Raw genomic sequence first — 144,179 nt, 5'->3', positions numbered from 1 at the left:
AATATAGAAAATATACCAAATCAAATCATTATTCAACCAAAAAAATAATGTCAAAGCAATAACTCCAAGGCCAATAATAAATAACACGTTATCTCCTCCGATTCCGCAACATGTCCGGTTGACGAACTGAAAAGCACGAATCAACACTCACCAAACTTCTACTAATACGAAATTAGCAGAAGGAGCCCAAAGGGTGGTGCTAAAGAGCTGAAAAACCACGTAGTACGTCTCGTACGTCACTACTTTTGTAATTGTTGGCCAACATTTGTGTGACCTTGTGTATGCAAGACAAGTTTGAGCCAACGCCCTTCGAACAAAATTCCACAGTTTTGTTGTCGGAAAGGCCGATCGTGTGTACGAGGCATAGGATGTCTAGCCTGAACCCAGGCCGCCCTTATCTTGTTGAATTTCTGTGGGCAGTTACGCCCCATGTAGGTAAGTTTGTATAAGGGCAAAGTAGCATTTATTAGAGACTTCCATGCTGAGGATCCAGGAGCTTCCATTCGGACAGGATAATCTTCCTGGCATAATAAGCCGCATAAAATACAAACAGCCTGTTGTGCTTACTAGTAGGTAGATTATCAGTGATGCCCAAAAGAAGGATAAGGGGGTCCATTGCCATGCTGAGGACAGCAACTACGTTGATGTCAGCCACCACCGCCTGCCAGTAAATTTGTAGGAGCGGACACGACCATACCATGTGCATAAAAGTCCCCACTGACTGCTTACATTTTGGGCAAGTATTCTCTACGCAGGGCTGGTGCAAGGTTTTTTGACACCCTAGGTGAGAGAGACCTCATTTTGCCGCCCCCCTTGGCTCAACCCCTGACTCCACCTCCTTTGCCCTGCCCATGTATACCTCGTATACCCCACCTTTTTCGAGAAGCGCCCCCTAAAATGTAGCCCACCAGCGCCCATCAAATGCAGCCTCACCAGCGCCCATCAATGCAGCCTCACCAGCGCCCATCAATGCAGCCTCACCAGCGCCCATCAATGCAGCCTCGCCAGCGCCCATCAAATGCAGCCTCACCAGCACCCATAAATGCAGCCTCACTAGCGCCCATCAAATGCAGCTTCACCAGTGCCCATCAATGCAGCCTCTCCAGCGCCCATCAATGCAGCCTACCAGTGCCCAACAATGAATGTTTACTTGCTTCCATTAATTCGGGAGTCGGGACACAGACACAGGCTTCCGTCGCTGCTGCGCCTCTGACACTATGTGTGAACGAAGTGGCGGCTGCCTGCTGATGCTGGACTTAGTTGCTTGCTGCAGAGAGAACAGAGTAGGAACACCAGTGGCCGGGCGCCCTAGGTGGCAGTGCGCCCTAGGCGGCTGCCTAGTTTGCCTAGTTTGCCTAGTGGTAGCACCGGCCCTGTCTCTACGCCTTGGTATATGGCAATAATGTGAATTTAGTAAATTCCTAAGGACAATTCTATGCCTTTCTATGTGGTATAGGATGTTTTATATGTATGGATCCCAGTTCTATGCTAAGACATCACAGCCTCTGAGACCATCACTCACACCTATCCCTAGTCTTCAGCTAGGAGATGGGGAGTTGGTCTTTATGTTGAGCTGCTTAATACTGTCTTTGAGTATAAAGAGAATTACATTTTTTGGTCAGCTAAATTTTGTTTTAAAAGTTTACAAGTTCAAAAACTGATATTTAATGCAATTTTATTAATTATTTGTAAACTGTCTTTATTTTACAAAAACACATTTACTAAAGCCAAGTCAAAGTTTGCAAAGTATGCTACAATTTTATATAAGAAAGTCCAGCACTTGCTGAATGCTTAATGGCAGCCTGTGTATAACTGACTAAGCCAGAGAGTCCCGCCTTAAAGGGGTTGTAAACCTTCATGTTTTTTCACCTTAATGCATCCTATGGTGAAAAAACTTCTGACTGTGACCGGCCCCCCGGCCCCCCCTCCGTTTTACTCACCTGAGCCCTTTGTTCCCTCGGCGGAGGCGCGCTGTACTCTCTGCCCGGGGTTATTGGCTCTTGATTGGATAGATTGATAGAAGTGAAGCCATTGGCTCCCACTGCTGTCAATCAAATCCAATGACGCGGGCGTCGGGGGGCGGGGCCGAGTCCGGCATTCTGCGTCTATGGATGCAAATCTTGGACTTGGGAGCGCGCCCGCAAGGTAACCCCCCCAAGGAGAGCGCTTCTTCTAGGGGGTTATACGATGCGTGGAGGAGCTGATAGTGCCGCTGAGGGACCCCAGAAGAGGAGGATCGGGGTCACTCTGTGCAATATGTTTGTTATTTAAAAAAAAAAGCAAAAAAAAAAAAAGAAGCCTTTACAATCACTTTAAAGTATATCTACACACATAAACAGAAATGTAATATATTGCACCTTACAAGTCCTTAGATGTGGTAGCTGCAATTGTTTTCAAAGCTAAAAACATTTTTAGCAAGTACAGAAAATATCTCTATCTTGCCAGAAATAACCTTGTCACTTCTGTGAGATAAATTAAAAGCATGAACAATCTTATCTTCCTTCTATAAATGTCTAACCGCCCCCTCCCCATGTAATAGACATATAGAAAGGAAGACAAGTTCAGCTTAGGTGACAACTCTTTTTATAAATACAGTTGAAAAGTAAGCATAGCCACAGAGTCAGGAAGTGAAAATAAAGAGGAAAAAAAATCCTGTATAAAAGAAAACGAATGCAGCCACCACATCTAAAATCTGGTAATCTGCAGTGTATTAAATGTTTGTTTCTGGGTTCGGATACACTTAAACCCTTGTGGGTAATTCAGGAGTTTGTGTAATCTGATTTCTCCTGTTCTTAGGTTTAAATAACGTGGAGAAAGCTAATACACTAGCTTGAAGTTCACCATCTGCTGACTGGCAGTGGTAAATATTTATATATTTTTTTACATAATTATAAAATAATAATAATTATTATTATTATTATTATTATTATTATTATTATTATTACATAATTATAAAATATTATTATTATTATTATTATTATTATTATTATTATTATTATTTGTATTATAGATTATTATTAGCAATAATTATATATATTTTTTTGTATTTTTAATGTTGAATATAATGCACAATAAAACATTTATTTGCATATTAGATTTCTTGAATATGAATTAAAAACAGTATCATGTATTATAACAATTTGCATTTACGTTGAAAAAACATTATCCCTTTGTTACAATGTCTGAACTGTAATGTATATAATACTTATAGCAGTAAATAAACATATATTCACAGTTAAAAAATCTGTAAGATCTCCTTGAATGTAAATTAAAACCAGCATTGTGTATTGTAATAACTTGCTTTTACTTTGGAAGGACCATTATCCCTTTATTACAATGTCGGAACTCTAATGTATATAATACTTGCAGCAGCAAGTAACTTCTTGATACATGCATAAAACAAAAAAAATTATTATATATTCCTGAGAAGCAGCGCTGGATGTTTCACAGATTAAATAAAAAATATAGAAGTTTTTTTTTTTTATAAAATAAACATTGTGAGATTGCAAAGACTAGATGGCTCTGATCACATTAAAAAGATTATTCAGAGCATTTTTCTTTTCTGTTAGAATCCTCTATATGTGTTTGAATTATGTAAGAATAAAATTAGCCTCTTTCAATGGCATATTTGAATTAAGATCACAGGAAACGTTCATCTGCTTGTCATGCTTTGCATTAGAGTCAAATCGTTCCGCAGTGAAGTGGCATGTCTGGGGTGACAATGACAAATTGTCAGTAAATTACAAAGACTTCTGGCAAAAAGACAAGCTATTGGGGCCATTGGAACAATGATCAGCACAGAAAATTGAAGTGTCGATTTTTTTTTTCTTTTTTAAATGCCAGGCAGCATAGCTAGGCCGGGGAATCATGAAATGACCCATTAACCCTTTCCATACTGGAGGTTGAAACAATGTCAGATGGGAGGTATACCATCAAACCCTAGGTACAGTTCTATAGCATGCAGTAACTGAAAGGTGAACTCCAGACAAACAGCTAAATACACAGATGAATTACATACACTATATTACCAAAAGTATTGGGACGCCTGCCTTTACACGCACATGAACTTTAATGACATCCCAGTCTAATGCCCTGTACACACGGTCGGCCATTCCGACAACAAAATCCATGGATTTTTTCCGACGGATGTTGGCTCAAACTTGTCTTGCATACACACGGTCACACAAAATCGTCGGAAAATCTGATTGTTCTAAACGCGGTGATGTAAAACACGTACGTCGGGTCTATAAACGGGGCAGTAGCCAATAGCTTTCGTTTCCTAATTTATTCTGAGCATGCGTGGCACTTTGTCCGTCGGATTTGTCTACACATGATCGGAAGTTAAAGGATCGGATTTTGTTATCAGAAAATTTTATATCCTGCTCTCAAACTTTGTGTGTCGGAAATTCCGATGGAAAAAGTCAGATGGAGCCCACACACGGTCGGAATTTCCAACAACAAGCTCCGATCGCACATATTCTGTCGGAATGTCCGACCTTGTGTACAGGGCATTAGGCTCGATTCACACGAATGCGTTTTTTGATGCATTTTGCATTTTGCAGAAATGCAGGGAAATTTTTTTAACATGGGTTCCTATGGAACATGTTTACGTCAATGCATTTTTGTGCCTCTGCATTTTTGGAAAGGGTCGGGGACTTTTTTTGATGCAAAATGTAGCATTTTGCATGTAATAGAATTCAGTGAGCCCGCATCCAAAACGCAAGTACCGCGTTTTTACTGCGTTTTTGCTGCGTTTTTGCTGCGATTTGCGTTTTGCGTTTATTTAAATTTCTTTTTTACACTATATATATCTGGTTGCTAAGCAACCACAGTGTAAAAAAAAACAGTGTAAAAAAAATTAAAACCGCAAATCGCGGCGAAAATGCATGGTCAAAAATGCGGCAAGCACCGCAAAAAGCACTGCAGAAACGCTCAAAAGCAACATGCATAGATGTGAATTGAGCTTTAGTCCGTAGGGTTCAATATTGAGTTGGCCCACCCCTTGCAGCTATGACCGAATTTCGACCGATTTTTCGTATAGTATATGGCAAGCATTATGCCCCGTACACATGGTCGGATTTTCCAATGGAAAATGTCCGATCGGAGCGTGTTGTCGGAAATTCCGACCGTGTGTGGGCTCCATCGGACATTTTCCATCGGATTTTCCGACACACAAAGTTGCAGAGCAGGAGATAAAATTTTCCGACAACAAAATCCGTTGTCGGAAATTCCGATTGTGTGTACACAAATCCGACGGACAAAGTGCCACGCATGCTCAGAATAAATAAAGAGATGAAAGCTATTGGCCACTGCCCCGTTTATAGTCCCGACGTACGTGTTTTATGTCACCGCGTTTAGAACGATCGGATTTTCCGACAACTTTGTGCGACCGTGTGTAGACAAAACAAGTTTGAGCCAACATCCGTCGGAAAAAATCCTAGGATTTTGTTGTCGGAATGTCCGAACAAAGTCCGACCGTGTGTACGCCCTATAAGACTGGGATGCCATTAAAGTTTATGTGCGTGTAAAGGCAGGTGTCCCAAAACTTTTGGTAATATAGGGGTTCATTTACTAAAGCTAGAGAGGGCAAAATTAGTCAAATTTCTGCATAGAAATCAGCTTCTAACCTCAGCTTGTTCAATTAAGCTTTGGCAATAAAACCTCGAAGCTGATTGGTTTCTATGCACAATTGTGACTAATTTTGCCCTCTCTAGCTTTAGTAAATACACCCCCAAGTGTATATGGGAGCTGTTTTATCTGACAAAAGATCTGTATTTCTGGCTATCCAATCCTGAGATTTACACAGCTCTGCTACAGAGAACGGTCAGCCCAGACTCCTGACTTTTGTTATACTACAGTTAAGTAATACAATTAGGTCTTGTCCCTCCTCCAGCCCATGAATGAACAGTGAAAAGAGAAGCAGCAGACTGATGAGCTCATTTCTGCTTTGTCTTCATATCAATGTGTAAGCACATTCATCACGATCCCGATCCTGATCCAGTGATGTGCATGAGAGCAGCTGCTCTCCTTCCTTATTTCCTGGGACACAGCAGTGGGAGTCACTGCTATCAATCACAGCCAGTGAGGAGGGAGCTGGGGGGGCAGGCCAGTGCTGAGCCCTTGCTATGGAGGCACTCAGCAAGGGGGAGGGGACCGGAGAACAGGAGGATCGAGGCTGCTCTGTGCAGAACCATTACACAGGTAAGTATAACGTGTTTGTTATTAAAAAAAATAAATTAATTAATATCACTTTAACCACTTCAATACCAGGCACTTAGACACCTTCCCGCCCAGGCCAATTTTCAGCTTTCAGCGCTGTTGCAATTTGAATGAAAATTGCGCGGTCATGCTACACTGTACTCAAAATTTTTTTTATCATTTTGTTCCCACAAATAGAGCTTTCTTTTGGTGGTATTTGATTACCTCTGCGTTTTTTCTCTTTTGCGCAACAAATAAAAGAAGACCAAAAATTTTGAAAAAAAACAAGCTTTTCTTTGTTTCTGTTAAAAATTTTTGTAAAAAGTACGTTTTCTTCTTCAATGAACTGATATGGCTGCACTGACAGGCACTGATACAGCGGCACTGAGGGGCACCGATGAGGTGGCACCAATGAGATGGCACTGATGAGGTGGCACTGACGGGCACTGATGATGGGCACTGATAGGCGGCACTGATGGGCAGTGATAGGTGCCACTGATGGGCACTGATAGGTGGCACTGGTATGCGGCACTGATGGGCACTCATAGGTGGCACCGATGGGCACTCATAGGTGGCACTGATGGGCACTCATAGGTGGCATTGATGGGTACTTATGGGTGGCACTGATGGGTACTTATGGGTGGCACTGATAGGTGGGCACTGATGGCACGGATGGGCACTGACAGGTGGCACCGATGGACACTGATGGGTGGCACTGATTGGTGGCACTGATGCCCCTAAGGGTGGCATTGCTGGGCATCACTGCAATATAATGGTGCAAATCATTGCCCATTTGTGGGAGGCAGATGCGAGTGAGGAAAAGCCGATCAACGGCTCTTCCTATTGACATCGTGATCATCCGTGATTGGACACGGCTGATCACGTGGTAAAAAGCCTCCGCCGGAGGCTCTTTACCAAGATCGGTGGAGCGGTGTGTCAGACTGGCACACCGCTCTACCGATCGCCGCGATGGGCGCCCCCGCGGGCGCGCAGCAGCATGTTATCCTGCTGGACTTCATATGACGTCCAGTCAGGATAACTGAACCATCGTCCGGCCGTCATCTGCTATGGGCCGGACGGGAAGTGCTTAAAGTGGATCTCCAACAGTTATCTCTCTTGATTAATAATATATATTTTTAATCCTTATGCTGCTAGCAGTAGGGAACACATTTACTTGTGTTAAACCTTATTTTTTACATTTCTTCAGTTGCTTTTTGATTTCTGGCCTAGGTCATACATCCCAGGAGACTTCAGGGCATTGTTTCCTTTCACCTGGAGGAGGGGAGGAGGAGCTTTCTATGCTAAGCACACCCTCCTACATGCATGCCTGAGCTAAGGGCAAATGGATTCCAAGAAGTAAATGCAACATGAATCATCTGCCCTTACTCAATATGGCTGCAGCTAGAAATACTAAAGGGGTGTTTTTCAAAGCAATTTCTCAACATAAAGCATGGATAGATGGGTGAGTTTGCGTTGAATATTAGCACTTCTACCTAGCAGCACTAGGGTCATCGGTTTGAATCCAAATCACGGCACCACCGACCTGGAGTTTGCATGTTCTCCCTGTGCCTGCATGGGTTTTCTCCAGGCACTCCTTGTTCCTCCCACCCTCCAAAGACATTCTGGTAGGTTAATTGGCTCCTGTCTAAATTGGCCCTAGTATGTGAATGTACAGTATGAATGGTAGTTAGGGGCCTTAGATTGTAAGCTCCTTTAGGACAGGGACTGATGTAAATATTGAATATATATGTTAAAGTGGTTGTAAACCCTCCTGCATAACTTTTACCTACAGTTAGTGGAAACATCTCCTAAACGTGCGGCGTTTAGGAGATATTTACCTTGTAGTGCGCCGATGATGTCATCGGCGCATGCGCTGTGAAGAAACGGACCTCCAGGTCGTGCATGCGTGGGAGTGATGTCAAGCTGTTCCGGCCAGTCACAGAGCCAGAGTCCACGGCCCCGGAAGGAAGAGGGCAGAAGATGGATGCTTCCACCAGCGGGGAAGGCGCGGGCTTTGGTTGCAGGTGAGTGCCACATAATGGTCGAGTATGCAATGCATACCAGCCCAGTATGCTTTTACTTTGCAAGGAAATTGTTTGAATAAGGAAAAATGGACTTTAACCGCACATTTGAAAATCGTAACAAATTTTAATAATTCGCATACATTAACATATAGTGTACACATTCAATAAAATACATTGACAAAAGAACTACAGTAGAAGGAACATTTTGATCAACCCAAAGTTATGGAAAAAGCCGCTTGTATACTTCCTGTGGGGCTGTACTTGATATGTATCACAAAGAACCCACACTTGAAAAAGACGGCATGTCCTATTGGGGTGTTCAACGGTCCTGGAAAAATGTATTTAAAAATTGCTCAACATGTTTCGCCACCTATTGTGTCTCTTCTTCAGGAGCTTCTGTGTCTCTGTTTAAAGAGATGAATCATAATTAGAACATGATATAGGTATTTTGATACATAAAGTATATTGTGCATACCCATTTTTTTACTTTGCAAGGAACGACAGAGGAAGTAAAACCATCAGGGTTTATTTCCTCTTTAAGGGCTGTATAAAACAGGAGTGCTATATACGTACCTGTAATAAATAAAATAAAATATAAAAAATGAATAAATAGCATTTTCAGTTTGTGGTGCTCAGATAAAGTCTAGTTCTGCTTTAACTGTTGCAAAATAACAAAAGTATCATGGGCAGTACTCAATCATGAGGAAAGCCGTGAAACTTATCAGTGATATCATTGAAAATGTACTGTAAAAAAAGAATTCTACTTAGGTAAAATATTGTGTGTTCACTTCTCACTTGTCTAGATGAAATATTTGTGCCACCAGATGGGGGTTTAAGTCTACTTTCGGACACTGGCCCTCCATCTGCTAAAGCAATGCACCAAAATATAAAACTTTTATTGTTCTGTAATGAAGAACAGATACAGTGTCTATGCCAAGCATATACCATTAAAGTTTCTCTTTGAAGTTCTCCATTGGTCTGACTATGGCCAGATGGTAAACTCATCATTTGATATGGGAACGGGTCAAGCTGAAGTTCAAAAAGAAACTTAGAAGAAACAATTCCCCCAACAATGCACAATTCATCTTTTTTGATCCCCAGTGGTGATATACAAATATGTTCTTGTCAGGCTGAAGAAGAGGGATATATCCTTTTCGGCAGTGTTTGTTTTTTTTTCTCGCTCATTGTTGCTCACACAACAGTAGGCAGAATATGTCAGATAATAATTGTATAGGTTAAAGGATAAGTTCACCTTTTGTAATATATCACACGTTACATCCATATGCAGGTGCACCGGCCCCTGCTCCCCCATTCTGATCCCTGCTAGCTGGGGATCTCCCCCACCCTCATCCGCTAACTGTCACACTCTGCAACAAATGCAGCCAAGCGCCGCAAGCGGGGCTCCGCCTACCAGTCTGTGTCATCCATTCATAGTGTTGTGTGAATGGAGAAATGACAAGGCTTGTAGTCTTCAATGAACTACCACGGCACTGCAGAGCGCCGTGGTTGACTTTTTCTTCCTGTCAGATTGCATCTGATTGCCCGTACAGGATGTACGCAGAAGCATATACACTGTCAGATCTGCTGGAGACCTGCATGGCATGCTTTACCTGCAAAAAAATGTGCAATTATTATTTTTTTTCTGAAAAATTTACTTATCCTTTAAAATGAACCTGTGAGGTTAGGGAAACGAAAAACTGCCACTGCCAACTTTTTTAGGGAGAAGGCTTCAGAGCCGTCATCCTGATCTTTGCTTCATTACCTATCCTGGAACAAGCATGTAGGGTGTAGGGTTGCCACCTCATCCCTTTAAAGCCGAACACATATGAATTACACAGGTTCTGAGGCTAATTTAATGCAGATAAGGCACCAAGTGAGTTTAATTACCACCTTAATCAGCCACAGAACCTGTGTAATTAATATGTGTTCGGGTTTAAAGGGATGAGGTGGCAACCTTAGTAGGGTGGGAGTTCAAATTTTCCAGACTTCTTTGGTTGCATGTGTAGCACCCTCCTAGATAGGTGCTAGGCTTAGATAGTTAGAATTAGTATGTGTTTTGATAGGTACATTTAGTCGCCACTCTGTAGTCAGAGTGGCTGTAACTGTTTGTTAAAAGCAAAGTTTGCTCACTGTTCTTGGTGTAGTTGTAATCAGATAGTTAGGCCTGTTCAGTGTGCTCAGCTGATGACAGTCTGTCTGATAGATTCCTCTGTATCCAGGAAACTTTGACAGTTTCTGGATGATAGATGTGAAGATATACAGATGGCAGCATGAATATGTATACAGCCCTGGCCAATCCCAGAGAAGCAGACTCTGATGGCATGTTGGGAGACTGTATATATTCTGTGAGCACACTGAGCTTGGGATCTTTTCCTGGAGAGGATTTCCAGCCAGGAGGGCACACTACCTTCCCAGGCACTGCTGCAATGTCTGCTGTCATTAGGCCTCAGGTAGGCAACCCGAGGGCCTGGATGCTGAGACCCTGGAGCTAAAGAGAGCTGACTGAGGGGGGCTGTCTGCAGAAGGTCTAGTCTGGTATCACCGGAGAAAGGGTCACTTGGAAGTTGGAAGGAGGCCACCAGCTGTTCCTTCCGCTTGTGTGAGTACAGACGCTTGATAGATCTTGGGGACCTTTGTGCTTTAGCTATCTCTCTGGTGCTAGAGAGAGTCAGCTGTGGGTCTAGTTAAAGGGGACACCGGCTGGTGTCCTGAAGAGCTTTGCCCAGCTAATCATCTACTTAAAGGGACTCTGCTCTATGGCTGTAAGAAAAAGATTTACAGTTAACTACTACCACTATCTTAAAGCTGAAGTCTACTGTTTGTTGCAAGCACAAACTTTAATAAAGCTTGTTCTGAAGAATACTTACATCCTCAAGTGTACATAGTTCTCGTTTTTGGAGTATCCCACCTAATTCACTCAACCTTATCCAAGTTCTCCAAAAAAAACAAAAACACCCCTAGACTGGTCATTGAAGAAACGTGTAAATGAGCCTGTGTATGTGGGGGCGAAGATTGTGGGTAAACCTGGGCAGTATCTGTGTGGCTCCTACGGGAGTAGTGCTACACATGCTTAAAAGAGACATTTAAGCCTTGGCCAGTCAGGGCAAGGTGACAGGGTCTGTTAAGCCACCCATTGCTCTGACCAATTTATACTCAACTCTCTATCACTTCACTGCTCCTTCTGTGGCTGCCATTGCAAAATACCCAATGCTTCTAGAAATGGAGGCGCATGTAATCACCTCCAGTGATGCGGTGCTCAGCCCTTGTAGCTGATTGCTATGAATGAGGATGGTCACATGATATCGTTTCCTCTGTGTTCCAACACCAGCCAACACATATTTTGGTGACATCTCCAAAAGAGAAAGCAGCATTGGGGGCAACCCTGGAGAGGTGAATAGAAAGTGGTAAAGATTTGGGCTTTACAGATACTGTCACTTTGATTTCAGTGGGCAAGGTGACAGTGTTTCTTTAAGTAAGTACACCTGTGATTTTCCCATTTAGGGCAAAGTTTTGCTGTAACCTCCCATCCTCCTAGCAGAACTTGAAAAGACAGAACAAAAAGCGCCTCTTAGGCCTAATGTACCGTACACGGGATGCTGAGGCAACCTCTTCTGAACAATTTTTTTGACAGCTTGAAACCGGCATTTAAAAACGCCCATTTAGCTGCGTTTGCATGCCGCGTTTAGTCGCGTTTAGCCGTGTTCACGTCTAGGAGCGTTTATTTAAGATAACATCATAAGACCCTCCCAAAGCACAAAAAACATTATTATTTAACTATTTCAGCTATTCTGTGAAACCAGAGTGAGTAGCAGCAGCTGAGAGAGCAGCAGTGTACTTATATCAACCTCAATTTCGGTGCCTTTACTATGGATCCCATAATGAGCATATGTGAGGAAATTAAAAAAGCCAGATATTAAATTTCATGCAACTATGTTTGATCAAGTTGGGGTCAAGCTCAATGGTGGGGTCATCTGGTTCAAATCTAACAACATATAGGTCAAATTCCAATTTTACTTTGGTTAACAGCAATGCTAGTGGTGTATTGGATTGAATCATGGGCTCATTAGGGGTATATAAATGGTCTATGAAGCATTGTAAGCAATTAAAATTTTTTTAAACATTTTTTTATTGATTTTTCATCATTTGCTATCATTTTTAAGTTTTGTAATGTACAAAAAATAGGGCACCTTCAAAAATGCTTCTAAACGGTACCATGTTTAGCCGCGTTTAGTGTCTGAAACTTCGGCGTCTGAACTCATTTTTTTGCCTTCAAAAGCCTCTAAATGCAACTACCTAAAAGCGTCATTAAACAAACCTAAAGCAGCTGAAAAAACTCACAGGAGGGAGATATGATTATGGCTCATATGTTGGAAGGAAGCGCCTCTATGAGAGGGGTGCAGCGCACCGCTCCAGGGGAGCTAAGACCGCGGTGTCACAGGGAAAGAAGCCGACAAAGTCTGTGTGGTTCTGGGTTTGACCGTGTGAAGAGCAGTGTGGAGCGAAGCTAAGTGAGTGGGCAGAGATAACACATAGCAAGGCTGGTAATACAATTGTGTAACAGGCAATAGACATTGATGGCAATATAAAATAAACATCTGAGAAATCAGATATATAAAAAAGATATAAATAGATATGGGTAAATACATGAATACATGTGGGTAACACTAATAATAAGAGTAATATGATGTGGATAGCATACACACATATAAATAAAGTCTATACTCGTGTGTCACTGATATGAGACAGTAGCAGCAAATTGAAGCAAGGGAGATAGTTAAATAAAAGGACATGAACGTATCAGAAGTATGATGTAGTAGTATCATAGACAAACCAATTGCATGGGGACGATGAGATATAAGATATGACATAATATAATTAAAACGCCAATTCAGTGTATTGGTAGCAAAAATCTAAGATACTAAAAGTAACCCAACATCTGTATAGGGTATTAGAACATGAAAAATATTGTGTGTGTATCCACATATACACAACCAAATGTATATACACGTACATATACACTAATAGGAGTGGAGATTTTATGTGAAGATAATAAAACTAGAGGGTACTCAGATGTTAAGAAAATACTATTGAAAGTATATCTATACAGTGGGGCAAAAAAGTATTTAGTCAGCCACCAATTGTGCAAGTTCTCCCACTTAAAAAGATGAGAGGCCTGTAATTGTCATCATAGGTATACCTCAAATATGAGAAACAAATTGTGGAAACAAATCCAGACAATCACATTGTCTGATTTTTGAAAGAATTTATTTGCAAATTATGGTGGAAAATAAGTATTTGGTCACCTACAAACAAGCAAGATTTCTGGCTCTCACAGACCTGTATCTTCTTCTTTAAGAGGCTCCTGTGTCCTCCACTCATTACCTGTATTAATGGCACCTGTTTGAACTTGTTATCAGTATAAAAGACACCAGTCAACAACCTCAAACAGTCACACTCCAAACTTCACTATGGTGAAGACCAAAAAGCTGTCGAAGGACACCAGAAACAAAATTGTAGACCTGCTGAGAAGACTGAATCTGCAATAGGCAAGCAGCTTGGTGTGAAGAAATCAACTGTGGGAGCAATAATTAGAAAATGGAAGACATACAAGACCACTGATAATCTCCCTCGATCTAGGGCTCCACGCAAGATCTCACCCCGTGGGGTCAAAATGATCACAAGAACGGTGAGCAAAAATCCCAGAACCACACGGGGGGACCTAGTGAATGACCTGCAGAGAGCTGGGACCAACGTAACAAAGGCTACCATCAGTAACACACTACGCCACCAGGGACTCAGATCCTGCAGTGCAAGACGTGTCCCCCTGCTTAAGCCAGTACATGTCCGGGCCCGTCTGAGGTTTGCTAGAGAGCATTTGGATGATCCAGAAGAGGATTGGGAGAATGTCATATGGACAGATGAAACCAGAGTAGAACTGTTTGGTAGAAACACAACTCGTCATGTTTGAAGGAGAGAGAATGCTGAGTTGCAACCAAAGAATACCATACCTACTGTGAAGCATGGAGGTGGCGACATCATGCTTTGGGGCTGTTTCTCTGCAAAGGGAACAGGACGACTGATCCGTGTACATGAAAGAATGAATGGGGCCATGTATCCTGAGATTTTGAGTGCAAACCTCCTCCCATCAGCAAGAGTATTGAAGATGAAACGTGGCTGGGTCTTTCAGCATGACAATGATTTCCAAACACACCGCCCGGGCAATGAAGGAGTGGCTTCATAAGAAGCATTTCAAGGTCCTGGAGTGGACTAGCCAGTCTCCAGATCTCAACCCCTTAGAAAAACTTTGGAGGGAGTTGAAAGTCCGTGTTGCCCAGCGACAGCCCCAAAACATCACTGCTCTAGAGGAGATCTGCATGGAGGAATGGGTCAACATACCAGCAACAGTGTGGGACAACCTTGTGAAGACTTACAGAAAAAGTTTGACCTCTGTCATTGCCAACAAAGGATATAAAACAAAGTATTGAGATGAACTTTTGATATTGACCAAATACTTATTTTCCACTATAATTTCCAAATATATTCTTTCAAAAATCAGACAATGTGATTGTCTGGATTTGTTTCCACATTTTGTCTCTCATAGTTGAGGTATACCTATGATGACAATTACAGGCCTCTCTCATCTTTTTAAGTGGGAGAACTTGCACAATTGGTGGCTGACTAAATACTTTTTTGCCCCACTGTATATGAAGTTGGTACGAACGAGCATATATGTGAATCCATATAATGGACTAATAATTACAGTAGATGCTCTGGAAAAGATAAGAGAAGAGGACCTTATATACTATGTGTAATATGAATTTACCTGAAAGTTATAAAAAGTAATGTGTTAGCATTACATAGGGAAAGTCGATCAAATTAGTAACATGACACCATTTATACGAAAAAAGAAATAGAGATGGATGTGCAGGTATAAGATAGTATTAATTTCTAGTTCCTTATTCAAGCCATTAGGCGCAAGGGTAGCTAAGGTGTATATGCAAAAAGTCTTGAGCTGACATAATCTAGAAAAATGTTCAGCTTCAGATAAGTTTTTTGGTATGGACTCGATGACCCAAACTTGTATTCCTACAGTAGATTTGTTATGAACTTCTAAAAAATGTTGCGGTACACTATGTTGGTCACAACTTTCTTCAACAAAGCAACGGTGTTTGCCGAAGCATTATCTGAATTCCTTTATGCACAGCTATACCCCACGACATAGGATTATTGGCCACACAATATTTCCTATTACAAGATCCCATGCTCAATTCTCATCAAGCCAGTTTCATTTTGGATGCAATACAATTCTACTTGACACACAACTACTTCCTTTTTGAGGATGATTTTTATCTACAAACCCATGGTACGGCGATGGGGGCCAATTTTGCTCCCTCATATGCTAATCATACAATGGGGTACTGGGAAACCCTGTTCATTTGAAGAAATAACCCCTTTGCCAAACACATGATATTCTTCGGTAGATATATTGATGACATCATTGTGATCATACCCAGAACCACACAGACTTTGCCGGGTTCTTTCCCTGTGTCACCACGGTCTTGGCTCCCCTGGAGCAGCGTGCTGAACCCCTCTCATCGGGGTTTCATCCAACATATGTTATCTTTCCCATGTCAAATAAATGCTACACTTATGCCCTGTATACACGGTCGGACATTGATCGGACATTCCGACAACAAAATCCATGGATTTTTTCCGACGGATGTTGGTTCAAACTTGTCTTGCATACACACGGTCACACAAAGTTGTCGGAAAATCTGATCGTTCTGAACGTGGTGACGTAAAACACGTACGTCGGGACTATAAATGGGGCAGTAGCCAATAGCTTTCATTTCTTAATTTATTCTGAGCATGCATGGCACTTTGTGTGTCGGATTTGTGTACACACGATCGGAATTTCCGACAACGGATTTTGTTGTCGGAAAATTTTATAGCACGCTCTCAAACTTTGTGTGTCGCAAATTCCTATGGAAAATGTGTGATGGAGCCTACACGCGGTCGGAATTTCCGACAACAGGGTCCTATCACACATTTTCCATCAGAAAATCCTATCGTGTGTACAGGGCATAAGAGACACTTTTCGTTCTGTCTTTTCATGCATCTACTGCGAAGTCGACTGTGCTCCTGAGAAAAGCCTTAGCCCTGAGTATACAAGCATTACAGATTTCCACCTGTGGCCCAGTCCTTTTCCATTGGTCCTGCATTACCTTTTAATTGAACTTCTTATGGACCTTGTTGGATATCACATCACCTTAAACAGAACCTTGTGATAAGTACTTGCACTTGTTCTTACACAGCCGTTTATAGGGTTCCACCCTGAGCGCATGTCATATATGTCTAATTTGTCAAAGCAGAACTTGACCCAAAAGGGTTACCACAATTGGCATATTATATATTTTTTTGGGGGGAGCGGGTACCTGGTTTTGACAGGTACCTGCTCTCACTTCAGCTCGGAATGCCTAGGTGAACCGAGCAGAAGTTCTGTCTCCCTTCTCTTTGCCTGCAGCCTTCTTGGACATGTCCCAGGTCCCAGAAGGCTGCAGGACCATTCGCAAAGCACAGTGCAGCTAGCACATGCGCAATGGGAAGCTGGCTGTGAAGCCGCAAGGTGCCACAGCTATCTTCCCAACCTAAACATGTTGGGGACTTGAAGACCACTGAAGAATCTGCCAGGGTGAGAACGGTGCTGATCACTGGACAGGTGTGTGTCCTTTTATTAAAACTCAGCAGGTACAGTATTTGTAACTGCTGACTTTACATTTTTTCCTTTCTAGGGCGAAGATACTGTTAAACATATGCCTTCCTCTCCTTCACTCCCCCACTTCTCTGCTGAAAGAAATACTTGGTACCTGTGGGTATGAAGGAACATGTAGCTACCTCCACATGATTGAGCAAATCAGCACTGTCACATAGGGCGTCCATGGTGAGGGAGTGAAAGGTAGTTAAGAATAAATATATCCTGCCAGAAAAGGCTACGTTAAAGCTAACCTGCTGCTTTGCCCTGTATGTAACTCAGTCCTCCCTCACAATGTATGTACTTTTCATTTTCCAAGTCTAAGAATTAGTCAACTCCTTGTTGTGCATTCTGTGCAATTGTCAGGAAATGTCTCGCAGAAGGAATCTTGCTCCTGGTGCACGTCTGCGAGACCCGGTGCGCGTGTGTGAGTTTTGGTGCCAGATGTCCTATTTAAACTGGGCTTGTAAACAGAGTCAGTGCTGTCTGATCTGCAGCTTCCTGTGTCCCCTGCTACCTGTAACCTGCTTTGAGATCCTGTTCCTGTGTTCTGATCTGGCTTGCCTTTGACTATTCCTGCCTGCTGCCTGTACACAACCCCGGCTTGTCCCTGACTTTGATCCTGCCTGTTCCTCTTGTTACCACGCTGTCCGCCTGTTGCCAACCAAGCTTGTACTCCGACCTGTCTCTGCTGCTGCACCTGTCCGGTTTCTCTAACATGTGTGTGCCTACTGCTTATCTGTGCTCCAAACCCCTCAGGACCGATCCACTGTGCACTACCTGCTGTGCCGACCCAGCTCCTCTACTGCCTGCTGTGCCGACCCAGCTCCTCTACTGCCAGCTGTGCTGACCCAGATCCTCTACTGCCTGCTGTGCTAACATCTCATCCCACCAGTCCTCATTCCTGTGGTATCAGGAACTTCGGAGCAACTCTCCTGTATACCTACCTGCCAGGCACTCATACCATTCTGTACACTCAGGTCCTCTGTCTGCTCTATCAGGGTCCGTGAGTCATAAACGTAAGAGAGGCCTTCCTCTGCATTACCGGGCTCATCCATAAGGTATGTGGAAACATGACAGCAATCCTTGTGAAGCTGATGTCTCAAAAGCTGTTAAAGCCCAACTTAAGTCTCACAGATTTTTAGTTCTTTACAGTCTTACCTATGCAAGTTATGAATTGTGACTGATTATTGAAATGTCTTAAAATAAATTATTCTCTAAGTGAAAATGCTGCTTCCTACCCTCTTGCCTCAGTGCAGTGAGCCCTAAAATTTACTTTAGAGCAGTTTTTACTGAAAAGTTGCATTTTGTAAACCGTTGTTCAAATATTGTAGGTACAAAAAGTTGGAACTACCATTCAGGGTCACGCAAGACCACTTCGTCAGGCATGTGTTGCACATGCCTGACAAAGAGGTCCTGTGTGGACCTCAAACATTGCACTTTTCCACTGCGTTGTGTTCTCTCTGAATAAAAGCGTTTGGAAATTACTTGAAGATCCATGTTGTGCTGGCAAATATGTATGTTGATCTGTGATGGTACCAGTTTCCAGCTCATCAGGACCTTGATCACCTGCTGGTGGCACTGTGCTTCCTGTAGCAGAATGTTGTAGTCTCGGTGTCCACCAGCGGGTGTCTCTCAGCAGTCAGCTATGGTGGAAACTGCTGGGAGACATTCGTTGGTGGACACGGAAACTACAGCCCTGGCCAAAAGTTTTGAGAATGACACACAAATTCATTTTCACAAAGTCTGCTGCCTCAATTTTTTATGATGGCAATTTGCATATACTGTACTCCAGAATGTTAGGAAGAGTGATCAGATGAATTGCAAATGCTTGCAAAGTCCCTCTTTGCACAAAAAGGGATTCACAGGCAAGGATATTACTGCTACTAAAATTGCACCTAAATCAAACATTTATTGGATCATCAAGAACTTCAAGGAGAGGGGTTCAATTGTTGTGAAGCACCAGGACCATCTTCTACAGTTGATTCAACTGAGGGATTGGGGCACCACCAGTGCAGAGCTTGCTCAGAAATGGCAGCAGGCAGGTGTGAGTACATCGGCACGCACAGTGATGCAAAGACTTTTGGAGGATGGCCTGGTGTCAAAAAGGGCAGTAAAGAAGCAACTTCTCTCCAGGAAAAACTTTAGGGACATACTGATATTCTGCAAAAGGTACAGGGATTGGACTGCTGAGGACTGGGGTAAAGTCATTTTCTCTGATGAATCCCCTTTCCGATTGTTTGGGGCATCCAGAAATAACCTTGTCCGGAGAAGAAAAGGTGAGCGCTACCATCAGTCATATGTCATGCCAACAGTAAAGCCTCCTGAGGCCATTCATGTGTGGGGTTACTTCTCAGCCAAGGGAATGGGCTCACTCACATATCTGCCTAAGAACACAGCCATGAATAAAGAATGGTACAAAAACATCCTCCGAGAGCAACTTCTCCCAACCATCCAAGAACAGTTTGTTAACGAACAATGCCTTTTCCAGCATGATGGAGCACCTCGCTAAATGTGCTAACTAAGTGGGTTAGGGAACAAAACATCAAAATTTTGAGTCCATGGCCAGGAAACTCTCCAGACCCTAATCCCATTGAGAACTTGTGGTCAACCCTCAAGAGGCGGGTAAACAAAAATATCTCCACAAATTCTGACAAACTCCAAGCATTGATTATGCAAGAATGGGCTGCCATCAGTCAAGATGTGGCCCAGAAGTTGATTGACAGCATGCCAGGGTAAATTGCAGAGGTCTTGAAAAAAAAGAGGTCAACACTGAAAATATTGACTCGTTCCATAAATTTTATGTAATTGTCAATAAAAGCCTTTGACACTTATGGAATGCTTGTAATTATACTTCAGTATACAATAGTAACATATGACAAAAAGATCTAAAAACACTGAAGCAGCAGGCTTTGTGAAAATTTATATTTGTGTCATTCTCAAAACTTTTGTGCATGGTTGTACAACCTTCTGCTCTGGGAGGCACAGTGATCCAGGCCCTGACACAGCTGTTTTTTGTTGCAGCACACATTTAGTATCGATAGTCACTGTAATTGGTTATCACAGTGATTACATTATTAGGGGCCCCTACTACTGGCTCTTAATCTTAAATGGTGACCAGGGGCTGTTGGTGACAGCTCAGTTAGGGCACTAGGAGTGTGTTCTCACTACAAAACAGTGGTGCACCAAGGAAGCGTATGTGGGGTAAGGCCTGACCACCGTGCTGCCACACATATGCGTTAGCCGGTCAGAAAGAAAATTAAGAAGTAAACAATGCAATAATACCCCAAACTATGCACTAACCGAAACTACACTATACTTACCCTTTAAACCATATCTATGGTAAAAAAAAAAAAATCATACCTACATTGTATTTCATTTATTTCTAGCCTACTCCTAATAATGTTAACGATCTTGAAGCTGGTAAACTTACTTTTTAAAGGTCCACACACATTTACTTAATTGAATTCTATGACATGTAGTTACTATGCACTGTGAGTGGGTACTGCTGTGTCACACCACATTTCACAGAGCCTGCCTTCTGAACTACAGAGGTGCTGAGGGGAGGAGTTTTAGGAGGCGGAGTCAGTACAGGAACCAGAGCTTTCAGGCAGCAAGGTGCCATGGGATACGTAGTCCTTAGACATTAAAAGGAAACAGCAGAGGAGAAGCAGCAAAGCATGCAGGGACTCCAGGAAGTCCTGCAAAGAAATGGTCAGTAGACAGGCAGAACTCACAACATAAAAGGTTTTTCAAGTGAGTTTATATTGAATTGTCAAATATAGCTATTATTTGTATTGTTATTACACTGTTGATGTTATAAAATGCAAGTGTATGCTGTGTGACCATAGATCTTCTTTAAGTCTTTCCTAGCGAATGTCTTCAACTATACTTCTAAGTGGTTTTATTTTTATAGAAAATTGTTTAATGAACTGAAGCACCTACTTGAGCTCAAAGAAGCACTATTCTTTTTCTCAGTATAGCTTCATCACAATGGTAGAAAGAAGAGCCAAGGCTGGCAGACTGCAGTGCTGTCAACAATGGATGCAACACGCACAGAGATAGGTCAACTAATGCAAAACATGAGCCTTGCACAAAGGGGGCCATTTTTTTTCTTTAGGTACACATGCTGTTTGAAGTATGCCACACTTGGCAGTTGCATCAGACATTGCAGTACAATCCTGGCACGCACAATGCTGAGTACAAAGGCAAGACCGTATAGTTGGTTTCTCTTAAAGGAGAAGTTTGGGGTTATGATAAAAATAAACATACATACCTCCCTGCTGCAGCATCACTGTGATGCTGCAGCTGTCTCCCTATGGCTCTAAGTCTGGGAGCAATCACATGTGTAGCGCTCACTTACGAAGGAGCCCAAAGTTTTAAGGTCCCTAGGGTCTTCTCCCATCAGCAGTTGCACCCACAGCGAGGTATACAGTCACTCCTTTGGTTTAATGAACAGTCTAAGGATATGCTTTTCTGATGCTTTACTGCAAAACTTAAACTTGGATAGGAGTAGGGTAGTAACTCTAGGAGCAACTTGAGGACACTAAATCTTCCCCCTAATATTGAGAGTCCTTGCACAAGCAGTTAGTGAACTGAGCTGTACCGGGACATAAAGTACAATGTCCCCTTTTTTGAGCATCCCTGACTCTAGCACTCAAGGGATAGCAGTAGAACACAGTCTCAGGGTCCTTGGATAGTGGGATGCCTCCTTCCAATATGTTCCAGACACCTTTCCCAGTGATACCAGACCAGACGAAAGTCCCTCAGCTTCCAGCAACTTTCAGCAGAATAGGCCCTTACAGGCTACCTGGGACCCCGATGAACAGCAGACACATGGCAGCCTGTACAAGAGGGCAGCAGCCCTCCAGGCTGGGATCTCCTCCTCTGAGAAAACCTATCTGCTTCAGGTCCCAGAGTATTTATGCTCCTTCCCAGCCACCATCTGGACATCTCTCCCCAGGGAGTGGCCAGGGCTGCATGATTATTCAGCTGCTGATTTGACTCTCCCAGTCCAGTGTCCTCCAAAACCTTTCAGACAAACATTGGGAAGCAGTCAACCCTGCAGCCCGTGAAACACAAAACAGAAAAAAAATCACACGCAGCTCAACTGATTACAGTCAACAGCAGCCTTTAGCTGTCAGCTAATCCTGGGTTACAGGAGAACACAAGTGCACTCCTGTGACCCACAAGAGAAGTATGGCCAAGAAAGCTTTCTTATTGGCCAAATGACACATCACAGCCATGGAGAAAATGAGTTTCATAGTTAATGACATCATGATGTCACCATGACATCATTGACCATATATGGACATGTCCATATATGGTCAATTACATAATTTGGCTCTGATTTCCATTATTATGTTCAAATTCTGTAGGTGGCCGTACCACGTGCTAAACCTTTTTGGGCCCTGTTTCACATATGTTCGATGTTGTGCATTGCGTTGTGGTGTATTGCCACAGATGTGTTTAATGAGTGGTATTAAAATATATGTAAACCAAAAATCTATTTTTCACTAGCAGAACTTACTGGTGCAGGCTGACAATGATAAGCCACTACCTCCAAATTAGCAGCAGCGTTGTCAGCCCGCCATGCAAGCTTTTTCAGTTTATTTTTGAGCTGCATATCTGATAGATCTGTTGGGCAGCTGATGGAGGGCACACAGCAGGCTGACAATGGTGCTACTAATAGTGAGGCAATGGCATGATCCTGTTACCCTGTAGTACCTGACTGTGGAGCACGAAATGATTAGGGTGGCCTCTTGCGCAATTCCTGTCCAAGCACCCCTGGTAGTGGGACTGCTAGGGCAGTGGAAGGGTGCAGGTGCCGGGAAGCTGTAGCTTGGAGACACTGGAGTCCTTCCACTGGTGGAGACTGGTCACAAGCCTAGTTCAGCGGCAGCCAGGCAGACAGGGGCAGGGTCAGGATCAGGTTCAAGATCGGGAACAGGCAGATGCTGATGATGAGGTAGCCAATCAGGAAGCGGAGTCAGAAATCCAAGCTAAGGTCAGTAACATAAGCAGGGGTGATCAAAGAGAGGTGTTAGATGTAGCCAGGCAAGAAACAAGGTTAGCTGACTTTCTAAAATAAGGGACACGGAAACCAGAGCTGAAGACAATCCACCACTGAGGCCAGGCAGACTCTCAGTTTAAATAGGCTGCTGGGCTCCAGAATATGTGGATGTATGTGCATGCCTATGTGTACATGCCCACATTTGTGTGCATATTCTAGTCCTTGCTCGTCTTGGGCTTTTATGCTCATGACTCTGCACATGCGCAAAAGAATGGGCACCTGCTGCACGGGAATGAGCACCTGCTGGACAAGATCCCTGACAATCACCAGGTAAGAAAGTTTGCAACAGATTAAAAAAAAAAGCAGTTTGCTTAAGAAAACTGCATGCAGTGAAACGTGATGACAAACATACTGAAAAATACATTTTGGGTTTATATACACTTTATACCTCTCTAGGTATTGTCTACATAGTTGCTCTGCTAGTCTCATGTTTCAGACACTAGAACAGTCATTCACAACCTTTTTTACCCCAGAGGAACCCTTGAAATAATGTTCAGGTCTCAGGGAACCCCTGGTAAGATTAGACTATTGAGGGTTAATAGTTAAATGTCCCTTACATTGGTGGAGGTAGATAAGAAAAATGCCCCCTTACAGGGGTGGCCAGAATGACACCATAGCTCCCAACTGTCTCTGATTTTGAGGGACTGTCCCTGATTTGGATCAATGTCCCGTTGTCCCTCCCCCCCCCTCAGTTGTCCCTCATTTTGGTCTGATCTATATAGTTGTATATAAAATGTAATTTTTATCTTTCAAAAAGTGTTTCCCAGTGCTAAACCTGTCATCCAATTTCTAAATTGCTGCATATGTAAATTTTAAAAGCCAATATGAAGGAATAGTAGTGGTAAAAAAAAAGCACTTGTGGATTTAATTAACCTTTTTTTTGGGCAGTTCATTCTCCTTTAAGGGGGTGTGGCAAGGGGGCGTGTCTTATGCCTACATACTCTTGCTAGTAGGTGTCCCTCATTCCCATCTCAAAATGTTGGGAGGTCAAACTGCTGGCTCTGCCAAGTGGTGTTGGATCTAGAACTGTGCAGGCACCATCAGATGGGAGGTCAGTTAGCCGCAGCTCAAGGAACCCCTAGCCACAATAACAATAACATGAAATGCTAAAAATTTTATTTAAAAAAAATAACAAAAACTAGAAAAACTACTGACACCATCCACTGCCCTACTGACCACATCCACTGCATTACTGAAGCTGGGGACAGCGTTGGAGCATGGAGAGGGTAAGTAGAACTAAGGCCCCTTTTACCATTTACAATTGCGAATGATCCCATTGGCAATTACATATGGGAATCTCATTAGGAGTTCCCGGCAAATAACTGCAGGTGACGGCCCCATTGAAAGCAATGGGAGTCAGACGGCTCCCACAGCTAATTGCGTCAGGTTGCATGTAATCTTTCATGGATGCTGTCTGCATCCGGGGCTGACCATTTGCAGCAGGTAATCGCTCCATGAGCAATTACATGCTAGCAGCTGTGGTTAGCTGTGCGAACGGTTAGCCTCCCGTTGCCGTCCACAGCTAAACTAAAATTGAAGGCATAGGCGTGTGCAGGGGGTGTGCCAGGTGTGCCTGGGCACACCCGAATCACTACATGCAGTGCCGATTCCCCCTACTGCCGGGCTTCCCTCGTGTTGCTCCCCCTGCCCCACAGTGCTGCTGGCTTCCCTCCTTTACTCTCCCCCAGCTGCTGTGGGGGGGATGTTTCAGGATGGAGATAAAATGTAAACTAAAATTCCCCTTCAAATATTTGCTGACCACCTAAAACAGTTGTCTTAGCTCTGTGTGTAAAACAGGTACTTGTTTAATGCTAGAGAGAAAAAAATATTTAAAAAAAATCCTCCTTTACCAAGTTATCTCGCAGACTGTCTAGCACAAATATTTCCTCTTCCAATTTACATTTTGAGAAAGACATGAAATAAAGATGATTTCTGCTTTCGGCCACGGGGACAAGTTCCGATGCCCATGTGCTAAGCCATTTGTTAAAGCCTCATAAACGGCATGTTGGTTTTTTTAATTAAACACATGGTAAACCAAAGGTTGGATTCAATTTTTATTTAATTTCTTTTTTTTTTTTATATGTCACTGTACACAGGGAGACCAAAAAGGAATCTGAAAAATGCAGTCCTACTATTTTACTGCACAGTAGGAACAAGAATGTTTTTCTGTGTGTTTCTTTTGTAGCTAAAACTAAAATAGTGGATTTAAAATACTAAGGTAAGAAGGGAGGTTTAGGCCTCGTTTACGCTTGTAATTTTGGGGCAGTAAAAATGCACAGTTGACCCGCATTTTTTTTTCCGCTCATCCATGTCTTTATGGACCTTGCTTTGTGCACTGGTCCAAATCATTTAGTGGAGGGGAGATTATGGTGTGGGGTTATTTATCAGGGGTTGGGATTGGCCCCTTAGTTCCAGTGAAGGGAACTCTTAAGGTGTCAGCATACCAAGACATTTTGGACAATTTCAGCTCCCAACTTTGTGGGAACAGTTTGGGGATGGCCGCTTCCTGTTCCAACATGACTGTGCATCAGTGCACAAAGCAAGGTCCACAAAAAGACACGGATGAGCGAGTTTGGGGTGGAGGAACTTGACTGGCCTGCACAGTGTCCTGACCTCAACCCGATAGAACACCTTTGGGGTGAATTTGAGTGGAGACTGTGAGCTAGGCCTTCTCACCCAACATCAGTGCCTGACCTCACAAATGCGCTTCTGGAAGAATGGTCAAACATTCCCATAGACACACTCCTAAACCTTGTGGACAAACCCAGAAGAGTTGAAGCTGTTATAGCTGCAAAGGGTGGGCCAACTCGATATTGAACCCTATGGACTAAGACTGGGATGCCATTAAAGTTCATGTGTGTGTGTGTAAAGGCAGGCGTCCCAATACTTTTGACAATATAGTGTACATATACATGCAGCGGACTGGAAGTGGTTAATACAAAACTCCCCTTGGGACTAAAAAAACCCCAGACATTCAGGAGGTGAAAGGATTGCAGTAACTGCCCTACCACTAGGGTTGCCATCTTTTCTTTAAGCCAAACATGAACAGTTTAGTGGCCTAGGACACCTTTGGGTGCCCCCAAGGAGAGTAGTAATGCAGTGCGCATAGCGTGCCGCAGCGAACAGTGGGTGTGGCCAAATTGCTCTTGTTGACATCATCGCCCTGCCCCCCAGTGATGCTGAATCTGCCCCCAGACAGCCTACAGCTCCCAGACGGCAAAAGATTTGTGTGTGACTATCTTGGTTACTTGGGGAGCCACAGCCCAGTCTGAATAATGTGTCCGGGTTTCAGCCCGCCTGAAACCCGGACACGTAATTTAAAACCCGGACTGTCCGAGTGAATCCCGAACAGGTGGCAACCCTACCTACCGCCCTCTGAAAAGCGATCCACCACATCTGTGTTATTTCAAAGAGGCTGTTTAGCTCTCCCAGTTCTTATTGTGGACTACAGAATGATTTGTATAGATATTGTAGAGATCTGAGCACGGGGATGGTTGCGTAGTTTAGCAAAAGACACCAGACATGGCTGACACCACTCAGTCCAACAAAAATGCTGTATGTTGTCAGCCCACTACGGAACATAGAAGCTGACAGATCAACAGGAATTTATTTGTACTAGTATGATCTTCCAGGCTTGGTTCCAGTGCTGTGTCTTGGCCTAGGCAGACAAGGCCCAGGCCTAGGGCGGCAATTTGCAGGGAGGGGCGGCAAAAACATCCTACCAACCCGTCCTCCCGAGTCCCGGCTCCCGCAGCCTCCCGCTCAGATACAGCCTCCCATGTGCACACACGCTGTCAGCTGCCGCATCCGCCGCCCACAGCCACTGTGCCTGACCAGTGGCGGAGTGATCTGCAGCCTTGTGTGCTGTACCGGGGTCTGAGAGCCGGGACTTGTCTTCAGACATCAGGAAATCCCACCCACTGCTTCACCATGCAGAGCGACATGCCGCTCATACTCAGGTAGGACACCATTGTAAGGGGAGAGTGGGGAGGAGTGTATGGCAGCCAAGGAGTGAGTGTCAGGGGGTGGAAGGCTGTACAGTCTCCTCATGCTGTGTTTAGAGGACTGGTGGCAGCCCGCTTTGCTGGGACTTGTAGTGCCCTCTGTGGGGAGCTGAGATATGGCAGCCTTCTATGCTGGGACTTGTAGTGCCTTGGACTGTGGGGGGACTGAGGAATCCTCAGTCCCCCACAGAGGGCACTACAAGTCCCAGCAGAGTGGGCTGCCATTCTTGAGTCCCCTATAGTCTAGGGCACTACAAGTCCCAGCATAGGAGGCTGCCATATCTCAGCCCCCCGCAGAGGGCACTACAAGTCCCAGCATAGGAGGCTGCTCTTACAGAACAGGAGAAGGAGCTGGGGGGGTTGTACTGGGAGGGGAGAGAAGGAGGCACAGGTTTGAGATGTCGGAAGATTTTTTCTGAAAGTGAGGATTTATGCTGGGAGGGGGAGATGGGAAAGGATTTGTGATGAGAGGGGGGATTTATACTGGGAGGGGGAGATGGGGGAGGATTTTTGCTAAGAGGGTGTATTTATGCTGGAAGGGGGAGATGGGGAAGGATTTGTGCGGAGAGATGGAATGTATGCTGGGAGGGGGAGATGGGAGAGGATATGTGATGAGAGGGGGAATTTATGCTGGGAGGGGGAGATGGGAGCGGATTTTTTTTAAGAGGGGTTATTTATGCTGGGAGGGGGAGATGGGAGAGGATTTTTTTTAAGAGGGGGTATTTATGCTGGCAGGGGGAGATGGGAGAGGATTTGTGATGAGAGGGGGGATTTATGCTGGCAGGGGGAGATGGGGGAGGATTTTTGCTACGAGGGCGTATTTATGCTGGAAGGGGGAGATGGGGAAGGATTTGTGGTGAGAGATGGAATGTATGCTGGGAGGGGGAGATGAGGGAGGATTTTTGCTAAGAGGGAGAATTTATGCTGGGAAGGGGAGATGGGGAAGGATTTGTGCTGAGAGATGGAATGTATGCTGGCAAGGGGAGATGGGAGAGGATTTATGCTGGGAGGGGGAGATGGGGAAGGATTCGTGCTGAGAGATAGAATTTATGCTGCAAGGGGGCGATGGGGGAGGATTTGTGCTGAAAGGGGGAATTTGTCCTGGAAGGGGTTATATGAGGGTGAGGATTTGTGCTGAAAGGGGGTATTTTTGCTGCTAGGTGGGAGATGGAGAGGGCGGGGGTCTAGAAGGGGTATGGTGTACAAATGATAGGGCGGGTCTTAAATAGGAAGGGGTGTGGCCTTGACAGGAAGGGTGGGTCATATTTCAATTAGGGGGGGCATGAATTTAGTCAGGCCTAGGGAAGCACAAAACCTAAATACACCAGTGAATCGAACAAGAATTGCACCGCACTCCTGTACAATTCACATGTGATTCATTTTGAATGGGCTTCAATCGCACCACATCCTACCAAAGACATGCATGCAGCAATTTTGCCACTGCACTGCAACTGGATCGCATGGTCGTTTTGTAGCATGCGACTGGTGCTGGCAAATGCACTGCATTTGTGACCTGCGTTTGGGGTGTCATTAAGATTGCACTAACACCCGCTATGCAAGAGCATTGCCACTTTTATGCAGTGTGCGAAACGCGTATATATTGTGGCGTTTCCCGCACCGCATTAGTGTGAACCTAGCCTGGAAGAGTAAAGCATAGAGAAATGTGCATGTTTTTTTTTTCACGCCTCAACATACACATTTATCTCTATGGGGTCTTCTTCTGCTGTCTAAACAGCTGCCTAACACAAAAATAGTGCCTAAAGAAAAGAAAAGGGTATCTGTTACCTGCAGCCTCTGATAAGCTCTCATTTATCTGGGGTGATTTTGTAAAGGAAAGAAAACAAGAGATTGCTAAGGACTATGCCACTAATTTGACTTTGCTGTGCTTCATAAAGACCGCTCGGCGCACAAAAACATCAGATGTAGCCGTTTCCCAAGAAGCGTCCATTATATCTGTTAATTATGACTGGTGTCTTATTACTCCACTTTTCTTCCACTTAACCTAAGTAGCAGCGAAGAACAGGAGGACAGGATACACAGAATTGTAGTAGGCGTTTACGTAGGTCGAATGGGTCTCTGGCTGACAGAAGCTATTCTTAAGGACACGTGCTGGATGCATCTTGGCAGGAGATTCACAAAGCTTTTCTCAGAGCTGTTAACTCCTCAGAGAACACACATGTTCCAGCAAATATCAATATTACTCAGCCACCAAGAAATGCTTTCCCAATTATTAAATCAAACTAAAGCTGGCCACACATGGATCGAATTCCTGCTGATTCGACTGAAATTTGTTTCATGGATGCTCTTCATCGGAACCAATGCTGGCTTGACAAAACCCAAATGAAAAAAAGGAGCCGGGCACAAGATTCTTGGTCAAACCGAACCTGCGTCCAATCAAATGCAGGCACTGTTTGGGTATTCTGAGTGCGGCAGGTGCAGCATGTCAGAAATACTGTACAATAGTCAGCACTGCAGATTCTTCCATCATGGATGGGGAAATCGAGTGATTTCTCTCCAGCATAATGCTGATGTCCAGCTCTACTTTCATATTTACAGCTACATGTGATCCATCTAGATGGCATCACTGCCACAAGCTCTACATTCCACCTTAAGCCCGGGTTCACACCTATGCGAATTAGATGCGGCTTACACCGCATCTAATTCGCAGGACATTTTAAAATACATTCATATGAATGCATCTGGTTCACATATGTGCGTTGCATTCGCACTGCGCATTGCACAAAAAACGTGTGCGTTTTTTGGGCATTGCGGTGCGAACTACAAGCCTATTATCTCCTATGGGAACGCATCTGATTCGCAGATGCATTGCGTTCTGAACAAGGATTTTCTCTTTCTCCTCACTACACCTCCCCCTCTCCCCCCCCCTCCCTCCCCCTCTCCCTGCTCTCTAATCCTGAGCAAAAACGCAATGAATCCGTTGAACAGGAGATTGTTATCTCCCCAGTGAAACCTGAGCTTCAATTCGCACCGCACATGTGTGAAACCAGGCTTAGAGGCCCGAGTCCTCAGACGACCGTCCAGAGCAGCACTGTGCATTACAGGCCTCCCAACGAGAGTCCCACTCCTGACACGAGTCATTACGACAATCGTCCAGAGCAGAGAGCACCCACTGTGAGTGTGTACATTACAATTACAGACCTGAGCCCTCCCCTCAGACCATTGTCTGCCCAGAGCACTGTGTGTGTGCATTTCAGGCCTCCTGTCCACCTCTGACCACCGGCATCCAGGGCACTGTGCATTAAAGGCCATCCCTCAAACCTAAGACCTAAGATCCTAAAAACTAAGACCTAAGACCAGGGCCGTCTTTAAGGCAGGGCAAAAGGGGCAGCTGCCCTGGGTCCTGTCATTGTTGCGGGGCCCAAAGCAGCTGCTTCATACTTGACAACTATCCCAGTTTAAATTCCCTTGAAGTTTTAGTCCCGTGCAGTGTCCTGGTATCTCAGTGTGAAGTGCTGCTACTAATGCTGTCCAGCTCTGCCCTATTGTTGTGTACAGATGACTAACCTGCAGACCCTGTGTTTACATGTAAATAACCGGCAATCATATGTAAATAGCGGCAGCATTCATATGTTAATAGCTGCAACCGGCGGCATAGATATGTAAATAAAGGCGGCATTCATATGCATATCATGACCCCTGCAGTGAGGAGATGATGTGCTGTAACCTCTAGCAACCAATCAGTGAGCAGTATTACTGTACAGTAATCTCTAGCAACCAATCAACAAGCAGAAACCATGTGCTGTAACATCTAGCAACTAATCAGTGAGCCGTAATGTGTGCTGTAACCTCTAGCTACCAGTCAGGAAGTGGTAATGATACACTGTAACCTCTGGCAACCAATCGCAATTGCTGCCTGATCCGATACAGTAAACCGATTTTAAGGGGGGCCCAAGAAAATGTTTGCCCAGGGTCCAATCAATATTAAAGACGGCCCTGCCTAAGACCTAAGATAAAACCTAAGATCAAACTCAAACCTAAGACTAAGCACTGTGCAGCATTACAGGCCTCCTCTGACCACCGGCATCCAGAGCACTGTGCATTACAGGCCTCCTCAGACCACCATCCAGAGCACTGTGCAGCATTACAGGCCTCCTCAGACCACCATCCAGAGCACTGTGCAGTATTACAGGCCTCCTCAAGACCACCATCCTGAGCACTGTGCATTACAGGCCTCCTCAGACCACCGTCCAGAGCACTGTGCAGCATTACAGGCCTCCTCGGACCATCCAGAGTGGCTAAATCTGTATTTGTGAGTTTATTCAAACCTTAATACCATAAATAAAAACTACGATATTCGATTCTTTTACTCCAGGAGTATATATTGAGTTTGGAAATTATATAGAAATGCTTAAATAATGCATTACAATTTAACTAAATTAGATTTTAGTTGACTAAAATGATTATAATTTGACTAAAATGTACTGGAGATTTTAGTTCATTAAAATACGACTAAAACTAAAGCAATTGCAGATGACTAAAATGGGCCTAAAACTAAAATGGCATTTTAGCCAAAAGACTATAACTAAAACTAAATCAAAATTTGATGCCAAAATTAACACTGATGGGAAGTTCTTGTCCAACAACAAAAACACAGTGCTACACACTGTAAGCAGCTGAGGCCACATACCATTTATACAGTGTATCCAGTGGGGGAACCTATTAGTGTAGGAAATAGTTTGGCCTGTCTTGGCCCAAACAAAACTAGTTAAAGTGAAAGTAAAGCTGGAGATCAGCTTTAAAGCAGACCTTCACTCCCCTGAATGACTTTAGATCCTTGCACTACTCCCTCCAAAATGTTACACCAGATTTTTTTTGGGCTTTGTTTTGTTTTTTTATTTCCCCAATTGTCACCATGTCCCTTTTCCCACAACCTCGCTAGATGTCCACATCACATATCCCAGGAGGCCGCAGGGGTAGGGACACAGCTTTAGGCATTGCTGACACACGTCATCAGGGGCTGGCTGCTTGAATTAGGAAGAGGCAACTGGCTCATGGTCATTGGGGAGAATCAAGATAGCGGCGCAGGACCTGGGCTGTGATAACTGAACTGCAGATTGCAGCAAGACAATAATGGATATGCTGGGCCATTGAGTATGTAAATTAAAGTGGTGTTCCGGCCAAAATTATACTTTTTAAATAAAAATACCCCTATAATACACAAGCTTAATGTATTCTAGTAAAGTTAGTTTGTAAACTAAGGTCTGTTTTGTTAGTTTATAGCAGTAGTTTGTTAGTTTATAAACTTACAGCAGGCCGTGGCCATCTTAAGTGTGGGCATCTGAAGCCAGACTGTATTTCTTCCTGGATCTCATCCTTGCAGATCTCGCACATGCTCAGTGCAGCACAAGCAGTGTAATAGGTTTCAGGTCAGGTCTCCATAGCAACGGCAGTTTCAGAGGAAGTTGCCGCCCCTTCCCAGAAGGCATTGCAAACAGGAAATGATGCGATGGGCCGCAGCCAGGGAGGAGGAAGTGAAAATTGAATACAGCAGATATACAGTAGGTGCTGATAAAAAAAATTTAAAAATATCCAATTTGTTTACAGTGCACAGTTTAGTGAGTGATGCTGAAGAGTTGTAAAAGTGGCAGGAACTCCACTTTAAAGACAAGCCAGAGGATGAAAAGCAAACATGCTGGGGGTAGTGATATCCCTCTTTAAAGTGGTTGTAAACCCAAAAAAAAAAACTAACACCTGCAAGACAAAGGCATAATGAGCTAGTATGCATAGCATACTAGCTCATTATGTAATACTCACCTGAGATCGAAGCCCTCGCTGCGGAGCCCGTACACAGCACCGGCCAGCAACATCACTCCCGGGGGTTACTTCAAGGTATCGCGGCTCCGGCACGGTGATTGGCCGAAGCTGCGATGACGTCACTCCCGCGCATGCACACGGGAGCCGCCGGTAACGGGACACTCAATGAAGCAAGGGCACATACTTATACACCGCTCCTTCACCGCTCCTGCCCATTGAAATCAATGGGGCACCGCTGTATACACCGCTCCTTCACATGCTGCTAGCAGGACTTTTTTTACCATCCTGCTAGTGCACCGCTCCAGTGTGAAAGCTCTCGGGGCTTTCACACTGGAGACAAAGCAGCAGCACTTTCAGGTCGGTTTGGAGGCGCTATTTTTAGCGCAATAGCGCCTGTAAACCGCCTCAGTGTGAAAGGGGTCTAAGGGTTTATAACCACTTTAAGTCTTGGTTTAGGGCTCAGCCTGGTGAGCATTGCTGCATGGCATGCAGCATTTATAGGGCATCAGGAGTGTTCCATCGGTAATGAAGGCCAGACCTTATCTTCTAAAGCATCTAAATAATGACATGGCTTGGTGTGATGTCCCAAAGCAACCAATCTGATTTCACCTTTTAGATGTAGCTGTAAGCAAGTTAACGTAGCAGGTTTAAGATAATACTGCATTAGGAAGCTTTGACAAATGAGATCTCAAGGTTCTAGAGGCAGATTGTGCCAACTCTTAAATCAAACTATCTCAATTGGTTTAGGACTCAACCCTACGAGCATTGCTGCATCAAATGCAGCATTTAAGGGCATTTAGAATGCTTTCACCATAAAGAAGTACAGGTCTTATCTTCAAAAGTGTCTGAATTAATAAACTGCTTACTGTGATGCCCCAAAGCAGCCAATCAGGTTTCACCTTTTAGTAGTTGCCTGGGCAAATTAGCATAGCATGTGTAAGATAATTCTGCCCTTGGAAGCTAAGACAAATGAGACATCAAGGTTCTAAAGGCATATTGTGACAATGCTTGAAGTCTAATGAAATTGAAGCTGTTTATTTTAAAGCTGAACTCTCACACCTTTGTAATAATTTATAGTTCTGCATTCCTGCATATTATAATATGTGATTTTTGCTTGGAATGCCTTAAAACATCAATTAAATTATATTTTGTGGCACCCTCACACTGCAGTGCTCTTTGCTGGCAGAGCAGCCAGTTCTATTAGGAGTTCACGCTGGCATTAACCTAAAAAAGTGTAGTGTTACAAAAAAACAAAGAGACAGTTTTTGACAAGTCCTTAATTGAACAATGTCCCGGGTGGTAAAGTCACAAGGGGGCAGGGTCTCCGCAACATCGCCAGGTGGCCACGCCCCATAGTTATCTAAGAGCTGGCAGATGGCTTAGCTGTCATAACAGCGGAGTCATCATGGGAGCAGGACCATATTTTTTTTTTATTTTGAGTGGGTTGGTGGCAGTGGTGGCAGAAGAAGAAGACAATGACATTGACAGAGGGAGAAGACATCACTGGACAGCGGAGACATCAGAAGAAGGAGAAGACCGGAGAAAGAAGACATCAGAAGAAGAAGACCGAAGAAAGAAGACTCGTTCGAGCTACGACAGGGGACATGCTTCAATTAATAAAGGACTTGTCAAAAACCGTCTCTGTTTTTTGTAACACTACACTTCTTTTTTTTGGGTGAATGGGTAGGGGTACGATGTACCCCATACTTATTCATGTGGGGGGGACCATCAACATGTGGACAAGGTGCTTTGGGGCAGGGGGGGGTGTAGAGCACCCCCTGCCCCAAAGCACCCACCCCCCCATGTTGAGGGCATGTGGCCTGGTATGGTCCAGGAAGAGGGGCGCTCGCTTGTCCCCCCCTTTACTAACCTGCCAGGCTGAATGCTGGGATAAGGCACTGGTATGGATTTTGGGGGGGACCCCACGCCGTTTTTTTTTTTGGCTTGGAGTTTCCCCTTAAAATCCATATCAGACCGAAGGGGCTAGCATGGACTGGGGGGTACCCCAAGCCATTTTTGTTTTTAACCGGCATTTTTTTCTTTTAACTGTCAGCGGGGAACTCGCTGACAGCTGATGAATCATCGGTTGTTAAGGATGCGGCGGCCAGCTTCCCGGCCCGCTCCTTAGCAACCAGCTATTCTAGGCATTTGTGGTGCGGATTTAACAAGCCAAAAGCACTTGTGAACCATGCCGCAAAGGGCATTTGGGGGGAGCGTTTTTAATGCTCACTAAAAGTTTATCAACCACCCCATTAACGTGCATTAACGCTATAGGAGCATTTGATAAGCGTCAGTATTTTGAGCAAGTGTGAATGAGCCCTTAATGAGTGCCTGTTACCAAATATACAATGTCTTCTGAAGGTTATCCACTTCCCAACTGGCTCATGTACATTTACAGCGGCAGGTTGGCTCCCCAGCGTGAATCGCAGTACCTGTACGTTGGCTCCTTTAAGAGCCAAAGCAGGTGCGCACGCGATGTCTGCCGGCCACCCGCGATCGCGGGCACGAGAGCCAGACCAGGGATTTGTGTGTGTAAACACACAAATCCCCATTCTGACAGGGGAGGAGAGACAGATGATCTGTTCCTAGTAATTAGGAACAGCGATCTGTCTCCTCCTCCAGTCAGTACACTCCCCCCACAGTTAGAAACACACATGAGGGAACACATTTAACCCCTTGATCGTCCCCTAGTATTAACACCTTCCCTGCCAGTGACATTTACACAGTAGACAGTGCCTTTTTATAGCACTGATCACTGTATAAATGTCGGTGATCCCAAAAATAGTGTCCAAAGTGTCTGATCTGTCCGCTGCATTGTTGCAGTCCTACTAAAAATCGCAGATCGCTGCCATTACTAGTAAAAAAAAAAATAATAATAAAAATGCCATAAATCTATCTCCTCTTTTGTAGACGCTATTACTTTAGCGCAAACCAATCAATATACGCTTATTGCGTTTTTTTTTTTACCAAAAATATGTAGAAGAATACATATTGGCCTAAACCAATGAATAAATTTGGGGTTTTTTTTGTTTTTTTAATTGGGGATATTTAGTATAGCAAAAGTAAAATATATTGTTTATTTTTTCAGAATTGTCACTCTTTTTATTTATAGTGCAAAAAATAAAAACCGCAGGGGTGATCAAATACCACCAAAAGAAAGCTCTATTTGTGGGAAAAAAAGGACATCAATTTTGTTTGGGTATGGTGTCGCATGACCGTGCAATTGTCAGTTAAAGCGATGCAGTGCCGTAGCGCAAAAAATGGCCTGGTCATTAAGGGGGCAAATCCTTCCGGGGCTGAAGTGGTTAAAGAAGCTCCTTTACTCACATCTAACCACCATCCAAGGTTTCTCCTTTCCCTCGACGCAGAGAAGGCATTTGATAGAGTGGCATGGGACTACATGATGGAAACGCTCAAGGCCATAGGGCTCCGACCATAGGTGTGCACAGCCTATTGCATTAGGGTGTGCATCCCAAATGTATTAAAACAAGGACAGTGTCAGTAGAGCAATGGGCTTGTCAGCAGAGCAGAGTTTGATGTCGGTAGGGCAGTGGACAGTGTCAGTAGTTTTTTATTTTTATTATTTTATTTTTTACAATTTTTTTTTTTTCGGGGGCATTGGTACAATATCAGCAGGGGAACCTGCGCTTTACAGTGCAATTAGGGTGTGCCCAGTGAATGTTAAATTTTATCCTCGCACTGTACTCCACTCCCACTGCGAGAATTCGAGTGACTGGCCACCTATCAAATGCCTTCTCTATACCTAACGGAACACGCCAAGGATGCCCTCTCTCTCCCCTTATCTTTGTCCTCACCCTCGAGCCACTACTCAGACGCCTCAGAGCAAACCCTGATATTAAGGGCTTCTCAATAGCTCACCAAACCTACAAGTTAGCCGCTTTTGTGGATGATATCCTTCTCTTTCTCACAGATCCACTCTCAACGATCCCGAATTTACTCAAAGACTTTGCCACTTTCAAATCTTTAACCAATCTACAAATCAACTTTTCGAAATCCAACGCCCTAAACGTCACATTGCCACAGGAAACGTATCAGCAATGTCAATCTAACTTTCCGTTTAGATGGAACAAGCACACTTTTATTCTAAGAACTACCTACCGTTACTGCAAAACATAAATCGCGATATAAAGGTATGGTCTACTGGTCTCTTTTCATGGTTTGGCAGGGCTGCAGTTGTCAAAATGAATATACTTCCTAGAATAACCTACTGCTTTAAAAAAAAAAAAAAGAAGCTCCTGTACACTTATGCTTCATGCCCAAAATAGCCTCTTATTAGACTAATTATTTTATGGGTTTTTTTTTTTTTTTTCAAAAACATAAAATAAATTAAAGCGTTAGTACACAAATGATCGAATACGCTAAGAAGAGAAAAAAACAAAAAGAACACTGAATGAAAAACGAAGCCACTCAATAATAGCTAAAAAAAAAGCCCTCCAAATAAGGAAACAAAGTGGAATTTTTGAGGGTTTTTTTAACAAATTTAAACTCAGTGGCTCAGTGTGTGAAATTAAGAGTTCCTGCTTCAATGAATTTGGTCATTTCACAGCAAAATTTATTTTACTGAAATCATTCCACTCACCCCTACCAGTGAGGTTAGGTTATTATTAATAAATGAGTAAAACTTTGTTCCACAGGTCTTTTTTTTTTAGCAGTGTCGTTTCCAAGAGTGTATCATTTGTTATGTTTTGTGTGTTTTATTAAATATCTAATATAATGTATAAATTGAATCTTTTATTTTGCAAGATGCAATTTTTTATTGCCTATATCCTCTAACTGCCCTTTATTACAGGTGATGCAAATATTAGTGACTCTGCGTATTATACATGCGCCCAGTGATCCCGCAATTGTACATTTCAGACTGTTCTAATGTGGATTTTGTCTGAGCAGATACATAGTCTGGGCCAGAATAATTCCCCACGATGGCTCTCTGTGCCAGTTTGTGTACTTTTACACAGAAACATTTATGAATTCATAAGACAGCTGACACTAGCTGGCAAAAGAAGACACTTCTCCGATGTGTTAAAATGAAAATTCAATTAAAGATGTGTTGAACTGTTACGTGTCCAATGTTGGCACTGCGCTGATAGCAACACACCCTCTGTGCCACTCTAATGCCGTATGGAGGAATCCGTCCAGTCGCTTGTTTTCACTTTAAAAGGCCTTCTTCCCGCTAACACAAAGCAGCACAATCGAGGTTGAGAGCAAATTAAAACTGAAAACAAGATTATTCTTACATGGCTACCCATAAAGGCAGAATACAGTATGTATACATCAATGGTGACACTATCAGGAACAGAAGGGCATTTGAAGGACTGCATCTGTCCCCATGGCATAGTGTTATGTGGATAGGATATTTCAGATGGATGGAAGAAGAGAGGGAGGTAAGGAAGGATGGGAGGTGGAGAGATGGATAGAAGGAAGGATAGAAGGAAGGATAGATGGATGAATGAAAGAAAGGTAGGAGGGAGTGAGGGAAGGAAGGAAAAATGGATGGATGGATGAATGGAAGTAAGGAAGCAAGAAAGGAGGAAGGGAAGGAAGGAAGAATAGAGAGAAGGAAGAAAGGAGGATAGGAATGATGTAAAGTGCCGTGCAAACTGTTGGCGCTATATAATCCTATTTATTATTATTATTATTTACAATAATAATAATAATAGTAATAATAATAATAATAATTATTATTATTATTATTACTATTATTATTATTATTATTAATAGATGGAAAGCTGTTATTTAGATATGATTTCAGTATATGTAATTGATGTCCTATCTACATAAGGAATCTGTATTTTGAAGTTCAGCTTAACCACTTCAGCTCTGGAAGGTTTCATGACCAGGCTATTGTTTGTGGCGGCTGGTGCTCCATTTTAGAGGGTAGCAAACAACAATTTCTTCATCAATTTAGCCCAATATGTATTATGCTACATATCTTTGGTAAAAAAAAATCCCAATAAGCGTATATTGACTGGTTTGCGCAAAAGTTATAGCGTCTACAAACAATAGGATATATTTATGGATTTATTTTTTTTTTACTAGTAATGGTGTCATTACTTATAGTGGGACTGCGAAATTGCAGCGAACAAATCGGACATCTAACTGACACTTTTTTGGGGGACCGGTGACATGAATACACCGATCAGTGCTAAAAATAGGCACTGTCACTGTACTAATGATACTGGCAGGGAAGGGGTTAACATCAGGCGTGATCAAAGGGTTAAATGTGTGCCTAGGGAGTGCTTACTAACTATGGAGGAGGTGCTTGTCCTATGGGAAAGCAGAGATTTGTGTTCCTGCTTTGCAGAAACACAGGATCACTACCTTCCCTTCTCAGAGGACGGTGATCTGCCTTGTTTACATAGGCAGATGCACGTTCTGCTTCTCTCCCACACAATCAGCGGGTCCTGGTGGTTATCAAGTCCACCGGACCTGCTGATTGGCTCCCTCTGTGTCCAATTACAGCGACAGTGGGGGTGGAGAATGCCATGCAGCCATCACTGGAGTGCTGAGTGCTGTTTATGATACACAGTATTTTAGCAAACTAAATGCAGTTTGATTTTTGTACATTAATATTTTAAACCCTTTCCTAAATTCACAGCATGCAATTGCATATTTATAAAGTCACATTCTTCTTTAATTTTTACTATTACATAATTTGCTTTAGTGTGATTCCTTCAGAGAATATGTTTTTAGTTTGGACAGAATCAGGAAGGGTTAAAGTGACACTAAACTCTGGTTTAAAATGTTTTTTTTATTCAAGTATGTATTCTTAACTCAAAAAATTCCCTTCTATTGCTCTCAGCCTCCTCCAAATTCGTTTTATTTTTTCTGCTGCTGCGATCAGATATCCTGTTAGAACAGGGGTCCCCAACCCCTGGGAAGTGGACCGGTGCCGGCAGGGGGGTTGGCAGCAGATGAGCAAGGCTCGATCTCTATTGACAGCCACTTGTATTGACACCTGTTCTATGCCTCATGTCTGGTTGGTGGTGAGGGCCCGGCTGTGTGGCTACAATGCAGGGCTATTTTATTCAATTTCCATACAGCAGGAGGTGAGCGGTGGGTGAGCAAGTGAATCTCCGCCCCCTGACAATCTGTGGCACCTACTCTTCTCCCTTTGACGCACAACAAACACATACGGGTCTTGGGAAAACCCACCTTCTAGCAGGTGCAAGGTGAGAAGAGATGAATGGATGCAGGAGCTTGGTGATCTGAGGTGGAGTTCTGTGCAGTGATCCACTCACTGATAGGGTTTTCATAGGAGTCTCCGTGCAGTCAAATATGTAATTACAGATCATTAGCAGAGAGGTTTGACTTTACAGAGATTCCTGTTACAACCAATCGCCATCACCAACGCCACCCCCCCCCCCACCCCACCCCCCCAGTCCCTGGAAAATTTGTCTGCCACAAAACCGGACCCTGACAAAGGTTGGAGACCGCTGTGTTAAGGGGGTGGCTATGTATGTTCTCCATGATCCCACTGTATGTAAGAATGTAGTCACCCTCTCTTGCTGGCTTCCGAGATGGACTATGAACTATGAGATTTGTAGAGTGTATGGAAACAGAACAATGTACATGACCTCTCTGGTCACCTTCCAGCTTTTTTTTGTCAAAGCTTAATTAAACAAGCTGAAGTTAGCAGCTGATTGGCTACCATGCAAAGCTGCACCAGATTTTGCACTCTCCAGTTTTTGATAAATTAACCTCAGTGTTTCTGTGAATGTTCTGCCTGAATGCTGTGTCTGTGTCAGACCTAATTTATGTATGGCTTTCACCTGCACTAGCACCAGACTGAGAGACCCAGGGATTGTGGAATGTTTAGTTTGTGGGATGTATGTAATTTCTTCACAGGAAATATCAGGTCTCATACTACAGACTGAAGTCATGCGTTAACCTTTGCAGCACCATGCCGCATGCTTCATGTTTCAATACAAACAGAAACTGCTGACACCGGAATGAGAAGATTTACTCTACTACAGTGCCTTAAAAAGTATGTATACCCCTTGAAATTTTCCACATTTTGTCATGTTACAACCAAAAACGTAAATGTATTTTATTGGAATTTTTTGTGATAGACCAACACAAAGTGGCACATAATTGTGAAGTGGAAGGAAAATTATAAATGGTTTTCAATTTTTTTTACATATAAATATCTGAAAAGTGTGGCGTGCATTTGTATTCAGCCCCCTTTACTCTGATACCCTAACCAAAATCTAGTGGAACCAATTGCCTTCAAAAGTCCCCTAATTAGTAAATATAGTCCACCTGTTTGTGTAATTTAATCTCAGTATAAATATAGCTCTGTGAAGCCCTCAGAGGTTTGTTAGAGAACCTTAGTGAACAAACACCACCATGAAGGCCAAGAACACACCAGACAGATCAGGGATAAAGTTTTGGAGAAGTTTAAAGCAGGCTTAGGTTATAAAAAATTATCCCCAGCTTTGAACATCTCAGGAGCACTGTTCAATCCATCATCCGAAAATGGATAGAGTATGGCACAACTGCAAACCTACCAAGACATGGCTGTCCACCTAAACTGACTGACCGGGCAAGGGGAGCATTAATCAGAGCAGCCAAGGGGCCCATGGTAACTCTGGAAGAGCTGCAGAGATCCACAGCTCAGGTGGGAGAATTTGTCCACAGGACAACTATTAGTCATGCACTCCACAAATCTGGCCTTTATGGAAGAGTGGCAAGACAAAAGCAATAAAAGGTTCCTTTTGCAGTTTGCGAGTAGCCATGTGAGGAACATGTGGAAGAAGGCGCTCTGGTCAGATGAGACCAAAATGTAACATTTTTGGCCAAAAAGCAAAATGGTATGTGTGGAGGAAAACTAACACTGTACATCACCCTGAACACACCATCCCCACCGTGAAACATGGTGGTGGCATTATCATGTTGTGGGAATGCTTTTCTTTAGCATGGATAGGGAAGCTGGTCAGAGTTGATAGGAAGATGGATGGAGCCAAATACAGGGCAATCTTAGCAGAAAACCTGTTAGAGTCTGCAAAAGACTTGAGACTGTGGCAGAGGTTCGCCTTCCAGCAGGACAACAACCCTAAACATACAACCAGAACTACAATGGAATGGTTTAGATCAAAGCATATTCATGTGTTAGAATAGCCCATGGTCAAAGGCCAGCGCTAAATCCAATTAAGAATATATGGCAATACTTGAAAATTGCTGTTCACAGACACTCTTCATCCAACAGAGCTTGAGCTGTTTGCAAAAGAAGAATGAGCAATAATTTCACTCTCTAGATATACAAAGCTGGTAGAGACATCCCCAAAAAGACTTAATTGCAGCGAAAGGAGGTTCTACAAAGTAGTGACTTAGGGGGGCTGAATACAAATGCACACCACACTTTTTAGACATTTATTTGTAAAAAATTCTGAAAACCATTTATCATTTTCCTTCCACTTCACAATTATTTGCCACTTTGTGTTGGTCTATCACATAAAATCCCAACAAAATACATTTACGTTTTTGGTTGTACCATGACAAAATGTGGAAAATTTCAAGTGGTATGAATACTTTTTCAAGGCACTGTGTAGGCTGTGTGTACAGGGCAACAAATGGCACCATGGAACTATGCACATCTTATGCAGGTGAAAAACACAAGGTTCAGGTAGGAATGTTTATAATACCTTTAAGGAAGCATGCCTCAAGCAACCTTCTACATGTAAGCTTTGCACTCTTGTTCCATATTGAGTTTATTACAATACACCAATCAGCCATAACTTTATGACTACCCACTTAATACTGAGTAGGTCTCTTTTCTGTCTCCAAAACAGCCGTGACCGTCCAAGGCATGAACTCCACTAGACCTCTGAAGGTATGCTGTGGTATCTGGCACCAAGCCATCAGTAGTAGTAGCAATCCTGTACGTTGCTAGGTGGGGGGCTTATTTTTCCAGCACTTCCCATAGATGCTTGATTTGATTGAGATCTGGATCATTTAGAGGCCAGGTCAACACCTTAAACTTGATGTGGTGTTCCTTAAACCATTCTTAAACCATTTTTGTAGTGTGACAAACTGCATATCCTGCTTCAAGAGGGAATCTTGTTTCCATGAAGGGGTATACATGGTCGGCAGCAATGTTTAGGTAGGTGGTACATGTCAAGAAACATCCGCATGAATGGCAGGACCAAGGTTTCCCAGTAGAACATTGCCCAAAGCATCACATTGCCTCCGTCAGCTTGCCTTCTAATCATACTGCATCCTGATGCCATCTCTTCTCTGCCATCGCACCCAGCCAGCCACATGATGTATAAGAAAATGTGATTCATTAGACCAGGCCACCTTGTTCCATTGCTCTGTGGTCCAGTTCTAATGCTCACATGCCCATTGTAGATGCTTTTGGCTGTGGACACGGGTCAGCATAGGCACCCTGACCAGTCTGTGGCTACACAGCCCCATACACAATAAGCTGCAATGCCCAATTTTTTCCCAAGACATCAATTTCAAGGACAACATGTTTATTTGCTGCCTATCATATTCCACCCACTTTCAAATGTCATTGTAACGAGATACTCAATGTTATTCACTTAAAGTGGTAGTGAAGGTTCATTTAAAAAAACAAAAAACAAACATGTTATACTTACCTGCTCTGTGCAAAGGTTTTGCACAGAGCAGCCCCAGTCCTCTTCTTCTGGGGTGCCCCGTTGGTGCTCCTGGCTCCCCACCTTCACCGGGTGCCCCCAGGGAAAGCTGCTTTCCCTGGGGGCACCCGTGTGGGTGCATTCCCGAGTCCTGCTGCTGCATCCATTGACACAGACAGCTGGACTCAGCCCCACCCCCTGTCACTGCATTTGATAGACAGCAGCGGGAGCCAATGGCTCCTGCTGCCTGTCAATCTGTCCAAAGAGGGGAGAGACAGGGTTTGGCACCGCTGCGCTTGTGCACATCGCTGGATCAGATCAGGCTCAGGTAAGAAAGAAGGAGGAGGGGGGTTTAGGGGGAGCTACAGCACAGGAGGTTTTTCACTTTAAAGCATAGAATGCATTAAGGTGAAAAACCTTGAGGCTAGGTTCACACCATTGCGAATTGGATGCGGGATTTTGACCGGCTCTCTAGGGAGCCGGTTCACATATCTCCACAGCAAGTCCGGTGCGTTTTGCAGAAAAATGCTGTGCGTCCTTTGGTCTATTTCAGGTCCAAATTCAGCCCAAAATTTTGAAACAGTGAACCAGGACGCACCGGACCCCTGCCGTGAGACGATTGTGGGGATGGTGTGAACCCAACCTGAGGCTTTACAGTCATTTTAATGCATCCCAGCAACACTATTAATATACCAAAAGTATACTTTTAAACTTACAGGCAGGATATTTTGAAAGGGGAGAAAAAATGTAGAACTGCCAAAAAAATTAAAATTGGCAAAAAACTAGCAACATATTAATGAAGTGCTTACTGTTACATGACTTGGGTCATGACCCAAAGGTTAAACATCTGTACTCTCTGAACACTGAGCAATATTTACATACATATTGACAGTGATGTATGATAAGTGAGTACAGGACACAGCACTGCAGTTCTGATTGGGCTATCGTGTAACTGGAAGCCCGTGGTTTCTGGCACACCTCGATAATGTGCTTGCGTGTACGCCGTTATGTATAACAAGCTCAACCCAGCAAGATCACTACAGGACCAGAAGGTGCCTCAGATGGTTTTTGGTAATAATTTTGATCCATCAGAGTGGAAGGGGTAAAAAAGAAAAAAAAAATGTCATTTGGTTTAGGGGCCTTTAAAATCTGTCAAACAGCAGCATGACTAAACACGCCAGTCATTTGCAGTGTCCTTTACTCGCATTATGAAAGCACATCAGCCCATAGCCAAATTATTTAGCCGCAAGGCTGATTCTTCATGAGAGCCCAAACAAGAGTGATCCAAAATAAAAATCACACAAGTTTGGAAATGGCTGTTTTATACTCACGAGAGACCGGTGGGGCATGGATTTAAAAGCGGAACCCTCAACACAAGCTTGGCTTTTCTTTGTTTTGTTTTTTTTTTAACGGTCATGTCTACAAACCACGTTAATGGAATTAGAGAGAGAACTTGGCTAACGTGTTGTTTCAATTGGCTTTTAAAATTTAAGTGCCAAGTTGGATAGCTAATTACAAAAACATCTCTAGAAATAGTGCTAAGCGGCATTAGCTAAAGCAAATGGCAGTCAGTCTGGCCATATCCCCAAAGGAATGCGAGATAAGTGAATAAGACCGTATGTAAAAAAAAAAAAAAAACTCATTGTGCAACTGCTAGTCAGGGCTTCCCAATTCAAGCTGTTCAGGACGATTCGGTATTAAAAGGTCAGTAAACATAACATACGTTGGTTTATATAAACTAGGCTTTAATAGGATTCACCAATAACGATACAAGCATTTCAAAGGGTTATTGGAACTAAAGAGAAGTGAAATACTGGTACTCCTGTGAAGAAGGTAACATTGTACTGCAGAGGTCTCCAAACTATGGCCTGCTGCAAGATTATATCAGGCCCACAGCTAGGGTCAGTGGTATATCCTCAATGTAAACTGAGTGAGGTATAAAGTCAGCAGATGCTGCCTATGGTCGCTACTTACTATGTAAAGCCTACTACACATGGGCTGAATGTCGGGCGGCATCGGCTGGTTTAATATCAGCTGCAGCCGCTCCAACAGAAGTCGGCCAGATGTCGAAGGGGCATGACCGAAAAAGGCCCCCGATCAGCGCTCTCAGCCAATGGAAAAACTTCATAAGGCTGCTAAAGCCCCACCCCCTGACTCTATCAGTAAGCTGCATTGGCTGAGAGACGCTGGCTCCTATCAATCCATTCTACTGGTAAAACCACTTCCATACCGTGCAAATTCCAACACTCCTCTCCTACATGTAAATATAATTTTTTTGCAAGAAAATTACTCAGAACCCCCAATATATATATATATATATATATATATATATATATTAGCAGAGACCCTAGGGAATAAAATGGTGGTCATTGCAACTTTTTATGTCACACAGTATTTGCGAAGCAATTTTTCAAACGTGATTTTTTGGAAAAAAAAAGAACACGTGAATAAAAAAAAAAAAAAAAGTAGTTAGCCCAATTTTTTTCTATAATGTGACAGATGATGTTACGCCGAGTAAACAGATACCTCACATGTCACGCTTTAAAATAGCGCACACTTGTGGAATGGTGCCAAACTTCGTTACTTAAAAATCTTCGGTTACCTGTTTAGAGTCACAGAGAAGGTCTTGGGCTAGAATTATTGCTCTCGCTCTAATGTTCGCGGTGATACCTCACATGTGTGGTTTGAACATCGTTTACATATGCGGACGCAACCTACGTATGCATTTGCTTCTGCGTGTGAGCATGCGGGACGGGGGGGGTGTTTTAATTTTATTTTTTATGGTTTATTTTACTTACATTTTTTTATTTTTATACTTTCCCTTTAAAAAAATAATTTGATCACTTTTAGGGCTCTTTCACACGGACATGTCCGTGCACGGAGCCCGCTCTGCTCAGCGGGGGAGCTCTCCGTCGATCCCCGCTGAGCAGGCAGATGACAGGTCCGTCGCTGCACATTCTGTCAGAGCCCCGCTCTCCCCTATGGGGGATCGGATGAAGACGGACTGTAGAGTCCGTCGTCACCCGATCCGATCCGCAGACGGATGGAAAAGTAGGTTTTTCCTCGGTCACACTTTTTCGGATCGGAGTGAGTCGGATGTCAGCGGACATGTCACCGCTGACATCCGATGCTCCATAGAGGTCTATGGAGTGTCCGTTCAGGTCTGCCTAAAAAACTGACAGGCGGACCTGAACAGATCATTCGTGTGAAAGAGGCCTTATTCCTATTACAAAGAATGTAAACATCCCTTGTAATAGGAATAGGGCATGACAGGTCCTCTTTATGGAGAGCTATGGGGTGTTTACTTCTGCCGGCCTGGCCGTGACGTCATAACGTCGCTCCCAGGCTTCCGAGAGTCATAGAGAATGCCGGGGACCATCTGGTCCTCAGTTTTCTATATGGCTAACTTCCTTCTCCAGCTCACTGATCACACGGGCGAGCCGGTAGAAGCACCAGAGGGCGGCGGGGGAAGTCCCCTCCCGCCACCTGTAAGAACGATCAAGCGGCTGGACAGCCTCTATGATTGTTCTTATGGTGCAGGGAATCACCGACTGAAAAAATGATATCTGAATGATGCCTGTGACTGCAGGCATCATTCAGATATCCCCACTGAAAGCCCAGGACGTCATATGTTGGCCTGCGGTATGGAAGTGGTTAATATTTAATGACAGTAATATGTGCAATGGCATTACAGCAAATAGAGTTTACAGTTTTTTTTTTATATATATATATATTTTAAAGTTGCACTTCTGTTTGTCAAAAAGAAATATTTTGTTTATGAAACTTGGTTTATTTATAAGGAGGCTATATATCACAATGGCTATGTCTATTGTGCACGTTCATACCTTAAGGCTGCATTCACACCTGAGCGTAGTGTCTTTGAGCATTTTTTTCGCAGAGTGCATGAGCATCATGGGTAGTTCCAAAACATCTGGGGTGCCAAGGTTCGCCATCACTGCCCTAACACAAAATAAATAAAATACTATTATTATTATTTTTTTTTTTCAGGTTCGCTTGTTTATTTCTAATTTATTTAATATTTTTAAGGTTAGGGGTTTATTATCATTTATGTATTACATATTAATTTATTTTATTTATGATGATTTTTAGTTGTGAATTTAGTTTATATTTATTCACATATTATTGCTATTTTATGTTTTACAATTTTTAATTTGAGCAGAAAATTGCACGCATGCGTTTTATTAACTTTTATGGGAATAAAAACACGCCAAAAATGCTCAAATCTTGCCTGATTCGAGCTACAAAAAAAAGCTCCAGAACTTTTTTGAGCTTTAGGCATTTGGCTTCAGGCGACTTGAAGTGGAGATGTGAACCATTTCCATAGAGAATAATTGACTTTTTTTTCTCCTCCAGCGTTTTGAAGCTTCAAGCTTCAAAACGCTGAGGTGTGAATGGTGCCTAATACCATAAATAAGAACATGTTATTAGATTTTTTTACTCCAGGAGTATATAATGAGTTTGGAAATTCCAGAGCTATGCTTAAATAATGCATTACAATTTAACTAATCCCATTGGATTTTAGTCAACTAAAATGAAAACAATTTAGATGACTAAACTACGCCTAAAACTAAAATGGCATTTTAGTCAAGAGACTATCACTGAAACTAAATAGAAGTGTGATGTCATATTTACCAAAAGATAACACTAACCCAGAAGTGATGTTGACAGACTGAGCTCACAGAAAGTGGAGGTCAGGGACCCAAAACCTATAAGAACTAGAAAAACAAGCAGCACAGGACCTAGGAAAGGACAGCGCTGGGTGAAACTACACTATATTACCAAAAGTATTGGGACACCTGCCTTTACACGCACATGAACTTTAATAGCGTCCCAATCTTAGCCCGTAGGGTTCAACGTTGATTTGGTCCACCCTTTGTAGCAATAACAGCTTCAACTCCTGACCTCAACTCGATAGAACACCTTTCGGATGAATTAGAGCGGAGACTGCGAGCCAGGCCTTCTCGTCCAACATCAGTGCCTGACCTCACAAACGCGGTTCTTTTTTTTTTTTTGTAATTCCTTTATTAGTATAAAGGAGTCATAGAAAAACATATACAATAGGAATGTGCAGCTTAGTACATTGACAATAGAAACTTTAATATATGGACGGCTGAGAAGAAAAAAAAAAAAGACAACGATCCCAGAGGAAGTATTCAAAATGCTAATCCAATATGTGTTGGGGGGTCAGCATCTCTCCAGCAAAGCGGAATGCAGGCCTTCGCTGCGTTTAGGAGTTGCATTGTGAGAGAAGAATTGTATTTTTTAATAGCTCATTTCGTCCAATAGACAGGCCGCCGGGTTAGCATGCAGATCGACAGCTGTAAGCTGTTTAATGATAGCGGTGACATCTTGCCAAAACTGTTGAATTTTGGGACATTCCAAAATGTGGAGCAAAGTCCCACCCACCACGCCACAACACCAACAGGAGACTGGGACCTGGGGGAACATACGGTGAAGTTGGGTGGGGACCCTGTACCATCGAGTAAGGATCTTATAACTATCCTGTACCCGTGTGGCAATGGACGACTTTTGAGCAAAATGGAGAATCTTTAGTCTTTGGGCAGGAGTAAAACTCAGAGCCAGATCAGTTTCCCATTTAGTGAGAAATGGAGGGACATGTTCTTCTCCAGGGTGAATCAGGGAAGAATATAGCAAAGAGAGGGAATGACGTATCGGTTCCCCTCTGTGACATAGTGATTCAAAACAAGTGAGATATCTGGGGTACAGGAGCAACGTTGGAGAAAAAAAGGGCAGTTGAAGGCCACCCCAAAAGTCCAGAGGAGGGTCAATAAGATAGGCTAGGTCAGAGGAAATTAAGGTCCCTGTGGATGTGAGGAAGTCCATCAAGTGAGTATAGCCCTGAGCTTTAAGATGACAAAACTCCCCACCCTGAAGACCGGGAATGAATTCGGGATTACCTGAGATGAGAATTATGGGCGAGGGACATGAAGAAATTGAAGAGTTTCGAAAAGTTTCCCGAGCAATCTGTAAAGTACTGCCCAAGGTAGGATGTACGCACAGCCCTCTAGGTATGGGGGATGATATCCAAGGCCAACTCAGAGCCGTACCTCGAGAGTCTTCCAATTCCATGGAGACCCAGAGCTCGGCCTCCCCATGGCAATGCCAATCAACAATCTTGTTGAGATGTGCGGCCCTATAATATGCCCGAATATCCGGAAGAGCGAGGCCCTGAGACCTTCGGTAGCAATAGTCTCTGCAGCGTCTGGAATGGTTTCTGATGTGATCAGACAAATTTCCGGAACTGAGAGCCAGTAGTGCGAAAGAAAAGCGGCGGAAGCTGTATAGGAAGGGCTTGCAGTAGAAAGAGGATCCAAGGTAGCATTGTCATTTTGTCATTGCAACGGCCAAACCATGTCAGGGTTAAAGAATGCCAGCGCACCAGGTCCTCCTTCGATTTGATAAGAAGTGTCTCAAAGTTGGATTCATATAGTTTGGACGGGTCAGAAGTGATGTTGGTGCCTAAGTATTTAATTGCCGTTGATGCCCACTGGAAGGGAAAAGAAGGCCAGAGGCTCACACCAGAGTCCACAGAGATATTAAGGGCAGAGGATTTCTCAAAGTTAATTTTGAAATGGGACAAAGTCCCATACACCTGTAAAGCCTTTAGGAGGTTCTAAGCATGGAGGTCCCAAGGCCGATATGTTCCATGGTCGCTCGTATGAAGGACCAGTGGACCCTGTCGAATGCTTTATCTGCATTGGTTGAGAGCAGAATAAGCGGTTTCTTGGAAGTCCTGGCCGCATGAATCAGATTAATGACACAAATGGTATTGTCACGAGGCTCTCAGAGTGGGACGAACCCTGCCTGGTTTTTGTGTATCAGGCTCGGGAGATGGGGCAGTAGTCTATTGGCCAGAATCTTTGCAAAGAGTTTCAGATCGGTATTTAAAAGTGCAATGGGATGGTAACTGCCGCACTGGGCCGGATCTTTGCCTTCCTTGGGGATCAGGGAAATAAATGCTCTAAGAGCGTCTACCGGCATAGACTTCCCCTCCACCAGGGAGTTGAGGGCTGTTGCCAAGCGTGGCATGAGTAAAGTAAAGAAAGTCTTGTAGTAGACGGCAGTCAGACCATCAGGTCCTGGTGCCTTTTTTGGTTTGGACTGAGCGAGAGCATTACATAGTTCCTCCTCTGTGTTAGGAGTCTCTAATTGTTCTCGTACAGAGGAGGAAAGAGAAGATGCAATGCCAGAAGATGCAATGTAATGCGAATGTTTGCGGAAAGACCTAAAGAGGCTTCTGGGGAAGGTGTTGGGTCTAGGTTGTATAAACCACGGAAGGAGTGAAATTCAGCAGCCATAGCATCCGATGTAGAGAGTTTTTGCCCCGAAGATGAGGTGATATGCGGGATATAGGTCCAGGTACGAGGTCCACGGAGCGCCCTCGCTAGGAGGGTGCCAGGTTTGTTTGAAAATTTGTACATAGTACGATGGGACCATGCCAATTTCTGTTTTGTTTTATGAAAAAGGAGGGAGTTGAGTTTGTCACAGGTTTTAAGTAGCTTGCAATGTAACGAACGGGCAAACGCGTTTTGTGAGCGCTTTCAAGGCGACGAAGACGGGCAAGTAGGGTGTCAACCTGGACTGTCCTTTCCCACTACAAATGCGCTTCTGGAAGAATGGTCAAACATTCCCATAGACACACTCCTAAACCTTGTGGACAACCTACCCAGAAGAGTTGAAGCTGTTATAGCTGCAAAAGGTGGGCCAACTCAGTATTGAACCCTACGGACTAAAGCTGGATACACACTATACAATTTTCTTTAGATTTACCAAAACCATAAAATATGAGGTCAAACCTTAACACTTGTACACTTAACACTTAACAATTTGTATGCAATCAAGCAGACCCTTGCACTACATAGTTGAAGGTAAATCTAAAAGAAATCAAACAACAAAAGTTGTATAGTGTGTATCCAGCTTAAAGCCTCGTACACACAATCGAATTTTCTGCAAATAAAGCATCAGACTTTTATCCGAAGGGCGTGTGCCGTGAACTTGTCTTGCATACAAACGGTACACAATTGTTGGCCAACAAACACGAACGCAGTGACGTACTACGAGCCGATAAAGAGGAAGTTCAATTGTCAGGCGCCACCCTTTGGGCCCCTTCTGCTAATTTTATGTTAGTAGAAGTTTGGTGAGTGTTGATTCGCGCTTTTCATTTCGCGCTTTTCATTTTGTGCTTTTCAGTTCGTTTCTGAACGGCCGTCAACCAGACATGTTGCGGAATCGGAGGAGATAACGTGTTATTAATTATTGGCCTTGGAGTTATTTTTTTGACCCAAGTCCAGTCCAGGAACAGGAGGAGGAGGATTTCTTGGACCAAAAAGTGGTTGCTTTGTTAATCGTGACCAATTATGTCATATGCCTTTGCTGCAGGAGCTCCAGGAGAATAATCCAGCTGATTTTTGGAATTATCTCCGGATGACGTAACCCTGCTTTCACCAACTCTTGCCATTGTTGACCCCCTATATTAAGAAGAAGGACGCATGCATGAGGCTTTTATTTAATTTTTTGGTTGAATAATGATTTGATTTGGTATATTTTCTATATTTTTGGATGCATAGAATGCACTTTTTGGTTAAGATCTATTGGCAGATAGCATGTCTAATTTTATTTGTTTTCTTTTTTTAATGCACAATAAAAAAATGTGGAGAATAATACTTGGCTATGTATTTTACTTCAAATGACAGTTTGGGAGTAGGCAATTACATTCAAAAAAATACAATGTAAAATTGACAAGGGACACCAACACAGTTGTATCTTTGATCTTAAAAACTACGGGATGATGGTGTTGTGGTAACTTGCCCAAAAAAAAACAAAAAAACAAGCATAATAATATTATTCTTGATACAGTATCACCAGAAAATAAAAGCCTTTTAAAATACGTTTGGCAGAACTCCATCAGTATCACCAGCAAAGCAGCTTCATTATTATCCCATTAAAGAAGAAGAGAATGTGCGCTACATTTCGAGATTTCATAATTTACAGCTTTGCGAATGTTAATTCTTCATTACAAACGCAAGTTTACAAGACCGACCTCTTCTGGCTCGTCCTTGTTTACGAGCATGCATGTTTGTACTTTGGACTTTTGTCTGACGGACTTGTGTACACACGCTCGGAAAATCTGACAACAGATATTTGTCCACGGAAAATATATAAGCCTGCCATTCAACATTTGTCTGCGGAAAATCTAACAACAATTGTCCGATGGATCGTACAAACGGTCGGATTTTAGGCCAACAGTCTGTCAACACACAATTCCCGTCGGAAGATACGATCGTGTGCTTAAGACTGGGATGCCATTAAAGTTCATGTGCATGTTAGTAATCTAGTGTATTTCAGAATTTTTTTACATTTTGTTTTATATTTATATAAAAAATATTTTTTGGAAAACTGAAGTTCCATTTTTAATGCCTAAAGCAGACAAATACTGTTAAGTGTATTTATTGATCAAACATTAGAACAGGATAGACGTGATCCAAGCTGCTTGTGCAATGCAATACCTGGTGGTTACAGCATCTCAAAAACTGCATACGTCCTGACATTTTCACGTACTACTCTCTCTAGGGTTTAGAGTATGTCAGAAAATGAAGGCATCGTCCTTGCAAAACTGCTGAAATAAAACCAATTACACATAAAGAGTTTATTGATTTAATTTCAAATCCACGGATTCACACGCATGGAGAGAAAACAGTAATGATGCCTGATTCTTGTGCAGAACTACTATGTGATATTTCCATAATAAGCAGCTAGAGCTGTAGTTACTCTATATATACTGTATATATTTATTATATGACAGAGGTGCATAGAGTGAGAAAATGTAAAACACTGCAGATGTTACAGTTCGGGCTAATGCATATGCACTCAAAAAATGGTATCTTCTCTGCTAGAAGAATGGAAGACTTGTTAAGGGATTTCCAATTAGTCCTAAGCAGGAACATAAGAAGCATACATTTCACTTTCCTAAACGTACATCGTATGAGAGGTTGTGTGGGAGTATGGGGACTCGGCTTCATTATCGATATCCTCATTAAGCGATCAGAGGAAGCGCAGACTAGTCCCCCTGTGAAGATTTATCATATACAGTGGCCACTTTGAAACGCAGGTAGTAGAATCTTTAACATTCCCTAGTCAAGTATCTCCCTGCTGTGCCTGTAAATGTCAGTCCAGTTTTTTCACGGCTGTGCGCACTGATTAGAAACAGCAGGGGATCTTGGGAGTATGACTACAATACCAGTAAGGACACTCGTCTTTGCAGCACTACTCAAGTGATTCTTGGAATGTATTACCCTGCTGTTTTCTAATATTTACACACAACTGGAGTCATCAAGAGCTGTAAATGCAGTCTAAAGGCAGCACTCCTGCAATGTGCCAAGAATGGGCACAGGAATACAGGGATGGTCTACAAGGAAATGCACTAATGTGCACTCCTTCCGGGCTCTCAGAAATGGCATACCTCTGTGCATTTTCATTTTGTGGGATAGACTTTACAGATTGTATAGTAATGAAACAAGCTACAATAAAAATGTAGTGGCTTTGTATTTTTAAATGTCCTGTAATTATTTTTTTTTAACACTATACTAAATATGAATTTCATTTTTGCTTGCGGCCAGCAGGTGGCAAAGTTGCAAACTTTGCTTGGAGGCTTTTCTCCCTTACAGTTCCAAAAATAAACCTAAATGAGTCAAGGAGAGACAACAGCACACCTCCCTTTAAGAAGAGCTGGAAACATTTAAAATAGTCACATCTATCAACAAATGCACAAGCAGTGCTGGGCTCTCTTATTAGAATATTAAAGTGATTGTACTTTACAAACATGTTATGCTTACCTGCCATGTGCAGTGGATTTGCACAGAGCAGCCCAGATCCTCCTCTTCTCAGGTCCCTCTTCTGTGCTCCAGGTTCCTGCCTCCTGTTGAGTGCCCCCACAGCAAGCAGCTTGCTATGGGGGCACCCGAGCCAAGCCACAGCTCCGTGTGTCCATTCAGACACGGGGCTACGGTTCAGCCCCACCCCCTTTCTCTCCTGATTAGCTAACTGACTTTGATGGACAGCAGCAGAAGCCAATGGCGCCACTGCAGTGTCTCAACCAATCAGGAAGGAGAGTCCCCGATCGCCGAGACACTCGTGGACATCGCTGGACAGAGATGGGGCTCAGGTAAGTATTAGGGGGGCTGCTGCTGCTTTTTATCTTAATGAATCAAGATTAAAAAACGTCTGACTTTACAACCACTTTAGGTCCCACTAGATGACTTTAGGTTGGCCCCTTTTGCAGGTAAAGCTAATGTAAAACATAAAAAAAAAAAGCGCCCATACTATTCTGTTTAACCAGTTCCGGGCCAACCACCGCAGTTGTACTGCGACAGGTTGGCTCGGCTGGGCGAATCAACGTTACCTTACGGCGGCCGCAACGATTAGATTCGCTTCAGAACCGATCAGTCTCCAGGCCCAGGCCAATGATTTCTGGCCTGGACCTGGTGATCGGTTCTGGCAAATGAAATCCTTCCCCTGCCTGTGTAAGTGTAAACACAGGCAGGGGAAGTGATGTCATCTCCCCTCGTGGAACTCTTTTCCATTCCAGAGAGAGGAGAGAAGACATCTCAGAGTAAGTTGCACCAACACTATACTGACACAGTACACATAGGCACACTTGTCACCCCCCCCCGATCACCCCCCAGTTAACCCCTTCACTCCCTGTCACTTTATTACCCAGTGCAGTGTTCATATTTTTCTTTGATCACTGTACTGGTGTCATTTGTGACAATAATCAGTGTTAGGGTACTTAGTAGTAGCCCAGATAGGTCTAGGGACCCCCCTAATAAAGGTTTAACCCCTTGATCACCCCCTGTCACCAGTGATCACCGTATAGCATCAGGGCACCCACTGTATATAACCCAATAAAAGGTTTAACCCCCTGATCACCCGGCGGGTGATATCAGTTTTTAGCGTCAGGGTCTGCGTCACCCCATGCAGTGTCAGATTAGTGTCAGTAGTGCTAACACCCATGCACGCACCATACACCTCCCTTAATAGTATAGTGAAAGACAAAAACAGAACATTCCATAGCTCAACTCTGCCAACCAACCAAATTAACCTGTCCAACAGTCTGCGTTAAAAACAAGGGTTTAGTTAGCACGCATTTGCAAATGCATGCATAAGCTGCAAGGCCTCTTCACGGCACCCTGTGTATGCTTGCAGTCCTAACACTACTGAATTTATAAGTGTCTCCACAATGGAAGCACATGTAGTATAGTGTCTGTAGTCCAGCACTGCAGTAACATTTGGTGACGTGGTGAGTCCCATAAGTGCAGTTCAAGCTGGTAAGGTGGCTAGCTCAAGTAGAGTCCCACAACCACCAAGAAGACAAACACAGGCCTGTTGAGCCCATAATGCCCTTCCTGCTGCATTTGCCAATCCAAATTGGGAGCCCATCACTTCTGCAGCACCCGTACCTCCCCCATTCACTGGCCAACCCGGAATTCAGGTGGAAACAGTTGATTTTACGTCACTTGATTTTAATTCGCTGTTTTTCACGGGAGATCTCTATAGATCTGTTGTGGACCAAAGCAATTTGTATGCTGGTCAAGTCATTGCCGCTAATCCCCAGTTGGCCCTTGCCAGAGATTGGAGACCTATTAAGGTCTCTGAATTTAAGACCTTTCTGGGCCTATCCCTCCTCATGGGCATAGTTAAAAAAGTGAGTTGCGATCATATTGGTCCACTGACACAATTCACCATATGCCCGTGTTCTCTGCCTCCATGAGCAGGACATGATACGAGCAGATCTTGCGGTTCATGCATTTCAATGACAATGAACTCTGTCATCCTTAGGGTGACCCTGGATACGATCGGCTCCACAAAATTCGGCCCCTCGTAAACCACTTCAACCAACAGTTTGCAGCCTTGTTTACTCCCTGAAAAGATCATGTAAAAAGCCCCTTGTGTTTTGTAATCTATATACGAACTGCGCCTTTAAAGGTATAATTTTTCTGATTAAGTAAATATATATATTGTTTTGCAGTATCTTGTCTTGTGATAAAACTGTCTGCATATAGGCAGAACGTCTGGTTGGCTGTGGTCAGCCGATTCTTGGAATTGTTATCTTTTCTTCCTAATTTTGTCTATTTTAATTTGTAAGATCTCTTAAGTCATATGATACTTTGCACAATATGTAACTTTCCATAGAAAAAGCTTATGTAAGCAGAAGGACACGTCTGCCTTCTTATAATCACGTCTTTCTTTGTTTTGTAACTGAATAAAAGATTAGACACGGGCTACAATAAAGCAGATATCTTATGAATGCACAACCTGCCTCTCCTTCATTGGGTGTCTCCAGATATCTGAGGACCCTGTTGGTGTACCTACAAGAAGGGTGGTCCAGAATACCTACTATTTCCTTTCAAATTGGGGCTCGTCCCAGATAAGACAATCATCCGCGGTGGTAGAACTTTGTCTATTTTGACGACTTCTTTCTTACCCTGCCTCTGATAAACTCTTAGCCTTTTAAATTTTAAAGAGAAAGGAAGGACGGACCACGCCTTAATAGACACACTCACGGGAGTGTAACATTGTAGGGTCTGTGGGAGACCTGAGTCTTTATTTAAGAATCCATATATTAGAAACTGCAGTTCAGTATCCTTTTTGAAAGAGTATTTAGGTAACCAACAGTGCCCGCTAAATCTTTGATTCTCTTTCTGTTGCATAGAAATAATAAGATAATTTGTTGTGTAGATACACTGACTGTAAGGTCGGACAGTCAAAGTGGTCTACGGTATTTTGGATTATGGGTCAAAGACAAGGGAAAGATATGCCTCCACCAAATCTAGGTCCAAATCCTTTATTCTTATAGGATAAATGCCTCAGTGTAGGAAGTTTGTGCAAGTTTGTGTATTGCTACACTGATAACATAACTTATGATTGCTGGTTGGTATTGCTAGATTACTTGCATGTTTTGTAGCAGCTTGGGGTTTCTATAGTGTTATGCCCAGGTTGGCTTTAAATGTTTTGGGAACGCTGTGGAAAAGTGTACACGCCCATTGGTAGCTTGGTGCTCCTGGAAAAAAAGGTGATCGATCAGGAATTTTAGTCAGAAATAGGGACAAAGTAATTAGAAATCTCCCTTGCTTATATGCAAATATCGTGAAAGTGGTAAGTATGTGATTACCTAAAGTGTTTAAAAGACTGAAGAAATTAAGGAAAATGTTATTGTTGTTATGCATATGGGACAAAAGGGGTTTTAGCTATGCTATACAAGCTTGAAGTTTTAACTAGCATACAAAAAAGGATAACAAGAGTTAGATGGAGAATTCGAAGGGATATGTTAATGGTTAGGGCTCACATCTAGAAGCTTAGGAACACGGTGTCAGTTAAAATCCCCAGTTAAAATCCATTATCAAAGGTAGCTACTGATATATCTTATGAAGGTTTCCATTGTACAAGTCGATTCAATGCAGTTTAGAGACAAAAGACGCAAGAATAAAATATAGTTTTAAAAATGGGAAGTGACATTTGGAGCTGTTTGAGATTTAAAAGGGGACCACATCAATGATGATGCATACCAGGCCTGGCGAGTGTCCATGTTTGCTGTAGCATTGCGTGAAAATGCATTTTCATGTATTTATTGATTATGAAGTATATTTAAGGGATGATCAGGAATTATCTTCAAGGACAGTCAAGATCCAAGGTTTTAAACAGTTGAGGAAAAAAAAAAAAAAAAAAAAAAGTTTAAAATGAGGAAGTTTCAAGCTAGCAGTAGATATTGAGAAATTTTGAGATCTGTGTGAGCCTATATGTGTTAGTATTAAAACTAAGAAAGGGGGAACTTGCCATTCAGCATAATATTGGTGGGTAGTGTTGAATGATTAAAAAGTGAATTACTGGTTATTAGTTAAGGGAAAGTTGTTGTTAGTATAGGGAATTCTCCTCCACCTGCTCAGAGAGAAGTGCTTAATTTTATGTTATTATGTTATGTTATTTTTATGTTTTATCTTTTGAATGCAAATAGATTGTTAGGTGGTTGATATATGTCCTATGATCCTGCCAAGACGGAGAACGTTGCTAAAGTGGGCTGGTGAGAGAGACAGAGTACTCATCTGTGTATGGTGCTTTAAGAGGATTGAATTGCGGATTTGGACAAGGACAAGTTACTATTTGAGTGATTCCTCCTATCCAAAGTATTGTTTAGCACAATACACAGAGGTACATACCATAGATCTGCTATGTTGCTTCAAGTGAAAAAGGGGATCAAACCGCCGACCTTGGCTTCGTCACCGCTTTTGCGCAATGCATACTGCTATATATGCATTCCATATTAAGCGAGTCTAAGAGACTTGCTGAGGTGGAGAGTGAATGTTAAAGAAGGATTTAATTCAGATAGTTATCTATATAGATTAAAAATACATGTTTATTGTTAAAATGTTGCAACTATTGTCAGTCTATTCATGAAATGTGTTGGGCACATATTAAGCCCATGCCCAATGCATAATTAATTGGAAACATTAAAAGGGGAATGTGACACATCACTGATAAATTACATGTATGCGCTGGTACCAAATTTCAATTTATGTATAAGGTATTTTGATTATTTCTGTTAGAGTCTGACTCTAATAACTGTTTTAATTGTAATTGCCTATCCTTGCATTAATGAAGTTAAAAGGTGTTTTTTTTCCAATATCAGCAAATGTGCTATATTTCGGATTGATATTATAGTGTTATAGAAGAACCTAGAGTGGAGTTTTATGTAGGGAAAATATATGTTGTTTTAAAAAAAATTTGTTGATGTTGAGGAAAAAAAATGTGAACTTTGCATTGTATAAGGATATTGGAGGTTATTTACTAGAGGCAAATCCACTATGCACTACAAGTGCAAAGTGCACTTGAAATTGCGGTGAAAGTGCACTTGGAGGTGCAGTCGCTGTAGATCTGAGGGGGACGTGCAAGGAAAACAAAAAACAGCATTTTAGCTTGCACATGATTGGATAATAAAATCAGCAGAGCTTTCCCTCATTTCAGATCTACCCCTCAGATTTACAGCGACTGCACTTCCAAGTGAACTTTCAGTGCAATTTCAAGTGCACTTTGCACTTGTAGTTTGCACTTGTAGTGCACAGTGGATTTGCCTTTCATAAATAACCCCCATTGCCTGTTACAAGACAAGGGAAAGGTTATTTGTTCAAACAGTTTTAATTGTGTTTAAGCTATATAAACAATGATTGGGGATTTTAAAATGTTTGATTTTATCTTTTTTTGGTTAAATACAAGTTTAAGAATATTATAATAAAGAAGTATATATCTATGCTATGGAAAGAATAAGGAAGTTACATATTCCAGGCGCTACGCCAGAGGAATTGTGGTTAGTAAAGAAAAAGGGAAGTAACTTAAGGTTGTGTAAGCCTATGCACTAGGGAAAATATATACTTCAGGTGAGATAAGGATTTAAAAAAATATATATATGGGAAAAGGTGTTTAAAGGTGTTTGAGGGGAACATATGGAAAACATTTCTAAATGAAAAATGAATGGAATTGCCAAATTAATGTGGAATGATAAATTGTATTGTGTTTAATGAATGCACAGGGTATTATTTAATTAGTAAAATATCTTAAGTGTTTGTTTAAAATGTACACAAAGAGTTGTCTCATATTGTATTTTCTTGTTTTGGGAGTAGAGGTTATTAGGCCCATGTTTCTGATAATATATAAAAGTTAATCCCAAAATAAACCTTTGGGGGTTAAATTAAAATTGATAGTGGGATTTTGGTAAAAAAAATGGTGAAACCTAAATGTTTGAAGTTACTGAAATTAAGTAACCAGGACCAACATAAAATGCTGCATGTATTGAGTCCATGAAATACTAAAATATTGAGGGGAAGTTTGTTTGAATAACAGTCAGAGTGAGTATTCTGGATATATTTACCTTTTGAATTCCCAGAGTGTCATTCATGAAGTGTTAATGATGTAATGTTGTTTATCCATCAATGTTTTGTTTGTTGCTAATGATCAGACATATTTGCGAAGTTGGGAGGCTGACTTCTGAGTCAGAATATGTGTTTGGGTAAAATGTTCTGTTCGGAGACCCTCGGGTCCACTTGAGTCCCGGGGATAGAAGGAACTAAAGGTGTTTAGGTTTTGTTGAAATCCTGCTGAAATACTGGATTTGAAAGAAAAAATGTTTAGTTAAATATATTGAATCTACGTAATGAAGACTGTTGCTGAGCAACATTTTTATTTCTGCATGCTTTACTTATGTTTGAGTTAATGAGGAATATTATTCCTCATTAACTCATAAGGCCTGAACTGATCAAGTAGATTCTGTGATTATTCATGTTGGATGCCCCAGCCAGCATTCACCCCTAGACCCATTCACATGAAGAAATGCCCACCCCATTCATACCCTACCCTATCCGGATAAAGAGATGACTACAGCTTTTACATGGAAATCTTCGTTGTTCATCTTTGTTGTTTAAATGCCACGGGGGGCGCTGAAATGAGTAAAGGCAGACTCCTGTTGGAAAATGTTCCTGGGAATGACACCTTGAGGGTTAGACAAATGACAAAGGTCTACAAAATTCCAGTGAGCATCACAAGAGAGAGATCCAGATACGCCAGCTCGAAGACCCAAGTCTAGCCCAATGCATCAGTTCCAGTCTGTCTGTGGATATCGAGTTCTATCCTTACAAATAGGCAGGGTTTTTGGGGTGGAGGATCTCTGTAAAATATGGATGAGCACAGAATAGAACCAAACGTTTTGTGTAAAGTTTAGGAAAATGAGAATTATAATGTGGACATTTCCTTTTCCTTCCCGTTTATGAATTTAATGGCCATTCAAAAGCCATACAAGAGACTTTTTTTTTGTGCTTTTCTTCGGGACTATTTTTTATTTGGCCTAAAAGTTCTGTCATGCCCCTCTCACTTGCTTTTATGGACCGTCACGCCCCTTCCCCCTTTGTATTTCATGGACAATTGCTATGCAGCTGAGATTATGTGTTTGTTGTTCTCTGTTTCTACATGCTTAGGATAATGGTAAATTTGTGGGAAAGTAGTCCAGATGAATGTCGGGGACATATTGGGGGAAACAGGGTTTGTGATTGTCACGTTCATGACAAAGAAAGGATTGAAAGGATCATGTAAAAAGCCCCTTATGTTTTGTAATCTAATATACGAACTGCGCCTTTAAAGTTATAATTTTTCTGATTAAGTAAATATATATTGTTTTGCAGTATCTTGTCTTGTGATATAACTGTGTGCACACAGGTAGGAAGTCTGGTTGGCTGTCAGCCGATTCCTGTAATTGTTATCTTTTCTTCCTCGTTTTGTCTATTTTAATTTGTAAGATCTTAAGTCATGGAGGGGTGGACCTCAACGACCAGTTGTTGGAGCTGTACCTAACTGCCCGTCAGGCCAGACGCTGGTACAAAAAATTGTCTGTATATTCATTCCAATTGACTCTGCTGAATGCTTATGTGCTATACAAAGCTTCAGGATGAACTGGATCCTTCCTTAAATTCCAGGAAGAGATCATAACAGCCCTTCTGTTTCCAGACGGTGCTGTGGCCCACCTTCCCAACACAAATCCAGTGAGCTGGCTGCATGAGAGGCATTTTCTGTATGTCCTCCCTGGTAACCCTACCCAAAGATGTCGTGTCTGCAAACGCGGATTTAGGCGTGACACCCGCTTTTATTGTCCCTCCTGTCCTGACCAAACTGGTCTCAGCATCAGTGACTGTTTCAAACACTATCACATACTAGTGGAGTATTAGCGTAGGGTACAGCATTGCACAGTCCTAGGGCACACTTACACAGGGTCTCGAAAGATAAGATGACCATCATATTTTGAGAGACCCTAAACTGGATCGTTTACAGTTTAGCTAAAAGTGCAAAAAAGCAAAAACACAAAAGCCAAAAATAGTTGTGGTTTTATTTTTCTTCTCTATTATTCTCTTATGTTCGCTCTCTATTGTTACTGTATTTTAGAACAGTAATGTTTTATTTTTACTGTTTTATTGTATTTGCTTTGCAGGTATGGTATGTCTTTCTGGTATACTGTATACACCTTTCACCTATATCTGCTAAGCAGATTTTGGGTATTGTTCACGTTCTATCTTTTTAACATACCCACTTAATTTTTTGCATGATTGCATGACACTCACATAACAATCCTAGTTGTTGTACTGACACTGGATGTCTTATGAATACACATGATTTTGGGTCTATGTTGAGTGTTGTACTTTTTATCTGTTTTTGGAGTGGTTTACGTTATCAGTATTACGCTATGTTTTTGTTATATATTTTCGGATAAATCTCTGTGGATTGGATATACGTTATTCGTTCTCTTCCAAAGGCCCAGGCTGGGTTTAAGCCACTCGCCCTAATTTGGCTTACTTCTGGTAAGCATAATACCATATAGATGTGTTCCAGTTATATGTCATCCCACCACCTGTTAAATTTGGATGATATTCACGCCATTCACTTATGACAGATTCACTTTTATTTGCTTTGGACTTTTCTATATGGGACTACACAATTTTGTATGGGACTAACATTATCATTTAATGTTTGTAACACTCATTAGCGCGTTTTTTTTTTTTGTTTTTTATATTGTAATGTTACTTTGTTTGATTGTTAACCATCATTTGCTTAGCAGGTACACCATTCAGCTGCAGCATGGGTTTATTTATTCTGAAAGCAACAGAGTTTGCTCCCACAATACGTAAAGCCGTGACTCCAGCGTTGTAGGAGGTGATTTCAACACCACAGTTTAAAAAAAAAAAATGGTGCATGCATGCCCATCATTAGAAGTGGGTGGATGAAGGGCGGTATTCTAATGGTGGGCATACCCACCGATCAATCTTTTTTTTTTCGTTCAGCCCACAGGCTGCATGAAAAAAACAAAATATTACAATATATGCCCAACATGGACCAGCAACTTAGTGGTATGTTGCTGCACTGAGTGGTTACACCAGAATGATGCCTGCAGGGTTAGGTATCATTCTTTTCAGCCAGCGGTCGGCTTTTATGTAAAAGCAATCTTAACAGCTAATTAGCCTCTAGAATGCTTTTACAAGCAGTAGGAGGGAACGACCCCCCACCATCTTCCAAGGTTATCTTGGGCTCTCCTGTCCCAACAGGGAACCCGAGAATGCAGCCACTAACCATAGAACTGATTGGAGACCAGAATGGCTCCAATCATCTCTATGACCTAAGAAACTGGAAGCTACAAGCATTTTATGACTTAGGTTTCACCGGATATAAACAGCACCATTGGGAAATTGGGAAAGCATTTTATCACACCGATCTTTTTGTGGTCAGATGCTTTGAGGGTAGAGGAGAGATCTAAAGGTCTAATAGACCCAAGTTTAGAAAAAAAAAAAAAAGAACCTGTCACTACCTATTCCTATCATAGGGAATATTTACATTCCCTGCGATAACAAAAATAATTAAAAAAAAAAAAATCTAAAGTGGTAACCTGTAAAGGATTTTAAAGGCTTTTAAAAAATGTAGATAGTTTGTCGCCGCTGCATGTTTGTGTGCAATTTTAAAGCATGTCATGTTTGGTATCTATGTACTCGGCGTAAGATCATATTTTTTATTTCCTTTAAACATTTGGGCAATATAGTGTGTTTTAGTGCATTTCCAAAAAAAATTGCATTTGAAAAATCGCTGCACAAACACTGTGTGAAAAAAAAAATTGCAACACACACCATTTTAATCTGTAGGGCCTTGGCTTTAAAAAAAATAAATATATATATATATATATATATATATATAATATGTTTGTGGTTCAAAGTGATTTTCTAGCAATTTTTTGTTCATGTAAACAAAAAGTGTCAGAAAGGGCTTTGTCTTCAAGTGGTTAGAAGAGTGGGTGATTTGTGATATAAGCTTCTAATGTTGTGCATAAAATGCCAGGACAGTTCAAAACTTCTTCCCAAATGCCCCCTTTTTGGGAAAGTAGACACCCCAAGCTATTTGCTGATAGGCATGTTGAGTCCATGGAATATTTTTTATTTTGCCACAAGTTTCAGCAATTTTTTTTTTCTTTTTATACAAAGTTGTCACTAAATGATATATTGTTCAAACATGGAATGGTTATATGTTGAATTACACCCCAAAATGCATTCTGCTGCTTCTCCTGAGTATGAGGATACCACATGTGTGGGACTTTTTGGCAGTCTAAACGTGTACAGGACCCTGAAAACCAATCACAGCTTCCAGGCTTTCTATGGGCATACCATTTTTGATTTCACTCCTCCCTGCCCATCAGTTTTGGAGGCCATGAAATGCCCAGATAGCACAACCCCCCCCCCAAATGACCCCCCAAGCTATTTGCTGAGAGGCATGTTGAGAATTTTACAGATCTAACTAATTGTCAGGAAGTTTTGAAAATTAAAAAATATATTTTATTCTTTCTTAATTTTCAAAAACAAATGAGCTGTCAAATACTCTTAGCAAACACCTTGGGGTGTCTACTTTCCAAAATGGGGTCATTTAGGGGGGGGGGGGGGTGTTGTGCTATCTGGACATTTCAGGGCCTGCGTAACTGTGATAGGTAGTGAGACGTAAAATCACAATTTTACGCCTTTAGAAAGCCTGAAGGCGGTGCTTGGTTTTTGGGGTCCTGTATGCGGCTAGGCTCCCAAAAAGTCTCACACATGTGGTATCCCCGTACTCAGGAGAAGCAGCCGAATGTATTTTGGGGTGTAATTCCACATATGCCCATGGCATGTTTGAGCAGTATATCATTTAGTGATAACTTTATGTAATTTTTCAATCACTTGTGACAAAAAAAAATATTCAATGGGCTCAACATGCCTCTCAGCAATTTCCTTGGGGTGTCCACTTTCCAAAATGGGGTCATTGGGGTGGGGTTTGTACTGCCCTGCCATTTTAGCACCTCAAGATATGAGATAGGCAGTCAAACTAAAAGCTGCGTATTCCAGAAAATGTACCCTAGCTTGTAGACGCGATAACTTTTGCGCAAACCAAGAAATATACGCTTAGGATTTTTTTTTTTTAACCAAAGACATGTGGCTGAATACATTTTGGCCTAAATGTATGACTAAAATTTAGTTCGATTTTTTTTTTTTTATAACAAAACGTAGAAAATATCATTTTGTTTCCAAATTTTTGGTCTTTTTCCGTTTATATCGCAAAAAATAAAAATCGCAGAGGCAAAAACCATCAAAAGAAAGCTCTATTTGTAGGAAAAAAAGGACGCAAATTTAGTCTGGATACAGAATTACATGACCGCGCAATTACCAGTTAAAGGAGCACAGTGCCAAATTGTAAAAAGTGCTCTGGTCATTGAGCAGCCAAATCTTCTGAGGCTGAAGTGGTTAAAATCCAGTAATACACTGTCTCACCCTGCTCTGCACATGCTCAGCTGCTCTCCAATTTTAGGAAAATCGTACGATCAAGTATCATACGAGAACATTTTTTGTGCTTGTCCCATCGGATAATATTGCATGAACTGTAGAGATCAGCTCTCGAAAACTCTGTACTAACAATCGGATTATCGTACGATCGCTTTGAAAGCGGTATTTTTCCTCTGATTTTCAGATTGTGTGTATGGGCCATTAAACCCTCCTATCCTTTACAGCCAAGGAAGCTGCCCTCTAGTTGATCTGCAACTGCCATGGTGCCGCACATGTGATCAGTTATGACACCAGCCATTTGATGGTTTTACAGTTTGGTTGAGGACACAAGCAAATGAGACAGTTAGCAATCCAAGCATTCCAGGAATGTAACTTTTTTTAACCCATTAAATCGATAGGTTTAGTTCCACTTTATGATTTACTGCTGTTCAGGGGCTCTGGGCTTCTCTAGTAGCCTCCAGCAAGAAGAGCAATGCTGGAGGCTATTTACAGCACACACTCATTTTGGCAGCATAATTATTAATGTGGACTGTATGTTCCTTGCTAAAGAATATTATTTTTCATCAAGTTGTTATGGGTAAAGTTCCGCTTTAGGAGGTTAGGTGACCAAATTTTGTCTTTTTGGGGGTTAATTACCAACACTTGAAGAGTGCAAAATCTGGTGCAGCTGTGCAAAGAAACCAATCCGCTTTCAGATTTTGTCAAAGCTTAATTGAAGAAGCTGAAGTTAGAAGCTGATTGGTTACTATGCAGAGCTGCACCAGATTTTGAGTGCTCCAGTTTAGGTAAATTTCCCAACTTTTGTACTTCCTGTACTCTGGTCTCAGACCCAAGCAGTCAATACCGGATTACTGGTTTGTAAAAAAAAAAAAAAAAAAAAGGCTTTACTGGCAGCAATTTATCAGTCTCACATGGTATTTTCCTGGTCTCTCATATGAAGTGAGTCTCCAAGTCTTCAACTACTAGTTTAAAGCAGTATTAAACCTAAAAATAAACATCATATTGCAACTTAATTATTAGATGTGATGGTTTTATTATTTTTCTTTAGGCTCTCTTTTATTTTCATTTCATCCGGTGATCCAGGCAACAAGTCTGTTTTTCAAAAGCTCAAGCTCTCCATCAGAATGTATCCATTTACATGGATGAGACAAACAATTTAACACTAGTAAGGTGGTTAAAATGAAAAGGCTTTATTTAAACAGGCAAAACCATTATTCCAAAAATGGGAAAAAAATGGTTTGCAGTAACTCGTTATAAAGTGTGAGCTAAAGCTTGGCTTCAAATCAGTGTATATAAATCTGCTAATACATTTAACACACACTGACAATGCTGCTGTCTGCTTTGACGCCTGTGCTCATTCAGCCAAAGCTGTGTCTCACTAATACAGGTGGGGTGTTATTGGCCAGATCACCAGCCGAAAACAGAGGGATAAGGCCAAAGAAAAGAAATGCAGCCACATCTAATGATTAGTAAGCTACGATATATTACATTTTTGGTTTAGGGTTTAATACCGCTTTAAAGACTTAAATATCCGTACAATGGACATGAAAAACAGTTTTCCCTTACAGGAGATTTAAATCGTATTATGTATGGTTACCTAATTAAAAGGTACGATACAATGCCATACATTTCATACCAAAAAGCAGTATTTATAATTCATTGCAACCCTGATTTTATCCACGCCTTGCCTTTGTTGAGAAGCTATGAAAGTCAACAAGACCCCAATAATCATTTTGTGTGTGTACGAGGATATATCGCTATTAGTGATGTCATCTAAAGTAAGCCATACATTATACAATTTACTTGTCCTTCAAACATGGGATAAAAAAAAAAAAAAAATAGCTTGATTCGCCCATCAACAGTCAGTATTGAGGGGGGAATCACTCCTGCAGCAGCGGGAGGTTACCCTGCCATCAGTATACAATGATCACTGCAGGCAGCTATAGCCGCCAGCAGTGATCACACAAAAACAAAAAGGGGCTGGTTGTACTGAAGTTGGTTGATAGATTAATTTCAGTACAATCCAGCCTGCCCATAGATAAACTGAAATTTGGTTCCTGCTGAACGGGACGTATTTCGATCTATGGCCAGACCAAGACATCAGCTGATGACAATTTTAACAAACAATATAAAAAACAATGTGCTTTGCTTGACCTGTCCACCCACCAGGGCAAAGGACAGTAAGCAAAGCAAGTTTTTAATTAACAGGAGGCTGAATAAATTTTAGGACTAATCCAGTTTTATTTTTTAGGGAGAAGCGTCAAAATTAATTTTGGAAAGCGTGAAAACCCCATTGCCGTTTGTGTGGTCATCTGCATTCGTCTTGCTGACCACCGTCACCAGTGAGAGATTGGAAATCCAGAATGTTACTGCCAATTAGGGCTGGGGAAAAAATCGATTTAAATCTTGAATTGAGTTGAGAGGTCAAATAGATTCAAAATTTAAGCAAATCGTTTTTTTTTTTTTTTACCGCGCCGGTCCTGAGGGGCTGCGGGCATGAGTTTTTAGGCGAGGCCGCAGTTTCGGCCTAGTCCGCGGCTTCAGCCAGAAGCTGCGGACTAGGCCGAAGCCGCGGCCTCGCCTAAAAGCTCATGCCCGCAGCGCCTCAGGACCAGGGCTGACACCACGCCGGTCCTGAGGAGCTGCGGGCAAGGAGTTTTTAGGTGAGGCCGCGGCTTTGGCCTAGTCCGCGAGGCCGGACGCCGCGGCCTCGCCTGAAAGCTCATGCCCGCAGCGCCTCAGGACCAGCGCGGTTTCCAAAGAAAAGAAAACTCAATTTGAATCGTGAAACAAGTTTTTTTAAGAGAATCGAAGATTTTATTTTTTAAGAAAATCTCCCAGCCCTACTGCCAATATCACAATAGCAATAAAAGGGTAAATCTTCCGATGAGGACACTTTTTCTGATGACTATTGCAAGAGGGGATTTTCACAGACTGAGGATATTTCTTCTAACTTCCCATATCCCCCAAGACAGGAGATAGAGGGAAATCTCCCCCTAAAGAAACAATAACCAAAAACAAAGTTTTGGCTTTATACATTAAGCAGAGAAATTTAGTAGGCAGCCGCTGTGCAGAGAAAAGGTTATCAGACAAACCAACATTCTACATTCACACATGGCTTTACGAGCATATATTTAGTCAAAGGTTGCACCCCATCATCCTCCATCCAAAATGAAACGTCATTGAATGATATATTTTGATTACCTCATTTAATACATAAACAAAAAACAAAAAAACACACACAAAATATTCATTAAAAAGGTTTATTCGGAAAAGATAATAATCCATGAATACTTTCGCCATACAAACATAAAAACCACATAAAAAACACAATACTATTTCTTTTGGCTGCGTCCACGTCTGCATCCGCCTGCGGGTGGTTCTGAAGGATTTGCAACAGACTTTACAGGGCGACCTGTTCAAAATACATTTCATAAGATAATTTATGGCCAAGATTTAAAATAAAGCATTCCAGAAGCCTAGATGAGCAACTAATGCATGATAAGCTGTTCACCAACTATACTGTTACAGATAATATATTGTCCTCCTCTAAGTGCAACTTTAATGGCAGAGTTCACCTATTTAGGAAAATAGTCTAGTCTAGACAAAGGTCCCTTCATGTAGGGTAAAACACACTGTGCAGTTTGGTAAAATGTTAAGTGCGGACTAGGAAGACAGGCAGGGTGATATCATGATCTTAAATCACAGAACTCCATGTATTCACTGAACAAAATACAAGTTCTGAGAATGGCAGCAGTGCTGACCGAGCGACCCCCTGCGGTTACAAGGGAAGCTGCTTGGCACAGGGCCCAGATCATTGATATCCCTGCAGTTATCACCAACTACTACAGTGATTTGAAACTTCCACAGCGATTGTTCAGGTATGAGATTTACATACTTCAAACCTTTGGCTTAAATCACACCATATTTCAACATTAAATTTTCCTTGTTGAGAAGACTGTTCTGGTGAGATTTGTGATCAGGGGGACAGAGGCTCTACTGTCAAGACAGATCAATAAGTGCAGGCACCTCAAGATTGGGGGGGGGGGGGGCACACACACACACACACACACACACACACACACAGTAGCCAGTATATTTGATGAGATATGTTAATTTTCAGGACTTTGCTGTCTTAATATTCAGAGCAGAATTTCTAGAGTACTTCACACAGCATGACTGGATGCGCTACATAGTGTTTATTAGTGTAAAAATATTATATATTCCTACATGTCCTTAATTTTTTAACAATTGATTTTTTAATACATATATCTTAATATCTTTTATGAATTAGTAATCCTCTTATTAAATAAATTGTTCTATGTTGTAATATGTTTTTTAATACCATTTAGACCGGCTGAGCTTTTTAGTCCACTTCCAGCCGGCAGGTATAAATTCAGAGCTGCCATGGACTTTACTACGGCATTTAAGTGCACATGTTGTGAAACGCGTCACATTGTATCATGGTTCTCGGTGACGTCACTCAGCGCTCCACTGACTCTGTTCTTATTTTCTATGGGCCTTAGAGTCTGCCTAAACTCCTGGATCAGCCTGCTCTAAAGACCATTTTGGACTTTATTTTGTATTGTAGCCGCTTTACTCTCAAAAGAGATTATACCTTTGTGTCTGCCACCCTCCCTTTTTTTTTTTCGGTTTATCAAAGTAAACCTGGGCATTGCCCATGCAAGGGAGGAGTAAGTGATTAGCTCTGTGTAAGTTCTTACAAGGGACAAATCTCTCTATGCTATCACAGGTGACCAAAGGTGTAAATGGAGGTGTTAACCACTTGCCCACCTCCCCATAGCACATTTACTGCCCCCAGGGCGGCCGAGCTACACAGGATCACACACACACACACATACTATAACTATATATAATTTTTTTTTTTTACCAAAAATATGTTGCAGAATACAAAATTGTCTGTCTTTTTTTGTTTATAGTGCAAAAAATAAAAACCGCAGAGGTGATCAAATACCACCAAAAGAAAGCTCTATTCAGTGTTGCATGATCGCGCAACTGTCAGTTAAAGTAACATAGTGCCGCATCACAAAATGGCCTGTCAGGAAGGTCGTCAAATCTTCTGGAGGTCAGGTGGTTAAACAGTGTGGGATTCGGGCATTTAAGTAAATATCCATGATTTGCTTGGGCACAGCACAGGTTCACTTTAATCCCTTTAAAATTACACACACACTTTACTATGCTGGCTACCCAAAGAATGTATATGTTTACATAGAATAAAAACTTTAAGAAACTATCCCACCACATTGAGTATTAGAAGTATGACGGCTATGGAAACAACCAACATTGTCTGAAACGTATCCTTTCTTGCATTGCTATAGAAATTACCTCTGGGCTGTTTCTTCTTCACCACTACGGGTGAACTCTCCTCTTCTTTTTCTTCCTCCTCCTCCTCCTCCTCTTCAGAAGCCTTGGCTAACTTTCTCTGCAAAAACAGGGAAAGGCTCATCTAGTAAGCTACACAAAGCTGCTATAAACAGAACTGAAGTCTTATAATACTATGGCATTCACATCAAACATTGGGGTCGAAGGCTCAAAAGGCAGAAAACAGACAAAACTCTATAGGAAAAGGAGTCTAAATGACCTCTTTTAACATGAGCTAAGAATCATTTTAGGATCCCTGTTGCACTATGTTTTTTAAAAATATTGGTCATTAATGTAAAACAAAAGCTTGCAGTGCCTACCAGGCCAGACACAGGAGCTGATTAAGGCCCCTATCACACTTATACGACTTCAAAGTCGTGCGATTTTACCGCAATTTCGCGGCCACGATTTTGGAGCAGTACTACTTTGTACGACTTTGCTTCAACTTTGGCATTAACAAATGAAAACATACAGTAGGTGACCGCGATATTGTGTCAATCTTGCTGCTGTTATCGGCAAGATTTGAAACCTGCGAGCCCCGTCGCGGGAGCCAGCGCCAAGCTGGCTCGCTGATCGGGAAAGGAAAACTTTTTTTTCCCCTTTCGCGATAAGCGACAGGCAGTGCTGACAGCTGTCCGGTATGAATCATGATCAGGAACTGCGCGCCAAATTTTAAATAAAAAAACGGCGTGGGTTCCCCCCAAAAACCATACCAGACCCTTATCCGAGCACGCAGCCCGGCCGGTCAGGAAAGGGGGTGGGGACGAGCGAGCGCCCCCCCCCCCTCCTCCTGAACCGTACCAGGCCGCTTGCCCTCAACATGGGGGGGCAAGCGGTTGATGAGGACAAGGGCCTCTTCCCGGCAACCCTGGCTGTTGGTTGTCGGGGTCTGCGGGCGGAGGGCTTATCGGAATTCGGGAGCCCCCAGATCCTGTTCCCCTACCCTATGTGAATGAGTATGGGGTACATGGTACCCCTACCCATTCACCTAGGGAAAAAAGTTTCAATTAAAAAAAAAAAAAAAAAAAAAAAAAAAAAACACTACACAGGTTTTAAAAGTAATTAGGCAGCTCCGGGGGTCTCTCCGGCGTCTCCTCATCGGGTGATGTTGACCACGCCCCCTTATGACGGCACAGTCCCAGCATGCCATTGTGGAGCGCTCAGAGAGTATTCCAGCTGGAGAGAGCTTCGTGTCAACATCGGAAGAAGAAAAGAGGGGACAAGACAGCGCAGAAGACCAGGCCCCCGCTAGCGAAAGAGCTGGAGAAGATAGCGGAGGAGCTGGCAGAAGATCAGGACACCGGGAGGAGACGCCGGAGAGACCCCCGAAGTCAAAAGACCCCCAAAGTTGGAAGAAGTCCCCCGAAGTCGGAAGAAGACCCCGGAGCTGCCTAATAAAATACTTTAAAAACCTGTGTACTGTTTTTTCATTGACACTTTTTTTCCTAGGTGAATGGGTAGTAGGTGTACCCCATACTCATTCAAAAAGGGTGGGGGGCCGGGATCTGGGGACCCCCTTATTAAAGAGGGCTCCTGGATTCCGATAAGCCCCCCGCCCGCAGTCCCCGACAACCTACAGCCAGGGTTGTCAGGAAGAGGCCCTTGTCCTCATCAACATGAGGACAAGGTGCTCCGGGGGGGGGCGCAGGGTGCCCCCTGCCCCAAAGCACCCACCCCCCATGTTGAGGGCATGCGGCCTGGTACGGTTCAGGAGGGGGGGGGAGGGGCGCTCGCTCGTCCCCACCCCCATTCCTGACCGGCTGGGCTGCGTCCTCGGATAAGGGTCTGGTATGGATTTTGGGGGGGCCCCCACGCCGATTTTTTGGCGTAGGGGGTTCCCCTTAATATCCATACCAGACCTAAGGGCCTGGTATGTCCCTGGGGGTGGGGGAACCCACGCCGGTTTTTTCATTTAAAACTTGGCGCGGCGTTCCCCCTCACGATTCATACCAGACAGCTGTCAGCACTGCCTGTCGCTCATCGCGAAAGGAAAAAAAAAGTTTTCCTTTCCCGATCAGCAAACCAGCGCGACATGCACAATACCCTGTCGGCGAGAAACACAATCTCGCGGTCAGGTACTGTACATGGTGTGAGGCTTGTGCTTACAAAGTCGTACTGAAATCGTGTCTATATTATTCAGGTACGATTTGCATACTACTTGAGGGTTTAATATTGAGGATTGAGGTCTATGGAGTATAACTCGCATAGAAGTGGACCAAAGTAGTGCAGGGACTACTTTCAAGTCGGCACGACTTAAAGTCGTACCAATATGAATGGTAGTCATTGAAAATCATGGAGAATGACTTGTCATACGATTTTGCAGTCCAAAATCGTGGGACAAGTCATATAAGTGTGAAAGGGGCCTAAAGAGGATTTTTGTACTAGCTATAGAATACTTTTCTTGGAGTTCACTGGAGCACAGGAAGTCATTCACCTTCAGGTTATATTGCCATCTAAAAAGGAGGATTGGACACTGGCAGCAAAACTGTAGGCCAGTGCAGGATAACCCCTTCTTATACTGGAATGACTCCATTTTGTAGAAAAGCAGTACTAAAAACATGAGACCCCCTACAATAGTCTAAAAAAGTGAAGAGACAAAGATTTCTGAAGTGTAATGAAATCAACGGAAACTTGACCTTGAATGGTGCAGAGAGCCAAAACACACTACACCCTTGGAGTACAGACCACTTTGCTGGGACTGAATGCAGTAGACTGAAGAAATCTGCCTGACAATTGCCCAAGCCTGTAATGTACATGGCTGAAATGTGAAGTTTTGCCCAGGGAAGGATCTGCTGTACATCTCTTGCAGTAGCAAAACTTCTGATTCCTACCTGATGGTTGAGGTATACCACCACTGTTGTGTTGCCCATCTGAATCCAAACTGGATGCCCCTCCATCCTCCACCAATGCCGAAGGGAGAGCCAAATCACTAAGCTCCAAGAAATTTAATTGGGGTACGAGAGTCCTCTAGCAAATAAACCCCTGCATCAAGCAAGGTGCCCAAGACTCTCAACCACCCCCCCTCCCTTTTCCCCTTAGAAAGTTTCCTTGATGAAGGAAGGCAATGACAGATATGGTGGATTTCATTCAGAATTTGTTAACCTGAACATAAACATTCAAGGGTTTCAGGACCAAGAGACCAATCTTTTTTTTTTTTTTTTTTTGGGGGGGGGGGGGGGGGGTATCTAATTTGTGTTTTAGAACAGTGAACAGGTTGGAAGTAAAATCCATGGTGTTTTTTTTTGCAAAAGAGATGGGAGTTATGACACAGTGATGAAGATCTGCCACTAAGAGGAGACATAAGAAGTTTTTAAAGTAGGGAGGTGGGGTTCAGGGAATTTTAGTGAAAGAAACGGACGTAACCCTAGTCCACGAAGGTCATCAGACATAGCCCCACTCTGGAAAATAAGGTTGGGGGGAGGTATACTTTCATGCATACGGCGACTTGTCCGAGGATTTGAAATGCAGAACTATTCGAATGAATTGGGAGCCAAGCTTAGGGCAGTCTCAATGGTGAAGCCGAAAGGAGTGGAGAAACAAAAAAGGGAAATGTCTTAAGTGTCAGAGATGAAGATTGCTTTTCAGTCGGCTCCTTAGGCTTCTTCCTTGGTGAAAACATCTAGCGCCGGTAAGAAAAGGTGCTGTACCTTGAAGGGCTTTGCAGATCAAACACTTTATCAGTGCATTCTGCGGTCCAGCACTTTAGCCAAAGTGCCTTACACATATGCACCGCTAGGAGACTCATGCGAGATACAAGTCACTACCCTGTTTCCCCGAAAATAAGACCTAGCGTGATTGTCAGTGATGGCTGCAATATAAGCCCTACCCCGTTTCCCCGAAAATAAGCCCTAGCCTGAAAATAAGTCCTACAAGGACTTTAACTAGGGCTTATTTGGGGGGTAGGGCTTATATTGCAGCCATCACTGACAATCACGCCAGGTCTTATTTTCAGGGAAACAGGGTAGGATTCCAGTAGGTCATCACAGCTGAAATTCAACACCACAGCTATCTGCTCCATGTATTCCACAAGCAGTGTTTTTCTTTTTTTTTTTAAAGGGATTTCACCCAGTGAAGAATGGTCTGGCAAAGTATAATCACAGCCAGAATAGCGTACAAGGCAGGACCCGCAAGAGAACAGCACCTCCAACCGCTCATCAGTAGGGTCCTTAAATGCAGGTTTATCCAATACCGGAATAGTTGTTGCCCTGTTAAGGTAAGACAGCTGAACCCACATAAGGGATGGCCCACTTTTCAATAAAATCCATAACAAACAGATGTAGGAGGATAGCAAGCACATGGGGGAAGTGAACGGCCTATCGGGATGCTTGTAATCTCTGTATAAAGACAGTGGTAAAAGTCTTAGGAGCCTGAATGACCCAAAGCTGGAAGAAACACAGTTAGAATAGGCAGATCCTCTAGTGGTGTGCACTGCATTAAAAATAACTGAAATGGATTTCTTTAACTTGGGAGTAACAGCAGTAGCCTGCAACTCCTCTGGGGTAAAGCTCATCCGACAGGGATTTAAGCAATGCAGAATCAGTTTTTGCAGCCGTTTTATAAGCCACCAAGGTTGCAGGTAGATCAAACAATCTGCAGGAGCGCGCTTATGCCCTCTGCAATCAGATTTATCAAATAAATTAGGTCTAAAAAGCATACATTACAGTAGTAAAAAAACCTCACTCAAGAGGGCAGAAGAACGAGCCTGGACTTCTAAGACAGGATAGATTGACAGCAGAAGACAACATGACTCCAGGTCGCAGGCATCAACAGCACAGGTAGGTATGCCTAAAGTAGTTCTCGACCCCTTAGCTGGGGTTACCCTATACAGCAGGACTGCCCCCTCCTTTGTCTGGCATCAGATATATTGGGACTGCAAAGCAGATGCACAATGCGCAATCTGAGGGTAAGGAGCAAGGCCTCAAGTACTCACAAAACCCCAACAACCAGTAGCAGGCTAAGGTCAAGGACCAGAAGGTTGAGTGGCCGGAGGTGACCAATGTCACTTTTGGTGGAGTGCAAGAGACTAAATTCCCTGAGGCTTTTTGCAACAGAAGCCGCAGCGGGGAGATGCTTTCTCAACACTGTCAGGAAAGGAGCATAGAACGCCAAACATTTCACCCATGTCAGCACGCAGAGGCAAATGCCAGAGGCTCTGGAACATGTACTGCAGCTATCTTTTGCAAGAACCCCAATGGGAACCCAGTGCCTGAAGGTGACTTCCAGGCCAACCCTGCAATGTCCAGTGAGATCAGCTGAACTACACTGCAAAGGTCAGGCCGAGGACAACTGCATTGGATTGCTGCCTATTAGAAGGAAAACATTTAGCAGTAACAGACAAGAATCTTGATTGAAGATCAAAAAAAAACAAAGAAGGACACAAAAAAAGGTTAGTCTTTACAACATCAACACTGAACAAGACATTCGTCCTCCTAGGTTGCTAGTGAAAAAACAAAAAAACAAAAACCGAGGTATGCTGGTAGCAAGGCGGGGTCATCCTGGGCTGGCCCACCAACTTTGTTTGCCAGCGTCCAATCCTTCAGTAGGCAGCACTATAACCACAAAGGTTAAAAACTTCCTGTGTCCCTTAAAGTGTCACTAAATCAACATCATAAAAATCTATCAATAAATGGTGTATTACATGCTGTTCATACTCGGTCACTATTCGATTGGTTTTCTGTATTCTACAAAAAGAATCCTGCTCTCCCCCTTCTGTTCACGTCCCAAATTCAGCTAGGAATTTTTCAGCTGTGGGGGCAAATCTGTGCATGCTCACTTTTCAGTGAGTTTCTATGCTAAGCATTTCTTTAGTATCACATCTGAGCAGCCCATGTGACTATAGAGTCACACATGTGGGCGGATACACAGTGTTAAATGACAGCCCACTCCCTCCCTCCTCCATGCCCACTAATCAGCTAAACACAATTGGGGTGGGATATTACATGTGGATTAATGGAGGCTTCACCTGTGTGACGGAAGTCACTTTGGGCAGGGGGCTTGTGGAACCCAGCTTACTTTACAGAGCTCTGGAAACCCATTTTCCAGCTCCCCAGGCCCCTGTTATGTGTACGTTACCCTGTGTCTATTAGGGGCACAGGGTGACCTGAGAAGCCCAGTCTGGTTTGCCCTAACCTGACTCCCAGGACAACCACGCTGCACTCAGCATTTTATTTTACCCTTGTTATCCTGGGTCATATATGTGTGGTTTGAGGTGAAAGAATGAAGGGGCACTTTCACTTGGGACATTAATATTTCTTAACAATAATCCCTCAAGAAATATATGAAGATAAATACCACCTTTCATCTCAGACCATTGCTAGGTAGTTTGAGGTGGGGTGGGGGTTGTGTGTTTGTTAAGTGCCTATATCCCATTGTTCTATCGTTTGTCTGCCTTGGGAGCAAAGTATTATGGGATGTATTGGTGTGTGTGGATTGGCTTACATTTTAATGAAACCACTGTCAGTTATTAGATGCTAGAGGGGAGGGGGATTTCTCCAACAGCCCCTCCTAAAGACGGTCTACTGTTGGAAAGTTGAATATATCTGTGTGTCATGTTGCTGGAGGAGGTAAAGTCTACCCCGCCCCATGTCATTATGCAAAGAAGGGGGCTTGTCCCCTGAGTGTATATCTCTTTGTGCCTGTGTTTGAATGAACACGTTTGTTACCACTCTACACTGATGTCTCGACAAGTGACTGGGTGGGATAAGGGATCTTGGATCGTGCTGGTACCGGACAAGGGAAGCTTATACGGCAGACATTGTCCTCTTGAGTACGGGGTCCGTCACAACCTCCCTCTTATTCTAAGTCACAGGCTGGAGGGGCGTGACACAGCCTGTGACTGGCAGAAATTTGCCAGCACCATGTTATTTCCACAAAATAAAGATTTCATTTCAAATATATAATTGTATGCCAATTTAAAACAGTTTATGGATTTTATTTTTTTTTTTATACTGTATTCCAAAGGCTGTTACTTTTTGAACATGTGACCAGCAATAGAGGACCAAAAGCTCCTCCTGCTTATGTTTACCTGCATGCAAACTAGGAAAGAGTTGGGTCATGTGAAAGCTGGATATCGATCAGGAAAAAAGGTACTTCGTTTTTTTATTTTTAAAATAATTACAGTGCCATCATCCACATACAGAAATAGAAGGGACTATGTGAATTACACAGTGTGTGTTTAGTATAACTTTAGTGAAGAAAGAAATCTGGTCATTCCACATACTAAGATGTGGCCTTCATAACACTCACGATAAATATACAGTATTTTTCTGACTAAATCCCAAAATACTAGTATGCTTGCTCATAACCTTAGCCCATGTACAAAAGCAAGGTTTCTTTCCACCAAATATCTAGACAATAAGTAGGAAGAAAATCCTAAATGCTTCCTCAAACTCTCTTTGAAATTGCCTATCCACCACGTTCTTTACCCCATTCATCTTCTATTATGTCTATTGTTTTCACATAATTTTGCCTGAAAGCTCATTAAGGCAGGACCCCTTTTCCTATTCTGTGTCACATTTCTGTACAGGTTTTGTTTGGTGTTCCTAACCTTCACCCCATTATTTGGATGTACACAGCAGCAGAATAGGCATTATATAAAGAAATACAAAAAGAAATGGTCTTTTTTTTATATTTTTAGTGAGAGCTCTCGTGTACATTAATTGCAGGCACAATCAATAATTATCATGCACATAATTCAGAGTTCATACCCCCCCAGGTATATTTACAGGTCTGCTCTTCCTTGACAATGCTCTTGTCGGACAATTATATGAAATTACAATTGTACTTCCCTACGGTTTGGAGCTTTGATGCTAAGAATGCAGCTGTATGGCTACAATGCTGATGGGGATAAAAGGTGAGGGGGTGGATAGTGCAATCCATTTCTCATTGAAGGAGCACCGCTTTCAGATTACCATCTAAACCCTGCTGGGCTGAACAGATTGGTTTGATAATTACATACAATAACGGCAATGGGCAGGTAACCCTCAGCTGGCACAGAACAGCTCCCCCGTGGGAACTCCCATATGCAAACTGCATTGATGGAGTGCATTAGGTACATCTTCTCTGCCGCTGCAAAGGCCTGATTATCGCCAGCTAGGACTTCAAGGTTAGCATGTCAGCAGATTTGTGATGCATTAGGCAGGAATACACACAGACACTTTTCATTCGGACCAGAAATACAGACAGCAGATCTCATTACCGGACTGCTTATGCTGCCGTTATGCACAGGCAGAATAGAAACCTGGAAATTATAATGTTTTAAGGCTTTTTGAACAAGATTTTATAGAATGCCTAAAATGAAAGGTTCATTTCTGCGTTATTCATTACATTTTCAAGACAATCATAAGCTAACTGATGCAGTAAAACTGAGAAATTGTAAAAGCTCATGCAAATCTACTCAAAATGCAATGACTAATGTCAATAAAAAAAGTTTTGCCATGCGATAAAAACTTCATACAAAATATAGTATATGCATTTGTAACTGCCATAGTACAATGAGGGATGGTGGGGCATGGACTACGCATAAGATATCACAAGCAATGGTGCCACATAATTCAGGCAATAGCCAGGAAAATATCAATAAGGTGAACGACCGGATTACTGCCCAGCAGCAAGAGTATAAAAAGCTGGCCATAGATGATTTGTAGGGCTGCAACTGATTCATTTCATAATCGATTGGTTGGCTAATTGTTTGGAATAATCAGATAACAAAACCTCAAAAAATGTTTGGTGTATAATTTAGTTAATATGTAAAGTTTATTAAAAAAAAGTAAATTTAATCTTGAATATCTACATGCAGTGGTAAACAGAAATAACTGCATCCATCTCTTTTTTTAATAAAAAAAAAAAAAAAAAAAAAAAAAAAAGGGGCATAAGGAAGCATCCTTCTCCAGATATCATCCGTAAAAAAAATAAAAAATAATGTCAGGTTTAGAGTAGGATAAATTAATCAGGTAATTTAATTATAAAAAAAAAAAAAAAAAAAAGGGTGCGCGTTGGTGTGTAATCCGTCAGAAAGTTAAACAGACTAACTTACAAAAAAAAACCTCAAAGTGAGGTTTACACTTCCTACACGTTATATTGTATTTGGAGGTCATTAAAAAAATATCTTTCCTTTATAATCTGCAGTTCTGTAATTTTCTATAAAATGCAATATAGCAGCCTGGAAGCCTTCTCTACATAGATGGAGTACAGAACATCCCCCAGAACAGAACATCCCCTAGAAACGTCCTTCCTTACCTGTTCTTGTGATTGGCTCACTGATTTTCACAGAAGTGTGCACTAAAGCTGGCCATAAATGGTGTGGGAAAAAAAAAAAAAATCGCTTGATTCTCTTATTAACACAGTCAGTATTGATTGGGGGGGGGCCTCCCGCAGAGCTATTGTATTCTCCTGGGCTATAGCCACTGGCAGAGTTGATCGATCAACTTTGGTGCAAACAGCCTGCCCATACATGGTTCGAATCTTGGCCGGTCTCTGCTGAACTGGCTGAGATTTGAACAGTCTATGGCCAACTTTAGATACAGGAGATGCTCAAAATCTGACATGTATCAAAAATGTCATTTTTGGTGAAATACTACAAAAGGTATATCACATCTAAAGGAATGCACACCCTGCCACTTTCCTCAAAGCCCTGCAAGTACAGCATCAGATTGATAATTATAAAATCATTCCCATTCACTCTCCGCAGACTCAGGAACAAACCACTATATCTTCAGAACAACAAAAGTTAGGAATCTGCAACAAAGTTTGCCAAAATGCTTGCAATGTACATCGATCACCCCAGAAGGGAATGTTTTTTTTCCCTCAACAAGTGGAAAACAAACAGGAACCACCACCCACAGTAACAAACATTTCTATCTGATTAATGATCAGCTGAGCACAATTAAAAGACTTCAGGAATTCTGAGAGACCAATGAATGAGGCTTGGTTCAAACTGGTACGACACCACAGCCGTACCACTTTGGATCTGACTTTGCCTTGCGGACTTGGAGAACGCCATGGGTTCCCCCTCCAAGAGCATACCAAGCCCTTCGGTCTGGTATGGATTTTAAGGGAGACACCCACGCCGGAAAAACGGCGCGAGGGTCCCCCCCAAAATCCATACCAGACCCTTATCCGAGCACACAGCCTGGCAGGCCTCATTTCCCCCCCTTGTTAAAAGGGGCTTTCAGATTCCGGATTCCCAGAGCCAGGGTTGTCGGGAAGAGGCCCCTGTCCTCAACATTGGGACAAGGTGCTTTGGAGGTGGGGGGGCAAAGGGCCCCCCCGCCACAAAGCACCCACCCCCCCATGTTGAGGGCATGCGGCCTAGTACAGTTCAGGAGTGGGGGCACTCGCTCGTCCCCACCCCCTTTCCCGACCTGCCGGACTGCATGCTTGGATAAGGGTCTGGTATGGATTTTGGTGGGACCGCCACCCCATTTTTTTCGGCATGGGAGGTTCCCCTTAAAATCCATACCAGACCAAAGGGCCTGGTATGCTCTTGAAGGGGGAACCCATGCAGTTTTTTATTTTAAATTTGGCGTGGAGTTCCTCTTCAGGATCAGAGCACAAGTCGCATGCCAAAGTCGGATCAGTTAAGACGGTGAGCCATTTTCAGCCATTAATATCAATGTCACATGGCAATGTTATTTCATGTTTGACGCATTAGGAAAAAGAAAGGATCTGCGTGACCTCCGATCAATTGTAGTTCAGTGTTGAAGGTGGTAAACAACGCAGCAAAATTTGCTTAGTGCAAGCTACTTTGTATACAATACCTTGATCATGTCAATGGAATAGAATAGTATCAGTATCAGGAAGTTAAAAAGAGGGACCCGGGGCCTCTTTATCAAACTAGGGAAGCTCAGTTTCTACCAACCACCAAAAGAGATGGTCAACCTAACTGGTCAACAAGAAAACACGAGTAACAGGAGCAGCAAGGTCAGAGCATTACTATGCAAGCTTCCATATTAGAACCCTGGGTTTTAAGTGATATCTTTGCCATGCTAAGAGTATTCTAGAATGCCTGCAGGCTCTTCTGAAGAAAGGACAGGAAGTTTTCCTACCCACAGGCTGCACAGTGGCTCATACTGTGAAAGTGAAATACCTCCTTGTGGGGTGAATAATAGCGGTGAGTGCGTTTCTTATGGGGCACAGTTTTCAAAGCACAGAACAATTTGAAGGAGCACATTGTCACTTTATTATTGGACTTTTTTTCTTTCAATATCTTTTATTGAGGTTTTGTATAGAAAGACATAAGTAAAATTTATGACAAAACTGTACGGGTGTCTGTCATACAAGAAAAGCATCGAAACTTAAAGGCATTAAACACCAAGTGGTGAGCGGAACTTGTGGGGTTCGTGTTGCTCGTCTTACCATTAATGGAGTTCTTTCTTCCTTGTCCTGACACCCCTAGTGGGATCAGACTGTGCCGAGAGGAGGGAGAAGTTGCCAACAGTAAAGAATTATGTAGATCAGAAAAACATTTGATCACCAGTGGCAGTGGGTAAATCTGGCTTCGTGTGTGCCCCACTTAATCCCAGTCTTGTATGCTATCTTGAGTAATATGGAGATACATAAAAAGAAGACGAGAAATTGGTGAATGTCTTCGGTGCACCTGTTAACTATATGTGTTGGCCTTACGACCAATTGCTGGAGTTTGCCAGAGTTAGGCTCGAAGTTAAGTCCGTGACAGACAGTCTCCTGGTGTTTGTATATGGAGTCATGCAAATGGAATACCAGGTTGTGCAGAGAAGAATGTAGAAGGAAGGAAGGAAAGAGAGAAGATAGGAGAGGATATCATTAGGCATCAAAGAGCTATATAGAAGTAGAATGGTCATGGACTAATAATGGGGATGTGGAGGTTTTTGTATAAAGGTCTTCCAGGGTTCCCATATCTTGTCGTGTTATTCTGTAGAGGACTGGAGTATGCTGGACGTTTTTTCTTGAACCATAACCCATGAGATTTACCTCTTAACGGCAGCTAGGAATACCGTAGGCTGTTTCCATGCTCGGGCTATCGTGATTTTGGTGCCCAGCAAAATGAAATGTATGAGTGATCGTAGATGCTTAGGACATCCTAGTGGATCTCCGTTCAGAAGGCAATCTCAGGTGTTTTTGGGACAGAAATGTCAGTCACTTTATGTATTAAAGAAAATATCCTGTTCCACAATCCCCGAATACGAGGACACTCCCACCATATGTGGTATAGAGATCCGGTCAGCCCACATCCTCTAAAGCATAAGGGGGAGGTGCCTGGAAATATCTTGGCCAGACGTAGGGGCAATTTATACTAGCGCGTCAATATTTTGGCGTATGCCTCTATAAGGGAGACATTGGCAGTGCCCAATTATTGGAATTTTTTTTTTATACACCAGGGTTTAAGGACGGTATATGCATGTTTCTGAGCCCAGTTTCACAGCAATACTATATACCAGTCATATATGTTGTATTTTTTGGCACAGAAATGTTACTTTGAATTGCAGATTTTGCACAGGATTGTGGATTTCACACAGGAAAAGTCAGCGCTTTTCTATTTGTTTTTTCATTTTTATTTCTCATTTTATTTTTGTTTGAATGCACATAGCTTCTAACAGTATGCATTATAAATAAGCGATCAGGAAGTTTACACAGTAGGATATCGTTTACATTTCTTATTTTTTTGCACTTTTTTGCACCCGTGATATACACACCCCTCAAGTATTTAGAGGTTGCAAATTACCTCTTAATAAGAGCAGTGCCATATCTATCCTTCCCCTTTTTTCACATTCTTCTGAAGGCTTGGGGACATGAGGTGAGGCCACATTTTTTTCAGAGATTGACTTTAAAGCGGTTGTAAACCCTTACAGACCACTTACCTACAGGTAAGCCTATAATAAGGCTTACCTGTAGGTACTGAAAATATCTTTTAAACCTGCACTAGGAGATATTTACCATATATGCTTGCACCGACGTCAACTGAGCATGCTCACTATAGAAAGGGCACGATCGTGCCGTTTCTATAGGGCCCGTGCCGTGACCGTCGGCTCCCGCACGCATGGGAGTGAGTCACGTGACTCCGGCCAGTCACACAGGCTGAGTCCGCGGCCCCCGGAAGGAAGAGGGGTGAAGATGGATGCTTCCTGCAGTGGAGACATTGCAGGCAAGTGGCACATAATGGGCTAGAATGCGATGCATACTAGCCCATTATGCTTTTACTTTGCAGGGGAATAAAGAGGAAATAAAACCCATCAGGATTTACTTCCTCTTTAACCCTTTCATGACCAGGGGTAAAACAAACCTCAATGTCTACGCCCGATTTTGTAGCTTTGGCACGCGCTAGTATAACAGTACATATCATTGCAACTATTTTTTTTTTTTATTATCAAAGGAAAACTGGTTCAAAATAGTGAAAACAAAAATTTGTTTTTTTAAATGTAGCTGTATATTTTTGTTATTACCATGTACCACCACCAAACCTGCAAAAAACAAACAAACAAACATTCTCCTACTCCTGATGACCATGGTGATACCACGTGTGCGATTTGTTCTTTGCACCCGTAATAGGGCCAACAAACAATAGCAATTTTTTTTTTTGTCCCATCTAAAACACACCAACACTAAATATAAAACCTTTTTCTCTTCTTACCTAAAACACACTGATACTAACACTACCATGGATACTGACAAGTACACTGACTACACTGCGCATTTACACTTGCTTCAAAATGTGCCATTGGACACGCTTTTTTAGAGCACTCTTAATGCCAATCAAAGCTGGGGTCACCAATTAAAATAGTTAGCTTACAGTCCTGTTCACACGTGTTTGGTTTGCTTCAAATGAGCCCTTATAGTGCCACTAACTGAAAATTTAAACTGCTACTAACTTACACTGGCACCTACATTGACACCAACACCACTAGATCAAGCCCTGAACTAGTTAATTTTTTTTTTTTTTGTGTCCTCCTCCCTAGAGGGTAGGGGTGTTTATTCTCTTCACAGAGGAAAACACAGGGATGGGGTATAGATTGAATAATCACTGTGATAGCCAGTCAGAGGCTATTTAACCACTTGCTGCCCGCCATATAGCAAAATGACGTCGGCAAAGTGGTTGCAATATCCCGATCGGACGTCATGTGACATGGTCAGGATAACAAGCCGCTGCATGCCCCCGGGGGCACGCATTGCGGCGATCGTTGTTGCGGTGCAACTCCCATCTAGGTAGAGTCTCTGACGGAGACTCTTTGCCATGTGATCAGCCATGTCCAATCACGGGTGATGGCGATGTAAACAGGAAGAGCCGTTTATCGTCAGATGCGAGTAGAGGAGAGCCGATCGGCTGCTCTCCTGACAAGGGGGGGGTGGGGGTGGTGTCTGCGTCGTTTATCAGTGCAGCCCCCCCTCTCGGATGCCCACCCAGGACCACCAGGTATGGCCACCACTTCCGACCACCAGGTATGGCATCCCTGGCGGCCATGGATGCCAATGTCTGCCCACACACGATGCCAATGTGTGCCCAACATTACCTGCCAGTGCCTCCTAATCAGTGATGCCCAGTGTCCACCAGTGCCCACCCATCTGTGCCCATATCAGTGCCACCCATCAGTGGTGCCACCTCATCAGTGCTTGGCAGTACAGCCTCATCAGTACCAATCAGTGAAGGAGAAAACGCTTATTTTACAAAATTTTATAACAGAAACGAAGTAAAACTTTTTTTTTTTTAATTTAATTTTCTGTCTTTTTCTTATTTGTTTAGCAAAAAATGAAAAAAACGCAGAGGTGATCAAATACCACCAAAAGAAAGCTCTAGTTGTGGGAAGAAAATTATAAAAATTCTGTTTGGGTACAGCGTAGCATGACCAAGCAATTGTCATTTAAACAGCGACAGCGCTGAAAATTGGCCTGGGCAGGAAGGGGGGTGGGGGGGATTGCTCTGTATTGAAGTGGTTAATCATGTGATAGGGATCCAGTTCCCCAGGTCCTTATCCTTAGTATTAAGCGTGCTCACATGAACACACGTGGCGCCCAGGTTTAAACCCCATCTCCTGTATGTATCTTTATGTTAAAAAATGTTTAAAGAGGTTGTAAAGATTAATTAAAAAAAAAAATAAAACATGTTATACTTGCCTGCTCTGAGCAAGGGTTTTACACATAGCAGCACCAATCCTCCTCTTCAGGAGTGCCCTGCCAGCTCTCCTGGCTCCTCCCCTTCATAGAGTGCAGCCACAGAAAGCCGCTGTCCCTGGGGGCACCCATGCTGGTTCACGCCCGCTGCTGCGTCCATTGACTCGGTTCCACTCCCATGTCATGGGATTTTATTGACAGCGGAGAGAGCCAATGGCTCCTGCGGCTATTCTGTCCAATGAGGAGGAGAGAGACAGAGGCTGCAGCCGCTGGGCTCGTGCACATTGCTGGATCGGGCTCAGATAAGAAAAAAGGGGAGGGCAGGTGTTCTGGGGGGAGGTGCAGCACAGGTGGTTTTTCGCCTTAATGCATAGAATGCATTAAGGTGAAAAACCTTGGGACTTTACAATCATTTTAAAATATTCAATTTTCACAAATAGGTGTTAAAAAGTAATTTAAAATGAACATTTGCCCAACAGTAAAAGGGTGGAGTCTAATCCTTGAGACCACAAAATGAATGATGGTTTGCCTAGGCCACCAAAAGCTGATGGAATGAAGTTGGTGCACCCTTACAGAGAGTCCACCAGGGATGACAAAGGAAATCAGCTTTTCTGATAGAAGCAGTGGATATTAGATACGATGGCTATACACTAGTAGGTTTACATAAGAAAATCATGCAAAATTCAGGGATGTTGATCAGAAGATGAGACTTCGCTGATGACCATGTGCCCTGCACACTGACAACAGGCTTGCATCCGCTGTGAGGTTCCTCTAAATGAAAAAGGAACGACTTCCCAGCTCCAGTCTAAACTTCTAAAGGCCCAAGCCCTTGATAGACAAATCGGTCTATTACTTACAACAAATTCCTTTTTATAAAGTACAACATCCTTTGTGCCAATCAAATTTTTTCAAAACTAACAAGGGTGTGGTCTATCCAGTAACTGGATCGTCCTGTACCTAGATGACGGAACGTTGAATTGTAGAGGTCTAGATTGTCAAATAGAATGGCCTTGAAAGGCTACCACCAGCCCTAAGCCTCAGCAGAAGCAGAGAGGAAAACTGCTCCTAGACTGCAGAGTTCAGATCTGACACCAGAGTGTGATGTTTTCTCCTGTGCAAAGGAACAAGAAGAGAACCAGATACTCCAAATAAGGAGTTCCAGAGATGATTTCTGAGGGATCAGGATAAGCTCCTGCTGAACCTGACGATTTTTAGCTCATGTGTACAAGCTCTAAAGTATAAGTCAAGGCCAATTTTTTGGGGATACTAGTTCTGGTGACCTTGGGGGCTCCTCCAAGAGAGTCCCTTAATTTGCAGGGCTTATCTCACATCCTGTCATGCCTATGGGACAGGAAGTGAAGGGAAATCTCCCCAATGGGACACAGATGGCAAAACTATCCAAAAAAAAAAAAAGTTTTACCTATAGTTCTACTTTAAGTCTCAGGGTATAAGGCAAGGCTTCAAGCACTCACAAAACGCAGCCAGCTGGTAGCAGATGAGGGCCGGATGGCCAGGTCACAGTAAACGAGCAGCAGGAACAAATCGAAGTTCCACATGGCTCCTTGCCAGCAGAAGCAGGGAGCTGCTTCCTCAACAATGTATAGCGGTAAAGAGCACATGTATGCATCAGAGGTGAATCCCAGAGTTTTAAATACTTGCACAGCAAAACCGTCAGGAACAAAGAATAATGGTATCCTGTGAACTGGGGTAGTTGCCGGTGCTCAGCCTGACTGGCCTATTCACATAATGAGTTCTTAGGGATAGGGCAAGGATGACCTCAATGCCAGCAAGTCTGGACCAGGAAAGCGCTCTGCAGGTGCCTGAAACAGAGTCAGGAAAGTGCTCTATGAGGCGCACTGTGCCCAAAGGTTACTTTCAGGCTATCCCTGCAACGTCCAGTCTTTCAGAGTGAGGGTGAGATACTCCAAAACCCAAAACGAGGACAACTACACCAGAATGCTGCAATCAAGGAAATAAAGCCCCAGCAGAGGTGTAGAGAAGAAAAAAGGAAAAAAAAATTGCAGTAGAAACAAACAAAACAAAAAAAGAAAAGAAGAAGAGCTACAGAAAAGATGTCCATCCTTTTAGAACAATAGGGGGGGGGGGGGGGGTGAAGTAGTGGTTATGCCGGGCTGGTCTATAGCTTTTAACTGCTAGTGTTCAATCATACTGTAGGTAGCAGTATAACCCAAAAAGGTTAAAAAGACTGTCCCTCAAGAGACGAGAAATACTGTTTTTCATGCACCTGTAGATCTACACCAACTATAACCATCCTATAATAAGCTGTACAGATTCCATAGACATACCTTTCGATCTTTTGCAGGGACATGTCCATTCTGTGTAGCAGGAAAGTCCAGCTTCCCATCATCATTGCTACCCAATGCCTTCAGACCTTGTAAAAGAATGTTTCTCAACTTCTGATACGGAGGTTTCGCGTCATAGCTCAGCTGAGTAATTTCCTTCATATACTTTGCCATTTCACCTATTGAAAGCAAGAAGAGAACAGTAAATGAAATTAAGTTAATCTACATTTAAATGGGTACTATTCTTGTTGTGACCACAACAGCCAAACAGCTAGGAACTCAAAACACTTCGCCTTTATGGTAATCACCACTATCAATTTAGATTTAGATTGAGTTTCCTAGCATCTTACCTATCGGCACCGCAGCTGATGTTTCCATCAGCTGTCGGGTGCTGCCGCCACCAATTTCGGGTAAGGGTACCCAGCAGTGTAGCCTTATGGCGTCACGCCGGGAACCCTACTGCACATGTGCGAGGCCCCGCTCCTCTCTCCTACTGGTCCGGCGACGGGGAGAGGAGAAGAGAGCCCCGCGGTTATGTCACGGGCCGTGACCCGGACTCTCGGAAGTGGGAACAGGATACCTGTCAAAGACAGGTATCCTGTCCCCCCTCCCCCCCAAAAGGTGCCAATTGTGGCACCAGAGGGGAAGAGGAGACAAATGAGCGGAAGTTCCACTTTTGGGTGGAACTCCGCTTTAAAGCGGGGTTCCACTCAAATTTTTAACTTAATCTTACCCCCTTCAGTTAATTGCATAGATGTTCAAATGCCGCACGAAAATTTTTTTATCGCTGTAATTATCTTTATATTGTACTTTATTGTGGCACTTCCTGTCTCTCCTCCCATGGGAGTAGGCGTGTTCATTGCCTTTCCCTGGCGCCGCACTGTCTCCTGGGAGCTTAGTGTCAGGCTTCCCAAGATTCAGTGTGAACAAGCTGTGAATGAACAGCATTCACCGCATCCAGGAAATCAATGCTTGTGGGCTTCACATGCCCACAAGCAAGATGGAAACAGCCAGCATCACATTTTTTAAGTTATTCTTCAGTACGAAAACAGACAGAGGCGGAAATATTACACCCAAACTGAGTATTATTTTGGGGTTAGCAAAGTGTCTCAATGACCAAAAAAAAAAAAAAGATTGGTCGCCGGACTCCCGCTTTAAGCAAACAACAAAAAAAAAAAATATATCACTTTAAAAAGTTCATCTTTCCCAACATGTTAGGGTGTAACATGTTACGAATGGACCGGCCCCTGCTGTCACAATTTTTTTTTAAAATGTGGCCGAGCGGGTCTCCGCCCACGTCACTCATTCATTGTCCTCTAAATAGAAAACTACAAGTCCTGACAGCCTTTGTAGCTTTCGGCTTGTAGTTTTCAATGAACTACCACGGCGAATTGTAGTGCTGTGGTATTTCATAGAGTCAGATTGCATCTGCTTGCCCGTACAATGGGCACACAGACACACTGACAGGACTGCAGGAGACCTGCATGGCACCAACGATCTTCTGATCGCTGGTGAAACGCTTTAGAGGCCCCAGAAACAAAACAAAAAAAATAAATGCACATTTTTTTTTACCGGTATTTTTTGTTAAAATGTGAACTTATCCTTTAAAGAGCCTCCATTTCTAGAAACAAAGTAAAAAATCCTTTGCTGGTCTAAACTTGGGCCAATAGATTTGAATGCACACACCTGGTAGCAGCTTGAAAAAAAACCTTCAGACAAGCCCAAGCTTTGACATGTAGGGTATTGAGAGTTCAGGTTCCTCATATTCCTACTGGCTCATCAGCACATGATGAGTTTCCCCACTGGCCAACAACAATTTGTAAGAGGCTGGCAAGTGTTGGCATTAGGAAGAAGTGTTGATGCTTTGCCTGTCAGACCAGTCTGACATTCGCCCATGTCTAAGCTTTATGACGTTCCTTGGAAAAAATATAAAGAAGTGCTTTCACACAGCATTTAGTGTGGAGCAAAGTGATGCACATATTTACAGCACCCAGCTATCCCTGCTTATCCCCTCCATTGTACAGTAGTGGGACCACTACACCAGGTACTATGCTAGGAGCCCTCGATCATACAGCCCCTTCCCATTTAATACAAGATAAGGTATGTTAATTGAAGTTTCTATACTGTAATTATGATCATACCCGGCTTTTTCTTCCCAGGGAAGCAGGTGTTCATAAGCGTTGGGATTTCATCACAATACCTGAAATTACAATAAAACAGTGGAGATTTGAGTTTGCACTTTTTAAAAGATTGATATTCCTATTCCACAGAACCTATGCGGATAGCAAAGCTCAACTTTAAAAGCTTTGCCCAATATTTTAAAACTTGGCCAATCCTGGGCTCCCAGGGAGCTCACAAATCTGGAACTGCACTCGATCTGCGGTTTCCTACCCACAGATTTCCTTTAATGAAACGTATGTGCCTGGTGACTTAGCAGTCCAGAGATGCAGGTATTCTACCACTCACTTACAGAGATGTTCACTCAAGAATATTCAGGGAACATGGACAATTTATATATTTCAAAATTTCTTGAAGCATAGGTGCAAAACAGTCCAAGTAAAATGTATTGACACAAATAAATAATTTGAGCGAGACATCTTAAGCCTGAACTCTTAAAAGGGGGCAAAAAAACACCATAAATCTCCAAAACAGGTATAAGTCCTAAGTGGAAAACCTCAGTGTGATACCACTGATAGAAGTCACCTTCAAACATGACCCCCCCCAACCTAGATGCATACTGGCTGAACAGTCTCATTTACAGTACATTGGTTTATATTCATACACAGCCCAGAAGCCAAGAGAATGGAAGCTTTCAGTGACAGATTTTCAGAGATTTATTTTTTTCCTTTCAAGGATAACTCAAAACTATTAAAGCTGAACTCCACGAAAAATCTAAAGATACCCTTTCCGTGGAAAACACCAAGCTTTTTTTTTTAAATCTAGGTCAAGGGTGTCAAACTCAATTTCATCCTGAGCTGCATCAGCATTATGGCAATCCTCAAAGGGCTTCTGTATATGCAAGACTGATAGCTTCCCCCCCCCACCAAAGCCACAGCGAACAGTGGGTGTGACCACATTTCAGAGTGGGAGGATACTAAATGGGCAAAATATACCAGGAGTGCGATGTGTGCAGAATTCACAGGTTCACTACAGATGGAGTGCATAGTTGAAGAGAGAGCTACATACAGGGTGCAGGATTTAGGAGTGTGCAGGGTTCAGCTCTCTTCCACCCCTCCTCAGCTCTAACCTCTGCACCCCTAACCACCTCCAAAAAGTTTCCTAGCATCTTACCTACCCTGCCCAGTTCTAGTAACTCCCAGCAGTTTAGACAGCTCCACCTCTCTCACTTGCAAGGAGATCATTGGTCAGTTTATGTGCACCCGGGCACAGATGGCAATCACAGTGCAGTTTACCATGTGATGCCCCATCCCACTCTGCACCTGTATGTCCCCTGTTCCTGCTGTGAATGCAGGGCAGGCAGGTATCTGTGCGAGCCACCAAGAGGAAAGCTGTCCTTGTAACCACAGAAGACTTCTGTGCTTACAAGTGCCAGCAGTGAGCTGAGGACGAGTCGGAGGTGGCAGAACTCCATTCTGTCACATTCAGGCTGAAAAAATGCCCTTGGTGCAAGAGCCACATGAAATGGCCTAGCGGGCCAGATATGGCCTGCAGGCCTTGTGTTTGACACATGTGATCTAGGTTATCATATAAAAACAGAATTACATACCTAATGCCCTGTTCCTGCAGGCTTTGACTGGTATTTTCCAAGTAATTTTTCTTTGCCATTCCGTTGGTCACAGGCACTCTGATGTCATCACATACAATGCAAGATCAGTAGTCCTGCATTGTAACAGTCTACCCATAATGTTACATGTAGAAGAGGAACACTGGTTGCCAGTGGAAGCGAGGAATAAAAGGGAGTAAAACTTTTTACTGGTACCATGGGCAAAAACGAGCATCTAGCTCTCGCAGTGCAGAAAGCACAACTGCAAGGGTAACTACATTTTCAGAGTTCAGTATTAAGCAGATTTTACACTTGCAGTAAAGGTTATAGGACAGACATACCTTATTTTTGAGCTGGTAACATAACTTGGGTCCGTTAACTTGTCTTCCCAAGGCAGCTTGCCACAGAGCCACTGAATCATACAATAACCCAAAATTTCTAAGTCGCCTCTTCTTGAAGGATCTGTTGAAATATTTAACATGGCTCTCAAAAGCGGAACTAGAATGTTTTTATAGATGCTTAGATCAATATGAGAAGGCGGACCAATGTATTAGGGCCCCTTTACACTATTCAAAGCGTTAACACACAAAAATAGTTTTTCATTCAATGCACCACATTGATTCTGTGCGGGTGTGACTCCTGGTAATGTAATGAGGAGTTGTGGAGAAACTCCAATGCACCATTGTTCATGCATTAAAAAGAGGAATTTTGACTTTCCAGTGAATTCCATAACTTGGACTACAGTACAGGACACACGTAGAATATTCATACACCATGGGTTGTAGGCATGTACCTTCAGGTGACTGGACATTGGCAAAGCTTTAGAGGACATGCCTCCTGGGCATCTCTCCAATAATCCTACCCTACTGCGTGAGGCCTTAAGCAATGCAGAGTAAACCAAGGAATGGAAAGGAGGGTGTCCTGTACTGTACTCCAATGTAAAAATTACAGACAAGTCAAAAATTTCTTAATCATACAGTACAGGACACAGATAAAATATTCATACACCATGGGACACCCCCAAGCAATGAACAAGAAGGGTGGGTAACAATGAGGCAAACAAGACTGTGCCAACGGGTCCAGTAAAAGTCAGAAGGCCCAACCTCAAAGAGTCACTGCGAGAACCTTGCGGCCAAAAGCTTAAATCAGCAGAAGATTAGACATTCACCTGGTAAAACTTTGTAAAAGTAGTAATGACCAGATGGTAGCCTTACACAACGGGGCTACAGAGATTTGGTGTGGTAATGGATATGAAACCCCCATCGATCTTGGTGGAATGAGTGTGTAAAAGCACAGGAGATTTCTCTTTGAAAATGTATGTTCTTGCAATCAGATTTCCTATTTATTTATAGTGGACTTTGAAGCAGGGTGTCTCTTGCAATGTCCAGCAAACACGACAAGAGAGGGAATCCATCTTACTAAAACAGTAACCTTGATGCATACTCTAATGGCTCTGCCTAAGTCCAGGCAGTGTAGAGAGATTTCCTTTAGATGCTTAGGAGCAGGGCATAAGGATGTGAGGACAACATCCTCATTGAGGTGTTATGCAAAGACCACTTTTGGAACAAAGGATGCCTTTGGGCATAGAACAACCTTGTCATTGTGAAGTATGAGGAAAGCCTCTTCACAGGAAAAGGCTGCCAGTTCAAAAACATGTCTGGCAGATGTGATGACAAAAAAAAAAAAAGACATTTTGCAAGAGATCTTCTAGGGGGAATATCCCTGTTAAAAGGGGGGGGGGGGGTTCTGCAGAGCAAAGAGAACCAATTTAAGTTACCAAGGAAGCACAGAGGGCTGCAAGGGGGGCTTAATACGAGATACGGGGCTCTTTTAAAGTGAGGCCTTTAAAGCGGAGTTCCACCCAAATTTTGAACAATATCTGTATGTATTCTCTTCCTTGCCTAGATGCTGACATGCCATTTAAAAAAATTTAAATCGCCGTAATTACCTTTTATTTTTCTATTCTTCTTTGCACTTCCTGGTTCTCCTCCCGTGGGAGTAGGCGTGTTTCTAGCCTCTCCCAGACTCCTGGGAGCTAGTCTCAGGCTTCCCAGGATGCCACTGAGCATGTGCGGGAACGAGCGGTGAATGCTGGGAGCACAGCATTCACCACATCCAGGAAATAAATGCTTGTGGGCTTCAAATGCCCACAATGAAGATGGAAACCGCCTACAGTGAATAATATAAGTTATTCTTTCCGACGAAATCTGACACAGGCGGACATATTACACACAATATGTGAGTATGTAATGCTGAGAAGAAAAGTTTGTGAATTAACTCAAAAAAAAAAAACAAAAAAAAAAACCATAGATAGGTGGACCCCCGCTTTAAGAAAGAATGGATAAGGCCGACACTTGACTTTTAGGAGTACTTAAGGCCAATTTTTGGTCAAGATCTGATTGCAGGAAGGCCAGAATGTGAGGTACAGAGGCTGATGTGCCAGTGTTCACACCAGACAAAAATAATTCAGGTGCAATAATCTTCTTGGAAGGGTCTTTTTTTTCGTTTAGCAAGGTAAAAGTCTCAAACTCAGAAATGCCCCTTTAACAGCTGAGTTTAAGCAGCTATGCCGTTATAGCAGATCTGGCCTATAGGGAAGAGCCCAGGGGTCATCTGCTAGAGTATGTCAGGTTCTTTTGGGCCAGTTTGTAGCAATTAAGAGTCACCATCTTTCTTTCTTACTCTGAGCAGACGTGATAAAATTTGCACTTGAGGGAAGGCGTAAATTAGCCTAAACTGAGACCACAGGATTATCAAGGCATCTGAGACTAGAGCTAGCGGATGCCTGGTTTGTTGAATCTGGAGGCTAGGGTGTCCACATCCTGAATGCCCTAATTTTAGAAAATCAGATTGAAGACATCTGGTTGAAGAGCCCATTCCTCTTGATCCAGGGAATGGCAGCAGATAATCCACTTTCCAGCGGTATACTCATGGCATGTGGACTTTAGGAGATTGCTGGATAGCAGGTTTCTGCCCAAGAGATGATCTTGTTTGCTTCCTTCAAGTTAGCCAGACTCTTGGTGCTCCCTTGATGACTGATGTAGCCAGCCACCGTGACATTACTGGGACTGCCCCCCGATTGGATACCCCTTCAGAAGGGATTCCAATGCTTTAGGGTCAACTTGACTGCTCTGAGCTCCAAGATGTTGCTAGTAAGCTTGGCTTCCCTAAATGGGCATGTTCCTTGGACTGATAGAAAATGGAACACTCCTCCCCAACCTGAGAGACTTGTGCTGTTGTGATAACTTTCCAGATATAGGGAAGGAAGGACTTCCCCACTGTTAGGGTTGAGGTAATGATCCACCAAGACCGGAAGTTCATTGCTTGGCTGGACAGACACATTGCCAAACAAAGAGAAGGCTCCTGCTTGCCCCAGGTCTACAAGCTATTTTTCTGGAGAGTTCTTGAATGGAACTGGGTGAATGGTACTGGCTTTGAAGACGGCTACTATTAAGCCTAGACCTCGGGTGGAGAATCTCAATGTGGAGTGTCTCTCAGATCAATTCTCAAGCATGTGCACTTAGAGAAAGAACTATTTTCTGCTTGGAATGTGTCCAAGTATTCCAGACAAAATGCTGGAGAGAAGAAATTGTTGACCCCACCAAAGGCCTGAAGCATCTAAATTGTCTTGAGGACATTTTATGAGGCTGCAAGGGAGCCAAGCCCTTGAGAAGAAAGTCTTGACTTGGGTGCCCTGATTTCTAGAGCAGGGGACAGCAGAGGTGCTAGGACCTTTCAACACTCTGGTAGCAAAGGATATGACAAATGGCAGTGCAACAACCTGGAAGTGGTTGTCTACCAATGTTAATTACAGAAATGGCTGATGAGGTGGGTAAATGGGAACATGTAGATAGGCATCTTGGAAGTCCACAGATGCCATGTATTGCCCTCGTCTCAGAGGCAATTACAGAGATTGCAGATTCCATGTGAAATTTTGGAATTTGAAGGAAATTGTTGAGGGATTTCAAGTCCAGAATGAGACAAATACCACAGTTGGGCTTTGGTGCAGTGAACAGGTTGGAGTAAAATTTTTTTGAACCCGTCTTGTGGTGGTACCAGCACGACTTCCTGGGAGAAGAAGTGGGTCAGGGCATTTTAAAAATGTAACGGTCCTTGGGCAATTCTTAGTTAATTTGAAGGAAGAAACCAGTGAGGTGTTTTGTACCCTTTTGAAACAGATTGATACCACAAGTATGGGACCATCTGGGAGCCAGAGAGGCAAATTGTAACAAACATTCCCCCACTCTTAGAAGTGGGGGGTACCCCTTCGTTAAGAGGGCTTTGGGGAAGGCTTGGTGTGAACTTAGTACTTAAAGTTAAAACCCGGTTAGAGTGGACCTCTGCATTTTGAGGTGCTAGCGGCTTCTGAAGAAGGTGCTTTTAGGACCTTCTACTGTGGAAGTAAAACCTTCCCACCTGTGACCACTGATAAATAAAGGCATACTCGTGAGGCGCCTTTTACAAGCAGTTTCAGCTGTCTAAGCTTTTAGTCACAAGAGTCTGCGCATGTGAATGGAGATTAGAGCAGTTCTGGAAGTTTGCCTCATAACATGTTCTAGAGTATGAAAGGCACAGCTGAGAGCAACTACTCTGTAAGAACGCCTGAAGTTTGGAGTCAGGTTGGTTGCTCATTGCAAACTAGTTTAATTAGCTTCAGTTAGACATACTGCAGCAAGAGCTGGCTGCAGGGCTGGGCCTTCAAGGTTAGCCCTCTTACAGCAGTGGCAGCAGGATGTGGGGGAAAGGTTTACATTGCACAAGCTGACCGTCTGCTTTCTAATGGTGTACAGCTCCCAAGGTTTTGCAGAAGTTGCACCTACCCAGATACACTGCTTCTATGTTGGTATTAGAAGACAGTGAATATTTGATTTAAGAGGGAGAAAGGGTCAATCATCTTCAGACACAAACACAAAACTGAACACTCACAGAGTGGGGTAGGGTTATAGGCAACCATATAGATGAGGGATGAGCTGGGTTTGGTCCCAACTCAGAAGAAAGCGGTCAGTGTTGGCCCAATCAGCTGAGGCTGGAGAGCAAATCTTGGGTCAGGCATGCTGCGGACAGCACTGACCCAATATAATCATATGGCAATATTAGGTCAGTGATGTCACACACAACCCTGCCCCATTGTGTACTTGCAAACTGCAGGTGGGGAATGTCCTGGCTGCAGCCGATTGTGCTGGCACTGACAGCTTCGTTCCATGTTCAGACTAAACTCAAGCTCATCCTTACTAGAGGTCAGCTCAAGCAGTGGCGTAAAAAAAAATCTTGGATGGAAAAGAAAATTAAGTAAAATATGCCCATCCTCCTAAGACACTAGTTAAAAGCGGAGGCTTGGTGGTAGTAAAAGGAGTTATCCTGGGCTGGCCTACAATGTTGTGTGTGCCAAGCACCTACCCTCACTAGCACTATGTAAGTGCACCTTATACTGTCAACAATTTGTATTTTAATCAAATAAAATAATGCTGCACTAGGATTTTCCTGGCGCGTCTTCCTTTTTTACCTTCCAATCATTCTGTAGGTGGCAGTATAACCCAAAAAGGTGAAAAACACCCTGCGTCCCTCATTGAAACAAAAGAAAAAAAAAAGTGTCTTCCCGCATAAGTCATTGTAGGATTGTCTGAATACTGCAGGATAGGACTACATTTACAGAAAATTACTAATCACATGAACTGTTTAGACTGTTTTTCTTCAGTCAATTAATGCCATGAAAAATAAAACTATTTTCTTCATCTGTCTGGAGACTCATTTCTAAGAATTTTAGGGATGTCACATTCATGAACGATGCCAGGGAAATTTGCATACTGTATGTAGGAGGCCTAGCAAGTTGTTTGGACAGAAATACAAATTACTTCGGCAATAACAGCACCCCCTTAGTACAGTAAATGAACAGCTGAGCCAAACACTTCAATATGATGTTTGTGAAGAACTACTTATCCAGGCTTCTGAAGTTATAAAGGGAAAGAGTCACACTTGCTCAATATTTGGAGTCTCCTTTACATTTTTGTACGTACCATTCTACGCTAATAAAAAACGTGGGCATTGCCTTGTTTTAGGTGGGAGCTGTGAGTTTAGCTCAGACTATTTCTCTGTACATTACATATACACTTATGCATTACAGGCAAATATGCAGAAAATATAAGCGCATCTACTTATACAAAGAAAAACAAGCCATATATTGGCACAGATGAATGCACAGGTCTGGCTAGCTAAAGGTGACAAGATGGAGAATGAAATAAGCCCAAATATATATGTATATAAAACTACTGAGTAAAATGGTTGATTATGATAACTGTACTGATTTTTTACAGATAATTTGTAACTTTATATTTTTCTTCACATTTACATGCAGACCACACTGCCCAGTGAACCTGACAAGAATTGTGACAAACACTGGCATGGGGGCTTCAGCAGATGCAATGACAGCATTTTTAAAGCAAACATGATGAAGAAAAAAAAAAAAAAAACCACACACACCATTTTAACCACTTGGCACAGGGGTAGACAACCATGGCCCTCCAGCTGTGGTGAAAACACAAATCCTATCATGCCTCTGCCTCTACGAGTCATGCCTGTGATTGTCAAGGTCTTGCAATGTCTCATGGGACTTGTAGTTTCAAAACAGCTGGAGAGCCAAGGTTGTCTACCCCTGACTTAGCACATACGCTGCGCACGCTCTGTGCCAGATCACATATCTAGTACAGGATCTGACACGTCCAGGTCTGGGGCGGCCACCTGCTCCTGCTGTGATTGGGCACAGCTGGAGCCAATCAGCGGGTCTGGTGGACACCATGTCTGCCGAGCCTGTTGATTGTTCAGGAGAAAGGCACAATGGCGGTCTGCTAATGTAAACAAGGCAGACTGCCATTCTGTGAAAGGGTAATGTACTGATCCAGGAACACAGATCTTTACATTCCCCCTGTCAAATCACCTCCCCCACAGTTAGTAAACACTCCCAGGGAACACAGTTCACCCTTTAATCACCCCTGATGTTAACCCCTTCCCTGCCAGTGTTAGTACAGTGACAGTGCATATTTTTTTAGCACCGATTACTGTATTAGCGTCACTGGTCCCCAAAAAGTGTCAGTTAGGTGTCAGATTTGTCTGCTGCAATATCGCAGTCCTGCTATAAAAGTCGCTGACCGATGGCATTACTAGTATAAAAAAAAAAAAAAAAAAAAGTAAACAACTTTTTTTATTGGGTAGGTTTAATAGCAGAAAGTTAAAAATGTGGGTTTTTTTTCCTCAAACTCATCTACCTTTTTAGTATTAAGCTCAAAAAATAAAAACCACAAAAGGTGATCAAATACCGCCAAAAGAAAGCTCTATTTGTGCGGGGAAAAAAAAAAAGACATAAAATTTTATCTGGGTACAGCGCCGCTCGACCGTGCAACGGTTAAATTACCGCAGTGCTGTATCGCCAAAAATGACCTGGTAATGAAGGGGGTAAACCTTCCGGAGCTGAAGTGGTTAAAAAGCCAATTTTCACTCTTGAAGAGCTACACCAGCCAAACAATCTTTAACATCCAACACACCTCCAAGTGTATCAAACGCCTGTACCCGCTGCTATGCACAGTGGTTCTATCTGTTGATATATTAGCCAGTGGGCGAACCTACCAGCACACAGCATTGGAGACGAGTATCTGGCCAGTGTAGCTCTTCAAGAGAGTGAAGACCAAAGTTGTTACCTATTGGACTGTTAATTATTTTACCTTCTTATTCTGGTGACAGACGCTTTAAAAATTTTAAACAAGAAAAAAAACAGTATAGTGAAAAATAAATATTGTGTTCCTACAACTGAATGAAGGCAATATGTAAAATGAAAGAATTCAATATATAAAATAAAATTTTATTTTGCAAGGCTTCACAGTATTCTCTGCATTTACATGCCCGGAAAGCTGTCAGGCAAAAGTGGTTTGGGACAAACTAAACTATTGTCAGGAGTGTTTACAATGGTCTCCTTTTCTTCACATGGTTCCATTCATTCTTAAAATAAATGCAGCTGAGCAGTTTGGAGTACTCCCGATGGATGCATTTTCAGGATGAGATCAGTAATAACAGTGCAAACATCTTTCAGAACAGGTTTTACGTATAGGTTAGAAAAATCCCAAGTGCCACACATCCAGCAAAGCCCAACAGTGTTTAGTAAAAGCTGCCTGAGGCCATGCTCCCAATGCATTTTGCTCCATCCACAGGGCTTAGTCATGGAGGAAAGGACTGTTGGGCTTTGCTGGATGTGCAGCACTTGGGTTCTTCCCTTCCTGTATGTTACACATTGAGCTGAGACAAGCTCTCCCCCGGCCTGCACCCTTTAGCGAGAGTCAAGGGACCTGGACAGACAAGGAGCAGCACCCCTACATTTTGGTTCACAGTTTTACTTTACAGTTATACCAGAGATCAAGGGTACATAAAACATACTTACTGACTCCTTTGTGAGCATCAACACTTGTAAATTCTATTGTGCCATTGTGACACCTCCTAGGATCCTCTTTATACTCCTTGTGAACACCATCTGGGCTGTATCTATAGGCAAGGCCATAATCCACTAAGAACACCTACAAAGATCAGGCATGGTTTTGATTATGTGACATTTGACACCAGAGAGAGGAACCCAGCATACTTAAAAAAAAAAAAAAAAAAAAAAAACGCTTGTAGGCATTACAGGCAACTTGAGAAGTGTAATCTTTATTGGAAGATTCTGATAGCTGGGTTTTTTCTTTTTTTAAATGTCTAAGTTTGATTTGGATGATAGAAGCATTGGAAAACCTCAGGTCAATCAAATTAATTAAGATTCGCCCATATACCATCAAATTTCACAAGGGCTGAATACGAATACAATATTTATCCTACTATTTTGCTAAAGTGTCTTTTTCTCCGTTAAAAATAACAAACATGTTATACTTACCTGCTCTGTGCAGTGATTTTGCACACAGCAGCCTGGATCCTCCTTTTTGAAGGCCATTTTGAGGGAGGAGAGATAGGATAGATTGTCCCCAGGTGTAGACTAGCGGTTTGTTAGCCCATCTCTATGTAGTGTGGGCTATGTAGATTGTCGCTTGTCCTTCTCGGATCCCTCTTAGGTGCTCCTGGCCACACCCCCCTGTTGAGTGCCCCCACAACAAGCAGCTTGCTATGGGGGCACCCAAGCCAAAGCCCCCTGTGTCCATTCAGCTGCGGCCTGGCCCTGCCTCCTTTCTCTCCTCATTGGCTCACTGACTTTGATTGACAGTAGCAGGAGGAGCCAATGGCGCCACGCTGCTGTTTCAGCCAATGAGGAGGGAAGTCAGGTAAGCAATTGGGGGGGCTGCTGCACACAGATGGCTTTTTATCTTAATGCATAGAATGCAATAAAAAAAAAAAAAAAAATCTGCCTTTACAACCACTTTAAGGCTCATGTGCACAGTTGCACAGCGTGCAAGCGTATACAGGGCCTGTGCAAGATCATCTCCAGGAGCATCAGCAGCTGCACAGAGCTGTCCATAGAAATACAGGTTTGTACGTGGGTGTGCAGCTTTATGCAAGTACCAGCATATTCCCACGTACATACGCATCCTGCAATTGCTTTCTTTGGGCCACTGTACATTGCAGCTGGGGCTCCCGGAGATAATTTTACACAGGTTCTGTACATTCTGGCATACCGTACACCCTCCTTGTGGCTGTGTGATAAGCCTTTAAAGAGGTCCTATACTATAGAACAATTTTTATTAATGCTTACCGAGAAAAATGTTATCAAACTTGCTAAAGTAATAAATTGCCACTGTTAAACCTTTTGCTGGCAGAGTCGTTTTTGTGCATTTTCTGCACAAGTTTAAAAATCATCTTGGATTACTAAAGATAACTTAAAACCCACAAAACATTATATCATTTCTGAAGCGGACACCCTAAAGTATAAAAAAAATTGGTAGTTAAAATTTATGTCACAAGATATTAGCGCGACAGTTTATAAAATGCAAAACTTTGGTATAAAAAAAATACACAAACGTTCATTTTAGGGCACATGAACACAATATTTTGCCCAATTTTTTGTTAGCACATAAAAGATGAGGTTGCACTGAGTAAGTAGATACTAAACCTTAAAATGGCACGCCCCTGTGAAACGCCAACAAACTTTGGTACCCTATATTTTCCATAGGAGATGCTTTAAAAGCCCTTACAGGTGGGGGGGGGCGGCTCAAAAAGTTTCAGGGGGAGGATTTTAAGTGCCAAGGTTTGAAGTGGAGAAAAAAAATTGCAGAAAAATAATGTAGCGTACATAATTGCAACAAAAGTTATATTGTAATTGATTATTAAAAATTACCTTTCCAATCAGCCGCTCTGTAATTTTCTAAAAATGCAATGTAATATGGCTACCTGAAGGTGTTCTGTACACAGAATGTATAAAAAACACCCCCCCCAGAAACATAATTTCCTGCTTGTGTGATTGGCTCACTGATTTTCCCAGAAGTCTGCACTAAGATACAAGTCAGATTTCAGGCATCCCCTGCAACAGAAATGCAATTTTTGGTGAGATACTTCCAATAGAAATGACGGCTAAAAGGGATGCAGGCCCTGCAGCTTTTCTCATTATAGTCCTGCAGGTGCACAGCTGATTAATAATGAAATCACTCCCATTAGACTCACTTCCCCACATGGATACAGCTAAACAGATTGTCAGAACAAAAAGGTAGGAATCTGCAACAAAGTTTGTTAAAATTCTGGCAATGTACAGAGATCACCCAGAGGGGAATGTTTTTTTTTCTCACCAAAAGTAGTTATTCTTTAATTTTTTTCCATTAACTTAAGGCCTCTTTCACACGAGGCGGGCTCTGTTTCTACGGAGCCTGCCTCGGTCCGCCGGCTCAGCGGGAGATCTGTCCGTTGATCTCCGCTGAGCCGGCGGATGATAGGTCCCTCTCTGCTCACTGAGCGGGGAGGGGCTTGTCAGGCGCCGCTGCCGCCTATGGAGGGATTGGACGAAAACGGACAGCGTGTCCGTTTTCGTCAGATCTCACCCGATCCGATAGCGACGGATCTGGACATAGAGCCATACGTCTGCTTTTAGCGGATCGGACGGGGTCGGAGGTCAGCGGACACGTCTCCGCTGACATCCGACGCTCCATAGGCTAACATGGATCGCCCGTTCAGGTCCGCCGTCAAAACTGACAGGCAGACCTGAACGGTCCGATCGTGTGAAAGGGGCCTTAGGGGAAAAAATTCCCCATGTGATGCTTTTATAGGAGGTTCTCTTTTCTTTAGTGAGACATCAGGGGTCTAAGAGACCTGTTTTAGTTGTCTGCCACTGAAGTTAATGTAGCACAGATCACACTCCATTAGCCTTTTCCCCGGCCATACTGGCTAGCGAAAGTGACACCAGGATCTGGAAGTGACCTTTTACATGTCACTTCCGGGTCAATAGCAAGAGGGGGAGAAGCAACATTTACTGGGGCGTGTGGAAGTGATCCAATGGCTGCATAGCTGCCAGATTGCCTCCGTCAGTCATGTTGTCAGAAAGTATAGGGTACCGAAATGTTGCTGTCTCACAATTTTATACGGGATGTCATTCTTGCATGCAATTTTAAGAGTTACAGCAGTACTATACTGCAAAACCAATTTGTGTCTTGCCTCAAGAGTGATGTGAGTAAAAGTGTTGAAAAACATAACTACTCCTGTAATCATCCAAACTTGTGCTTCATTTGTGCAGTCATGTAACCTAAGTCACAGCATTAGTCACATGGTCGCTACTAAAGCGGGTTAGTAGAACGATTGTTTCATTCAGACAGCCAATCTGCCCCAACAATGACTTTTCCTATTCCCACAATGGCATAGGCCACATGATCTATGATATTGCAACACAAGCAAATTTCTAGTTTTTTTTTTTCTCACTATATGCTTTTTACCTTTTTTATACTTTATTTGATTGTAGCCGTATTAGTGCAATTGTGACAGAGAAAATTGAGTGCTGTCCGCGATACTTTTTTAAATTGCACTAACATACAATTTTTCAGGACAAGCTTTCGGGTGACATACCCCGAAAGCTTGTCCTGAAAAATTGTATGTTAGTGCAATTAAAAAAAGTATCACGGACAGTACTCCATTTTCGGTCTACCTTTTTTATACAAATAAAATCTTTTTAAATTTTAGACTACAAACTTTTGCTTAACACTTTTCAGCCACAATATTTTTTTAAAAAGTGCAATACATACACATATAAAAAGGTATATACACATATATACTTCCTTGCAATATGGCAGCCACTGAACTCTGTAAGGCAAACCCCAATGACATCAGAACAGAGGGGTTAGACCAATAAAATCATCTTCTTATACAGGACCTTTACAATGCATATAGCTCAAATGGAGAGGATCTTTTTTTTTTTTTTTTTTTGATGAACAAAAATTAAATGTTGAGTGCAATATGACAGAACTAGGAACTTTCTGCAAAGCCATTCTTGATTTCTAGCAGCTGAACACACTGGATATAAAGGCCGTTCTCCTTGCAGCTGAAGAACCGTTAATATGTAGACCCCTGCTGTGCTGATATCTGGCCTCATGCCCGTCATCATCAGGGACCTGAGCTTTTATGTGTGTTAAAAAAAAAAAAAAAAAAAGCTACACCACACACACAAAATGCTTTTATTTCCGTGAACCTAGCACTCCTGTAACGTGACAGATGCAAAGCTGAACCTGGGTGAAACTTTCCTCGTGCTGGTAGCAGGTGACAACCTCAAGTGATGTTAACAGCTAAGTGTGTCTTTTGCCCTCAGTGAAAAAGCTTTGTCAATACGGTGATAATATCACATAGGTAAACACTCGGGCATTAATGGCAGAATCACCACACGCTTGTGATAATGCTAGAAATACTTTTTTTTTAATGTTACTGTAGCTGAAAGCTGAAGTCAAGGCACTAGATAAATCAACACTACGTCAATCAAAACCTCAGTCATACAAATAAAATTACATTGCACACACCATATTCCCAAAAGTATTGGGACCCCTGCCTTTACACGCACATGAACTTTAATGGCATCCCAGTCTAATGCCGCGTACACACGAGCGGACTTTACGGCAGACTTGGTCCGGAGGACTTTGATGGACTTTCCTACACACGATCAACCAAAGTCCGACGGATTTATACGCGATGATGTACGACCGGACTAAAACAAGGAAGTTCATAGGCAGTAGCCAATAGCAGCCCTAGCGTTGGTTCTTGTCTGTCGGATTAGCATACAGACGAGCGGACTTTTCGACCGGACTCGAGTCCGTCGGAAAGATTTGAAACATGTTTAATTTCTAGGTCCGTCAAACTTTTGGGGAAAAAAGGTCCGCTGGAGCCCACACACGATCGAATTGTCCGACGGACTCTGGTCCGACGGACCAAGTATGCCGTAAAGTCCGGTCCTGTGTACGCGGCATTAGTCCGTAGGGTTCAATACTGAGTTGGCCCACCCTGTGCAGCTATAACAGCTTCAACTCTTCTGGGAATTCTGTACACAAGGTTTAGGAGTGTGTCTATGGGAATGTTTGACCATTCTTCCAGAAGAGCATTTGTGAGGTCAGGCACTGATGTTGGATGAGAAGGCCTGGCTCGCAGTCTCTGCTCTAATTCATCCCAAAGGTGTTCTAATCGGGTTTAGGTCAGGACTCCATGCAGGTCAGTCAGGTTCCTTCACCCCAAACTCACTCATCCATGTTGTTATGGACCTTGCTTAGTGCACTGGTCCAAATTATTTGGTGGAGGGGGGGATTATGGTGTGGGGTTGTTCTTGGTCCCTTAGTTCCAGTGAAGGGAAATGTTAAGGCGTCAGCATACCAAGATATTTTCGAAAATTTCATACTCCCAACTTTGTGGGAACAGTTTGGGGATGGCCCCTTCCTGTTTCAACATGACTGAGCACCAGTGCACAAAGCAAGGTCCATAAAGACATGGATGAGCGAGTTTGGGGTGGAAGAACTTGACTGGACTGCACAGAATCCTGACTTCAATCCGATAGAATACCTTTGGGATGAATTAGAGTGGAGACTGCGGGCCAGGCCTTCTCATCCAACATCAGTGCCTGACCTCACAAATGCGCTTCTAGAAAAATGGTCAAACATTCCCATAGACACACTCCTAAACCTTGTGGACAGCCTTCCCAGAAGAGTTGAAGCTGTTATAGCTGTAAATGGTGGGCCGACTTAATACTGAACCCTTCAGACTAAGACTGGGATGCCATTAAAGTTCACGTGTATAAGAGGTGGGATGGTTAATAAGTTTCAAGTGGTAATGTTGGTCACATGACACTGCCAAGAGAATTACCCATAAAAACACTGAATGGGAATGACAAAGGGAGGTTTTTTTTTACTGTACAAATAAACCTCTAGCGCCCCGTTCACATCTAGCAATTTGGGGTTGCAGGTGGAATCGCCACGATTCTGCCTGGGATTCCAAATCTCACTGCAATGCTGGCAAAACACAGCACACGTTTGTGTGCCAGTTATTTTTAATTGCACCTGAATTACGGCTAGCTGCACCACGTGAAGCTTCTTGCCCAAAAATGGAGCAGGAGCTTTTTTTTGGGAGACAAAAGGTACGAACGATGCATTTTGCTGCCATTTAAAATCAATGTTGCACAAACACGTGTTCTGCGTTTTGCCAGCAATGCAGTGAGATTTGGAATCAGGCAGAATCACGGTGATGTCTGTGATCCCAAATCGCTAGATGTGAAAGGGCAAAGGCACCATTGTCACTGCAGGAGTAGTGCACAATCTGGGCCATGGTGGAACCATCATGTGGCCAAACCTCTACCATTTTATTGTGGCGGCACAACTACAAGAACAGTGATGGAGACTTGCCGATAAAGAATGCTGGATGCAAGAGATAAGGGTCTTCTACTTTCAAGCTACAACTCATTTTCACACCTATGCAGTTTGCTTTTGATCGTTCCTGCAGGGCTTTTTGCACACACGATTTTACCGTGATTTGTGTTTTGACGCTATTTCTTGGCCAATTTGTTGTTCGAGAGGTTAAAAAAAATGCAAATCACAGCTAAAACGAACTACATGCTTTTTTGCAGCATCTCCAGTGAAGTCTTTTGAACCAAAAAAAGCACAGATTTGTGTTAAAAAAAATTTCCCTGACCCTTTCTAAAAAACGCAGTGGCTGAAAAAAGCACAGATTGGAAGTGTCCCATTGGAAACCATGTTAAATGAACAGTAGTGCATTTCTACAAAAGCACCAAAAAGCACATAAGGGCGAACCAGGCCTAATTCATAAAACATTAAAAACAGAAAGTGACACATCATGCTACTACAGAAAAATGACACTACACTTTTCATAACCGTTGTCTTTACATACCTGATTCGGATATTTGTGATGAAGGAGAAGATTGGAAGCTTTGATATCTCCATGTACATATTCATGCTCATGTATATACTCCAGAATGTCAATCTACAAAACATGAAAGATAAAATAGAATTGATTTGTCTAGGCAGCTGTAAGTGCAAAACGGTATTAAACTAAGGACACAGGCAAGAAATAAAATTAGTGAGGTACACTATTAGGTATCATATAAACTCACTGGCCACTTTATTATTAGGTACACCTTGCTAGTACCCAATCGGACCCCCTTTTGCCTTCAGAACTGCCTTCATTCTTCATGGCAAAGATTCAACAAGGTGTTGGAAACATTCCTCAGAGATTTTGGCCCATAGCGACATGATAGCATCATGCAGTAGCTGCAGATTTGTCTGTTTCACATCCATGATGTGAATCTCCCGTTCCACCACATCCCAAAGGTGCTCTATTGGATGAGATCTGGTGACTGTGGAGGCCATTGGAGTACAGGGACCTCATTGTCATGTTCAAGAAACCAGTTTTTGAGACGATTTGAGCTGTCAAATGGTGTATTATCCTGCTGGAAGGAGCTATCAGAAGATGAGTACACTGTATGAATAAAGGGATGGACATGGTCAGCAACAACACTCAGGTAGGCCGTTGCTTTTGAGATATTCAGTTGGTACTAAGGGGCCCAAAGTGTGCCAAGAACATATCCCCCACACCATTACACCACCACCAGCCTGAACCGTTGATACAAGGCAGGATGGATCCATGCTTTCATGTTGTTTACACCAAATCCTGACTCTACCATCTGAATGTCGCAGCTGAAATCAGACCAAGCAACGTTTTTCCCAATCTTCTGATTTTTGTGAGCCTGTGCAAATTGGAGCCTCAGATTACTGTTCTCAGCCGACAGGAGCGGCACCTGCTGCTGTAGCCCATCTGCTTCAAGGCTCGATGTATTGTGCGTTCAGAGATGGTATTCTGCATACCAAGGCATTTTTTGCCCACACAACTGTGGAATATCACAGGATATTTTCTTTTTCTCGGACCATTCTCTGTAAACCCTAGAGATGGTTGTGCGTGAAAATCCCAGTAGATGAGCAGTTTTTGAAATACTCAGACCAGCCCGTCTGGCACCAACAACCATTCCATGTTCAAAGTCACTTAAATCCCCTTTCTTCCCCATTCTGATACTTGGTTTGAACTTCAGCAAGTTAAATACATTGAGCTGCTGCCATGTGATTGGCCGATTAGCAATATGTGTTACCAAGCAATTGAATATATGTACAAAATGTGGCCAGTAAGTGTATATTGCTTCTATACAAATTCATGTTTAACATAGAAACAAATGAATTCTATTAGTGCTCATCCATTTCTATACAGTTTCCCATACCTGCAATTTTTCTGGAACCCCAACTGACAGCCAAATCATGGTTTCCAACAGAAGTCAGCAATCTAAAAGGTCACATGTCTTGAGACTATAGTAGGGCCCATCTGCAGGTACTTTGTTTTTAATATATTTATTTATGATGGGGGGTGGGGTGGGATGGGTGGATGCCATTGGAAAATAAAATACCAGGCAGTGATGACAGGAGAGTCTGAAATATCTAAAACTTTGTAGGTGGGAATTAAAGGAATTGTGATAATAAGGTTTGTGCATTTCTGTGAAAATGGCTCAACAATTGCAGTAATATTTAAGCAATAAACTAACCAGTCTTAACCCCAGCTGCAATACAGTCTTGTGAGGGAACTGTTTCCCAGTATCCTCATAAATCTTCTGTAAATCCTTCCCAAATCGATCCATCACCATGAACCTGTAACTGCAAGTAAGAAGCAGAAATAAGTTATTTTCTGAATGCATCTTATAAAATAAAACATTCCACAGAATAAAGACGTAAAAAGCAGGGACTTCAAATATTCAGTTTGCTTTCAAAATTACCAAGAAAATAAAAACTTCTTAAAATATGCAAATCATCAGTAAACCTGAACAGCAATTTAAATAACGAAGAAGGCTTTGCTTGAGAACTCGTTACCTGTTTCCACTTTTCTCATGAAGTCCAGAGCCCCAGTATCTGGGCACACCAAGGTAGTCCAGTTTATGAGAGTTGGTCCATTGCTGAACTTCAAAAAAAAAAAAAAAAAAAAAAAAACATCAATAGAAAAAGTTACAGCAGTATCTTCACTCACTGCCCTCACAACACAGAACTATCCACATAGATTACCAGACAAGCATTGCAGGTATGAGACAGTAAAAAACAAAATGACAACTACCAATGAATGGCGTGGAGAAGCGCTGGATACCTTCAGCTGCCACTGTACCCTTGCTGGGTGTCTCATGCATCCCTGTGCCTTTAACCACTTGCCGACCGCCTCACGCATATATACGTGAGCAGAGCGGCACGGGCAGGCAAAATCACGTACCTGGTACGTGATTGCCTTCCCGCGGGCGGGGGGTCCGATCGGACCCCCCCCGGTGCCAGCGGCGGTCGGCATTTGTCTAGGAGCGATCAGAGATGAGGGGGAGGCCATCCGATCGTGGCCCCCCCCTCGCGATCGCTCCCAGCCAATAAGAAACATCCCCTGCCTCTGTATAGTACACAGAGGCAGAGGATGTGATGTCATCTCTCCTCGGCTGGCCAGTTTCCGTTCCAGCACCGAGGAGAGAAGACATGTAAGTGCACCAACACTACACACAACACAGTAGAACATGCCAGGCACACTAAACACCCCCGATCCCCCCCCCCCCCCCCGTCACAAACTGACACCAAGCAGGTTTTTTTGTTTTGTTTTGTTTTTTTCCTGATTACTGCATAGTGTCAGTTTGTGACAGTTAGTGTGGTAGGACAGTTAGTATTAGCCCCCTGTAGGTCTAGGGTACCCCACTAACCCCCCCTAATAAAGTTTTAACCCCTTGATCACCCCCTGTCACCAGTGTCGCTAAGCGATCATTTTTCTGATCGCTGTATTAGTGTCGCTGGTGACGCTAGTTAGGAACGTAAATATTTAGGTTCGCTGTCAGCGTTTTATAGCGACAGGGACCCCCATATACTACCTAATAAATGTTTTAACCCCTTGATTGCCACCTAGTTAACCCTTTCACCACTGATCACCGTATAACTGTTACGGGTGACGCTGGTTAGTTTGTTTATTTTTTATAGTGTCGGGGCACCCGCCGTTTATTACCGAATAAAGGTTTAGCCCCCTGATCGCCCGGCGGTGATATGTGTCGCCCCAGGCAGCGTCAGATTAGCGCCAGTACCGCGAACACCCACGCACGCACCGTACACGCACCGTACACCTCCCTTAGTGGTATAGTATCTGAACGCATCAATATCTGATCCGATCAGATCTATACTAGCGTCCCCAGCAGTTTAGGGTTCCCAAAAACGCAGTGTTAGCGGGATCAGCCCAGATACCTGCTAGCACCTGCGTTTTGCCCCTCCGCCCAGCCCACCCAAGTGCAGTATCGATCGATCACTGTCACTTACAAAACACTAAACGCATAACTGCAGCGTTCGCAGAGTCAGGCCTGATCCCTGCGATCGCTAACAGTTTTTTTGGTAGCATTTTGGTGAACTGGCAAGCACCAGCCCCAAGCAGCGTCAGATTAGCGCCAGTACCACTAACACCCACGCACGCACCGTACAGCTCCCTTAGTGGTATAGTATCTGATCGGATCAATATCTGATCCGATCAGATCTATACTAGCGTCCCCAGCAGTTTAGGGTTCCCAAAAACGCAGTGTTAGTGGGATCAGCCCAGATACCTGCTAGCACCTGCGTTTTGCCCCTCCGCCCGGCCCAGCCCACCCAAGTGCAGTATCGATCGATCACTGTCACTTTTTTTTGTAGCGTTTTGGTGAACTGGCAAGCGCCAGCGGCCTAGTACACCCCGGTCGTAGTCATACCAGCACTGCAGTAACACTTGGTGACGTGGTGAGTCCCATAAGTGCAGTTCAAGCTGGTGAGGTGGCAAGCACAAGTAGTGTCCCGCTGCCACCAAGAAGACAAACACAGGCCCGTCGTGCCCATAATGCCCTTCCTGCTGCATTCGCCAATCCTAATTGGGAACCCACCACTTCTGCAGCGCCCGTATTTCCCCCATTCACATCCCCAACCAAATGCAGTCGGCTGCATGAGAGGCATTTATATGTCCTCCCGAGTACCCCTACCCAACGAACCCCCCCAAAAAAGATGTGTCTGCAGCAAACGCGGATATAGGCGTGACACCCGCTATTATTGTCCCTCCTGTCCTGATAATCCTGGTCTTTGCATTGGTGAATGTTTTGAACGCTACCATTCACTAGTTGAGTATTAGCGTAGGGTACAGCATTCCACAGACTAGGCACACTTTCACAGGGTCTCCCAAGATGCCATCACATTTTGAGAGACCCGAACCTGGAACCGGTTACAGTTATAAAAGTTACAGTTACAAAAAAAAAGTGTAAAAAAAAAAATAGTTGTCGTTTTATTGTTCTCTCTCTCTCTCTATTCTCTCTCTGGTGTTCTGCTCTTTTTTACTGTATTCTATTCTGCAATGTTTTATTGTTATTATGTTTTATCATGTTTGCTTTTCAGGTATGCAATTTTTTATACTTTACCGTTTACTGTGCTTTATTGTTAACCATTTTTTTGTCTTCAGGTACGCCATTCACGACTTTGAGTGGTTATACCAGAATGATGCCTGCAGGTTTAGGTATCATCTTGGTATCATTCTTTTCAGCCAGCGGTCGGCTTTCATGTAAAAGCAATCCTAGCGGCTAATTAGCCTCTAGACTGCTTTTACAAGCAGTGGGAGGGAATGCCCCCCCCCCCCCACCGTCTTCTGTGTTTTTCTCTGGCTCTCCTGTCTCAACAGGGAACCTGAGAATGCAGCCGGTGATTCAGCCAGCTGACCATAGAGCTGATCAGAGACCAGAGTGGCTCCAAACATCTCTATGGCCTAAGAAACCGGAAGCTACGAGCATTTTATGACTTAGATTTCGCCGGATGTAAACAGCGCCATTGGGAAATTGGGAAAGCATTTTATCACACCGATCTTGGTGTGGTCAGATGCTTTGAGGGCAGAGGAGAAATCTAGGGTCTAATAGACCCCAATTTTTTCAAAAAAAGAGTACCTGTCACTACCTATTGCTATCATAGGGGATATTTACATTCCCTGAGAGAACAATAAAAATGATTAAAAAAAAAAAAAAAATATGAAAGGAACAGTTTAAAAATAAGATAAAAAAGCAAAAAAATAATAAAGAAAAAAAAAAAAAAGCACCCCTGTCCCCCCTGCTCTCGCGCTAAGGCGAACGCAAGCGTCGGTCTGGCGTCAAATGTAAACAGCAATTGCACCATGCATGCGAGGTATCACCGCAAAGGTCAGATCGAGGGCAGTAATTTTAGCAGTAGACCTCCTCTGTAAATCTAAAGTGGTAACCTGTAAAGGCTTTTAAAGGCTTTTAAAAATGTATTAATTTTGTTGCCACTGCACGTTTGTGCGCAATTGTAAAGCATGTCATGTTTGGTATCCATGTACTCGGCCTAAGATCATCTTTTTTATTTCATCAAACATTTGGGCAATATAGTGTGTTTTAGTGCATTAAAATTTAAAAAAGTGTGTTTTTTCCACAAAAAATGCGTTTGAAAAATCGCTGCGCAATTACTGTGTGAAAAAAAAAAATGAAACACCCATTATTTTAATCTGTAGGGCATTTGCTTTAAAATAATATATAATGTTTGGGGGTTCAAAGTAATTTTCTTGCAAAAAAAAATAATTTTTTCATGTAATCAAAAAGTGTCAGAAAGGGCTTTGTCTTCAAGTGGTTAGAAGAGTGGGTGATGTGTGACGTAAGCTTCTAAATGTTGTGCATAAAATGCCAGGACAGTTCAAACCCCCCCCAAATGACCCCATTTTGGAAAGTAGACACCCCAAGCTATTTGCTGAGAGGCATGTCGAGTCCATGGAATATTTTATATTGTGACACAAGTTGCGGGAAAGAGACAAATTTTTTTTTTTTTTTGCACAAAGTTGTCACTAAATGTTATATTGCTCAAACATGCCATGGGAATATGTGAAATTACACCCCAAAATAAATTCTGTTGCTTCTCCTGAGTATGGGGATACCACATGTGTGGGACTTTTTGGGAGCCTAGCCGCGTACGGGACCCCGAAAACCAAGAACCGCCTTCAGGCTTTCTAAGGCCGTAAATTTTTGATTTCACTCTTCACTGCCTATCACAGTTTCGGAGGCCATGGAAAGCCCAGGTGGCACAAAACCCCCCCAAATGACCCCATTTTGGAAAGTAGACACCCCAAGCTATTTGCTGAGAGGTATAGTGAGTATTTTGCAGACCTCACTTTTTGTCACAAGGTTTTGAAAATTGAAAAAAAAAAAAATTTTTTTTCTGGTCTTTCTTCATTTTCAAAAACAAATCAGAGCTGCAAAATACTCACCATGCCTCTCAGCAAATAGCTTGGGGTGTCTACTTTCCAAAATGGGGTCATTTGGGGGGGGGGGTTGTGCCATCTTGGCATTTTATGGCCTTCAAAACTGTGATAGGTAGTGAGGAGTGAAATCAAAAATGTATGCCCTTAGAAATCCTGAAGGTGGTGCTGGGTTTTCGGGGCCCCGTACGCGGCTAGGCTCCCAAAAAGTGCCACACATGTGGTATCCCCGTACTCAGGAGAAGCAGCTGAATGTATTTTGGGGTGCAATTCCACATATGCCCATGGCCTATGTGAGCAATATCATTTAGTGACAACTTTTTGTAATTTTTTTTTTTTTGTCATTATTCAATCACTTGGGACAAAAAAAAAATAAATATTCAATGGGCTCAACATGCCTCTCAGCAATTTCCTTGGGGTGTCTACTTTCCAAAATGGGGTCATTTGCAGGGGGTTTGTACTGCCCTACCATTTTAGCACCTCAAGAAATGACATAGGCAGTCATAAACTAAAAGCTGTGTAAATTCCAGAAAATGTACCCTAGTTTGTAGACGCTATAACTTTTGCGCAAACCAATAAATATACGCTTATTGACATTTTTTTTACCAAAGACATGTGGCCGAATACATTTTGGCCTAAATGTATGACTAAAATTTAGTTTATTGGATTTTTTTTATAACAAAAAGTAGAAAATATCATTTTTTTTCAAAATTTTCAGTCTTTTTCCGTTTATAGCGCAAAAAATAAAAACGGCAGAGGTGATCAAATACCATCAAAAGAAAGCTCTATTTGTGGGAAGAAAAGGACGCAAATTTCGTTTGGGTACAGCATTGCATGACCGCGCAATTAGCAGTTAAAGCGACGCAGTGCCGAATTGTAAAAAGTGCTCTGGTCAGGAAGGGGGTAAATCCTTCCGGGGCTGAAGTGGTTAAGGAGTGGTGGGCTCCTTCCAGGCAAACTTGCCCTTAATCTCTCCACTGCTATATGACCTCCAACTTGGGAGACTCAAAGGGATGTTGTCAGGACCGCAGTACAGCGGGGTGCCTTGATTTGGCCACTGCTGCTTACTCATGTGTTTGCATACGTGTGCGACTAAACTCCTTGTTTTTAAGGTGACTTGTTAGACGGGATCAATTCGGTTTTGTTGCAGTCTAGCTGGTAAGTGAGCTGGGAATTTGTTTTTGACAGGTATGAGACAGAATAGATAAGTGACTGAGGTTGCCATGTTGCCCAGTTCTTGTTGGGAGCTATGGATTATGCAGAATATACATTGAATCTGTGTCCAGTTGTCAAGCTGGGAGAAAATAGGGCGCTGCCAGCGGCTGTCATGTGTCGGTACTGTAAGCCCCCCATTTACACTGAATGCAGCTTTGAAATCATGCTACTTCAGAGTGATTTCAAAGTCGCAGGACAGTGCGACTTCACCTAGGGCTTGCCGACATCTGTACGATTTCAAGCACAAATGTCAATGCAAGTTGCGCATGAAAAATCGCCAAAAATAGTGCAGAACTATTTTTTAAATCGCTCCAATTAAGACGGTGCCATAGAAAGACATTAGATGCGAATTGTAAGTCGCACCTGAAGTTGCACCTGTGTGAACGGGGGCTAATTTGGCACTCTATGGGGGGGGGGGGGGGGGGGGCGATATGCGATTTAGCCACCCAAGAAAAGCTTCCCTGTGCACTTTCCAATAAAGAATGAATAACTCATTAGCATCCTCCTGAAACATGTGGATAGTTTCTAACATGGCAACATTAAAAACTCTGGTTCACACCTGATTTGTATTCTGCAGCCCATAGAAATGCATGTTTCATGAAAATGCCAAGGAGGTCTTTCACATTTGCGTGCTGTGTTCTAAAAAAATTAGGCATGTCCAATAGTATATGCATTTACCTGCGTTTTTATGGCCCATTGAAGTCTACGGACGTGCATGAAAAAACACACTAAAAAGGACGTTAAAGAGCATAAACAAAACAGAAGGAAAAATGCATGACAGTGGGAGCGGCGGGATGGGAGCGGGGCCTTTGTATCCCAAAACATGGCAGCAGGCTTTAACAGTCCCTTGTAACATTTGGAAAGCCTCCAACAGTCACCTGAAACACAGGGGAAGGTTTTAAATGTTTCTTTATAACTAGAGAGCAATCTCTAAGGCTCCATTATAATATGAAATCCGTTTAAGTATGTGGCTGTCTTTTTCCACTAAGCATTTTAAAACAGGCAGTCTCTTGTACCATGGATGTCACTAATATGACATCAAGTAAGGAGAGCTCATTTATAACATGCCACTGCCTAACAGAGTTTACAGTCCAATATAATAAGCTCTGGATGGTGCAGCTAATTCTTTAAATTGATATTCTATCGTACCATACAAACAAAATGTACAAGCTGGCATCTGCAGAGGCAGGTTCTGTGTACAGTAACATAGTCTATATGTTAGGTGTCCAAGCAAATTCAAAAACATGTCATGCATAGAGCTTCTAGTCAAGGGCAGACCCTAGAACGTCCAAATTAAATACCCCTCAAAAACTAAGCTATAAACATAACTACTAGTCATCTGGTTTATGTAACAAATGAGCTAGACTTACTCATTTCTGGCTTCGCAGCACGCATGTAGAATTTCAACTCTGAGAATAGGGGCCCATTATCGCTCGGTTCCTACAATTTAAAAACATATTTCAATTTGTGTCCAAAACAAGGGTTCATTTTTTTTCCCCATCTAGTTCACCCCCTTCTCTACTAAATTACAGCTTAGCAGGGTCTTCCAGCTAGTAAGTCTAGTTAAAAAAAAATAAAAAAAGCATTTCTTTTTTTGTTATTAGGAGTCTGTAAAGCTTTGCACTTCTGATCTGCAGCAATATCAGGTTCCTGCAGACTGTAGCTGTCTGCCCATACATCATAGTTACTAAACAACAGGAAGCATCATTGAACTACATAGAGTGCTCATCAGTGGCCTGGTAGTTCATTGAAACTACAAGCTGTCAGCTGCAAAGGATTTCGGTAGTTCATTCACAAAACTCTGTGAATGAATGATGCGGCCATGTGGGCGGAACCCCGCACAGCTGCATGCTTGTCAAATTGTGACAGCGGATGCGGGGAGAAGAACCCCGGCCTGCTGTTACAATTAGAAGGGGGATTGGGGAGAGGCTGCAGGAGTGGGAATATGTTACAAGTTCCATTCTAAAAGCAGGAGGTGAACTTTTCCTTTAATTTTCGCCTTTAGATACCCATGTAAAAGGAGATCATAAAAGTGAAAAGTTCACAAAAAAATATATTTCATCGCAATGTGGAGTTGGCATCCTCACAATTCTGCTGACATGAACTATGGCTTCCAGGTATGTATCTGCCCCCCTTTGGAGTCCCACGGCTTCAGTGACAGCCAAATATTAAAGAAAATATTACAAGCGGATATGGTAGTTTCTCCTCCCATAGAGAAGGAGCCAAAGGAAAATACGGGAGTGAGGGTGCCTGAGCTAGGAACCCCTAGAATGGGAAAAGCCCAGCTGTCTCCCCCTCCAAGCCCCTGTCACTAAAAACCGCAAAAAAATAAAAAATAAAAAAATAAAAAAAAAAAAAAAGAAGAAGGAGGTTTTTACTAAAATCTTACCACTTTTATGACATATGGAGCATCTGATCCAACCGTCTTGGAGGAGTTTTCATTAGCTGGTTTAAAAAATAAATAAAAAAATTGTGGACATTAAAACAAGTGTATACACATAATTATACAAAAACATAATTGTTTAACCACTTCAATACAGGGCATTTTCACACCCTTCCTGCCCAGGCCAATTTTCAGCACTAACATTTTGAATGACTATTGCGCGGTCATGCAACACTATACTCATATGATATTCCCCCCCCCCCCCCCCACAAATAGAGCTTTATTTTGGTGGTATTTGATCATCTCTGCAGTTTTTTTTTTTGCGCTATAAAACAAAAGAAGAGCGACAAGTTTGGAAAAAAATAAAAAAAACACTTCTTTACTCTTTGCTATAATAAATATCTTTTATATAAATATAATAAATATATGTTTTTTTTAAATTTTTTTTCTAAGTTTAGGCCGATATGTATTCTTCTACAGATTTTTGGAAAAAAAATTGCAATAAGCGTATATTGATTGGTTTGGCGCAAAAGTTATAGCGTCTACAAAATAGGGGCTAGATTTATGGCATTTTTATTATTTTTTTTTTTTACTAGCAATGGCGGCGATCTGCGATTTTTATCATGACTGACATTGCGGCGGACAGATCAGACACTATTTTGGAACCATTCACATTACATTCTATAAAAATGCACTGATTACTGTATCAATGTCACTGGCAGGGAGGGAGTTAATACTAGGGGGCGGTCAAGGGGTTAAATTTGTTACCTAGGGAGTGATTCTAACTGTGGGGGGAGGGGACTGACTTGGGGGGGGGGGCAACACGATCAGTCTCCTCTCCCCTGACATGACGTTGATCTGTCTGTTTACACACACACAGATCCACAGTCCTGCTCTGTAACGAGCGAAGGCGAGTGCCCGCCAGTCATTGCGGCCGCTGGGCACACGCATCCGCTCCTCAGTGACGCGGCATGCGCGCCCCCAATTCCCGCTAGGACATTATATGACGCCTGCCCAGGATGGGAGATCCCATCTGCAGATGTCATATGTCTATGGGCGGGTAGGGAAGTGGTTAACCGATTCAGCCCCGGAAGATTTTACCCCCTTTCTGACCAGAGCACTTTTTGCGATTCGGCACTGCGTCACTCTGACAATTGCGCGGTCGTGTGACGTTGTACCCAAACAAAATTGACGTCCTTTTTTCCCCCACAAATAGAGCTTTCTTTTGGTGGTATTTGATCATCTCTGCGGTTTTTATTTTTTGCATGATAAAAAAAAACAAAAAACACACAATATTCTGTACTTTTTGCTATAATAAATATCCCTTTTTTTTTTTTAAGCTATTTTTTTTCTCAGTTTAGGCAGATATGTATTCTTCTACATATTTTTTGTAATAAAAATCGCAATAAAGCGTATATTGATTGGTTTGAGCAAAAGTTATAGCATTTTTATAATTTTTTTTTACTAGTAATGGCGGTGATCTGCGATTTTTATTGGACAATTTTGACACATTTTTGGGACCATTGGCATTAACTACTTCAGCCCTGGAAGGATTTACCCCCTTCCTGACCAGTGCGTTTTTTGCGATTTGGCACTGCGTCGCTTTAACTGACAATTGCGCGGTCATGCAATGTGGCTCCCAAACAAAATTGACGTTCTTTTTTTCCCACAAATAGAGCTTTCTTTTGGTGGTATTTGATCGCCTCTGCGATTTTTATTTTTTGCGCTATAAACAAAATAAGAGCGACAATTTTGAAAAAAAGCATTTTTTACATTTTGCTATAATAAATATCCCCCAAAAATATATAAAAAAAACATTTTTTTTCTTCAGTTTAGGGCGATCATATTCTTCTACATATTTTTGGGAAAAAAAAAAAAAAAATCGCAATAAGCGTTTATTAATTGGTTTGCACAAACGTTATAGTGTTTACTAAATAGGGGATAGTTTTATGGCATTTTTATTAATAATTTTTTTTTTTTACTAGTAATGGCTGCGATCAGCGATTTTTATTGTGAATGCGACGTTATGGCGGACATGTCGGACATTTTTGGGACCATTGTCATTTATACAGCGATCAGTGCGATTAAAAATGCACTGATTACTGTGTAAATGACACTGGCAGTGAAGGGGTTAACCACTAGGGGGCGGGGAGGGGTTAAGTGTGTCCTAGGGAGTGATTACTAACTGTAGGGGGATGGGCTGTGTGGGTGACGTCACTGATCTCTGCTCCGATGACAGGGAGCAGAGATCGAGTGACACTTGTCACTAGGCAGAACAGGGAGATGCTGTTTACAACGGCATCTCCCCATTTGTCCTCTTCGTGAGGCGATCGCGGGTATCCCCGCGGCGATCGAGTCCACGGGACCCACGACCCGACTCACGGAGCTCCTGGCCGGCGCGCGCACACACAATGGCACGACGGGGAATTCAAATGGACGTACAGGTACGCCCATTTGCCCAGCCGTGCCATTCTGCCGACGTACATCGGCGTGCGCCAGTCGGGAACCGGTTAATACACAATCAGTGCTATAAAAATGCATTGATTACTGTAAAAATCTCACTGGCAGTGAAGGGGTTAACACTAGGGGCGATCAAGGGGTTAATCATGTTCCCTAATGTTTGTTCTAACTGAAGGGGACTGTCTAGGGGAGATGACAGATCTCTGTTCATACTTTGCATGAACAGACGATCTGTCACTTCTCCCCTCAGCGAACCGGGATCTCTCCCGGTTCTCGCCGTGTTACGAGCGATCGCGGGAGCCCAGCGGTCATCGAGACAGCCGGGCACTCGCATCGGCTCCGGGGGCCTAAAGGAGCGGCGTAACATGACGGCGATTTGCCTGCCCGTGCCATTCTGCCTCAGTATAAAGGCGGCGGCTGGTCAGCAAGAGGTTAAACACCTTTGGATGTACACACGTGGAGAATCCACACCTTTGACATTAAAGTGGATGTAAACCCACTCTCATCCTTTCTAAACTACTGCCATAGTGGTTATCTATAAGGATATACATGCCTCCTGCATGTATCAAATGTCTCCCCTCTGCGTTATGAGACCCGAAAAACTGCAGATTCTGTGGGCGGGTCTGTTGTCAGGAGCTCAGTGGGTGGAGTTGTGATGTCAGACTCCCCACACACCTCTACACTCCCCTTGGACAGGCATCGATATTTCTTACACTGAACTTCTGCTGGTCTTGTGGATAATGCCCCATGATCACTAACATCCAGTCAAAACCCAGTAAAGTCACCACATGACTTCAGCATGCCCAATCATGCAGAGGTGTGGAGCAGCCAATCCTGGAAAAGCTGGAGAAGAAAGGAGGAGGGGATCTGAAGTACACAGAATGCCTCTCTCACACTTGTGCATGAGATATGTAAATCACGTGTCACTCACAGCAAAGGGGAGAAATGGACATTTCTCTGTCAGTTTTTATCTCACGGAAAAAAAGATAAGAGGACTGAGAGCTAGATTGACTCTTCGTGGCAAGACTGGGCATAGATGACATGAAATCCGATACTGTACAAGGTGCAAGCCTTAATTAAAAAAATATTTTTTCGGGTTTACATCCACTTTAAGGAGCACACAAGGGTAAGATGAAAACATCTGTCCACGTAGGCAGATATACAGTTGTAACATCTGGAGCATTTGAGTAGACAATGATTGGTAACAGCTGACAGAACTGGACAGGAAAGGAGAAGCAGCACAGTGTTTATTTAATTTCTCTGACCGTTTTCTCTTCCTGTCCACATGCTTCTTGTCAGCACATGAACTGATTGGGTTCCTTGCACTTTTTTCTCACACTCCAATCATGCAGTACAGAGACTAAGGTCAAATTCAGGTGCACGAATATGAAATTAAATTTAACCACTTGTCGCCCGCCCACCGTCAAATGACGGCTGGTCGGTGCGGCACTCGTTCTGGGTGGACGTCATGACGGCCTCCCAGAACAACTGCGCCGTGTTGCTAGGACACGGCGTGACCCCGATCTGTGTAAAGAGAGCCGGTCACATGAAAATACGGAGATGCCAGTAATCGGCGCTCCTCACCTCCCACTGAGTGAAAGGAGAGCCGATCAGCAGCATCTCCTCACAGGGGACAGCTAGGAATGTAATCAGGGCACAGATCATCAGTGCCCTGATTACAATTAGTGCCCACCAGTGCCAGCAATCAGTGCCCACAAGTGCCAGCAATCAGTGGCCATTAGTGATGCCAGTCAGTGCTGGCTACCAATGCTGCCCATCAGTGCCACCCATCAGTACCGCCTATCAGTGCCCATAAGTGTGGCATATTTGTGCCTCCATCAGTGCCCATGAGTGAAGGAGAAAAATTACTTATTTACAAAACTTACTGACAAACTAAGAAAAACTTTTTTTTTTTTTTTAGGAAAAAAATAAAAAACCCAGGAGTGATTAAATACCACCAAAAGAAAGCTCCATTTGTGTGAAGAAAATGATAACAATTTCACATGGTTACAGTGTAGCATGACTGCGCAATTATCATTCAAAAGTGTGACAGCGCTGAAATATGGCTTGGGCAGGAAAGGGGGTGTAAGTGCCCTGTGTTGAGGTGGTTAAGGAAACCCACTTTTCCATTAATATCCAGGCATCTGCTTCAACAGAGTGTAGAAGGCTAAAGTCTTAAAAACAGGTGCAGCTTCTAGGAGGTACATGAACCTATCTACTGCACGGTAACTGCAATATATCTTTTCAAAGTAATTTATATCAATGCACTCCAGCACAGTGTGCAGAAAACAAAAATGCACATTTCATTTGTTTAGCATGAGCAAGCATTTTTAAGCTCAAACAAATTAAAGTGGTTCTTAAATGCAAAAGGTTTTTTTTTTTTTTTTTTTAATATATATGCATTAAGATAAAAAAACCTGTGTGCAGCAGCCCCCCTAACCCGAGCCCCATTTTGATCCAGCGATGTGGATGAGAGCCTGGAGAGCTGTCCGGGACATTCCCTCCTGACAGGCTGAGAAACACAGCGGGCGCCATTGGCTCCCACTGCAGTCAAAGTCAGTGAGCCAATGTGGAGAATGGGGGGGTGGGGCCGAGCTGCAGCTCTGTGTCTGAATGGCTTGAGTGCCCCCATAGCAAGCTGCTCTGTGCAAAACCATTGCACAATGGTTTGTTTTTTTTTTTTTTTTAATAAAAAGGACTTTATTATCACTTTCGTGCATAAAAATAAAAAGAGAAGGTGTCAACGCATTAAACACACAAACCTGCATGCTTTAAGCCCAGTTTATAGTTGAACTCCAGGCAAACACAAATGAAAATATACTAAATAAGCCCCGGGGGCAGGGCCTGGTTGGAGCCCAGGCTGAGGCTGTTTCACACTCTATACACGTGGTAGTGATATGTAGCTTATAAGACCTTTATTTCCTTTGTATCAATATCTGGAGCTGGGAAGAGCTCCATCCTTGCCCGCACTCCCAGTGGTAGATTACAGAAGAGGACCTTTTGGGAACCTTGAGCGGCACCTACAATTCTACTATTGGTTCACATATAAGGGAACTTGTTTACCTGCCAAAGGATTTGTATTTCTGAGGGTTACACAGTTCTACCACATTAGCACGACACTGTTCCAATTTTACACTACTGGAGTTAAATCTTACAACTAGGTCTTGCCCGTACCCTCAATACTGTGACTGAACAGTACAAGAAAGGCCAATACACTGATGAGCTCATCTTCATCTCATATTGCTCTCTTCCCTCATCATGCTCCTTGCTGCCACACACAAACTGCAACATACTGATTTTGCAGCTTCTAGTCAAAGCTCTGCTGTACAGCAGATGCAGAAGGCCGATACTATGATACAAAGACAAATTCAGGTAATGTCACTGCCTGATCTCTCCACCTCGTCCAATCAGAGAAAGCTTTGCATTCATTCACAAAATGCACAGCATTCTCTAACTGGTACCCGTGCTGAGCAGCCAGCCTTCTGTGTTCAGAATGCATCAGGCCAGCTGCTCAGCACAGGACCCGAGAGCAAGCAGTGATCACTGGAATAGCAGTGTGCTTCATTAAAGTATTTGTAAACCCCTACATATCCCCAGTGACTGGCTTCAGGTCATACACAGAGATTAAACAAATCCTCCTACATAAGTTGTACCCGTTTATCTACATTCTTCTTCGCTTACATCCATGCAAAGTGCAGAATTTATAAAGCTTCTCTGAGAGTTTAGAAAAAAAAAATGGGGGGAGAAGAGCTCAAGTTACACTCTGCAGAGCTCTGAGAGCTGATTGGAGGGGAGGCCCCACTTTCACACAGCACACAGGAACAGAGTTGAGGCTGTCAATCACCTGGAGCTCCTTCCCCATCACCATTATTTCTCTTGTTGTCAGGAAAACTTGGCAGAAATGGTTCATGACGATAGCAGAAGAATACAGAAATTACACTTATGCCCCGTACACACGATAGGATTTTCCAACGGAAAATGTTTGATGGGAGCTTGTTGTCGTAAATTCCGACCGTGTGTAGGCTCCATCGGACATTTTCCATCGGAATTTCCATCAGACAAAATTTGAGATCTGGTTCTCAAATTTTCCGACAACAAATTTCGTTGTCGGAAATTCTGATCGTGTGTACACAATTTCAACTCACAAAGTGCCACGCATGCTCGGAATCAAGCAGAAGAGCCGCACTGATAGATTGAACTTAATTTTTCTCGGCTCGTCGTACATGGTGTACGTCACCGCGTTCTTGACGTTCGGAATTTCCGACCAACTTTGTGTGACTGTGTGTATGCAAGACAAGTTTGAGCCAACATCCGTCGGAAAAAAAACATGGATTTTGTAGTCGGAAAATCCTATCGTGTGTACAGGGCGTTAGTGTTCTTAAGAACACACTATAGAGGGAAATACTTTGTTCATATTTCATGCCTGAGGTTTACATCCACGTTATTTTCAGCTACTAGGGGCATTGGCAAGGTATGGTTTGGTATAAGCAAGGTTACATTGGTTGAGGCTTGATGTTAACAATGAATAACAAGCTTTGTTTACTTGTCCCTTTTATACTTAACTGGAAGTCAACTTTACATTTCAGCTTTTACTTGCAAAATGGTCCAAACAGATTAGGGCATCCCATTACCAACAGCAGCCTTGTTCCATTTAATCATTTTTGCCTTAAACTGAAAGTGTCCAGGGCATGGCCAACATCAGCCCTTTATTTTTGAAAGCCTTTTTTAAATCCAATAAAAAGATCTACACACATTTGGTTACTTGCTGCTGAAACAGACAACCAGATTATTAGGCACAGAGAGCTCCCTCCCCCCCCCCCCGCCCCAATCTTACTAAAGTAAACTTCTCAGGCTAGCTGTATAAGCAACTTCTGCAGTGATGCTCCATGAATCTTACGTCTTACAAAAAAAAAAAAAACGTAGCTTTGCGTAGTGATCCATATGACAAACAGTAGAAGGGTTACAGGTCCCTGATGCCACAAATATAGGTCACAAGAGACCCTGTGCGTTCAAATGGGAAATCACTATTTGCGAAGACGTAGTGGCTGTAAAAGACAAGATCTGACTACGCCCTAATCTTTTAACACCTTCATGACTCGGTATCTGTTTTTGCAGCCAAAGCCATTCTGGTCAGGAGTTAGATTTTTATTTCCTCCTTAATTATTAAAAGAAATTTAAACACAAACAGGATAAATGGGAACCTTTTCACTACGGATTTAAAAAAAAAAAAAAATAGCATAGGGGGTAGGTTAGAATATTGGGGTTGATTTACTAAAACTGGCGTGTGCAAAATCTGGTGCAGCTCTACATGGTAGCCAATCAGCTTCTAACTTCAGCTTGTTCAATTAAGCTTTGACAAAAAAAAAAAATCTGGAAGCCGATTGGTTTCTATGCACAGCTGCACCAGATTTTGCACATGCCAGTTTTAGTAAATCAACCCCAGTATTTTTCAACCTTTTTCTAGTCAAGGCATCCTTGAAAACTTTGCACAATCCAGAGGCATGTCGTTCTAAAATGTAAAAAGCTAAACGAACAGGTTTTACATAATGCAGTAACTTACACAAATGTAGGACACCCAATGTAAGAGGCGATTTATTCTTCCGAAGAAAACACACCTTTGCACACTGGTACAGACTAGTATTCCAGTGTTTCACTTCACCCTCATGCAGCTATTGGAACCCCAGTGCAGATGGAGATGGGTGGGGGAGCCAAAGAGACACAGGTCCTCAGTGCAATACGCTCTGCAGTCGCCCCGGAGATATGTGAAGGGGCTCCATTGAGAGTCGATCACACTTTCCTGTCATGCGAATTGGACGCGGAGAAATCCACATCCAATTCACATCAGTATGAACCCAGCCTTACTCCTTATCAACCAAATGATGTCATTGGTTGTTAGGACAACGGTAGCTGAAAGGTTGTAATAATGCACAATGAAAACCCAGGGCTTTGTCCAGGCAGACTTGACAAGCAGTTTGGCTTGTATACAATTTTTTGGCAATTTCTTGGCATTTTGCCAAGGCACCCATGGAGAAACCTGAAGGCACCTTGGTTGAAAAAGGCTGGGTTGGAACATCTGCCAGTTGTTTATTTGCTATGTGTCTCTATAGGGGATATTTCCCTCAATGACTTTGTGGTCACTAGCACAAGAAGCCATGGTAAAATCTCCCCAACAGGAATACAGAGGTTCTAAGCTGCTCCACTCTAGCCAAAATAAACCCCCAAAGGTTTTTGGCTGGAGACTGAGAAATTTCAATTTCAGAACCTAACTTTAATAGGATTGCCAAACCATCTTTGTAGTGTGTGTCCAGGTCGAGGTTTGGAAACCTCTAAAAAGGGACTATTTAAAAAAAAAAAAAAAAAAAAAAAAGAAGAAGAACAAATTACCAAGATAAAGGCGTCCAAAACCACCCTGTCCAATGGGCGGTCCCAATTTCCACTGCTTTTTGGCTGAATCGGTGAGTACCTCCCCAGGTGGGAACTCCTCTGCCAATTTCCGCTTGGCTGGAGCTTTTCTGGCGCCTGGGCCCGATCCTGCTGCTTTCTTTGGAGGCATTTTTCTTGGTCTAGCAAGAAAGAAAAAAGTGATTAAAATGTTTTCTTATCCTTTAACACAATGTTGCATTTTTCCATCCCCATACAACTATGAATGTATTCCGGTGTTATTTATATAGAAAGCACAGGTGCGTCAAATAGCGCAATCATCCCAGAGAAAAGCAACCGAAAGTCAAAGGAAATGCAACACACTGCAAACTTATTTTTTTCATTTTAGAACAGAGGTGTGTAAACACTCAGAATGTACACACAGGCAACACTATCTTACATGAATAGCATAACAGTACACAGTGTCATTATCACACACACAAAAAAAGTATGTGAATACCTGCACTGACTACATACAGTATAGCAATCAATACACAGAAAATTACATTGGAGTGATGCTAGATCGATTTGAAACTGACACAGAGGGTGGTCTGCGATATGGACACCCGAGGGTGGCCATATCACCCTCATATGTTCATGAGCATCTTAAAGCAACCTTGTGCTGAACCTGCATTCACACGTCAGCGTTTTGAATCACAGGCAGATTTGACACGATTCTGCCCGCGATTTGTAAGCGCCGATGTGTGAATGACAAATGGTGGGACTCACATTCGACATGCCATTCATTTGAATGACACCTAAACCCGCAGCGCGAGTCTGGCGTGATAAATTGCGCTGCAGCCCACATCACGGGAAGCGCGTCGCCCAAAAAAAGTTCAGGAGCTACTTCTGGGTGACATGATTGCAGCGAGATTTATCGCACGACAATCGCAGCAGATTTTAGGTGTCATTGAAATAAAATCGCATTTAAGGCTAGGTTCACACTGCTGCAGTGCGAATTTACCGCGATTTTACCGCGAATTTCAGGAGTTGGATATAGCTGCGATTGATAGTCTAGCCAATGGAATCATAATGTAAAAAAAAAAAGGGTCTTAACTTCCTGTGTACTTCCTGGTTTTTGTGGAGAGTAGTGTGGTGGAATTCGCACATATGTGAACCAATCAATGCGATTCAAGAACGATTTACATTGATGTCTATGGAGACTAAATTCGCAACGCAACGCAGTAAACTCGCACAGGACCTTTTTTTCACGCAGGTTATATTCGCAACGCGTCGATGTGAACGGCACTAATGTTAATCTATGTAATTTAAATGACTTGCGAATTTGAGCGATCGCAACGGCTCAAATTCGCAATAGAATTCGCAGCAGTGTGAACCTAGCCTTAAATGCGAGTTCCGCGATTTGTCATTCACACATCAGTGCTTTCAAATTGCGGGCAGAACCGCGGCAAATCTGCCCGCGATTCAAAAGCTGAAGTGTGAATGCAGCCTAAAGTATTCAAATGAAGGGGTGAAACTGTACAACAGCAACCTAAAAAGTGCTTCCCACTATCCTGATCGATCTGTCACTACAGACTAGAGCTGCACGATTCTGGATAAAAGGAGAATCACAAATTTTTTTACTTAGAATAAAGATCACGATTCTCTCAGCGTAACATCTTTCACATTGTACAAAAAAATTGGGCTGACTCTACCGTTTTTTTTGTATCAATTGAAGTGTATTTTTTCCCAAAAAATTGTGCTTGAAAGACCGCTGTGCAAATACAGTGCGACATAAAATATTGCAACGACTGCAATTTCATTCTCTAGGGCAGTGGTTCTCAACTCCAGTCCTCAGGGCCCCCCAACAGGCCAGGTTTGCAAGATAGCTGAAATACATCACAGGTGATATCACTTGCTGCTCAGTGATTGCCGTATTCTAGTCTGCATCTCCCCCAAGGTAATACATAAAATCTGGCCTGTTGGTGGGTCCCGAGGACTGGAGTTGAGAACCACTGCTCTAGGGTCTCTGCTACAAATATATATATATATATAATGTTTGGGGGCTGCACTGCTATCAATCTAGCCAATCAAGAGCCGGGACCCCGTGGAGAGAGAGACAGCGCGTCCCTGCTGAGATGAAGGGGCTCAGGTAAGTAAAACGGGGGGGGGGGCTGGTGACTGCCAGGTGTTTTTTCACCTTAATGCATAGAATGCATTAAGGTGAAAAAACACGAGGGTTTACAACCCCTTTAAGTGGTTAAACTGAACTCATTTACAAACCGAAGTTCATCTCTTTGATCTAAAAGAACTAAATGTTACTTTGTATATCTCTTCTCTATCTCTCAGCGCAGAGGAATGTTGCTAACCTTCAGAGTTTATTCCGACAGCAAAACTGGTCATGTGTACAGGGCATAACAGGTCACTTCAAAAAGAAGGGGGGGGGGGGGGGGGTCTCAGGTCACAGCATACACTTTCATTTTAGAACATCAGTTTTGTAATAGCAACACAATTAAATCGGACAATCCACTATAGACTTACTTGAAAAATCTGTCTGACCATCTCTTTCCTAATTTCCCAGCATGCTTTGCAACTTCTACTCGGCTGTTAACCATCCATTTCTAAGGACTACATATCCCATGATACTTTGCTGCATGCAAGCAGTGATTCCTGTACTGTCCCCGCCTCTTGTAACTCCTCCTCTCTGCACCTCTGTAGGTCAGAAGGCAGGCTCTGTGAAATGTGACACAGCAACCCATATTCACAGAATGCAAGGAGGTAAATATATGTGATGGATCACAAACTAAGTTTACAAACTTCAAGATTGTTCAGATTAACCACTTGACCTCTGGAAGGTTTCATGACCTGGCCATTTTTTGCTATTCAGCATTGCACTAGTTTAACTGGTAATTTATATCATTGTATCACACAATACAAATGTTATAAACTGAGGTGCAGTGAGTGAAATAAGTACCGCATTTATCGGCATATAACATGCACCTTAACTTTAAGAGGGAAGTTTCAGGGGGAAAAAAAAAAACAAAAAAACTTTTACACAGCCCCCTGCATAACACACAGACCCCCCCCCCCCCCCCCCCCGAGGCCCCCAGTCTCCTGGGACAACACTGCCAGCATGCTCTAAAATTGAGAAAATATCACTGCCAGCCCCTTCTCATACACAGCGTCTCCTGTGTCACTGTCTTGTAAATCAAAGCTCCTAAATACCTACATTAACGCCGCTCTCTCTCTCTCGTGGACCCGGGCACGTGGCCGCTCTCCTCCAATCAAAAGCTACACTCGAGGAGGAGGCGGAGAGCGACATTAATTGAGGGATTTAGAGGCTTAGTTTTACATTGAGAGTGACAAAGGGCTGGCAGTAATGTTTTCTGAACTTTAAAGTATGCTGCCAGCGCTGCCCCAGGGCCAGCCTGACACCCCCCCAATGGGTGGTACCCAGGGGCAGACCGCCCAATCCCCGCCCCCTGTTGGTAAAAAAACAGATATCGACGTGCAACACGCAGGCACGGTTTACCCTCTATTTTCAGGGTAAAAAAAGTGCATGTTATACTGCAAAAAAAAAAAAAAAAAAACACCTCAGGGAGCGCTTCCATGTGGGTCCGCCCACCGCTGCAAAAATTAAAAGCCAGCAGCTGCACATACTGCAGCTGCCGACTTTTAATAATCGGACACTTACCTGTCCTGGAGTCCAGGGATGTCGGCACAGCAGCTGTCGGGTGCTGCCGCCACCATTGCGATTAAGGGAATCCGGCAGTGAAGTCTTACAACTTCGCGCCAGGAACCCTACTGTGCATGCGCAAGGCTCCGGTCCTCTCTCCTACTGGCCCGGCAGCCGGGGAACGAGGAGGAGGGAGAGCCCGGTCAGTGACGGCAATACCTGTGGCTGAGGCTCCCGGAAGTGGGAACAGGATACCTGTGAAAGATTGTCGAGGATGCAGCAGTAAAAAAAGCCCAACATTCATAAAAATAAAATTGTGTTTGGAGGGGGGGGGGGGAAGCATTTTCCAACACAGGCATGACGCAAGTGACAGCCATGCGAGCTCCGCCTTCAGAGGGACTCCAGGAATTGCTACACAGTGGCAGATACTGTGAATGCGCAGTACCCCTGCGGGGGGTGAGGCCATTCGGTGAGTGCATTCACAGTAGGAGCACAAATCACTGTCTGTCACCTAATGAAGACGTCTTTAAGATTTCACTTTTTAAGCAAGCAATTTTCAGCAAGCACTGGACACTTTTCAAGCACTGTATTTTTGTTATAATGTATTGCAAATAAGAATTTAATATCACTCTGGAAATTTTTCTGATCACCAGTACACCAGGCCTAATCCAGGAGGGCAAATATTTCACACACTGATCAGCACCCGCCAGAGAGTACAACACACACATATTTAAATAGCTTACTTTTTTCCCATTTTTAATTCACCGTTTACTACTAGATTCACATCTCTGATGTACACGTTTTGATTTTAAATTTAGGATGTCAAACAACTGCCAGAGGTTGTAATACACATTCTACAATTTTATTTTATTGATCATTTATTTCACTTTTCATTTACCTATTTGTGACACATTCGGGTTGATTTATCAAAACTGTGCAAACAAGTGCAAAATCTGGTGCAGCTGTGCATGGTAGCCAATCAGCTTCTAACTTCCACTTGTTCAATTAAGCTTTGACAACAAAATACTGGAAGCTGATTGGTTTCTATGCAGAGCTGCACCAGATTTTGCACACTCTAGCTTCAGTAAATCAACCCCATTATCTGCACACCTCATCTTCATTTTGTGCGACATGGATGCTGGCTCCATGCAGAGGGTATAGCATTCCAACATATTTCACCATTCCATCACTCCTTTACATGTCACTCAGGAAAACTGAATCAGCCCCATAACCCTTAGGATTTTTATTACCTCTAGTACAAAAATTGCCATTAGTCCAAGTATTGACTTTCACTGTAAGAAATGCTTTTTTTGACTATCCCCTTGGTATGGGCTTTTTCTCCTATACTGTCTTATATCTGTAATACATGCTCTGGCACACTGTAAAGGGTGCAAAAAAGATGACCAACAAAACGGGAAAATTGTATATTGCCTAATTAGAACAGCGCCACACCTACATCCTTTTTTCACCAAATCCTGCCCCCCTCCCCCCGAAAAGTGCCAAATGTGGCACCTGAGGGGGGGAAGGAGTACAACGAGCGGAAGTTCCACTTTTGGGTGGAACTCTGCTTTAACTATAAAGATCGGGATGCTGTCTATTCAGGGAGAAAGGTAATATACCTCTACATAATCATCAAATCGTGGCATTCTCCGAGGAAACAAAGTCAGTTTACTGAGATCAAGAGGCGCCTAAAAGTTCACCACCTGAAATCTGCCATGCTATTTCCCTCCCGTCTCCGTGTGGTTGGAGAGGACCGTGTGCGGTTTTTTGAGGAACCGGGAGCTCCCAAATGACTGGCTTGACCAAATGAATCCTGCTTGAGCCGGGAGTACTTCCTAGGCATCCGCTTTGTTTTTCTGCCACCTGCATACATGATGCTGCCTGTGACCTCTGTTTTTTTTTTTTTTTCCCATTTGATGGAGGCATTGTACTTGAATTGTTTGTTTTATTACGGTGCTAGTGCTACTTTCCTACTGTTCTAGTGCACCTACCCTGTTCATACTGTCGGGCAGCTTACCGATCGGGTTGCATCATATGTTGCCTAACATCTTTCATCTATGGGACTACATTGTGCTCTTTGCCTCCGGTGGCCATGGCCCTGCTCTGCGGTTGGACTTCCATTGTCATCACAGACGACGGGGAACCTCTTCCCAACACCCACCCGCACACAGTGCTTGTCAGAGGATTTTTGCCCCCCTGCTGGAACACTTTTTTTTCAAGATCGTCACCCCAGTTGGTGGCCCTGATGTTTCAGGCACCGAGCCTTAATTATTAAGTTTTAATGGTGAATTTCTTTCATGACTGTTTTATATCTGACCATATATGTGCTGCTACTTGCTCATGTACTAACTGGGTGGTATGCATTGCTATACATCTATCTGCTGACGCTTGCTAATAGGCTGTGTGGGACCCATGTGTTATTTTACCTTATGCTTCTACCATGGCCAGGCTGAAATTTCTCATAGGGAATGTCGGTGGCCTCAGAGATAAATTGAAACGCACTGCTGCTCTGTCTTTTCTGAAGACGCAGCGCACAGATATTATTGTTTTGGTTGAGACCCACGCAGAGGGGTCCATGCAGCGGGTGCCGCGGCGACCCTAGATTTGATGGGCATTTAATGCAACACATACCACCTTTTCCAGGAGTGTCTCAATGGAGTTCCACTTAAAATCCATACCAGACCCAAAGGGCCTGGCATGCATGGGGGAGGGGGGCGTTAGGGAGGACTCACGCTGTGTTTTTTTCTTCCCATCATTTTTAATTGCCGGCATGTTTTTTTTACATTCAGCTGTCAGCGGGGAACCCGCCAGTCATCTGTTGTGAAGGATGTGGCTTTCTGTCCCACTCCTTAGCAGCCAGCTATTTGGGGGGGGGGGGGGGGGGGGCAGGGGGCGCCAGGCTCTGACAAATAAAGCATTTGATACCCGCCAACAAAACCCTGGTGATAAAATATTGCATGTTTTTTTTTTTTTACTGTGTTCCGTTTGTGGGAGCTTACTGCATGGTTTAACGATATTTACCAACACATTTTTCATTTTGCAGTAAATACTGCATAATCATTTTTTTTTTTAATTGGACTTTATTTTTAGCGCATGCAATCAGTTAAGCAAATTAGTCACATGACCACGTTATCGCATGGGGTAAAGTTAATTGACCCCTTAGTACTTGGTGGAGAAACCCTTGTTGGCAAGCACAAAGGCAAGACGTTTCTTGAAGTTGCGGAGAGCTGATGAGTCATCCGTTGTTAAGGATGCGGAGGCCGGCCCGCTCCCTAGCAACCAGCATAATTACCACATGAAAAAAAAAAATGCTGCAAGTATCGCTCAAAACATTGCATTTAAAGCAAAACTCTTAGCGAATTGCACTTTCAAAACTGATTGGTGTTACAAGGTAAAAATCTGGGTTTGTAAAGGCGTTTGGAGCACACAAGGAGGATTTATATCCTTTGTAGTTAGTAAGGAATTATATATATATATATATATATATATATATATATATATATATATATATATATATATATATATATATATTCCACTGAAGGCTTTATGTCTGGAGTTATGCTTTTAACCGCTTGCTGACCAGCCGCCGCAGGTATACTGCGGCAGTTTGGCTCGGCTGCGCGAATCGCCGTACCGGTACGTCGGTTCTTGCACGCCTACTGCCCAGCGGGGGAGCCGATCAGCGGGTCCAGTGGACTCGATGTCCACGATCGTTCCCCGCAGTGACAGAACGGAGATCCGCTATAGTAAACAAGGCAGATCTCCGTTCTGACAGGGGAGATCAGAGATCCTGTCTTTCTGCTATAAAGGAAGACGGACTTGTGTGCTGTGCCAGGCAGCCCATCCCCCCCCCCCCCACCACACATTTAGGCCCCTTTCACACTGCGGCAACTTGAATGGTTTTTAACTGCGATTTCAGGGAACGCCGGTGTAAACTCGAGGTCTGTGGACCGCAACTCGCATCAAAGTCTGACCAGTTTTGTTGTCATTGGACATCATGGGCTACGTCTTGTCATGTGACTTTGCACTCCCAAGATCGGAGAAGTGTGAAAGGGGCCTAAGAAACACACAGGGAGGGAATACATTTAAACCCTCTGCTCGCCCTTGATGTTAACCCCTTCCCTGCCAGTGTCATAAGTACAGTGACAGTGCATATTTTTTTTAGCACTGATCACTGTAATGTCACTGGTCCCCCCAAAAAAGTGTCAAAAATGTCCGTTTAGGTGTCCGATCGCAATGTTGCAGTCCTGCTAAAAAAAATTATATATTTTTATTAATAATATTATTATTATATAAAATAATAAATATATAAAATAATAATAAATATATATACGATAGCTTTTGCGCAAACTGATCAATATACGCTGATTGCGATTTTTTTTAACCAAAAATATGTAGAAGAATAGATATTAGTCTAAATTTATGAAGATATTTAGACTTTTTTTTTTTTTTTTTAATCGGGAATGTTTTATAGCAAAAAGTAAAATAAGAATTTTTTCCAAAATTGTCGCTCTTTTTTTTGTTTATAGCAAAAGAAATAAAAACCGCAGAGATGATCAAATACCACCAAAAGAAAGCTCTATTTGTGGGGGGGACGTCAATTTTATCAAGTACAACGTCACACGACCGCGCAATTGTCGGTTAAAGTAACGCAGTGTTGTACCCCCCCAAAAAAATGGCCTGGTCAGTACAGGGGGGTAAATCCTTCCGGGTCTGAAGTGGTTAAGTGATGAGCTCCATACACTGACATGTATATGTGGACGGTCCTCAGTCATGGACTATGAGCCTCAGATCATCAGAGGGGAGTTCTCTGGGACTCATCTTATTATAAACGGTTCCTCCATCATAAACCACACAGAGATGACAGAACCCCAGCAGTCACCCCCTCCCCCTCGTCAGCTGTCCAGCACCGGACCGGTGTCTGGATATTGCCGGTCACATCACAACCGTCAGTTTGCTCCGCACACCCCCTCCCCCAGCTCCGTCCTCCAGCCGGGCTCCCCGTACCTCACAGCGCGCTCTCCTCCTTTTCCTCGTTCCCGGCCAGACGCGGGAAAACTCAATTCAGACGCAGCGCAGATTCTGACACAACGCGCGCCCCCGTGACGCAGCCCAGACGTGCGGACGTCGCTGGACGTCACGTGACGCGCGGCTGAGCGTGAGGAGAGTTTTCCCGCCTCTGTGTGTCACTGAGGAGAGGACGGGGCACACCCAGTGCTGAGGGGGGGATGTGGTTGATGTCTGAGGAGAATATTAGTCATTAGGTAAGAGAGACAGAGAAACAGAGAGGACGTTGTATATATATATATAGAGAGAGAGTACTGAGAGTGACATTATTATTTCCACAGGGGGACACTCCCTAAAACACAGCCCTGGAATGGATAATGGAGACTTTCTGGCAGGCTGGGTCCGGACACGCTTCAGCTTTACTGTTCCCTAAAGCCTCATACACTCCATGAGAATATCCGCCATTTTTTTTTTTTTTTTTGTATGCTGGTCTAATATGGATAATGAAGAGGTAACTCAAGTTCCGAAAATTCTCATAGGACAGAATACAACTTCAGAAATTATGTAATGTGTTGTATTGTAACATGTTCTTTTATTTCCGAGCATGAGTGATCTTCCTCCTCCGATTTTTATTTTTTTTCAGACGAAAAGCTGTACCAATTAAATGAAAATCGTTCGTTCTGGTATTGTACAGCAAAAAAAAAAAAATGTTTGTGTTTGTCTCTTCGGATAATTTTGCATGAACCGTCCTGATCGGCTCTCGGAAGGTGTGTGTGTGTGGTAACGATCAGATTACCGTACGATCGCTTTCGAAAGGGGTATTTTTCATCTGATTTTTTGATGGGGTGCCCACCGTGTGAAAAAACACGCGTCAAAGAAGTTCAAGTACCAAATTTTGTCCCAGAGCCAAAACGCATTTTCTCACCTGGCTCCTGCTCATGTTTGGGGTTCCTTTTAGGCCCTGTTCACGTTGAGAGTAGCGGAAACGTGGGCAGAAAACAGTGTTCGTTTTCCTAGATGAAAAATTTCCATCGACTAAATTAACACTATTTGAGTCGACTAAAATAGGACTAAAACAATTCCGATGAAAAAAAAATTACGACTAAAACAATTCACATCACTAAAATATGACAAAAACAATTCACATGACTAAAATACGACAAAAACAATTCAGATGAATAAAATACGACTAAAACAATTTTTAGATGACTAAAAATGCAACTAAAATAATTCAAATGAATAAAATATGACTAAAACAATTTAGATGACTAAAATACAACTGTCACGAGGGCCATGAACCTGATGTGAGACCGAAGTATTGGGGGTGCCTCCCTCGCACCTCTGGTCCTTAAAGCCTCTGGAGATGGAGACAGAGACTTGGTGGACACCGGGTGGCAGGGGTGCAGAGCACCGTGCAAGCCTTAGTCCAAGATCCAAGCCGAGGTCAAGTCCAGTTGGGCAGCGAAGCATAAAAGGGTTAATCCAAAGAAGAATGGTCGAGATTCAAGCCAGAGTCGGTTCCAATCTGGCAGCTAAGTACAAAAGGGGCAAAGAAGTAGAATGGTTAAGGTACAAATCCGTGGTCAATGAGAAGCCGCAATCAAGAGTAGTCAAATAGGTTTCCAAGTCACAACAGGTTCAGACAGATCAAAAACTAGCACAGAAACAAGGGGGTGCTGAAGATAATCCAGCAATTTGGTAGTGTCTGGGCTGGGCTTATATAAGGAAGTTTGAGGTCACTTCCTGTGCGCCTCCTGGGGATTTTCCCGCCTTTTTCCATCAGGTTGCTGTCATTTCCTGTGCGCCTCCTGGGTATTTTTTCATCAGGTTGAGGTCACGTCCTGGGCATTTTCTTGCCCTTTTCCATCAAGTCCTCTGTGCAAGTGCTGGTTGGCGCCCTGAGACGTTTTTGGCGCATATGCTCAGTTGGCATGGATTTCCTCTTGAGGCAACTCGCCATTGGTGCATGTGTAGTAAGCCCTGGACTCTTACAGAGCCCCCCCCCCGAAGGGGCGGCCTCCAGAAGCCCGTTCGGGATAAAGCTCGCTGAAAGAACTGCCGGAGAAGATCTGGAGCGTGGATATGTGACTCGGGTTCCCAGGAATTCTCTTCGGGGCCGTAACCCTTCTATGGCAGTCCATGATGGCCTTCACCTCGTACTCCTCAATCCCTTTAATCATAGCTCTCTAGGCAGAGGACGGACCCCGCGTTCCCCAAAGCGGTTCAGGGCCAAGGGCTTCAGGAGATTTGGTTTGGTTTGTGCGTTCCGTTTGTCCATTGGTCTGGGGGTGGTAGGCTGAAGAGTAGTGGTTCTCGATGTCTAGACCAAGACAGAGCTCCTTCCAGAATTTAGAGGTGAATTGGACCCCACGATCTGATACAGTATTGCCGGGGACCCCATGGAAGCTTATGATCTCCTTGATAAAAGCCTGAGCTGTTTCTGGGGCGGAAAGAGTGCCAATCAAAGGAATACAATGAGCCATTTTTGTAAGGCGGTTCACAGCCACACATATGGATGTAAACCCATCAGAGGGTGGTAGCTCCACTGTGTAATCCGTGCTGATCTGTTCCCAGGGTCTGGAAGGAACAGGCAGGGGATGTAGGAGACCCCATGATTTATTCTTTTACGTTTTGCTGTGATTGCATAACGAACAGGAATTGACATAAGCGTGGCAGTCTGCCTTGATGGTAGCTCTTACGGTCTGAAGGTACTGGCCATTCAAGAACTGCAGTTACCTTCTGGGGGTCCATGGAGATGCCAGAAGTCGAACTAATGAGGCCAAGGTATTGTATGGTAGCTTTCTCAAACTCACATTTTTCAAGCTTGGCGTAGAGTTTATGGGCTCGGAGGCAAAAAAGGACTTTTCGCATGTGGATGTGATGTGCCTCAAGGGAAGGTGAAAAAAACAACGATGTCATCTAAGTTCACTATCATAAAGAGGTCAAGAAAATCCCGAAAGATGTAGTTCACCAAGTGTTGGAAAGTTGCTGGGGCGTTACACAGCCCAAATAGCATGACCAAATACTCAAAATGGCCAAACCTAGTACAAAAGGCCGTTTTCCTTTCATCGCCTTCTCTTATCCGTATTAAATTGTAGGTCTAATTTTGAAAAGACCTTTGCGGTGCCAACCTCTGAATGAGCTCAGGGACTAGAGGCAACAGGTATCAATTCTTGATTGTGATACTGTTTAATTCTCTGTAGTCGATACATGGTCTTAAAGAATGGTCCTTGTTTTCCACAAAGAAGAGTCCAGCCCCAGCAGGAGAGGTAGAGGGCCGGATGAACCCTTTCCTAAGATTGTTATCAATGTATTTTCGGAGGACTTCTAATTCAGGCTCAGAGAGTGGGAAGATCCTCCCAAATGGTATTGCAGAACCAGGAAGAAGCTCAATGGGGTAATCATACGGCCGGTGAGGCAGCAGGGATTCAGCCCCTTTCTTGTCGAAGACGTCCAGGAAGTCTCTGTAAACCTGGGGGAGAAGAGTGTTGTCATCTGTGAAAAGGGGTTGAACCATCAAACAGGCTCGCTGTGGGAAACAGTGGTGTAAGCAATAGGGTGAGCTGAAAGACAACTTCAGTGGACCAATCAATCTGCGGCTGGTGATGTCGAAGCCACGGTAACCCCAAAATAACCATAAAAATGGGGGTATAAATCATGTCCAGCCAAACATATTCCCGATGGTCTGCTTCGGTGGTGGCCAATATGAGGGTGGTCTCATGGGTTATGGGACCTGAGGTTGGTGTGGAGCCATCTGCCAGATGAAAGGTAAATGGCTGGGGCTTCTTGCATAGTGGGATTCCATACTTTTTGGAGAAGTGGATGTTAATAAAACAGCTGCAAGCCCCAGAGTCAATAATGGCTGCTACTCGGATTATCCTTCCCAGTATCTGCAGAGAGTGAGATTTAACAGCGTACGGTGAAACAGATGGGGGTTCAATCCACTTATTCGGCCCAATGGGACATCCCTGAAGAAAGTGACCCACTCCACCACAATACAGGCATAGATTGTTCAAGCGACAGTGTTGTTGTTCTTCGGGTTTGAGGGGTGCACAAACTAAGCCGAGTTGCATTGGTTCTTTGTCATGAATTGGGGTTGATGCGTGGGTCTCAGGTATGGAGCCATGGGTACTCGTGGGAGCATCCATGTGGGACAAGCCATACCGGATCATTCCCTGCAATGTTCTCTGAGTCTGCGATCAAGTTGGATAGCCAACTGAATTGTAGGTTCCAAAGTATCAAACGCAACTGATGGAGCAAGGCGGCGTCGTACCATGCAGTGTCTGCAGCCCACTTGCGGAATTGTGTTACGTAGTCCTCAACAGGGCGTTTCCCCTGTTGTAGAGAGGTCAACACTGTTTCAGCCGTGGTGGTTCGTTGTGGGTCATCATAGAGGATTGCCATGGCATCGAAGAAAGAAGACAGTGAGTGCAGTATAGGACTCTCCCTTTCCAATAGCTGATGAGCCCATGCTTGAGGTTCTTCTGTAAGTAAGGCAACTACAAACCCGACCTGTGTATCCTCTGAAGAGAAGGTCCTAGGTTGTAAGGTAAAGTATAGCCGTCAGGCGTTCCTGAAAGCCCGGAACTTGTGGCGAACCCCTGAAAAGCGTTCCAGCATAGGAACCCATGGTTCAGGAGCTGGAGTAGAGATGGGCTGCTCCATAGCTATAACAGGTGGTTCCACAGGGCTCAGAACTGAGGGATTGGCCATTGCAGTCGCTGACCTTCCAGTTGAAAGTACCCCTCTTGTATGGACATCAGGGCCTGAGACACAGAGGCCACTTGTTGGCACGGGGCCTCGGAGGCGGAAGCACTCCCCTCAGTCTCAGACATAGCTGGATTGTTCTGTCACGAGGGCCACGTACCTGATGTGAGACCGAAGTAGTGGGGAGGCCTCCTTAAAGCCTCAGGAGATGGAGACAGGGACTTAGTGGACACTGAGTGGCAGGGGTGCGGAGCATCGTGCAAGCCTTAGTCCGAGATCTGAGGTCAAGTCCAATTGGGCAATGAAGCATAAAAGGGTTAATCCGAAGAAGAATGGTCGAGATCCAAGCCGGAGTCGGTTCCAATCTGGCAGCTGAGTACAAAAGGGGCAAAGAAGTAGAATGGTTAAGGTACAAATCCGAGGTCAATGACAAGTAGCAATCAAGAGTAGTCAAATAGGTTTCCAGGCCACAACAGGTTCAGACAGATCACACACACTAGCACAGAAACAAGGGAGGACTGAAGATAATCCAACAATTTGGTAGTGTCTGGGCTGGGCTTATATAGGGAAGTTTGAGCTCACTTCCTGTGTGCCCCCTGGGGATTTTGCTGCCTTTCTCCATCAGGTTAATGTAATTTCCTGTGCGCCTCCTGGGTATTTTCTCACTTTTTTCCATTAGTTTGAGGTTCGCTTCCTGGGCATTTTCCTGCCCTTTTCCATCAAGTCTTCTGTGCAAGTGCGGGTTGGTGCCCTGAGGCGTCTTTGGCGCATTCTCAGTTGGCACGGATTTCCTCTTGCGGCAAAGCGCCATTGGTGCATGCATAGTAAGCCCTGGACTCTTACAACAGCTAAAATAATTCAAATGAATAAAATATGACTAAAACAATTTAGATGACCAAAATAATTCAGATGACTAAAATACGACTAAAACAATTCAGATAACGTTATTGTGACTAAAGCAATTCAGATGACTAAAATATGACTAAAACAATTCAGATGACTAAAATACAACTAAAATAATTCAAATGAATAAAATATGACTAAAACAATTCAGATGACTAAAATACGACTAAAACAATTCAGATGAATAAAATATGACTAAAACAATTTAGATGACTAAAATGCGACTAAAAAAATTCAGATGAATGAAATATTACTAAAACAATTTAGATGACTAAAATAATTCAGATGACTAAAATACGACTAAAACAATTCAGATAGCGTAAATGCGACTAAAGCTATTCAAATGAATAAAATAAGACTAATACAATTCAGATGAATAAAATTCAACTAAAACTAAAATGGCATTTTAGTCAAAAAATAATTAGTACTGCTGGGGCCTTGAAGAATGGGACACATCCCAAAAGCTTGTCCTGCAAAATTGTAGGTTAGTGCAATAAAAAAAGTATCACAGGCTGTACTCAATTGTTTCTGTCATAAGTGCACAAATACGGCTACAATCACCTCTGTCAAAAGACTAAAATGCTACTAAAGCTAAAGAGAAATTTGACGTTCACATAAGAATAAGTAGGGGGCATCTAATAAGCTGCTGAAAGAAAAAAAATGAAGAAAAAGGCTTTTCTTATTTTTTTCCTAATATTTAATGTTGGTAATATATTCAGGTAATATGCGAATTACAGTCAATAGAGATTACAGTTTTTTTTTATATTTTTAAGCACTTGCCTACTAGAACTTTCACCCCCTTCCTGCCCAGGCCATTTTTCAGCTTTCAGCGCTGTCACACTTTGAATGACATTTGCTCGGTCATGCAACACTGTCCACATATGACATTTTTATCATTTTTTTGAGACCAAGCTTTCTTTTGGTGGTATTTAATCACCACTGTTTTTTTTGCTAAACGAATGAAAAAAGTCCAACATTTTTGAAAAAAAAAGTTTTTCTTCCTTTTGTAAATAAGTAATTTTTATCCTTCACTGATGGGCACTGATGAGGAGGCACGGATAGCTGGCAATGGTGGACATTACTGATAGGCGGCACTAGTTGGCACTGACAGGCATCACTGATTGGCACTGACAGGCATCGCTGATGAGCACTTTTGGAGCTGCACTGATAATAAGGACATTGATGATCAGTGTGCCCTGATTGTCAGTGCAGATGTCCCCTGTGTGGATTTGCCGGTTTTCGTCTTTCCTCTCCTCGCATGCTGTCAGCGTGAGGGGAGGATTGCCAATAACTGGCAAATCCTGTTAACATTGTGATCAGCTGTGATTGGACACAGCTGATCACGTGGCAAAGAGCTGCCCTGATTTGCTCTTTACCCCGATCTGTGATCAGTTGCTTCCAAAGGAAGCAGCGATCACAGATCATTGCTGATGCATGAGCACAGGAGGACATCATATGACCGCCTCCTGGCAAAGTGCAGCTACGCTGTAGCAGTCATTTGGCTCTAGTGCGGTCACAAAGGGGTTAACCACTTCCCGCCCGTAGGACATCATATGACGTCCTTAGGTTGAAGTGGTGATATCTGAATGATGGGTGCAGCTACAGGCATCATTCAAATATCTTTGTTTTCAGCCAGAGATTCTCTCGTATGCAAAAGCAATCCCAGTGGCTATTTAGCCACTGGATCGCTTTTAGGCCCCTTTCACAATTGCGCAACTTGTCCTGCGAATTGGGACTACAAAGTCACATGACATGACAAAAGTCATACCCCATGATTTCCAATGAGTACCATTCATATCTGTGCGACTTTAAAGTAGTCCATGTACTACTTTGGTCCAACTTTGATGCGAGTTGAGGTCCATAGACCTCAAGTTTACACAGGGATTCGCAGCAGTGTGAAAGGGGCCTTACAGGCAGCGGAAGGGGACATCTTCCCCCCTCCAGCGTCAGATTACCATAGAGCTGGGCAAGGATCAGATGGCCCCCAGCCATCTCTATGACACTGGGAGGCTGGAAGTGATGTCATGACGTTACTTCCAGCTCAGTAAACATTGCCATTTTTTTTCCCCTGAAAAGCAGAAATTGATTTTTTTTTCTCATGCTTTTCAGGGTAGAGGAGATACCTGGGCTCTTATTGACCCCAGATCTCTCCATAAAGAGAACCTGTCATGCCTTATTCCCATTACAAGGGATTTCTTGTAATAGGAATAAAAGTGATACAAAAAATAACCTAATAAAGAGACAGTGTAAAAATACAATAAATAATATATATAATATAATTTTTTTTTTTTTAAAGGGCTCCAGTCCCTCATGCTCACATGCAGAAGCAAACGTCTACGTAGGTTGCGCCTGCATATGTAAACGGCGTTTGCACCACACATATGAGGTATTGCCGTGAATGTTAGAGAGCAATAATTCTAGTGCAAGACCTCCTCTGTAACTGTAAACTGGTAACTTGTAAACATTTTTAAAGCGTAGCCTGTGGAGATTTTATGTTGCGTATCTATCTATTTACTTGGAGTAACATCACCTATATTTTACCAAAAATATTGGTTTTATATTGTGGGTTTTTTTTGCGAAAAAAATTAATTGAAGTGTATTTTTCCCCCCAAAAATTGCTCAAATACCGTGTGACATAACAAATTGCAATGACCACCATTTTATTCTCTAGGGTCTCTGCTGGAAAAAATATATATAATATTTGGGGGTTCTGAGTAATTTTCTAGAAAAAAATTATGATGTTTACATGTGGGAGAGGAATCTCAGAATTGGCCTGGGTGGAAAGTGGTTAAAGTTGCACTTCTGTTTGTCCAAATGCAATATTTTTATTTGTTTACAAAACTTGGTCTTATTTACGCGTTTCGTCACTCAAAGGACATCCTTTGCGAGTCGAAACGCGTGGGTAGGAGCGACGTGCTGACGTCACCACGTGTTCGCCAGTCCCGGAAGCAAACGGGCTGCTTTCGAGAGCCGGCCGGCTCGATTATCTTATTGTTGTTTTTATTCTACCTAATTGTAAGTGTTTATTCATCTTTTAAACTTTATTAAATCTAAAAGGTTTTACACTATGCAAGCCTTTTGTTCTTATTTTGGGACCCACTGATCGTGTCAACACTTATGAGGGTAATTACTGCAGAGGCTGAGAGGTTCGGTGCATGGCACAGAGACACCGGGCTGGGTTATAAGCCACAGGCGCTCTTTGATCTCCTGTAATAAGGGATTGCATCAATCTGGTAAGCGGCAGTGTGTGCTTAGGTGGAGGCACTTTTCTGTTCCCACTTCCTGTGGGGTGTTTGGATTACGTGTCACCGTGAATGATATGTTAAGACATCTTCTATGGACTACCACTTCTGGTCTTTACCAACTATAGACTTATTAGTCACCATCATTGC

The 144,179-nt window shown here is 43.0% G+C and overlaps 1 protein-coding gene across 1 annotated transcript; it reads right to left on the bottom strand.

Moving 5' to 3' along the window:
- Window positions 1–69,106: 69,106 nt before the first annotated feature.
- On the bottom strand, window positions 69,107–135,330 carry VRK1 (VRK serine/threonine kinase 1). The gene is made up of 13 exons (XM_073610319.1): window positions 135,178–135,330; window positions 126,519–126,697; window positions 117,681–117,736; window positions 116,662–116,731; window positions 109,678–109,765; window positions 109,356–109,464; window positions 107,660–107,752; window positions 100,770–100,902; window positions 92,689–92,809; window positions 90,765–90,823; window positions 88,627–88,802; window positions 71,204–71,300; window positions 69,107–69,272 (listed from the first exon to the last, which is right to left on the bottom strand). Exons 2-13 carry the CDS (start codon window positions 126,685–126,687, stop codon window positions 69,193–69,195), a joined length of 1,251 nt encoding a protein of 416 aa, XP_073466420.1. The 5' UTR covers window positions 126,688–126,697; window positions 135,178–135,330; the 3' UTR covers window positions 69,107–69,192.
- Between the last annotated feature and the right edge of the window lie 8,849 nt (window positions 135,331–144,179).

Source organism: Aquarana catesbeiana, linkage group LG13 (genome assembly GCF_042186555.1).
Source record: "Aquarana catesbeiana isolate 2022-GZ linkage group LG13, ASM4218655v1, whole genome shotgun sequence".
NCBI classification, from domain to species: domain Eukaryota; kingdom Metazoa; phylum Chordata; class Amphibia; order Anura; family Ranidae; genus Aquarana; species Aquarana catesbeiana.
Note: the sequence above shows the minus strand (reverse complement) of the source record. Positions and strands in the feature narration are given on the sequence as shown.

Coding starts and splice junctions, on each gene's coding strand:
- VRK1 (XM_073610319.1), bottom strand. CDS start 126,687: ATGCCTCCAAAGAAAGCAGCAGGATCGGGCCCAGGCGCCAGAAAAGCT. Junction 116,732..117,680: donor CTCCATATGTCATAAAAGTG/GTAAGATTTTAG, acceptor TTTAAATTGTAG/GAACCGAGCGATAATGGGCC. Junction 100,903..107,659: donor ATCACAAATATCCGAATCAG/GTATGTAAAGAC, acceptor TGATCTTTGTAG/GTGTTCTTAGTGGATTATGG.